The sequence below is a fragment of the Scyliorhinus torazame genome, chromosome 18 (assembly GCF_047496885.1).
Source record: "Scyliorhinus torazame isolate Kashiwa2021f chromosome 18, sScyTor2.1, whole genome shotgun sequence".
NCBI classification, from domain to species: Eukaryota; Metazoa; Chordata; class Chondrichthyes; order Carcharhiniformes; family Scyliorhinidae; genus Scyliorhinus; species Scyliorhinus torazame.
The window spans coordinates 148,215,290-148,359,468 of NC_092724.1; the positions used below are offsets into that span (position 1 = coordinate 148,215,290).

The 144,179-nt window shown below is 48.1% G+C and overlaps 1 protein-coding gene across 1 annotated transcript; it reads left to right on the forward strand.

The window, feature by feature from the left end:
• Nucleotides 1-16,144: 16,144 nt before the first annotated feature.
• timp2a (TIMP metallopeptidase inhibitor 2a) lies at nt 16,145-113,030 on the forward strand. Its single transcript, XM_072483569.1, has 5 exons — nt 16,145-16,494; nt 81,091-81,191; nt 89,394-89,502; nt 93,154-93,278; nt 109,645-113,030. The coding sequence occupies exons 1-5, from the start codon at nt 16,365-16,367 to the stop codon at nt 109,840-109,842; spliced, it is 663 nt and encodes a 220-aa protein (XP_072339670.1). The 5' UTR covers nt 16,145-16,364; the 3' UTR covers nt 109,843-113,030.
• Nucleotides 113,031-144,179: the final 31,149 nt, after the last annotated feature.

Sequence of the window (144,179 nt, forward strand, 5' to 3'; positions counted from 1 at the left end):
TAGGCGGGGAAGCCGAACAGAGTGAAGATGGAATTAAGGACTTTAATGACGGTGGCAGACGTCATGTTGGGGCAAGGGATGGCGAAGGGGAACGGGGACTGTTCGTCGATCACATTGAGGAAGTATGTGTGTCGATCGGTGGAGGGGAGGGGCCTTTGAAATCCACGCTGAGGCGTTCAAAGGGGCGGGAGGCCTTTACCAGGCGTGCGCGGTCCGGCCGGTAGAAGTACGGATTGCACTCCGCACAGACCTGGCAGTCCCTCGTGATCGTCCTTACATCCTCGACGTGTAGGGCAAATTTCGTGCCTTAATGAAATGGTACAACCGTGTGACCCCTTGGTGACAAAGGCTGTCGTGCAGGGTCCGGAGTCGGTCTACTTGTGCGCTGGCACATGTACCTCGGGATAGGGCGTCTGGGGGCTCGTTGAGTTTGCCAGGGCGATACTTAATCTCGTAATTATAGGTGGATAGCTCGATTCTCCACCGCAAGATTTTATCATTTTTGATCTTGCCCCGCTGTGTGTTGCTAAACATGAAGGCTACCGACCGTTGGTCAGTGCGGAGAGTGAATCTCCTGCCGGCCAGGTAATGCCTCCAATGCCGCACAGCTTCAACGATAGCCTGGGCCTCTTTTTCGGTGGACGAGTGCCGAATTTCAGAGGCATGGAGGGTGCGGGAAAATAATACCACGGGCCTGCCTACCTGATTGAGGGTGGTGGCAACGGCGACGTCCGATGCGTCGCTTTCTACTTGGAAGGGCAGTGTTTCATCTACAGCATGCATCCCGGCTTTGGCAATATCAGCTCTGATCCGGGCAAAGGCCGTTGGGCCTCGACCGTCAGGGGGAAGTGAGTGGACTGTATGAGTGGGTGGGCCTTGTCCACATAGTTTGGGACCCACTGCACGTAATATGAAAAGAACCCCAGGCAACGTTTGAGGGCCTTGGGGCAGTGCGGCAGGGGCAGCTCCATGAGAGGGCACATGCGGTCGGGATCGGATCCCAGAACTCCATTCTGGACCACCTAGCTGAGGATGGCTAAGCGGTTTGTGCGGAACACACACTTCTCCTTGTTATACGTGAGGTTGAGAAGAGTGGCGGTGCGGAGAAATTTAGCAAGGTTGGCGTCGTGGTCCTGCTGATCATGGCCACAGATGGTGACATTGTCTAGGTACGGAAACGTGGCCTGCAAACCGTACCGGTCGACCATTCGGTCCATCTCCCTTTGAAAGACCGAGACACCGTTAGTGACGCCGAAGGGGACCCCAAGGAAGTGATATAGCCGGCCGTCTTGCCTCGAAGGCAGTGTATGGACGGTCCGATTTATGGATGGGGAGCTGGTGTTAGGCGTATTTCAGGTCCACCGTTGAGAAGACCCGGTACTGTGCAATCTGGTTAACCATGTCAGATATGGGTGGGAATGGGTACACGTTGAACTGCTTGTACCTATTGATGGTCTAGCTGTAGTCCACGACCATTCGGTTTTTCTCCCCAGATTTAACCACAACCACTTGAGCTCTCCAGGGACTGTTGCTGGCCTTGATGATGCCTTCCCGAAGGAACCGCTGGACCTCGGACCTGATGAAGGCTTTATCCTGGATGCTGTACCGTCTGCTCCTGATGGTGACGGGTTTGCAATCTGGAGTTAGATTGGCAAAGAGGGAAGGAGAGTCGACCATTAGGGTCGCGAGGCCGCACTAAGTGAGGGGTGGTAAGGGTCTGCCGAATTTAAGGGTCAGGCTCTGGAGGTTTGTTGCTAACTTTTGGTTGGTTCACTTGGCTCTGTTTTATAACCTTTGCTCTCGAGTCGCCAGGTATCTTTATGATACCGCCACGAGGTTCAAGTTCGAGTAATGACCAATAACTCAATACACTGATTAGTAAGTGTTATAACCTGCCTACTTACCATTGGCTGGGGACTAATGACAATCCCACAATCCTGTGGGAGTATGAGCTTTCCTAATGTGGTGGGCAGCATAGACAGCTCCCAGGCGAGTTGCGGGCATTTTCCTCCAAGCTGTCAGAATTCAGCGTGGAAGACGGCATCCTCTTGTGGGGGACGCGTGTGATTGTCCCGGAAAAAGGCCAGGAGCTGAGACTAACAGACTTGCACAATGGGCATCCAGGTGTGACCAAAATGAACATGTTAGCCCGGAGTTATGTCTGGTGGCCAGGCCTCGACACCGACATTGAGAAGGTGGCCCAAAACTGCTCCATTTGCCAGGAGCATCAGAAGCTTCTGCCGGCCACGCCCCTACATCACTGGGAATGGCCAGGGCGGCCTTGGGCACGCTTGCATGCAGATTTTGCAGGCCCTTTTCAAGGATCCATGTTCCTTCTATTAATTGACGCCCAGTCTAAATGGCTAGAGGTGCGTAAGATGCAGGGGACAACGTCCTGCGCAACAATTGAAAAGATGCGTTTGATGTCTCTTCTAATTTTGGCAGTGCATCGATCGCTGCTGAACCTTCTCTCAAGGTCCCAGGCCCCTGCCAAGTTAGCTTAAACCCTCCCCACCAGCACACCTCCTGCAATGACACTGGTCCCATTACAGTTGCAAACCGTCCACCTTGTCCAGGTCCCACCATCCCCCAAAACGGTCCCAATGTCCCTGAAATCTAAAGCCCACCCTCCTGCACTATTTCTCCAGCCATACATTCATCTGGACTAACCTCCTATTTCTATCCTTCCATACTCACTAGCGTGTGGCACCGGATGTAATCCAGAGATTCCTTCTGGATCCTGTTTTTTAATCTACTTCCGAGCTCCTAAATTCTGCTTTCAGGACCTCATTTATTTTTCTGCCTATATTGTTGGTACCAATGTGTACCATGATATCTGTCTGTTTGCCCTCTCCCTTCAGTATGCCCTGCAGCCGTTCGGTGACATCCCAGACCCTGACACGAGGAAGACAAAATAACATCCTGGAGTCTCTTTTGCAGCCACAAAATGCCTGTCAGTTCCCCTTACAATTGAATCCCCTGCCACTATTTCCCTGTCATTCTTCATCCTCCCCTCTTATACAGCAGGCCCACCCACGGTGCCATGAAGTTGGCTGCCATTGCTTTCTGCTACACAGTCATCTTCCCCAACAGCATCCAAAACGGCATATCTGTTAGAAAGAAGGATAGCCACAGGAGACTCCTGCACTGCCTGCCTTCCTCTTCTCTGTCTGGTGGTCACCCTTGCCGTTTCTTCCTGTTCGATCCTCACCTGTGGTGTGGTCTGCTCAGTATTGTGATGTTCCATAGTGAATCCACACACAGCTCCAGCTCCGAAATGTGGTTAGCCAGAAGGTGCTGCAGGACACACTTCCTGCACCCATGATCACCAGAGGCAAGTGAAGTTTCTATGATTTCCCACATGGGAGGAGCATATCATGGGTGCAAGCTCTCCTGCCAAGCCCCTTATTTACTCCTAGTCAACAAATAATTAAGCTATATAATACAATTTACTTACCTCATTTATGCTAACTTTACTCCCCTTACTTTGTTTACTTATATTACTTTATTCTAATGACCCTGACTTACACTTATTTGTGCTGTTTCTCAGTTATTCCCCTCCTCCAAAAAAACACACTTTTTATACACATGACTGTTTCACTGTGATGCTGACCACAAAGTCAATGAGAACATGAATCCGACCTTGGTGTTTATGAAACTCAGCTGAGCTCCGCTCCTGCCCAGACTGAGACTGAGCTCTGAACGCAGTCTTTTCGGTTTCACCTTTACCCAGTGTCACCTAACTCCCTGTTGTTCACCCAACTTCAAACGCACTCTCGTTCAGCAAAGCAGGCAATCACATTGCAGATAGGTGAACATAGGGCAGCACGGTAGCATAGTGGTTAGCACAATTGCCTCACAGCTCCAGGTTCCCAGGTTCGATTCCCGGCTTGGGTCACTGTCTGTGCGGAGTCTGCATGTTCTCCCCGTGTGTGCGTGGGTTTCCTCCGGGTGCTCCAGTTTCCTCCCACCGTCCAAAGATGTGCAGGTTAGGTGGATTGTCCATGCTAAGTTGCCCTTAGTGTCCAAAATTGCCCTTAGTATTGGGTAGGGTTACTGGGTTATGGGGAGAGGGTGGAGGTGTGGGCTTGGGTAGAGTGCTCTTTCCAAGAGCCGGTGCAGACTCGATGGACCGAATGGCCTCCTTCTGCACTGTAAATTCTATGAAACATGGCAAAAGAATCAGATCTAAATCCTGTTGGAGAGAAGTGTCATATTATACACCAGTATATCATGATGCAGACACACACACTGATGGATACACAGTGGGATCAATCAACATTCACAACACCGCTGCCAATCACCAGTGAGAGCACACTCACTATAAAGACAGGGGACATCAGAGTTGCCGCTCATCCGAGTAGCAGCCAGCAAAATCTCGACAATGCCTATGATGTGGCAGACTTGGCCACTGCTGTCGAGCAGCTCAGCCTTCCAATTCACATCGCTTCAGCCAGCCTCGCAGGAATGTTCGGGCAATTCAACCCACGGTCACCGAGTCCGATTCCGACCTCCCACACAGCAGTGACACCGAGGACCCGAAGGCGCCTTTTCGAGTCGGCGTCGTAACGAAAAACAGGCTGTCCCCGAATCAAAGATACCAGCCGCTGTCGGTGTACAGCATTGATCCAGACGATGAGTGGTGTGCCACCCTCACGGTCAACGAGAATTTGTCGCCCACCTCAGAGACTTAATTTGTGAACTTTGCACTAATGGACTCTCTGGTTCTGTTCTTCTGTTTAATCGTTCAAGTGGTTTGTATATAATGTTCACCTCGTTATTGGTGTGACACACTGCTTTTCTGCACCAGGCAGCTTCCCATGTAAATAGCTTAGTGTTATGTACATAGTCCCATAAATAATTCGCACACACGTAGTCAGGAACATTCACCATACACTCTTTATTGTCACGCAGGCACATTTTTTTTATATAAAAGGGGGATGTCATAATATACACCAGTATATCATGGTGCAGCCACACACACTGATGGACACACAGTGGGACCAATCAACATACACAACACCGCAGCCAATCACCAGTGAGAGCACACGCACTATAAAGACAGGGGACATCAGAGTTGCCGCTCATTCGAGTAGCAGCCAGCAAGGAGCACAGAGCTCGCAGCCTGCAACACAGACATTCACCATTTGCTGAGTGCATCACCTGGTTAGGACTAGGCAAAGGTCTATAGTTAAAGCTGGTGTTGTATTTACCCACAGTCCAAGTATGTTTAAATAATTAACCTTGTAATAAAATAGAGTTGCACCACTTCAAGTGTTGGTGGCCTGTTTGTGATCCAGAACACCCAACACATCAAGAAGTGCAGAACGTTCTGTACTCAGAACATCATTGGAGTTTACCACCATTCGTCCTCACCTCAATGACTTTTGGCTCTGCCCGATGTTGAACTCTTCTCTCGCGTTCATCTCTGCGCTCACTTCATTGTGCAGCAATTTCCCCCATCCCCCGCCCCGTTCAATGGATCCATTCACCCTCCTCCAATATTCTCCCTCTACCTGCAACCCTTCCTCTGGCCTCCTATTTGCTCTTCATAGAGAATTGACCGTCCAAAAATCTATTTCTCTCTTCAGTATGTGCCATTAACCTTCCCTTGACCACTTACTCACACTCAGTTACCTGTGTTTTAACAATACTGCAATTCCCTATCATTTTATCCCAAGGGTTCATTAAAATCAGTTTGACCATTTTTCACTGATGGATTGATCGATTCTTTTTGGTGGTAAAGTGGTCAAAACTATCTTCTTCCTAAATTTCATGAAATAAATGGCGGGATTCTCTCAGCCTGGGGCCGGGCCGGAGAATCCCCGCGACTGGCGTGAATCGCGCCACGTCGCCCCGACGCTGGCACGCAATTCTCCGCTCTGCGGAGAATCGGCGCCTTTGGCGCCAGCATAGTTGGTGCGGCGCCAGTCGGAGGCCGCTCTACGTGCCTCCCCGTCGATTCTCCGCCCAGGATGGGCCGAGCAGCCGTCGTGAAAACGGCATGTCCCGCCGGCGCTGTCCACACCTGCTCTCAGCCGGCGGGACCTCGGCGTGGAAGGGTCGGGGGGTGGCCTGTGGGGGGTTGGGGGGTCCGACCCCGAGGGGCGGGGTTTTCCGATGTGGCCTGGCCCGCGATCGGGGCCCGCCAATCAGCGGGCCGGCCTCTCTGGCTGGGGTCCTCCATTCCTACATGCCGGCCCCTGTAGTCCTGTGCCATGTTGCATCGGGGCCAGCGCGTTGAAGGAAGTTACTGCGCATGCCCGTTGGCGCCGGTGCCATTTCGCATGCGCAGATCCCGCGGCGCCCAGTTCATGCCGGGATCAGCAGCTGGAGCGGCGAGGGTCGCTCCAGTGCCGTGCTGGCCCCCTGTAGGGGCCAGAATTAGTCGTCAGGTTGGCCCGTTCATGCTGTCGTAAAACGCGACGGCATGAACACTCTGCCGTGGGATTAGAGAATCCCGCCCAGAATCTCCCAATATTTTTTTTTACCATCATTCAGGACAAGAACATGACATATAGTCAATATGCATGTAGAGATATGTCTGGACTCTGGTCTTAACTTTTGTCAAGAAAAGAAACAATATTTTTAAAGGGCCTGGATCTTCATCAGACACAGCTGTGAGACTGATATTCTTGCTACTGCAGTTAATGTCAGCTTTTCATTCTTTGTTGAGCTCAAAGCAAGGAAAGCAGTGAACTGATATTATTGCTGCCCTTAAGATGAAGATTATCAACCAAAGACTAATTATGGTCACATACTCAGGTGTTGCAGATGCAAAGTATTGTTACAATTATTAGATTTATGAGATTGTTATGTTTTTTGCATCTGTGTCTTTAATTTAAGGTAAAGTGAAGGGGGTTGCTGTTCAGAAACTTGCCGAACATCAAGCCTGTTTGGTTTGATTGCTAGAGATGAGAGGAGGTGCAGATTATTTTACTGGGAAGACGAGGCAAGGTATTTACACTTGGAGATAATGGCAGAAGCCTGTGTGCTAATAGTGGATAACTGTGAGTCTCCAAAGTCCCAGAAAAGTGTTGAGAATGTCAAGTTCTCAGAATCACAGAATAACACGGCACAGACGAGGCCCTTTGGCCTATCCTATCTAATCTCATTTGCCAACATTCGGTCCATAGCCTTGAATGTTATGGCATGCCACGTGCACATCCAGGTACTTTTTCAAGTATGTGAGACAACCCACATCGATCACCCTCCCAGGCAATGCACTCAAGACCGTCACCACCCTCTGGTTAAAAATATTTGACCTCAAACCCCCCATAAACCTCCTGCTCCTGACCTTGAACCTGTGTCCCCTCGTAACTGACCCTTCAACTAAAAGTAACAGCTGCTCCCTATCCACCCTATCCATATCCGTCATAATCTTGTACACCTCGATCAAGTCACTTCTCAACCTTCTCTGTTCCAGCGAAAACAACCCAAGCCTCTCCAACCTCTCTTCAGTGCAATCACATCCTTCCTGTAATGTGGCGACACAGAATTGCACACAGGACTCCAGCTGTGGCCTCACCAAAGGTCTATACAACTTCAATATGACCTCCCTGCTTTTGTAATATATGTCTCGATTGATAAAGGCACGTGTCTCATATGCCTTTTTCACCACCCTATTAACCTTCTCTTTTGCCTTCAGAGATCTATGGACAAACACACCAAGGTCCCTTTGTTCCTCGGAACTTCCCAGTGTCATGCCAGTCATTGAATACTTCCTTGTAACATTACTCCTTCCAAAGAGTATCACCTCACACTCTTCAGGGTTAAATTCCATCAGCCACTTTTCTACCCATTTGACCAGCCCGCTTATATTTTCCTATAACCCAAGACACACAACCTCACTTTTAACCATCCGGCGACCAATCTTTGTGTCATCCGCAACTTACTGATCCTATCCCCCGCATAGTCACCTATGTCATTTATGTAAATGACAAACAATAGAGGACTCAGCACAGATCCCTGTGGTACACCCTGGATACTGGCTTCCAGTCACTGAAGCAGCCGTCTGCCATCACCGTCTGCCTCCTACAGCTAAGCCAATTTTGAATCCACCTTATCAAGTTACCCTATATCCCATGTGCCTTTGCCTTCTTTATAAGTCTCCCTTTTCAAAGGCTTTGCTGAAATCCACATAAACCTAATCAACTGTATTACCCTCATCTACACACCTGTTGAACCCTCGACATATCGAGCTAAAAGGTTCTCCTGTGTACATTTTATGAAATCCACTCCATCTAAGTCATTAACAGAGTCACTATCCCAATTAATGTTGGGGAAGTTGAAATCACATAATATAATTACCCTATTATTATTTTTACTCACCTCTGCGAATTGCCCACATATTTGCTCCTCAATTTTCCACTATCTAAGGATCTATAATAAACACCTAGCAATGTGGCTGTCCCATTTTTGTTCCTAAGCTCTACCTACAAAGCTTAATTTGATGTCCCCTCCAAGATATGATCTCTCCTTACTGTAACAACTGACTCTTCAACTAATAATGCAATGCCTCCTCCTCTTTTACCCCCTCCTCTTCCTCGCCTGAATACTCTATATACTCGGGTGTAAACAACTGGGCTTTAAAATGACTTTTTAATTCCAAGATGAAAGAGAGTTGGACTCTCAAAGATAGCTAATTAGCGTTTCTCCCTGGATACAAATCCCATGTGTAATTTGCATCAATTTCTAATGTTAGCAACATAATGGAATGTAAATGGAGTCACAAAACATCCTCAGATCTATTACAAAAAAAGACTTGCATCTATCAAAAGGGCATTTCATAACCTCAGAATGTTTCAAAGTACTACCAGTGTTGAACTCAGGCATTGGCCTGTCAGCGCTATCACCTCAGTCAAAAGGCTTCATAGTTCCTTGCAGTCTGAGAAGTACAGCAGACATCCCTTCCCAATGATCCTGACCTTGTCTTTGCAACTTCTGCAACGGAGTCATGACTGACTCAGACTTAGCAGGTTCCTGTCCTCCTGCAACCCTCTGAGTGCCAGAATGCTTGGATGACCCTGTCTCTGCCTGCTGAGGATCAGACAGTGTGGTGTGATCACCAGCCTGTGACCCCCAAGTCTACTCTAGAGCTTTGTGAGTGTCTTCGCTGGTGGAGGGTCTGGGTAAGCAAAGTGTCTGTGCTGGTGGTGGATGTGGGAGAGCAATGTGACCGGTCAACAATTTTGGCGTCTGTAGGTTGATCATCAGTGCTGCTTGGCGCCGGAGTGTGGGATGAAACTCGTAGACTCGCTTGGCTGCTCCCCTGATGTGCCTGCGAAAGAAACGAGAAATCATTAGTGCATGGCAGGGGCCTGTGAAACAGGAGACAGCATGGTTGTTCGATGGATGTGAAAGTGTAGGATCCTCATTTGGTTGAGCACCATCAACTCCAGCCTCAGCACAGGAATGGTCCACATCCTTGCTGGCCAACTGAATCGCTCTATCCTCAAAGACTATGAGGATCTTGAGTTCACCAGTCTGGGACCTCTCCCTTTTGCTGTGTGCCAGCTTGGCCGGTGTGAAAACAGATGGAGAGAGTGTAAGCATATCGCATGCCAGGCCCGGTGATGAGAATGCCCGATGTGTGGGTGGTGAGTGAGGCTATGGGCGAGATGAGGACATGACCTGCAAAGGGAGATAAGGGTATGTGTAGTTAAATGAGTGATGGTGCCCCTTGAGCTGGCATTGAGCAAGATCACTGTGGTTGTGTGATGGGTCTGTGAGTGTGTGAGCTGAAAGTGATGAGAAGAGTGACTCATCCTGGCAGAATGGAGGAGATCATTCATCCTCTTTCAGCACTGGATGACTGTTGTCCATTGGAAGTTGTTGCCGCTGACCACCGCTTCCCTTGCTGGAGTGGTGCGCTGGCTTGGTGGTCTTCACTCAGAGCAGGGGTAGAGGGCATTGCACCGAGCCTCCAGTGCATCTGGAAGGCGATCGAGGGAAGCATCGCTAAATTTGAGGGCAGCATGTTTTGTGGCTTTGGCAGCCATGAGTTCCGAGCAGCTTCCTGGTACTTGGTCCTTGGGGAGAGCTACGTCTGTCCAGGGGAGGCCATTAAATATGGCGGCCCAGTTTAATGAGATCACAGCGGGGTGGGTGACTCAGAGACAGAGCCTCAGTGATATGACATAAAACCCGTGTCTGTTCATTTCCACAATTCAGCGGAAGTACCCTCCATTAGCCTCAGTGTGCCCAACGCTGCTTTCACCGCCTGACATTGGACAATGCTCATTTCTGGGGCAATTCCACTTCCTGCATCAACTGGCTCCATTCCAGGTCAAAAAAACATTTCTCCAGCCTTTCCTCAAAGGTCAGCCCTGAGACCTGGGGTCAGCCTTGTGGTTTTCCTTTGCTCTGTCTCTCTTATTTCTCAGTGACCACTACTGGTCTCAAGTTATTGTATTCGAGTTGCAGTCACTGCAACATTTGATCATTACCACATATTTAGGGAGAACAGAAATCCACCCATCCCAGGTGTTAAGAACACAGCTGATGGTAAACGGTGGGTTATTCCAAATCCCAGAAGGACTGCCATCAACTGTATTTTGCAACTTGATATAATGTGAGGAAAGGTTTGAAATCCAGAGAATAATGTCCCAAATTTTGGGATAATTTAAAATAAAATTAAGATTTATTAAGGAATAAGATAAACAACAATAAAGTAAACAAAGTACCTTTAACTAAGACAAAGGCTAATCACAGTATCTCTAACTTTACCCAATTCCAAACACCTCTATTTTCAGAGCTAATTTTTCCCGAGCGTTCCCCAACATCTTACAGATTTTTTTAAACTACAGCAAAAATCCAATAGTAGTTACCACACCATGCAGTTATATCTCTTTGGGGTTTGCTTCTGAGGTGAAACAAACAACTGGCTTCTTCGGACAGGCTTTCTTCAAAGATCTGGCTTGCTGGGAGTTAACAGCTATTCCTGTTGTGGCTGAGGAAGCAGCTACTCTTGTGTACTTTTAATCATCTCTTGATATCCAGTTTTTCCCTTTTGATATTCCCTTACCTGAACTAATCTCTTTAGAAGTCAAACTTACCTTCATTTTGTGAGTTCACCTTTCTGAGCGTAAATGCAAAGTTCTCCTCCTTTAACATTTAACCCATTATTCAAACCCTTTACGTTATGTTCCCCATTGTTGCCAGCTTGCATTAGGGCGGCCCAGTGGCACAGTGGTTAGCACTACTGCCTCACAGCGACTGGTACCCGGGTTCAATTCTAGACCTTGGGTGACTGTGTGGTGTTTGTACATTCGCCCCGTGTCTGCGTGGGTTTTCTCCGGGTGCTCCGGTTTCCGCCCACAGTCCAAAGAGGTGCAGGTTAGGTGGATTGGCCATGCTAATTTGCCTTTAGTGTTACTGGGTTACAGGGTTCGGGTGGAGGCATGGGCTTAAGTAGGGTGCTCTTTCCAAGGGCTGTGCAGACTCGATGGGCCAAATGGCCTCCTTCTGCACTGTACATTCTATGATCTATATCTGTTTGCGGTGTTGCTTGCCTCATCAACATATCAAAAGCACCAGTCCAGGTGGCATAACCAAATTGTCCCTGTCTTTAAGCAGTTTACATTTTCCAACAGTTTTTAAAAATATACAGCAAGCAGAGAACATTCAAATTTATTGGGTTTCCCTGATATTTTCATATCGTCACTGTTTTCTGTACACAGGCTCCGTCAGAAATTCCCAATGCATTCCCTATGGTTGGAGACTGTTTCTGGCATTTGTTCAAATTTCTGTCCCCGTCAGGGCTTAGGTACTCAATTTATGAGCCCAGAGTATTTTCAGGTTTACCTTATCATTCAGGGTTGAAGGCGATGCTGATGGGTCAGTCCCTTAAAAGTAGTGTCTGTCAGACATGTAAATAACAGCAGGTTTTCAATAATGTTGTTCACAATTTCTTTTCAAGTTCCTTGCTTGTTCTCTTGCGTTTTTATTGTTCTTCTGTAAATTTTCCTGTTTTTTGAGGTCCACTTTTCCACTGATTTTCCTCCCTTTCTTAGATTTAAAAATAAAACCTGAAAATCGTCAGTCCTCAAGTTGGTGAAAACTGCCCTTCTCAGTGTCGAGCACACTTATGGGACGGAGTGGTAACACACTATTACTCAATCCAGCTCTCTTCATTGGGTTTCATTATTCTATCTGACTTCCTTCCCAGATCTTCAGAGATAACTCCCGATAAAATCTTCAAACTCCCTTCCTTGAGGGTTCAGCAGTCTCTGCCTTTCATCTGCATTTTCCAAAAAGCTGGTTAAAAAGCTGAAACTGGCTGCCAGTAGGCAAATGTTGAAAACCATAAAATCAAAGGTGGTAACGGTGCTGAAGGAGGCCATCGGGCCCATTATGTCCATGCTGGACCTCTAAAGGAGCAATTACCCTCACGCCAACCTCCCGACTTCTCCCCGGAACCCTGCACTTTCTCCCTTTTCTGATAATAATCCAATTCCCCGTGAATGCCTCGATTGAACCTGCTCTCTGGCAGTGCATTCCAGACCTTAACCACTTGCTGCTTTGAAAGAAAAATTCCTCATGCCGCCATTGCTTCTTCTACCAGCTACCTTCAATCTCTGTCCTCCAGTTGTCGATCCATCTCCCAATGGGAACAGTTTCTCCCCATCTACTCTGCTCAGACTCCTCATGATTTTGAACATCTCTATCAAATCACATCTCAGTCTTCTCATCTCCAAGGAGAACAGTGGGGCTGTTTAGCACAGGGCTAACTCGCTGGCTTTGAAAGCAGACCAAGGCAGGCCAGCAGCACGGTTCAATTCCCGTAACAGCCTCCCCGAACAGGCGCCGGAATGTGGCGACTAGGGGCTTTTCACAGTAACTTCATTTGAAGCCTACTTGTGACAATAAGTGATTTTCATTTCATTTCAGTCCCAACCTCTCCAATCTTTCTACATAACTGAGGTTCCTCATTCCTGAAATCATTCTCATCGTTTTTTTCTGTGCCGTCTGTAATGCCTTCACATCCCTTATAAAGTATGGTACCCAGAACTGGACACAAAACTCCAGTTGAAGTTGAACCAATGTTTTATCCAAGCTGAACTCCTTTGCTTTTGTACTCTATGCCCCCATTTATAAAGCCCAGGATGCCACATGCTTTATTAACCATGTTCTCAACTTGTCCTGCCACCGGTAATGATTTATGCACATATGCACCCAGGTTCCTCAGCTTCTACCGCTTGGGTAGGAATCTCATTCAGGACTTCCGCCAAAAGAAAATTCCAGATTCTGATTTATTCTGGATTATTTCTTTTAAGCACTTTTCACACAGGAGATTTTATGCCATGGAATCAATACTCATTCCTTTTTTAAAAAAATTCCAATTAAGGAGGGAATTTAGCTTGGCCAATGCACATAACGAGCGCGGCGAACAACGGGGAACCGGTGGATGTGGTGTATCTGGATTTCCAGAAGGCATTCGACAAGGTGCCGCACAAAAGGCTGCTGCATAAGATAAAGGTGCACGGCATTACAGGAAATATATTAGCATGGATAGAGAATTAGTTAACTAACAGAAAACAAAGAGTGGGGATAAATGGGTGATTTTCTGGTTGGAATCAGTGGATAGTGATGTGTCTCAGGGATCAGTGTTGGGACCACAATTGTTTACAATTTACATAGAGGATTTGGATCAAGTGTAATGTGTGAACGTTCACAGGTGACACTAAGATGAGTCGTAGAGCAAAATGCGCAGAGGACATTGAAAGTCTGCAGAGGGATATAGATAATTTAAGTGAGTGGACAAGGGTCTGGCAGATGGAGTACAATGCTGGTAAATGTGAGGTCATCCGTTTTGGTAGGAATAACAGTAAAATAGACTATTATTTAAATGGTAAAAAATTGCAGCATGCTGCCATGCAGAGGGACCTGGGAGTCCTTGTGCATGAATCACAAAAAGTTGGTTTGCAGGTGCAACAGGTAATTAAGGCGGCAAATAGAATTTTGCCCTTCATTGCCAGAGGGATGGAGTTTAAAAACAAGGAAGTTATGTTGCAGCTGTATAGCATGCTGGGGAAGCCATATCTGGAGTACTGTGTACAGTTTTGGTCTCCTTACTTGAGAAATGATGTACTGTCACTAGACGGGGTGCAGAGGAGATTCACTAGGTTGATTCTGGAGTTGAGAAGATTGGCTTATGAGGAGATGCTGAGTAGACTGGGACTATACTCATTGGATTTTAGAAGAATGAGGGGAGATCTTATAGAAACATATAAAATTATGAAGGAAATAGATAAAATAGAAGCAGGGAGGTTGTTTCCACTGACGGGTGAAAGTAGAACTAGGAGACATAGTCTCAAAATAAGAGGGAGCAGATTTAGGACTGAGTTGAGGAGGAACATCTTTACCCAAAGGGTGTGGATCTGTGGACTTCCGTGCTCAGTGAAGCAGTTGAGGCTGCCTCGTTGAATATTTTGAAGACAAAGATAAGATAGATTTTTGAACAATGAAGAATTTAAGGGTTATGGTGAGTGGGTGGGTAAGTGGAGCTGAGTCCACAAAAAGATCAGCCATGATCTCATTTAATGGCGGAGCAGGCTTGAGGGACCAGATGGCCTACTCCTGCTCCTAGTTCTTATGTTCTTATCTTTGGGCTGCTGTGGGGGTGAGAATGTGCATACTCCACACGGACAGTAGTCTGGGCCTGGGATCGAACCTGGGTCCTTGGCGCCGTGAGGGCAGCAGTGCTAACCACTGTGCCACCGTGACGCCCGACAACCTCATTCCCTGTGTATTATTTTCCCCTATCATCTGTGTATGCTAGCACAGCGAGTACAATTGATCTGGCTGCATCACAGCCTGGTATGGCAACTGCTCGGCCCAGGACCGCAAGAAACTTCAGAGAGTCGTGAACACCGCCCAGTCCATCACACGAACCTGCCTCCCATCCATTGACTCCATTTACACCTCTCGCTGCCTGGGGAAAGCGGGCAGCATAATCAAAGACCCCTCCCACCCGGCTGACTCACTCTTCCAACTTGTTCCATCGGGCAGGAGGTACAGAAGTCTGAGAACACGCACGAACAGACTCAAAAACAGCTTCTTCCCCGCTGTTACCAGACTCCTAAATGACCCTCTTATGGACTGACCTGATTAACACTACACCCTGTATGCTTCATCCGATGCCGGTGCTTATGTAGTTATATTGTATGTCTTGCGTTGCCCTATTATGTATTTTCTTTTCTTCCCTTTTCTTCCCATGTACTTAATGATCTGTTGAGCTGCTCCCAGAAAAATACTTTTCACTGTATCTCGGTACACGTGACAATAAACAAATCCAATCCAATCCAATCCAACTATGCCATGTCTCCATATAATTTGTAAATAAACATGGCCCTTTTTCCATTTTATTCTGAAGAGAAAAGGATGATTTGAGCTGAGTTTTTTTTTACTAGGATGGTCCTAGACATCTTTATATAGTCAACCAATTTGTCTTCTGGGAATAACATCACATGGCGCTTTGTAATCAACGAAGCACTGGAACTGAAGTACTGCATTGCACAGAGACAGTGAAATCATCAATCAATTCAGCATTGTGAAGGCGGCGGATTTTGCCCGTATACTTTGGCGTGTGGAAAGGATTTGCTTCCCAAACTATTTGTATTCCCATTTACAGCGATCGTTAAGGAGCAAGTATAAAATGATCGAGATGCAAAACTAGAAACTCTTGGAGAGTTTTGTTTTTGTAGAAAAGCAGTTCGTGTAGGATCCCTGCTTCACAGACACAAAAGTGGCCAAATCAAAAAAAATAGAAGCTTCTAGAATCTACTCTTAACAGGAATCCTTTCAGCCGAAACGTGTGTATGATTAATATCAGTTTAATAATGAGTACTGCCAATGTCTGACAGAAGATCAGGTCAGATCTCTGCATTTTCTTGATGTTTATTACCAGTCCATATTAATTTTTTTTTAAATGAACTGGACCACAACAGTGCACTCCAGACAAATTCGGAGCTCATTAAACTGAAAAATGTGTGGAATTGCCCAAGCAATGAAGAAAACAACAGGCGTTTTTGGGACTGGGCCATTAACACTGGCTCTTGCTGTGACTGGGCGGTTGGCTGGGAGAGGCGGGTTCAGAAGGAAGCGCTCCAGCCATTAAATGGGGCTGAGCTCAGAGAGGGCAGAGCAAAAACACACCCAGGAGAGACAAGCAGAGAGAGAGAGAGAGAGACAACGGCACCAGTTCACTGCATGTAATTTTTGTCAATTTATTTCCCCGTTTCGTGATCCCCGCCCAACTAAACTTGCCGTGTGTTCGCCCGAGGCAGCACAAAGCTCCCGCAGAGACGTTCTCCGGGGTGATCCTTGCTGGAGGAGCTTTTATTTTCTTTGTGAGATTTAAAATGAGTGCTACAGTCAGGAGTTTGGTGGCAACGTTGTTTCTGCTTCTGGCTCTGAGGGTGGAACAGTTTGCCGAGGCGTGTAGCTGTGCCCCGGCCCATCCGCAGCAAGCTTTCTGCTATTCAGATGTGGGTAAGTGAAAAGCATCTTTCCGCACTTCTCCCCTGAACACTGTTCCGGGGTGCGATTCAACGCGAGTGCATTGGATTCGAGTGCTTTGCTACATCGAATGCTGCCCCAAGTAAATGCAGCCAGAAGTCAGAAAGGGAAGTTCTGAAGGTACAGTGTCTCCAAAACACAGCCTGTCCTGTCATGTCAAATTAGAACGCAAACTGAGTCCCGACCTCCAGATGTTATTTGATTCCCACCCTCAAGGCAGTGCAGAACATTGCTTGGTAATTTTAAATACTTCGCAAAGACTGACGAGGCTTACGTGAGAAATGGGAACCTGTAGCTTTAACCTTTTATGGTACTTGTCCATTATGTTGACCAGCAATCTTGAGACTTTAATTCCTCCCCCCCACAAAAAAAAGTGTGTTCAGATCCTCCCTTCAGACCGATTTATTTGTCCACCTTGTTTGGGCAGAGCTTTTTTTAATGACTCTGATATATTCTTGACTCACTGTGAGACTGTAGTCACAGTGTGTCATGTTAGAAATATGTTGTGACCAGAGTTTTGTACATTTGGATCATATATTTTATTAATTTCCGTCAACATTTATCAATAATTCAGTTACTTTTCTTGATTCAGGTATCCTGCTTTGTTTAAAAAAAAAAAGTTCAACAAATATTTTAGAGCCAACACATTTAGGCTGCAGGAGCTGTATGTACATCAGAATGGCTGAGTACATACTTCACATCATAGGTGTCATACACCCAACAAAAAAATTCTTCCATTAGGTAACATTTCTCTTTTTACTGACATATAGGTTGACTGTAAAAAGCACTGCAGGTGATGCCAATGATTTATTTCCATTGATTAGTCTTGTGATAAGTGTTAAGGGTGTCTCAAAAATGCAAGTTATACTGATGTCTAGAAATGGGCATGAGATTATTTGTCTTCTATTGACAGGGACTTATTATTTCTGAGTTAATTTAACTTGAACTGTTTTGTTTCTGTTACCTATCTGATAATGTTTCAAGCAAAACTAGTCAGGATTAATCTTTAATCATTTTTAATAATCGTTAATCTATATTATTGTCACAAGTAAGCTTACATAAACATTGCAATGAAGTTACTGTGAAAAGCCCCTAGTCGCCACATTCCTGCGCCTGTTCGATTACACTGAGGGAGAATTCAGAATGTCCAAATTACCTAACAGCACGTCTTTCGGGAGTTATGGGGGGAAACCGGAGCACCCGGAGGAAACCCATGCAGACGCGGGGAGAATGTGCAGACTCCAGACAGTGACCCAAGCAGGAATCGAACCTGGGACCCTGGAGCTGTGAAGCAACAATGCTAACTACTGTGCCAGTGTGCCACCCATTATTTTATATATGTCAATTTTTAGCACAACATATGCCGACTCGGCTTATAACATGATGTCCAGCACATATGTTTGCAATTAATGGGACATAATGTTGTGGAAATAATTACATGGTGTGCCTGTTGCCTATTTGTGAAAGGACAAACTCAGTGAAATTGTGCAGCGTATAGGTAAATCTATAATAAATTACATAACTGCACAGGTTTGCTTTTTTTTAGTATCAAGTCTCTACTCCAGTTTAAAATCAGACAGCAGTAAATTCCCACTCTCGTTTATGAATATACCCTAATCATGTACTATATTCTTTATTAATAATCATGCATTCAAAAATTATTTCTTTTTGTTCAGTAAGAGCCTGCCTACGGAAGGGAAACACTGATAGTGGAAGGCTCAATCTGGCCAAGAGCAGTGGGGCTGCACAATTTCATATTGTACATCTGTTCATGAATTTTCAAACTTTCCTGTGTTGAGGGTGGGGGGGAATTACACCTTGCAAATATTGATACATTGCAAGGACCCTACAACCTACCCACTGAAAAACACTGTCAAATGCCTCATAGAAAATTGCTATCTTTGCAGGAAATGTTTGTTATTGGTGTGCAAACCGAAGTACTGTGCTATTAGTCCGCAAGTACCGCAATCTAATAACAGACGGGCAAAATCCTCAAAGGACTTTCCAGGGTCTGGCACCTGAATTTGTTTTTTTTTTCTTTTGCACGTCCAGTTTTTCCTGGAGCATACATTATCCAGAACCACGCATGTGGGCGGAAAAGCTGCCCTCGTACCTCTGCCAATGCTGTGATTGCATACAAATTGAGATCAGGAGGACGCCGCTGGTCCCTCGAGCCTGATCAGCCATTCAATACGATCATGGCTGATCTGATCGTAACCTCAGTCCCACATTCCTGCCTACATCCGATAATATTTCTCCTCCTTGTTAATCAAGAATCTATCTAGTTCAGCCACAAAAATATCCAAAGATTCATATTCCACTGCCTTTTGAGGAAGAGAGATTCAGGAGCTCACGACTCTGAGCGGTGGGGGTGGGGGGGTGGGGGGGTGGTGGGTGGTGGGGGGGGGGGGGGAAATCTGTGTCTTAAATGAGTGATTCCTTATTAAGAAAGCGATTCTTTGCGATGGTAAGATTTACAACCGCAGCCGTGGGTTACATTTTTAAAATTCTCTACCTCTGCCTTTGGGGGGGGAAAAAAAATCACCTGGCCTCCATTCCATTCCTTCGCCTGATTGGAGTCTCCAAGATTGGGAACACATGATGGAGATTGCAATCCCATCACTGTGCTGTACCAGGGGAAGCTTTTCTAAAGTGGTTTTGATTACCATAAAACTGTGTTGATGAAAATGGGGAGAAACCAGCCACTTCAGTGTCGGCTACATAGAATTCAGTCTCAGCACCAGAAGCATTTGATGAATTGTACAGTCAGTTATGGGTCCAGATGATGACCACAAGCTGAGCCTGTACTTCATCAAACGATTACAATCTAAAGTCTGTTTCCTGTAGCTGAACTGGAATCAGTAGTTTAAAACAGATCATTAAGGGATTCAGCTGAGAGTACAGACCAAGTTAAAGTGCTTTATGACTGGAGGCAGCAGTTTCTATGGATCTGTTGGATGCTTTCCATTGCTTCTTGTGCATTACTTAGTGAAAAAGCAGCCTCCAGATTGCCTCCATAAATGGACAGTAATTTCATAATAGGACTGTTACTTTGTTTTGGATTATATTGTAAATGAATTCGGGTATTGGCCGGTTTCAGCAATTCACTGTATAACTATATAGCTCCCTAATGCCAGATAGTTCTTGATTTTAATTTGTCTGTATGGGCATTCTGAAGCAGTCGGCCTAAGCTGTTCCCCATGATCTGGGTATATAAAGATGTACATTCAAACTGAAATTTTAAATAATCTATTTTACACATTTTACTATCAACCTAAGTAGTAGCTCCTGTGTACGCGGGATATTTTGTAAATCCAGCTTTCTCTGAATAGACCCCAAAAAGGATTTGAATATCTTTTCCAAGTGACCAACATGCAATAATTATATCCAGCTCAAATAAATTGCAGTGGGGACTTCCAGTTGAACAGCAAATTTCAAAAAGAAATATTTATTTTTCCCTCTGACTTTGCTGAAACTATTTTCAAGCTTGTGCGGAGCAAATGAAAACTCAAAAAAAACCTCTGATCTCTTCCTCCATTTACTGATGGGGATAGACGAAAGAACCGACATCCTGTTTGACTGAAAAACTTGATGGAGGTGGTTTAAAGAAATTGCATGACATTTAACATATGAGCAGAACAGCCCTACATGTTTACTTTTGTGGTGGCCTAGCAATTGAGTTTTTATATATAACTTTCTGCAATTTGGCCCAATGTCTGCCATATAATGACAACAAACGTTACTTTGTCAGATGATGATTTCAAATCCTTTGTGCAAGTAATTATATCAATTGGTTTTTTTCAGCTGTTCTTTCCCAGAAAGAAAACTTGATTCTGGCATACTATGCAAAACCAGGATCTCTAATAAAACAGTAATAGGAACTGTGATCCAATAATATTAACATTTATAGGATTAATGTCAGAAAGTAGGAAAAAGCTAAAACACCACAGCCTACGGTTGTGTTCTTGGACGATGTAATTAAACAAGTCTGTCCTGGTGCATGCCATGTGCCAAACTCCAAAGAGAAAAGCAAAGACATTGATTTTATAAACCCGTAAGTAAACATTGGTCGTCGTGTTACACAGCATTGAAAACAGATTTACACACAGACTGATTTATGTATCATTTTAATATTTTGTTTGGAATTATAGAATCCATTCGGCCCATCAAATCTGCACCAATTCTCTGAAACAGTCCCCCCCCCCCCCCCCCCCCCCCCAACCCACTCACAATCCCACCTAGGGGCAATTTAGCATGGCCAATCCACCTAACTTTCACATCTTTGGACTGTGGGAGGAAACCGGAGCGCCCAGAGGAAACCCACGCAGACACGGGAAGAATGTGCAAACTCCACACACTGTCTCGAGGCTGAAATCGAACCCGGATCCCTATAGCTGTGAGGCAGCAGTGCTAACCATGATACCACCCCTAGGGAAACCACATGGGAGGAAAGCAACAAAATCCAGCTGTTCCTCATTTTAATTGCAGTCATGAATTTTCTATTGTGAAGTTTAGAAATGGAGTTAACTGACTTTGCTTTACTCATGATCCTCATATTATTTCCTTTTTCTGTGTCAAATTTGTTTTCTGGAAGACGTTGAATCCATGAAAGCAAGATATACCTGCGTTTTGGAAAGGAGTTGGCTATCTTTTGCACTCTGTGTCACATAGTTCTTTTATAAATTCACTTTAGCTCCATCTCAGAATATAAATGTTCCCACATCAGCCAGTTTTGATGTAGACATTCACATTTTTGATTCCAATTATGGATGGCATTGTGTTGTGGGTTAAAACAACTGTATTGCTTTGGGGTTTTCCAGTAGGCGGAGGAAAAATAAGATGTCCGATCTCTTTAGTCTGAGCTGGAGTTAATCCATGCGGTTTGAATTGTAATATTCTAACACCATTGTGATTGTCCAGTGTCTCCACCTTGGACTGCTGATAATGGCGGCCTATATTCCGTATGCTGCTGGGGTATTGTGCCAAAGGTGAGAGCACTTTGTTTGTCTCACCGAACTGATATTTAGCTTGTAATCTAAATATTTTTATTGGTTGCCAACCCACCAACTATTTTAACAAATTGCATTTAACTTGGTTCTTTTTTTTAGTTGCTCAATAATGGTTGTGTGCTTATTGCATATGTCTTTCTGGCAACTAGCTGGAGATGTAACATGTTATGGTGGCCATGAAGGACACTGGGGATCAGCAATAAATGCCCCTATGGGCTCCATGGAATTTGAAGCTGGCAGTAGCTCGCCCAATAGGAAATGTACAGCGGGAGCTTAAAACTCGCTGCTAATAATAATAATATTTATCATTGTCACAAGTAGGCTTACACTAACACTGCAATGAAATTACTGTGAAACTCCAACCCGGGCTGATACCCCATAAGTCCCCGGGCTTGGAGCTGAATGCTTTAAGCCACAGAAGTGGCCTTTTTCAACACTTTAATAAAGGGTTTGGTGTTGGAAGACTGGTCGTGGCGAAGCTATGGCATAACAACATAATAACATTATTACATTCCTGAATAAGAGGTCATAGCCTTAGGATAAGCGGGAGGAAATTTAAGAGTTGAGGATAAACTACTTCTCCCAAAGGATTGTAAATCTGTGCAATTTGCTACCCCAGAGTGCGATGGATGCTGGGACAGTGAGTAAATTTAAGGACGGGTTAGACAGATTTTTAATTAGTAATGGGTGAAGGGTTATGGAGAAAGGGCAGGATGGTGGATTTAAAAAAAAAAAAATTTAGAGTACCCAATTATTTTTTTTTTCAATTAAGGGACAATTTAGCGTGGCCAATCCACCTACCCTGCACATCTTTGGGTTGTGGGGGTGAAACCCACGCAGACACGGAGAGAATGTGCAAACTCCACACGGACAGTGAGTCAGGGCCAGGATTCGAACCCGTGTCCTCAGCGCCGTAGGCAGCAATGCTAACCACTGTGCCACCGTGCCGCCCTAGGATGGTGGATTTAAGGTCGGGATAAGATCAGCCATAATTGAATGGCAGAGCAGACTCGATGAGCCAAATGGCATTAATTCTGCTCCTATATCTTATGATTTGATTAAAATTAACAAACTAATGGCAAAATTGCAGCTGGCTGGTTACAAAATTATCAAAGCTGGGAGTCAACAAGTCATAAACATAGTGGAAGAACAGCGTGGTACCCTCGTCCAAAGGAGTTTTTAACAGGCACTTGCACTCTCGATAACCGCTGAAAAGGCATTTAGAAGATTTAATTCTGCTCCTGTGTAAGTGTGCTGCAGATGCTGGTTGAAGTGGTTTTGGGAGGGGGAGGGGGAGGGGGGGGGAAGGAGGGCAGGGAAGAGGGGTTGAGATTACAGAAAACCCTCAATTTAACCCCGCACTTCTCTTGTACTGATTTGTGCTTATCCTGGGTTTTCTGATGGGGCTACAAAGGGTACCACAAGAGGCTTGTGCGAGTCAGTGCTCTGAACCTATATATTAATTCAGAGCATGTTTGAGGCATATTTCTATATCCTTGCTGTCTAGATTTGTTGCCCTGTTGGTTAAAAAGGTCACAGATATGTGCTTTTCAAAGTTGCGCAAAAACATGAATTTGTGTGTTAGGAAAACAAAGTAGTTTTAAGGGATTTATTTGCATTTAAAAAAAAAAAAAAAAAAAAATTTAGAGTACCCAGTTCATTTTTTCTTCTAATTAAGGGGCAATTTAGCGGGACCAATCCACCTACCATGCACATCTTTGGGTTGTGGGGCGTGAGACCCATGCAAACTTATATTTGTATTGTTAAACATTAGAAATAAGGGACGGGGTTCTCCCCTACCCGGCGGGGCGGGGGTTCCCGGCGGGATGGAGTGGCGCGAACCACTCCGGCGTCGGGCCGCCCCAAAGGTGCGGGTCCGCAACTTTAGGGGCCAAGCCCTCACCTTGAGGGGTTAGGCCCCCGCCGGAGTAGTTTCCGCTCCACCAGCTGGCGTGGAAGCCCTTGGTGCCACGTCAGCCGGGGCCGAAAGGACTTCGCTGGGCGGCGGAAGTCCACGCATGCGCGGGAGCGTCAGCGGCCGCTGACATCATCCCTGCGTATGCGCAGGGGGGGTGTCTCTTTCGCGTCGGCCATCACGGAGGCTGTGGCCGAGGCGGAGGGAAAAGAGTGCCCCCACGGCACAGGCGCACCCACGGATCGGTGGGCTCCGATCACGGGCCAGGCACCGTGCGGGCACCCCCCGGGGCCAGATCGCCCCGCGCTCCCCCCAGGACCCCGGAGCCCGCCCGCGCCGCCAGTCCCACCGGGAAGGTAGGTGGTTTGATTCACGCCGGCGGGACTGGCATGACAGCAGCGGGACTTCGGCCCATCGCGGGCTGGAGAATTGCCGGGGGGGGGTCCCGTCGACCGCCGAATATCTGGTGCCGGAGAATTTGGCGGCCGGCGGGGGCGGGATTCACGCCCGCTCCCGGTAATTCTCCGACCCGGCAGGGGGTCGGAGAATCCCGCCCAAGGTATAGTTTTAAGTGGATTTAATTTAGCGTTTGTGTGGTTAGATACGTGCTGGACAATCATGTGTGGAGGTTGGTTAAGTTCAAACTGTGTTTCTATTGTGCTTAGAGAGAGCTATGGTGTGCAGAATAAATAGGCCCTCGCAGGTATGCGGGCCTTGCCTCGCAACTGGAACCTTGTAAGATGGAGACGTTTTTAAATTTTAGTTTAACTAATTTTTTTTTTAATTTTAGAGTACCCAATTAATTTTTTCCAATTAAGGGGCAATTTAGTGTGGCCAATTCACCTACCCTGCACATCTTTGGGTTGTGGGGGTGAACACGGTGAGAATGTCCAAACTCCACACAGACAGTGACCCAGAGCCTGGATCGAAACTGGGACCTCGGCACCATGAGGCAGTAGTGCTATCAATGGCACCACCATGCTGCCCTTTGTTTAACTAATTTGATTGCAGTTTGAGATAGGTAGTGACAGGGAAAGCAGCTCTTACCACACAAGTAGTTGGTTTAGAAGGCTAGACAGGAACCATCTCTCTCAGCTTTGCCAAAAGAAAAGCCATACCATGAAGTAATGGTTAAGAAAGCAAGTGAAAAGATCTGAAGAGCAGCTAGTTAAGGAAACTTGAGATATTTCCAAGAAGCATGAGGTTAAAGGTAGAACAGAGAACCGTGCACAATGGCAGAACAGCTGAAGGCTGAGATGCCAGAAAGACATCTGGAGTGATTTTCAGGTTTGTGAGATTTTACCCTGTGGAAGTGATTTGAAATAACTATGTAAATAGATGGCTGGATCTCGGAGTTTGTGTGAAAGCAGTGAAGACAAAGGAAACTTAAAAGGGGTGGTGTAAAATCCTGGTCTGGATTCAATGCTAAATGTGGAGTGGAAGCTTTGTTTAAAAGTGTTATTTGGAAAACATGGTCTGGATTTTGGAATGCGAACAACTAAGGGAAAGCATACTTTTGAGAGAAGATTTTAAAGTGTGGCTTTGGGAGTGGAGTTTGGAAACTCTCACATGAAAATCGTCTGGTGGGATTCTGAGGAGAGTATACTTTCCCACAGTCTTGCCTGCTTAAAAGGGACTTTGTGTTAATGAGACCATTTGTAGATTAAGATGTACTTTGTAATCCATGTTGATCCTAAAAACAGTGTGTAATTGTTAAACTAGGGGGGGGGGGGGGGGGGGGGAGTAAAAGCGTATTATAGAATCCTTTTTTTTTTCATGTTTATTTAATGTTTTTTGCATATTGTTAAAACTAATTAGCAATCCTGTGACTCTCCACGTTTTATTAAAAACTGAATATTCCCGTCCAGTTATAACATCAACTGGGATTTTAACAGGTGAGCATTTTCGAACTTGGGACGTAATTGGGGGGAGGGAGAAAAAACACCTGAGTCTCAATGAAATTAAAAAGGGGCAGTTGCTGTAATGGTCAAATCACAATGTTAGTTTAACATCTGGCCCAATAAGTTGAAAATAAAGTTTAAAACCGTTCAGACTGATGTTTTTGCTGAGAATCAGCCTATTTTCTTTTCTCGTGGTTCCCTGGCATTACAACATTGCTCATTTTTTTTATGGGTGGGAAAGTTACTTATTCCTTCTCATTTCATTTTAACTTTACTGCCAGACCCCAATGAAGTATTTAGCTTAAGAAACTGTCCTCCCAGTTCCTGGGCATTGGCCATCTCCTGCTTCATCACAGTGCAAAGCTAAACAGAATTTCAAACTTGGTCTCCAACAGGAAGTGCAGGTGCTTATTTACTCTATTTTGTTCCTGCCCTGGAAATTCCAGACATTTTGATCCCTGTGTTGATGTAAATCCTACCAGGAACACACAGGCAGCATTTAAAGGAGGAGGTTGAGACTGCAGAAAACATGAGCAAATCATTTTTTGTATGTGAGTATTACATTCATCTCAGGAAAATGTGCTTCTGGTACCAGTACTCTTATCTGGTTTAGCTCCGTTGGCTAGACAGCTGGTGCGTGATGCAGAGCAAGGCCAACATCACCGGTTTAATTCCCGTACCGGCTGAGGTTGTTCATGAAGGCCCCGCCTCCTCAACATTGCCTGAGGTGTGCTGACCTTCAGGTTAAATCACCACCAGTCAGTGTTAAGATTAGACAACAAACCAAATACAAAATATCTAGAAAGTTGTAGTTCGGAACATTAGAAGTTCTACCAGATTGTTCATAACCAGTGCTCCCATCTAATAGCATTTAATTAGCGCTTGATTTTGAGATGTGAATGGACAGTTCTGTCTTTTATTCACTGTCTCTTTGCAGAAAATATTTATTATCATGAAGTGCGCTATTTGACAATTTATCCGTTGATAAACTACAATTTAATCTCCTTCAAGGAAATAATTTTAACAAATCCACTTAGAAGCAACCTGCAAAACGTAGACTTTCCTCATTCATACCAGTTTATCATTGTTACAGTTACAAATGTTAATTTATCCTGGTATATCAAAGGTTGAAGTTATTTGCAGGTCACCAAATAAAAGTCAATCTTAACAAAATACTTTTTCACTAATGTATTTTTGGCATCATACTGTTTGTACCCAATTTCAGAAATTATAAAATCAAGGATATGAAATGCCAGTAATGTGCATTATCTAAAATGTCGTCATACTGGACCATTGTGATTTCTGTTGCGTCTGTTATACTATAATTTCTGGTAGGTAACCTTAGGGAGAAATCTAATATAAAAAGCTTTCAAAGAAACATCCTGCTTCGAAAGCAACACAGACTAACTCGTTACACATTTTTTGTACCAGTCTTTGGTTCAGTATTAGAACAGATACCATAGCCAAGTGAATTGCAGTGAACTAAGTGGAACCAGTTTATTGTTAGGTGGACTGAAAATCAAAGCATTCTTGTTGTTTAGTATTAATCACGTCAGGCTTGCAGAGTTATTGAGGATGTAACTGGTAGAGTTGACGAGGAAGAGCCAGTGGATGTGGTTTATTTTCAGAAAGCTTTCGACAAAGTCTCCCACAAGAATTAGCGTATAAAATTAAAGCGCATGGGATTAGGGGTAGTGTATGCAATATCTCCAAATTTGCAAATGTCCTAAAGCTGGGTGGGAGGGTGAGCTGTGAGGAGGATGCAGAGATGCTTCAGTGTGATTTGGACAAGTTGAGTGAGTCGGCAACTGAATGGAGGGTGCAAAATAATTTGGATAAATGTGAGGTTATCCACTTTGGTAGCAAAAACGGGAAGGCAGATTATTATCTGAATGACTATGAATTGAGAGAGGAAAATGAGCAACAAAACCTGGGTGCCCTCCTCCATCAGTCACTGAAGGTAAGCATGCAGGTGCAACAGGCAGTAAAGAAGGAAAATGTTATGCAGGAGCAGGGATGTCTTGCTGCAATTAAACAGGGAGTTGGTGAGGCCACACCTAGAATATTGTGTGCAGTTTTGGTTTCCTTATCTGAGGAAGGATGCTCTTGCTCTCGAGGGAGTGCATAGAAGGTTTACCAGACTGATTCCTGGGATGGCAAGATTGACTTGAGGAGAAATTGAGTCGGTTAGGATTGTATTCGTTGGAGTTCAGCAGAATGAGGGGTGGTGGTGGAGATCTCACAGAAACCTACAAAATACTGACAGGACTAGAGAAGGTAGATGCAAGAGGGATGTTCCCGATGGTGCTGATGTCCAGAACCAGGGGTCACAGTCTGAAGATACAGGGTAGACAGTTTAAGACAGATGAGGAGAAATTTCTTCACCCAGAGAATGGGCAGGTTGTGGAATTCGTTACTACAGAAAGTAGTTGAGGCCAAAACATGGTTTGCAGGATTCTCCGGTCCAGCAGCCGCAGTGTCCTCGGCAGCGGGCCTTTGCCGAAAGCGGGATTCTCCATTCCAGGCACCTTCCAATGGGATTTCCCATTGTGGCCACCCCACGCCACCGGGAAAGCCGCAGGTGTGTGGGTGCGCTGCCGGTGGAAATGGAGAATCATGCCGGCCGAGAATCGCCCTGTGTATGTTTTCAAGAAGCAGTTAGTTACAGCACTTGGGGTGAAGGGGATCAAAGGATATGGGAGGGGGAAGTTGGGATCAGGCTATTGAGTTGGATGATCAGTCAGGATCATAATTTTTTGCGGAGCAGGTTTGAAGGGCCGAATGGCCTCCTCCTGCTCCTGTTTTCTATGTTCCTATGTAGTTTGTCACCTTGCCTAACTAAATCACTGAGGTAGATGGAGGGAAGAAACTGCTGTGAATAAATGTTCTGAATAGCCAGGTTACAATTCATTGGGGGAAATATGTATGAGGTCATAGTGGCCATCCAAAATAATAACAACTTGAATAACCCTACTTATAGAATTTCATATTGAAATATGCCTGATATTAAATAATCATCTTACCAAATGGCAATTTTAAATTGCTATGATCAGCATTAAAAAATGTGGGTAAGATTTTAATTCCCTTCAAGATAGTCCTGTACCATCCTGAATTGAAGGGGAGAATGTACTTCTGAGTTGGTGCTTTATGCGAATAGTACTTGACAGGAGTAGTAAAATGTTGAGCTACAGGCAATCTCACCTTTTTAAAAATGGCAGTTGGAAGACTTCGGACATTTTCTTTTTCAGGGTTTTCATCTTGTTGGTTTTCATCTTGGCACATCAGGCAGTGGTGTACTTATCACAGAAAAATGTCAGGGTGTTAGTGTTTGGTATAAGGTTCAAGGTGCAAAGGCAATGGAAGGTGAAACCAATTTGAGGATGCCTCATCAGCTGAAAATAAGTTTTCATATCTTGCAATAAAAATGTATTTTGAAGCACAGGCATTGCATATAATCTGTGTAACGGTTATATTTTTGAGAACCCTATTTCTTCCTTTGTTTTGTTTTCCCCAATTTTTCTGCTATTTTCCACCTTGACTATTCTTTTTTTGAAGATGTGATATTAAATATCAAACAATTTATTGCTCATGCAGAGACAAACTCCGCCCAACAGGTGTGTAAAAAAATATATATATTTTTCTGACAAAACAGCAAAACCTTCGATTGTAGAAGGGTGAACCAGAGAATGATTCCATCACTTCTGGAATTTGACTTTGAAAATGGGGCACACTATTTTGCCCATTAGAAGGGAAGTGAAATAATTCTTGATCGGTGTCAGCTCTGTGTCTGTTGCAGTCTGCTCCAGAGTAATAAAAACACACCCACGATTAGGCACAAGCTGATATTGGGTTCATTCATCTCTCCCAGATTTAGCTGAAGGATAATGAGTGGAAATGTCACAATGCTGGGACACAAATGCTCTCTGACATTGGGTTATACTAAAGGAGAGGGAGCTTTATTCTGCGTCAAATTATATTTATAGCTGGCAAGGAAACTATGGGAGGAATCTTGTTGGAGCGACGGGGGTTTCGCCTGCTGGATGGGAAGCTGATGAGAGACCACGGATCTGCGGGCGGGCCTGTGCCGTGGGGGCACTCTTTTCCTTCCGCCTTCGCCACGGTCTCCACCATGGCGGAGGCGGAAGAGACTCCCTCCACTGCGCATGCGCGGGGTGCCGTGAGCGGCCACTAACGCTCCCGCGCAGGCGCCGCCCGGCAATGTCATTTCCACGGCAGCTGGCGGGGCACTTCCGCCAGCTGTCGGGGCGGAAATCAGTCCGGCGCGGGCCTAGCCCCTCAACGTTAGGGCTCGGTCCCCCAAGATGGCGACGCGATGCCCGACTGATTTGCGCCGTTTTTGGCGCCGGTCGGCGGTCATCGCGCCGATACCGGAGAATTTCGCCCCAGGTCTTTAATGTCAAGATCCAACATCCACCCTTTAAACCTGATTCGTTTCAAATGGTCAGTGAGAGTTAAAAATGCTTTGATTAACATGCAGCTGGCGCACGTAAGGGGAAAAAGAAATTCCACGGGCGTCATTCTCCGACCCCCCGCCGGGTCGGAGAATCGCCGGGAGCTGCCGTGAATCCCGCCCCCGCCGGTTGCTGAAGTCTCCGGCACCGGATATTCGGTATTCGCGCCGGTTGGCGGGCCCCCTCGCTCGATTCTCCGGCCCGAATGGGCCGAAGTCCCGCCGATAAATTGCCTGTCCCGCCGGCGTAAATTAAAGTACCTTTCTTACCGGCGGGACAAGGCGGCGTGGGCGGGCTCTGGGGTCCTGGGGGGGGCACGGGGCGATCAGACCCTGGGGGGGTGCCCCCACAGTGGCCTGGCCCGTGATCGGGGCCCACCGATCCGCGGGCGGGCCTGTGCCGTGGGGGCACTCTTTCCCTTCCGCCTCCGCAACGGTCTCCACCATGGCGGAGGCGGAAGAGACTCTCTCCACTGCGCATGCGCATGCGCGGGAAACTGTCAGCGGCCGCTGACGCTCCCGCGCATGCGCCGCCCCGACATGTCATTTCCGCGCCAGCTGGCGGGGCAACAAAGGCCGTTTCCGCCAGCTGGCGGGGCGGAAATCCCTCCAGCGCCGGCCTAGCCCCTCAATGTTGGGGCTCGGCCCCCAAAGATGCGGAGCATTCCGCACCTTTGGGGTGGCGCGATGCCCGTCTGATTGGCGCCGTTTTGGGCGCCAGTCGGCGGACATCGCACCGTTTGGGGAGAATTTCGCCCCATATGGTCATGCAGTTTCAATAGCGGTTTTTGTTGACTTTTCCCAAGGGTTATTATGTCAGAATGAATGCTTGACTGAGTTTCAAAAGCTACAATTACCTCAGCGGGAAGTCCTTAAATTCACAGTTCGACAGTTTAAAGGGACATGGGGTGACTAGGAAGCCTGAGTAGGCATGGGGGTGAGAGGGGGAGGAAGACTAGAGGGTCTAGGCTTCTGAACAACTGGGACGAATTCCAAGAGAACCACGGCAGGCCTTTCAACCAACCTGCTTTGGCAGCTGCTGCTCCCATGGCTGGGTTCAACAGACTTGGCTCTACTTCCCATCCCGCCTCCTCTGAAGCAAAATTTGGGTCTAATGGGGACACTGTCTGCGGAGTCGTGGAAATTTCCTGAATCCCCCCCATCGGTATCAAAGCCATTCCCAAGTGTTTGTTTCTGAAATGGGGCTTGAACCCATGATCATCTAATTCAGTCCTACCACTCAACTGTTCAGGCTCCTACTAGAATATACAAAAACCTACGCCCCAGAGGAAACATTGACAGCTCAGGATTTCTGACCTCTGCAGTTAGTTTCACCATGTTTTTTGACACAAGTTGGTTTCAAAGGTTTGAGGGTTTTGAAGCTTCAAGCGCCTGGATGATTGGCTCTTTTATTATCCCACTATACCTTTTGGGGTTCATTGATCCCCCCCCCCCACTGTACACTTTTGAGAACCTATGGTCATGGAAGTGCCATAGCTTGGCACAGGGGGAATGAGCGGCTAGATGAGGTGGATGAAAGGGCAGAGCGCACCTTAGGGGCCATGCGGGGACCTGGTGGATGCGAGCATGAGATGACGTGAATGGGGCTTGGTGGCTGAAGGCTGGAGGACCCTTGTGTTTTTATTTTAACTGAGACCAAGTCCCATGGCCTGAGAGGCCTTCTAAGCAGCTCACTTCACCACCTGGAAGTCTCTATGGCTGCCTCTGCAACTGTTCATGGGTTGATCGGCCTGATTCCAGCTGCAACCTGCCCTAAGGAATGCCTTTGTGGGCACTTCCTCCCAAGGTGGGCCAGCTGAGCTGGGGATTTTAATGACTCCCATTACCCTCCTCTAGAATGAAAATCCAGGCCATTGTCTTTGCGTAGATCTGAAATCTACCTTCTTCTTCAATTCTCTTTATTTTGGGGCAATTAATATTCTCAGTTAGTGTAAATGTGTTTGTTAATGACCATTCTTTTTACCTTGCGCTTTTCCTTTAATTCAGTTTCAGCTTCTCCCCCTTAAACTTATTTATTTGAAATTTCAACTAACATGTTTACCTTTTCAACAGTCGGAGGAAGTGTTTGCTCTTTGAAAATGTATCGGTATTATTATATTGATTGTTGTAACTGTTCTCTTCCTGAATATTAAAAATCCCTTTTGTCGTCGAGTTAAAAAAATCATGAAGCTAACACATATAATCAGTTTTATGTAATCCAGTCACAAAACTCCTTTGAAAATGTGCATTTTCAATGGAAGCAAATTTCACAAACCATTGCTGGGTTACCCCAAATTTTAATCCAGCACTTGTTCTGGTAGCTGCATTGGGCAGCACGGTAGCATGGTGGTTAGCACAATTGCTTCACAGCTCCAGGGTCCCAGGTTCGATTCCCGGTTTGGGTCACTGTCTGTGCGGAGTCTGCACATCCTCCCCGTGTGTGCGTGGGTTTCCTCCGGGTGCTCTGGTTTTCTCCCACAGTCCAAACATGTGCAGGTTAGGTGGACTGGCCATGATAAATTGCCCTTAGTGTCCAAAATTGCCCTTAGGGTTGGGTGGGGTTACTGGGTTATGGGGACAGGGTGGAGGTGTGGGCTTCGGTAGGGTGCTCTTTCCAAGAGCCGGTGCAGACTCGATGGGCTGAATGGCCTCCTTCTGCACTGTAAATTCTATGATTGCATAACATCAGCATGAAAAGGCACTGGAACATGGTACAGGTGAAAACTGAGTTTCTCACTATGTTGGAAAAAAATCTTTTTTGGCAAGTCTCATTGTCATGTTGGAAAAAAGCTAAAACTATCCATGGTTGTTGCATCTTCCATACCCAGTTTTAACAGCGGAAACTTTGGCAGCATGTGTTAACAATATCAAATATACAAAATCGTCATGCACGTTTCCTTTAATATTAACTGATATGTTTAATTGCAGAAAGCATTTTTGAAATCTATAAATTCTAAGTAATCTTGTGTGCTGATTGTATTAATTAAGGTGTTTTACTGTGAATGAATCATAGTCATGCAATTGAATAGTTTAAGTTTTAGGCCAACTCATTTGATCCTCAGGATCGCCGTAATATTCCTGTAACTGTTTATTTCTTCTGAAAATATATACCAACACATTTACTGAAGCATATCTCTTCATAAGCTAAAGAATATTATATTTTCCAAATGGAACATTATAATGGGCTATACACGCTGTCCTTATGTAATATATACATGCAATTTCCACTGCCTGTTTTTCCATATAAAACACTGTTGTACATCTTGTACAACTGTACATACTGCAGGGACAGTTTGCTGATATGGAAGGGTTGATTCTGAGCCCAGTGGGAGGCTCTGACCAAGTATTATGATTGTGGTTCTGATGGCATTTATCCAGGCGAGTGGGAGTAGTACTTTTAAAAATATATATATTTTATTCAAATTTTTTTGGCCAAACAAAACAATACAAAGGTTTTCCTTTTTACAACAATAAAACAGTATAAATAACAGTGGCCGTTTTTAACAAATAAATAAATAATATATATATAAACTAAATGGCAACTGCCATATCAAAAACAATAACTCTCCAAAAATAAAATCAAACAATCCAATATACATAACCTAATACAAATATCTATACAAAAACACCCCTGAGGACCCGCCCGGGCTCTTCCCCCCCCCCCCCCTCCCCCCTGGGTTGCTGCTGTTACCTTCCCATTTCCTTTATCGTTCTGCGAGGTAGTCAACGAACGGTTGCCACCGCCTGGTGAACCCTTGAGCCGAACCCCTTAGTGCAAACTTTTCCGTTCTAGTTTTATAAACCCTGCCATGTCATTTATCCAGGTCTCCACGCCCGGGGGTTTGGCTTCTTTCCGCATAAGCAATATCCATCGCCGGGCTACTAGGGACGCAAAGGCCAAGACATCAGCCTCTTTCGCCTCCTGCACTCCCGGCTCTTCTGCAACCCCGAATATAGCCAACCCCCAGCCTGGCTCGACCTGGACCCCCACCACCTTCGAAAGCACCTTTGCCACCCCCACCCAGAACCCCTGCAGTGCCGGACATGACCAAAACATGTGGGTGTGGTTTGCTGGGCTTCTCGAGCATCTCCCACACCTATCCTCTACCCCGAAAAATTTACTGAGCCTTGCTCCGGTCATATGCGCCCTGTGTAAAACCTTGAATTGTATCAGGCTTAGCCTGGCGCACGAGGATGACGAGTTTACCCTACGTAGGGCATCAGCCCACAGCCCCTCCTCAATCTCTCCCCCCAGCTCTTCTTCCCATTTCCCCTTCAGCTCATCCACCATGATCTCCCCCTCGTCCCTCAAGTCCCTGTATATATCCAACACCCTACCATCCCCCACCCATGTCCCTGAGATCACTCTATCTTGAATCTCCTGCCTCGGGAGCTGCGGGAATTCCCTCACCTGCTGCCTCGCAAAAGCCATCAGTTGCATGTATCGAAATTCATTCCCTTGGGGCAACCCATATTTTTCCGTCAGCGCTCCCAGACTCGCAAACGTCCCGTCTACGAACAGATCTCTCAGTTGCACAACCCCAGCTCTCTGCCATGCTCCAAATCCCCCATCCATTCTCCCCGGGACAAACCTATGGTTATTTCTTATCGGGGACCGCACCGAGGCTCCCGTCCTTCCCCTATGCCGTCTCCACTGCCCCCAAATTTTTAGTGTTGCCACCACCACTGGACTTGTGGTGTATTTCTTCGGAGAGAACGGCAACGGCGCCGTCACCATTGCTTGTAGGCTGGTTCCTTTGCAGGACGCCATCTCCAATCTCTTCCACGCCGCTCCCTCCCCTTCTCCCATCCACTTACACACCATTGAGATATTGGCGGCCCAGTAGTATTCACTTAGGCTCGGTAGTGCCAGCCCCCCCCCCCCCCCCCCCCTATCCCTGCTACGCTGCAAGAACCCCCTCCTCACTCTCGGGGTCTTCCCGGCCCACACAAAACTCATGACACTTTTCTCAATTCTCTTGAAAAAAGCCTTTGTGACCATCACCGGAAGGCACTGAAACACAAAAAGGAATCTCGGGAGGACTACCATTTTGACCGCCTGCACCCTACCCACCAGTGACAGAGGTACCATGTCCCATCTCTTAAAATCCTCCTCCATCTGTTCCATCAATCTTGTTAAATTAAGCCTATGTAAGGTTCCCCAACTCCTGGCTATCTGAATCCCTAAGTACTGGAAATCTCTTGTCACCTTCCTCAGCGGTAAGTCATCTATTCCCCTGCTCTGCTCCCCCGGATGCACCACAAACAACTCACTCTTCCCCATATTCAATTTATACCCCGAAAATTCCCCAAACTCCCTAAGTGTCTGCATTATCTCAGGCATCCCCTCCACTGGGTCCGCAACATACAGCAATAAATCATCTGCATACAAAGATACCCGGTGTTCTTCTCCTCCCCTGAGTACTCCCCTCCACTTCCTGGAGCCCCTCAGTGCTATGGCCAGGGGCTCAATCACCAATGCAAACAGTAACGGAGACAGGGGACACCCCTGCCTCGTCCCTCTATGAAGACGGAAGTAGTCAGACCTCTCTCTGTTCGTGACCACGCTCGCCACCGGGGCCCTATACAGCAGCTGTACCCATCCGATGTACCCTTCTCCAAAACCAAATCTCCTCAGCACCTCCCACAGATAATCCCACTCCACTCTGTCGAATGCTTTCTCGGCATCCATCGCCACCACTATCTCCGCCTCCCCCTCTGGTGGGGGCATCATCATTACCCCTATCAACCTCCGTATGTTCCCCCCCCCCCAACATGGGGAAGAGAGAAAAGTTCCAGGATCGCAAAATTAACAAATTGAAAAAACCATCCCCCCCCTTTTTTTCCCCCCCCTCACCCCACATAATCACCGCACCACTTTGTCCCAAAAGTTCTTTCTCTTGCCCGACTATTCCAGCTTCTCGTTCACAATGAATGTCCACGCCTCTTCTGCCGTCTCAAAGTAGTGGTGCTTCCCTTGGTGTGTGACCCACAATCTCGCCGGTTGCAACATTCCAAACTGGATCTTCTTTTTGTGAAGCACCGCCTTAGCCCGATTAAAACTTGCCCTCCTTCTCGCCACCTCCGCACTCCAATCCTGGTATACGCGGATCACCGCGTTCTCCCACCGACAGCTCCGAGTTTTCTTCGCCCATCTGAGGACCGTCTCTTTGTCATTATAGCGGAAAAACCTCACCACTATAGCGCGGGGTATTTCTCCAGCCTTCGGTCTTCGCGCCAGAACTCGATAAGCTCCCTCCACCTCCAAGGGGCCCGCCGGGGCCTCCGATCCCATTAGCGAGTGAAGCATCGTGCTCACATATGTCCCGACGTCCGCCCCTTCTGCGCCTTCGGGAAGACCCAGAACTCTTAGATTCTTCCTCCTCGAGTTATTCTCCAGTACTTCCAACCTTTCCACACACCTTTTGTGCTGTGCCTCGTGCGTCTCTGTCTTCACCACCAGGCCCTGTATCTCGTCTTCATTTTCAGCAGCCTTTGCCTTCACGACCCGAAGCTCCAGCTCTTGTGTCCTCTGCTCCTCCTTTAGCCCTCCAATCACCTGTAATATCGGGGCCAGCAGTTCCTTCTTCATCTCCTTTTTCAGTTCTTCCACACAGCGCCGCAGGAACTCTTGTTGGTCCGGGCCCCATAACAAGCGGCCACCTTCCGACGCCATCTTGCTTTGAGCTTCCCTTCCTTGCCGCTGCTCCAGAGGATCCTCCGCAATCTGGCCGCTATCCTCTCCTCCCTTATCCATGCGTGTCCGGGGGGGATTCCCTTCTGGTTTACCGCACAGTGTTTTTGGCTGTTTAAATTGCCGTTGGGGCTCCTATTAAGAGCCCAAAAGTTCGTTCCAACGGGAGCTGCCGAAACGTGCGACTTAGCTGGTCATCGCCGCACCCGGAAATCGGAGTAGTACTTCTAACCGACCCACGCAAAAAAGAGAAATTGAAGGATTAGGGGGCGAACCACTCATCCTGGAATGCCCAGCATCTGCCCTGTACTTGCAGCCTGGGGCAGATGAGGCCGGACCAGTTAAACTTCTGATCAAAGGCCAAGATATTGACAGTGGATGATCCTACACTGGGACTGATATTTAAGGTTAGATATATGGGAGGCTGGGCAGCACGGTGGCACAGTGGTTAGCACTGCTGCCTCACGAAGTCCCAGGTTCGAACCCGGCCACCCCCCCTCCCCCCAAAATATCATAAGTTCAGGAATAGCACTACTATACATTTAAATATCATTCAGCAGGTTTCCTGGCTGTATTATACCCCATGAAATGATTCCCACCCCCACCCCCCTCTTCCACTGATGTGACGTCCCATTGAGGGACGGGTTTACAACAGGTTCTGATGAAAGGGGACCTGCCAAGTAGTCCCCACAGGGGCGTACAGCCCTCGGGGGAGAGCAGGTCATAGCCAAGCAGTACTCTAGCACAGCCCCTGTCAGTGAGGACTTTGGATAGAAAGGTTCGGGGGTGGGGATTCCCTGGAGAAACTGGGATCCTGGGTCCATGCAGAGGGTGGGGTCCTGGATCTGCAGTGGGTGGGTTCCCATGGGTATTTGTGTTTTTTTTTTAATTGCTTTCAGATCGGGTCCTCTGTCAGGGGCTGAGGTTGCCTGCAAGGTGGCCTCATTCAGAGCCTGTGTCACCGGCGTGATGTCATAGGACTCGCCTCGAGGATTTTTTTGCCAATGTGTAAAGAAAGAATATGGCGGGAAAAGCTGGCAGTGCAGCCAGCGGGCTACACACCACCTTTCCTGCCTGACTTGACACATTGTCAAAACCCAAAATGTCACCCATGGGCTAGGCTTCCCCTTGTCTGAGATGCTGAGAGGAGTGGAGGGTCAGAGTGGAGATGATCAGGTGAAACTAGGCTACTGGAGAGTTTGAAATGAAGTGTATGAACCTTTACATCAATTTGCTGAAATTGGGGTCTGAAATGTTGGGTGCGCCAGACTTGCTGCAAGCCAGGTTCAACTGTTGCAATTGGAAAACTGGTGCAGAGGACATTTGAGAAATCTTTCCAGTTCTATGATCAAAAAGTTTTTAATTCTGTGTTTGGGGCTGTTCATAGTTGAATTTAAGATAAATTGGTTGCAGGACGAGGATAAGGGGATTTGAGCCAGAGGCACAAAGGTTCTCTCAGAGGTCATAAAATATAGCTTAGACTTTGCTGATGTTGAACTGAAGGAAATGTTGACTTCGATATCAGATGACTACAGTCCAGTAATTTATTTAGAGTCAATATTGGTGATGAACAGGGAGCTTTGTGAGGCATGTATGTGAAAGCTGACCTTGTTGCAGCTGCCAGGATTACATGATGGGGAGAAATCCACTCTGCAATGATGACTATTAGAAAGAGAACACAAGGGATAGTGCAGGAGAAATAGCACAAGAAAGAGTGATGGAGGAAAATCTTGTCAGTGGTATAAAATGAGAATTCATGGTGAAACCATACAGATCATTTTGATCATTGTGTAATAGGTGGAAATTGGATTGGAACAGGAGATGGCGAGAGTTGAACATGGATGTGTCTGCCAATAAGATGTCAAAGGACCTATGCACATAGGAGCGGTGAGGTAAGGTGAGGAAATGGAGGGATCAAGGTGACTTTTTTTAAAGGGGTGAGAATAAATGCGTATCGTGAATGGAACTGCAGTGAAAACATGACCATATAATTCAATGGGTAGGAATAACAAAGATTATGATAATGATAAATGGGTGCTAGTAATTAATTATCTAGTTACATCATGAGTGCGAATCTCTAGCCTCCCCACAACATGTCGGTGGCAGGAGGCTGGCCGCCGGCGGGAGTCAACGGGATTTCCCATTGAATCCACCCCACCACCATCGACCAAATCCATGGCGGGCTACAAAGTTGGAAGAGTGGAGTGCAAAATACCACTGGTTACTATGCTACAAGGGTTAAAGTCAGCTCAATAACAAATGAAACCCCATTGCACTCTCTCTGTTCCCTTCAATCAAAACATCACCTGAAATTTCACAATCATTTACGTTCAAAATTAATGATCTACAAATTATTGAAAAATGTTTTTTGTTTGAAGCAATATCTAATGCAGCACACAAAGAAATGGCTCCATGAAAGAACAGCTCAATCAGGTCCTTGCGATGCCTTCTGATTTTGGCAGCTTTGTATCAGTTATGTTTGTTTCCTCCATTGCTTTGATCCCAGTAGAGACCAGTAACTTTTAAAAAGGCATTCAAGCTTCCAGTGGATGACTGAAAGGATGTCATGACAAGATTAAGTCTTTAAAATTTCATTGTAACTAGCAAACCTGAAAGCAAATTGCTAAACACTATTTCTGTGGGCCACTTATATTCTAGATTACAGAAGAGATCCTGCATTAACTTTTATAACAATTGAAAATCCCTCCACCCCCCCTTCCACGGTTATATTTTACTTTGTCCCTTAAGTGAACAATTCATTCTCCTGGCTATTCTTTCCTTTCCCAGTTGGATAACAGGTTCTGAGTGGAAGACAAATTAGTGGTCTCTCATTCAAACTTCATTTAAACCTTCATGAACTTGGTCTCTTCAATCCCAGTGCAAGCTCTCCTCCCACATATTCTGTGTGGTGAGCAATAGTGTTGCTGCCTCTGTCTCTTTCTTGTGCTCGCGGTTCTTGTGGACTCTTCTCTCAAAGAATCACATAGGCCTTGTATGCAGGTAGAAATGTCAATTTGCTTGTCCTCTGGACCCCCAACTTGATTGCCTTATATTCAGGTAGAAATGTTAATTAGCTTGTCCTCTAGACCCCCAATTCCTTGTATCCAGGTAGAAATGTTAATTATATTCTGCTGTTCATCTTCTACACTAGTTTCATGCTCTGTGGCATTTCGCATACTTCCACCATGCTGCTATCTTTTACTCAGTACATTATGTAACTTGAACATCGGAATCATGCCAAATATCTAAATACATGGGATTAGACCTTTAGCTGTTCAGACCGGAATCGTCTGGTCCAACTGATGGCGCATCCCCCCCGGTGTGGGTTTCCCGGGGTGTGGGGTGGATTCAATGGCAAATCCCATTGACAGTGGCAGGACCAGAAGATTCTGCCGCCAGTCAATGGTAGGCCACTTCCCGCCACCAAGAAGCATGCTGTGGGGAAGACGGGGAATCTCGTCTCTGGTGTTTTTGCCTCTCAAATTTGCATGGTTATATTTTTTGTTCTTGTGGAGGAATGCGGTAGCATCACCATGCCAAGCGGCCTATTTTGAAATATAATTGTTAATTTCAATTGGCCCTGCAGTAGGTGGAGAACCTCTGTTCAACATCACTCGTACTCCCGGAAAACTATTCACTCCAACGTAGAGCTATTTGTTAGTGAAAGAATACCATGTTTACTAACTGTTTATTTTTATGAGCGCTATGGGTTATTAAACAATTCTTTGCATAGCAAGATGGACACAGTGTGTATTTTGGAAATGGTACATATTTTGACAAGCATTATTCCTTCTACCTGACTCACCTGCGTTTGTGACACAGCTAATTCAAAAGTTGAACAGCAAATTTTGGTTTCTTTATGTCTTTTATACAAATTGCATTTTGGTGAGGTAGAGGTAGCATTGTTGTTACTTGGCTTCTTAATGGATTGAGGCTAAAATCTAGTTATTCGCTTCTGAGGATGATTATTCTCATCCACCTTCAGCAAAATAAGACATGTGGGAAAACTCTTCGAACCATTGTGCAAGATAAGGAGATTGTAATTTAGGGACGGTGATGGCATAGTCGCGTTGTCACTGGACAGGTGACCCGAGTAGTGCTCTGGGGCCCCAAGTCCGAATCCCACCACAACAGAATGGTGAAATTTGAATCCAGTAAAAGTCTGGAATTAAAAGTCGAATGTGAACCATGGTTAGCTGCAGTCTGGCCTACATGTGATTCCAGAGCCAAAGCAATGTGGTTGACTCTTTACTGCTCTCTGAAATAGCCTAAGCCATTCAGTTCAAGGACAATTGGACAACGAATGCTGGTCGAGCTAGTGGAGCTCGCATCCCATGAATAAGCAAAAAAAGGGCAATTAGCTGTCCTTTTGGGCTTCGCTTGTCCAATATCCCCTTCTATTCTTGAACAGATGCTAATGTCTGGCACCCCTCAAAATGGACATTCTCCTGCAAAGATGGGGGGGGGGGGGGAGCATGAGGGGATGAGGTGGATAACCTCCTATTTTCTTTCCATGGATGCTATTAGCCTTTGTCTCCAGCCTGCTCCACCCCTCCTTTGTGCTGCAGAACTAAGTGTCCCTTCCGCACTTTGGACGAGAAAATGAGCCCCTATAATTTATACACGGGCTTCCAGATACCATGGGCGTCATTCTCCGCCGGCGGGAGTCTCCGTTTTGCCAGCGCCCGGGGGTTTCCCGACGGCGTGGGGCTGCCCCACAATGGGGAACCCCATTGACCGGCCGGTGTTACGGAGACTCCCGCCGGCCGGTCGGGGCAGAAATGTGGCGGGGCGGGTAGGAGAATTTCGCCCCTTAGACTTCAGGTTCATCGCCACAAATGTAATAACAATAATCTTTATTAGTGTCACAAGTAGGCTTACATTCACACTGCAATGAAGTTACTGTGAAAATCCCCTAGTCGCCGCACTCCGGCACCTGTTCGGTCACACTGAGTGAGAATTCGGAATGTCCAATTTACCTAACAAGCACATATTTCAGGACTTGTGGGAGGAAACCGGAGGACCCAGAGGAAACCCGCGCAGACACAGGGAGAATGTGCCGACTCTGCACAGACCGTGGCCCAAGCCGGAATCAAATTCGGGACCCTGGTGCTGTGAACAGTGCTAACCACTGTGCTACCGTGCCGTAGAGGTAAACCTTTAAATAATCATCGCAACTATCACACATATTCCCAGATTCATACAATGTAAGGTAACAGAACTGTCGGTCAAACTCAACAAATGGGCAGAAACATCAAGTGCTTCTCATTTAGGGGCTGGTTTAGCACTGGGCTAAAGAGCTGGCTTTCAAGGCAGGCCAGCAGCACTGTTCAATTCCCATACCAGCCTCCCCGAACAGGCGCCGGAATGTGGCGACGAGGGGCTTTTCACAGTAACTTCATTTGAAGCCTACTTGTGACAAATAAGCGATTTTCATTTTTCATGGTGGCATACCATTTTAATAACGAGTTCGAATCCTTTTAGTGGATTAAATTATCAATTTACTAACTGGTTTGCTTGTTCACCGATATCAAGGCTTTATTTCCAACTGAAGTAATTTATTCCCATTTCACTGTATGTTAGTGAGGAAAATCATTCACTTGAATCTAAGCGTGATTCGGGCAGAAAAGTGAAAACCTCATATGCAATCGTATAATTTGAACGAGGTTGCATTCTTTGAAGCATTCTAAACTCAATATGGTTGGTAGACAAAGCGTTAGAAATATTCATGGTTGCCTTGAACAAAGATTTTCAATATTAACATGTGTTAAATTACTTCATGCTTGAAGAATTTTGGAACCCCCAGGCAAAAATGCACTCTTGATTTGTAAAATGTAAGTGCCAAAAAATTACGGCACATAGATGTTTGTCCTCCTGCATGGAATTAAATAGCTTTGGATTTTAAGGCAACTTAAAGTAGTTAGCAAAGCCAACTTGAGCTGCCACATCATATAACTGATCATTGAGACATTAGTCCAAGAAAATGAGGTAGTAGACAAATTACCAGGGAACGAAGTGCTTCCTCACATCCTTGTTTCAATATTTTAATTGATGCACCACATGTAGAAGTGTGCAGCCAGGCTGATTCTTTATTTGACGCATGCACAATGCACTTGCAAGAGAAGAAAATGGGAGAATAACATCCTCTGCATTCAAGTCCCATACCAGGACTTGTTGACCACAGAGGAAGTATACATGACAGATTTCATCAAGCTGATAATCAGCCCAGGAATCCTTCCACCACCTCCTCACTACTCCCCAAAGGAAGGAGAGGACTGTGTGAAGATGTGCTTTAAAAGCAAAACCTAGCTGTCGTAATATACACCAGTATATCATGGTGCAGATACACACACACTGATGGACACACAGCAAGACCAATCAACACACACAACACCGCAGCCAATCACCAGTTAGAGCACACTCACTATAAAGACAGGGGGCATCAGAGTTCCCGCTCATTCGGGATACAGCCTCCTACAAGGACAGAGCTTACAGCTTACAGCACAGATCCTCACCATGTGCTGAGTGCATTGACTGGTTTGGACAGGCAGAGGTCTTTAGTTTAATCTAACATCGTGTTAACCCACAGTGAAAGTATGTTCAACAGTTTCTAACTTAATAAAATAGTGTAGCACTATTTTGAGTGTTGGTGGCCTGTATGTGTTCCACGGATCCAGAGCACCCAACACATCATGATGCCAGGAGTTGAGGGATATTAGAACTTGTTAGACCTACCGACAAGTGAAATGCCTTCCACCAGCATACAGTCATCCTGAATAATGGACAGCGTCTGCCCGCCGCCGCAGCTCCGCATCACCGGTAACCGAGGAGACAACTGGAAGATATTCAAATAACGCTTCCAGCTCTACCTTGAAGCCACAGACCGGGAAAATGCCTCGGACACCAGGAAGATCGCTCTCTTCCTATCCACGGCCGGGGAACATGCCATCCACATTTTCAAACCTCTCACCTTTGCTGATGATGAAGATAAATCAAAATTCAAGATGGTCCTCCTCAAGTTTGACACTCACTGCAACATAGAGGTGAATGAAAGTTTTGAGCGCTATGTATTCCAACAGCGTTTGCAGGGTAAGGATGAATCTTTCCAGTCCTTTCTCACCCAGCTCCGCATCCTAGCGCAGTCCTGTAATTACGGGCCCACCTCCGACTCCATGATACGCGACCAGATCGTTTTCGGTGTTCAGTTAGACCCCCTACGCCAGCAGCTTCTCAAGGTGAAGCAGCTCACCCTAGCGACCGCCATCGAAACCTGCGTGCTACACGAACACACTACTAGTCGGTTTTCCCACATCCAAGCGGCTGAAACGGCACGGCAAGGTCCCCACGAGGCAGAACGGGTCCAAGCAATCGAGCAACTCCAGCGCCTCCGCCTGGATGAGGGCGGCCATTTCGCGCGCTTTTTGCGGACTCCCGTGCACCGAACGAGGGGAGGGCGACGTCGACAAACGTACTGCGCAAGCGTGCACCACGTACGGCCGCACCGCGCATGCGCGGTGGCGCAGCGAACGTACTGACGCTACAACGTGCGGCAACTGTGGCTCCGCCCATTTAAAGTGGCAATGCCCTGCCAAATCCCGACAATGCCTGAGATGTGGCAAACTTGGCCACTATGCTGCTTTATGCAGATCAGCTCAGCCTGCCAATTCGTATCGCTCCAGCCAGCCTCGCAGGAATGTCTGGGCCATTCAACCCACGGTCACCGAGTCCGAGGACCCGAAGGCACCTTTTCAAGTCGGTATCGTTACAAAAAACGGTGTCCCCGAAGCAAAGAATCCAGCCTCTGTCAGTTTACAGCATCGATCCAGACGATGAGTGGTGTACCACCCTTGCGTTCAACCGGTCCCAAATACGATTCCACCTGGACACTGGTGCCTCCGCCAATCTCATTGCGCGGTCTGACCTCCAAAGCCTTCGTGTCAAACCAGCCATCCTCCCACCAGCCTGCCAGCTATTAGATTATAATGGCAATGCCATTGCTGCCAGCAGCTCGTGCCAACTTGAAGTGACGCACAGGTCACGCAAAGCCATCCTTCCCTTTGAAATTGTGGGCTCTTCGAAAGCATCCCTGCTTGGCGCGCAGGCATGTAAGCTGTTGAACCTAGTTCAGAGAGTTCACTCTCTCTCTCCTGCTGACGCGTCTGCCTTTCAGGACACCGACTTCAGGGCGCAGCTCGCGCCATTATCAACCAGTACCATGATGTCTTCGAGGGCCTGGGCACGCTCCCGTGCACCTACAAGATTTTATTAAACCGAATGCCACGCCTGTGGTGCACGCACCTCGCAGGGTCCCAGCACCCCTTAAGGACCGCCTCAAGCAGCAGCTGCAGGACCTCCAGAACCAAGAAGTGATTTCCAATGTCATGGAACTGACCGACTGGGTCAGTTCCATGGTATGTGTAAAAAAGCCTTCCGGCGAATTGAGAATTTGCATTGATCCCAAGGATCTAAATCGCAATATCATGAGGGAGCATTATCCAATTCCCAAGCGCGAAGAGCTCACATGTGAGATGGCTCGCGCCAAGCTCTTCACCAAACTCGACGCCTCAAAAGGATTCTGGCAAATCCAGCTCGATAAATCCAGCAGGAAACTGTGCACTTTAATACCCCCTTTGGCAGATATTGTTACAACAGGATGCCGTTCGGGATCATATCTGCATCAGAAGTGTTCCAGAGGATTATGGAACAAATGATGGAAGGCATTGAAGGTGCTCGTGTCTATGTCGATCATATAATCATTTGGTCCACCACCCCGCAGGAGCATGTTAGTCGCCTCCAGCATGTATTCAGACGTATACATGAGCATGGCCTCCGCCTCAACAGGGCCAAATGCTCTTTTGGTCAGACGGAACTCAAGTTCCTAGGGGACCACATTTCCCAATTGGGTGTGCAGTCGGATGCGGACAAGGTAGCTGCCATCACAGCTATGAAAACACCAGAGGACAAGAAGGCGGTCCACCGTTTTCTGGGCATGGTCATTTTTTTTTAGGGAAGTTTATCCCTAACCTCACCTCTCACACCACGGCTCTCAGGAACCTGGTCAGGAAGACGACAGACTTCCAATGGCTCCCTGCCCATGAGCGCGAATGGAGAGAACTCAAAACAAAACTGACCACGGCCCCGGTCCTAGCTTTCTTTGATCCAGCAAAAGAGACCAAAATTTCGACCGATGCCAGTCAATCCGGCATTGGGGCAGTGCTCCTTCAAGGTGATGAGGCCTCATCATGGGCCCCCGTTGCATATGTGTCACGTGCGATGACCCCCACGGAGCAGCAGATAGAAAAGGAGTGCCTGGGCCTTCTGACCGGTGTGGTTAAGTTTCACGATTATGTCTACGGACTTCCTCAATTCACCGTCGAGACCGACCATCGCCCGCTGGTCAATATAATACAGAAAGACTTGAACGATATGACGCCTCACCTCCAGCGTATTCTTCTCAAGCTCCGGCGATATGACTTCCAGCTGGTACACACCCCAGGCAAAGACCTCATCATTGCGGATGCTCTCTCCAGGGCAGTCAACACTCCATGTGACCCAGCGGGATTTGTCTGCCAGGTTGACGCCCATGCAGCATTCGCGGCCTCCAATCTACCTGCCACGGGTGAACGCCTCATCCAAATTCACCGCGAGACGGCGGCTGACCCCTTGCTATAGCGTGTCATGCGCCACCTAACTGACGGGTGGCTCAAAGGCCAATGCCCTCCGTTCTATAATGTAAGAGATGATCTGGTGGTAGTAGACGGGGTTCTTCTAAAACTGAACCGCATTGTCATCCCACCTAGCATGCGCCAGCTCGTCCTGGAACAACTGCACGAGGGCCACCTTGGTGTGGAAAAGTGCCACCGACGGGCCCGAGAGGCAGTGTACTGGCCCGGCATTAATGAGGACATAGCCAGCACAGTGCTCAACTGCCCCACTTGTCAGCGCTTCCAGTCGGCCCAACCACGTGAGACCCTGCAGCCCCATGAGTTGGTCACGTCACCATGGACCAAGGTGGGCATCGACCTATTCCACGCGCTGGGTAGAGACTATGTCCTGATCGTGGACTACTTTTTGAATTACCCGGAGGTGATGCGGTTGCACAACATCACCTCGTCTGCAGTCATTCGTGCATGTAAAGAAACCTTTGCTCGACACGGCGTCCCGCTCACGGTTATGTCGGACAATGGCCCCTGCTTCGCCAGCCAGGAATGGTCCAACTTTGCCAGACGGTACAATTTTTCCCATGTGACATCCAGTCCCCTGTACCCCCAATCCAACGGCAAAGCGGAGAAGGGAGTACATATAGTCAAACGGCTCCTATGCAAGGCTGCTGATGCTGGGTCTGATTTCTACCTTGCCTTGCTGGCCTATTGCTCTGCCCTGCTGTCCACTGGCCTGTCGCCAGCCCAGTTACACATGGGTCGTACCCTGAGGACGCCGGTGCCGTCCATCCATGTCCCAGAGCTCGACCACGTTCCGGTCCTTCGCCGGATGCAGCTGTCTCGTGCACAGGATAAGGTGGCTCATGACTCCCGTGCAGCTGATCTCCCTGCTCTGGCTCCAGGTGACAACGTCCACGTCCATCTTCCGGATGGGGGCTGCTCTGCAACCGCTGTTGTCCTTCGGCAGGTGGCCCCCCGCTCGTTCCTGGTTCGTCTACCGGGTGGCTCTATTCTGTGCCGCAATCTACGCGCCCTTCGTCTTGTTACACGCTCGCCACGTGATCCTCCACTGTCACCTTGCCCTCCCGCTGACCCTGCCACGGACTATACAGAGCTCCCTGTCACTCTGCATCCCCCTGACTCTGACGCAGTCCAGCCCGCTCCTGAACCGGCGGCTCTCGACCCACCCTTGAGGCGGTCAACCAGAATTCGTCGCCCACCGCAGAGACTTGATTTATGAACTTTGCGGACTTAGAGACTCTCTGAATTGTTTTGTTGCTTTGTTTCATCGTTTTCCTGGTTTGTATATAGTGTTAATCGCGTTATTCTTGTTGCATACTGCTTCTCTGCACCAGGCTCCTTCCCATGTAAATAGCTTAGTTCTCATGTACGTAGTCCTGTAAATATGTCTTTGCACCCCACACATAGTTAGGAACATTCTCACCATACATTATTTATTGCCACACACATACATTCTTTTATAAAAGAGGGGGTGTCATAATATACACCAGTATATCATGGTGCAGATACACACACACTGATGGACACACAGCAAGACCAATCAACACACACAACACCGCAGCCAATCACCAGTTAGAGCACACTCACTATAAAGACAGGGGGCATCAGAGTTCCCGCTCATTCAGGATGCAGCCTCCTACAAGGACAGAGCTTACAGCTTACAGCACAGATCCTCACCATGTGCTGAGTGCATAGACTGGTTCGGACAGGCATAGGCCTTTAGTTTAATCTAACATCGTGTTAACCCACAGTGAAAGTATGTTCAACAGTTTCTAACTTAATAAAATAGTGTAGCACTATTTTAAGTGTTGGTGGCCTGTATGTGTTCCACGGATCCAGAACACCCAACCCGTCACCAGTTTGTTCCTTTCTTGATCCTTCGTTTGGTATAAACGCTAGAAAACTGGACTATGCCATCAATGAGATGGCTGAAATTAGGATGGATAGATGCGACAAGGGGCTGGTTTAGGAAGATCTGTGGGCTGATGCCCTGAGTAGGGTTAATTCTTCCTCTTCCTGTGCCAGGCTCAGCCTAATACAGTTCAAAGTTGTGCATAGGGCGCATATGTCAGGGGTGAGGATGAGTAGGTTTTTTGGGGTGGAGGACAGGTGTGGAAGGTGCTCGGGGAGTCCAGCAAATCACGCCCACATGTTCTGGACATGCCCGGCGCTGGAGGGGTTCTGGAGGGGCTTTGCGAGGGCCATGTCCAAAGTGGTGAACACCCGGGTCAAGCCGAGCTGGGGTATAGCATTATTTGGGGTATCGGACGAGCCGGGAGTGCAGGAGCCAAAAGAGGTCGGTGTTCGGGCCTTTGCGTCCCTGGTAGCCCGGCGAAGGATCCTGCTAATGTGGAGGGATGCAAAGCCCCCAAGTGTGGAAGCTTGGATTAACAATAGGGCAGGGTTCATCAAGTTGGAAAGGATAAAGTTTGCCTTGCGGGGGTCTGTGCAGGGGTGCTCCAGGCAGTGGCAACCGTTCCTAGACTTTCTTGCGGAACGTTAGGTGGAGGTCAACAGCAGCAGCAACCCGGGGCGGGGGGGGGGGGACTGTTTGGTTTTTCTGTTTTGTTTAGGTTACAGTGGGGTGTTTTCCCTTACTGTCGTGTTTATTTGTTAAATCGGGGTTATTGTATTTTGTTGTAAATCTCATGTATAATTTTTGCTTGTTTTGTGCTTTATTCTTTCTTTCCTGGTTGGAGTGTTTTGTTGAAAATTTGAATAAATATATATTTTTTCAAAGGGGCTGGTTTAGCACAGGGTTAAATCGCTGGCTTTTAAAGCAGGCCAGAAGCACGGTTCAATTCCAGTACCAGCCTCCCTGAACAGGCGCCGGAATGTGGCGACTAGGGGCTTTTCACAGTAACTTCATTTGAAGCCTACTTGTGACAATAAGCTATTTTCATTTCATTTTTCATTTCACAAGTGCTTCTATCAAGTCCTTTTATCCTCGCTTTTCACCTGTTCAGTGCACATTGCTTCCTGAATTATTCATGACCATTTACTTGATGGTGAGTGTAGCCGTCCATCCTTAATTGCCCTTGCAAAATATCATCTTGAAACAAGAATCATGAGTTGCATGTCTGAATTACATTATTCCTACCTCCATGTGATCTATTCAATTCACTGCTTTTTATTTGAATTGTTTAGTTAGGAATCATTCGGCAATGGCTTTGTCAACTTTTATGCTCGCTATAATTTGTACCCATGGCCCAGCTGTGGTTGAGCGCGAGTTAATTCATAGCACATAACATTTCTTGTTTTGTGCAAAGCGCACTTGTTTTTTGCTTTATTATAGCTTGAAAGCATCCAGTCTTAGCAGGGAGCCCAGCAGCATCTGAACTGCAGCAGGGTTTTACCTGTGATTTTCAGAGGGTTGCTGATTGCTTTTGTAGTTTTCAATCTATTTGATGCTTTTATCATACCCACGTTGCAGAAGGAATATCAGCAGGTTTAAAGGCTTTAGGTCAAATCGTTCATTCAGCATGAAACAGAAAATGCTACTTTACAGAGGAAGACACCCTGTCTGTTGTTACAGCTTTGAACTGTCTAGAATAGCAACATGAAAACAAATATGTTCACTCTGTTTTTAAAAAAATATATAACTTCTTGAGTTCTTACATGCATATAATTTTCCATGTTAATTAATCTTACTGTTCCAACACGAACACAGCTACCCTGAGGCGTACAGCTTCTTGAAATATGTGCTCAGCAGCAATTTTGATCTTTCAAGCATGAAGTGCTCAGCTACTTCTTGTTGTGAAAGCCTCCAAATACAAGGTGTTGCTATAGCTACCCACATGGGTCCTAGCAAAGCCTGCTTTTTTTTTTGTGGGATTATTATAGAACATTCCTTGTTCAAATCTTACTGGGTCGGTGGGGGGGGGGGGGGTCCATCTCTGACTCTTCCATCATTTTTCACTTGTTTGTCACCATTTCTGCCAAATAGGTTATCAATGTATTATCACAAATAAGCCCCGCCTACTTTGATTACACTTCATCCTCACACCTTCTTCCTGTTAGGACATTTTCATTCTCTCAGTTTCTCCATCACATCTGTTAGGATGGTGCAACTTTCTATGCCAATGCTTCTGATATTTCTTTCTTTTTCCTCAACTGAAGATAGTCACCGCTCACCCAACTCACCATAGTGGACCAGACCCTCACTGTGTCCATTTTCATTTTGCGTATATCTGCTCTCACTCCTTCCCAGAACTGTGATGGGCTTCCCCCTTGTCACCTTCCACCCACCAATTTCTGTATTCAATGGATCATCTTCTCCCCCGCTCGACAGTGATGCCACCACCAAATACACCTTCCCTTTCAGCATTTTAAAGGAACCACTCTCTCTGTGCACCCAGATCCACTCCTCGGTCAGCCCAACACCCCATCACTTTCCAACAGAACCTTTTTAATGCAAGTGTAAGCGATGCAACACCTCCCTTCTCACCATCAAGGTTCCAAACATGCCTTCCAATTGAAACGGTGATTTACTTGCACAAACCAGGGGCTGGTTTAGCACACTAGGCTAAATCGCTGGCTTTGAAAGCAGACCAAGGCGGGCCAGCAGCACGGTTCAATTCCCGTACCAGCCTCCCCGAACAGGTGCCGGAATGTGGCGACTAGGGGCTTTTCACAGTAACTTTGTTTGAAGCCTACCTGTGACAATAAGCAATTTTCTTATTTCATTTCATTTCGTTTTCATTTCATTTTCACTTCTTTCAATTTGGTATACTGCATACACTGCTCACAATGTGATCTCCTCTACTTTGGGGAAACCAAACACAAACTGGGTGCATAACATCTCCATTCAGCCCACAAGCATGACCCTGCGTTTTCCAAAACCTGTCATTTCAATTCTCTGCATTACTTACACTTTGACCTATTCGGCCCATGGCCTGCTGCAGTGTTCCTGTGAAACTCAGCACAAACTTGAAGAACATTTTCAACTGGGCAGTTCTCAGCTTTCTGGACTCAACCTTGAGTTGAACAATTCTAGATCATAACCTCTTCCCCCATTTTGTTTTGCTTATTTTTGTTGGTTTTTCTCTCCTTTTTAATCACTTTGTATTCAGGTGGCTGCCATCCTACCATTCACACCTCTTCTAGGCACATCTTATCTTGTTGTTTTCCTTGTCCTCTTGTCACTCTCTATGCATCATATAACTTTTTATCATTTTAATCTCTCCTGCCCACCAGTTATCCCAGACGTTCTCTTTTGTTCTTCTTCTCACCCTCCACTCTTACACTTGCTCAAAACTTATTACTGTCTTAACTTTTCCCAATTCTGATTAAACGGTCACTCTGTTTCAGTAACTTATTTATTTACTTAACTCTCTGTGTATGTGTCTGTCTGTCATTTCTGTAGCTGTTGCATGGTAGTTAATTTAAAAAATGGTATAATTTAATAGCAATGACATCTATTTCAACCTCAAGGTAAGCTTAGAATTTATTTTGCAAAGAATTTTATTGGAAATTAGCAGATGTTGGTGACAGGGCATTTAAGTGACAAATTAGTTGATTAGATTGAGAATACAGTGATTACAGGAGTTTACAGTTTTCAACATGGCTGCCAGACCTAACACTACATGGTAGCTAGGCAGCCCATCTTGAAGTTAGGAAAGACTGACATAATTTGGCTCGCGTTATTTTAAATTGCACCTCCTATTGTGTGATGATATATTGGCCATGACAGCAGTCATGGAGAAACCTGTGGCACAATAAATTTTTCTCTCTCTCAGCTGCATAAGAGGGTAGCTGGGAGACAGGCTGATAGAGACAAGAGAGAGAAAGAGCCTTTTCAAGTTCTATTGTCTGATGACCCATCCTTCAGCCTGCATTCGTAGTTTTATAGGGATTGGCTTGGAACGTTTGTGAATTGAGATTTGGGTATATTTCCAATATGGGGCAGGATTCTCCGACCCCCCGCCGGGTCGGAGAATCGCCGGGGGGGGGGGGGGGGGGGGTGAATCCCGCCCCCGTCGGCTGCTGAAGTCTCCGGCGCCGGGGATTTGGCGGAGGCGGGAATCGCGCCGCGCCGGTCAGCGGCCGCTGGCAGTGTCCCCCCGGCGATTCTCCAGCCCGCAATGGGCCGAGTGGCCGCCCCTTTTAGGCTGGTCGCGACGGCATAAATTACAACAGGTACTTACTGGCGGGACCTGGCTGCGCAGGCAGCCTCGGGGGGGGGGGGGCACGGGGGGATCTGCCCCAGGAGGTGCCCCCATGGTGGCCTGGCCCGCGATCGGGGCCCACCGATCTGCGGGCGGGCCTGTGCCGTGGAGGCACTCTATTCCTCCACGTCGGCTGCTGTGGCCCTCCGCGATGTCAGATGCAGAGATTAACCCCCCCTGCGCATACGCTGGGATGACGCCAGCGCATGCTGGCGCTCCCGCGCATGCACCAACTCGCGACGGCCGGCAGAGGCCCTTGGCCGCCAGTTGGCGTGGCGCCAAGCCCCTTCCGCGCCAGCCGGTGAGGCGCAAACTACTCCGGCACCGGCCTAGCCCGTGAAGATGCGGAGGATTCCACACCTTCGGGCGGTCCGACGCTGGAGTGATTCACGCTACTGCTTCGCGCCGGAGTTGCCCGCCTCGCAGAATCCCGCCCCATACTCTTTTCAAGAGCAAACCGAAAACTACAATAATCAGTTTATAATGAAAAACAAATGTCTTTGGAATGGGCGTAGTGTAGAATATTTAGGATTCATGTTTTGCCAATGCATTCTTCCTCAGTCTAAACATTTTGCTAATTTGCACAAGAATGCTTTCCAATCTAGGAGTCAACTGGGAACAGGATTAGCTGCACCCCTGCGTTATTTAGCAAATGATTCATCGGTTTGTTTTAACTTTTATTTTTGTAGTAGTATTTGGATATAAGTCTAAACCCTGAGCAGTCCGTGTGACTGTTCTGCAGCCAGATGGCAAATGTGAAAAGATTGCCATCTTCGATCTACTATCTAAATCTTATGAAGTCTCTCATCAGGTTCTACATTTCTTGTGTAGGTTCAGAAGGAGTAATTTAATCGTATTGCAATTTGCAAAGCTCCCTAAAGACAATTAAAGCAATAGACCATCATAACAAATGTACACATTCTAAGCTTTCGATTGAAATGTTATTCCTCACAAAATACCAATCAGTTGATGTCAGTTTTGGAACAGGAGAGAAAAGGTTATTTCCATGCATAGATAACATTGGTGCACCTGAAGTGACATGGCAACATGTTATTTGTTATGGCTTCATTCTTCTAAAGCTGTTGTTATGACTTAATTCTTCTAAAGCTCTTGCCAAAGAAAGTAGTAAAGAATGGATTCTAACTTGGACCCCGACTCCTAGGGGATACAACAGCCAAATTTATCACTGAGTAATTAACCCTTAGCTTACCACTCAAATATTTTCACTGTATTAAATTCATTTCATCCTTTTTTCTGAGTGGGACTTTTCGGCCTCTCCATGGTGGCGGCAGCTCACCATTGCCCACAGATGGGATTTTGCCACTTGCCACCCTCCAGGAGGTTTTATCACCACATGGCCAGCAAGCCACACAAATCTCCGTTCCATTGGCAGGTCTGGCAAACCCCTCTGGCATCTGGCCACTGTTCTTGTCGTGATTTGCAGTACATTGAAGGTTGTCACTTAAATAATCTTTTGTGTAAAGGTGGCTCTCAAGTATTCAACTATTGTAGACATCAGCAGAATGTTATTTGCACTGCAAAAAAAAAAGATTAATTTGTGGCTTGTATGTAACATAATGATGGTCACATTTGACCCCAAGGAATTGACAAGAACAAGATGTTCAGCTTCCTTTTGTTTGCTAAATAACAGTAATTTTTTGTGCATTGTTTTGGAAATTGTTTGAAGCCCTTGGGCACGATCTACCAGCTGTTCACACCAGCAGGATATGCCGGCACACGGGTTTCCCATCTACAAGAGGTGCAGTCACTGGGAAAGCCCATTGACAATGGCGGGGTCAGTAAATCCCGCTGGCGGGCCGCCTCTACGGCCGAAAAACATGTAGTGGGTTGGTCGTAAATCGCACTCAATTATTTTGACTCAGTACAAAATCTTTAAAGATTGTTTTTAAAGCTTGAAGTTTTTCTTCTTTCCCATGGCCTATCATTGGTATAGTTTATTTAAATTAAATCCTCATTCAATTATGGTGGCACAGTGGGTAGCACGGCGCCGAAGACCCGGGTTCGATCCCGGCCCTGGATCACTGTCCGTGTGGAGTTTGCACATTCTTCCCGTGTCTGCGAAGGTCTCATCCCCACAACCCAAAGATATGCAGGGCAGGTGGATTGGCCACGCTAAATTGACCTTTGAATTGGAAAAAATAAAAAAAGAATCTTCATGCAATTAAATTGTTCAGATTCCAAAACAGGGGGCGTCATTCTCCGCCGGCGGGAGTCTCCGTTTTGCCGGCGCCCGGGGGTTTCCCGACGGCGTGGGGCTGCCCCACAATGGGAAACCCCATTGACCAGCCGTTGTTACGGAGACTCCCGCCGGCCGGTCGGGGCAGAAATGTGGCGGGGCGGGTAGGAGAATTTCGCCCAGGATATTTAGTCATATATTCAAAAGTTCCATTTTGCTCCATTAACACGCACAAAACAAGTACTGCATTTTCCATGTAATTCTGGTGTTTGTATTGAAACTTTCAAGCAGAGTCGAGAGTGTTGGTTACATGTCCATCAAATGAGAGCTGTTTTTTCTAAACCTTGTAATTGAAAAGTAATGAACTTCATTTCTAAATACCTGTAATGTAATCTTAATCATTGATATTTATTGTCACATGTACCGAAGTACAGTGAAAAGTGTTTTTCTGCGGCCAAGAGAACGTACACAGTACGTACATAGTAGACAAAAAGAATAATCGACATGGTACATCAACAAATAGTGATTGGTTACAATGTGAAACCAGGGCCTAACAAAGCAAATACATGAGCAAGAGCAGCATAGGGTATCATGAATAGTGTTCTTACAGAGAACAGATTAGTCCGAGGGAGAGTCATTGAGGCGTCTTGTAGCTGTGGGGAAGAAGCTGTTCCTGTGTCTGGATGTAGTTTAGGAGATGAGTTTAGGAGGAACTTCTTCACCCAAAGGGTTGTGAATCTATGGAATTCCTTGCCCAGTGAAGCAGTAGAGGCTCCTTCATTAAATGTTTTTAAGATAAAGATAGATCGTTTTTTGAAGAATAAAGGGAATAAGGGTTATGGTGTTCGGGCCGGAAAGTGGAGCTGAGTCCACAAAAGATCAGCCATGATCTCATTGAATGGTGGAGCAGGCTCAAGGGGCCAGAAGGCCTACTCCTGCTCCTAGTTCTTATGTTCTTATGTACGGATCTTCAGACTTCTGTATCTTCTGCCTGATGGAAGGGTCTGGAAGAGGGCAAAGCCTGGGTGGGAGGGGTCTCTGACAATGCTGTCTGTCGTCCTGAGGCAGCGGGAGGTAATCATATCGTTAACAAGCATTAATTGAAATATGTGGGCTCTTTGTGTTATTGTCTCAAAGTCACAAAAGAATGTGTGGTGGAGTTCTGAACCTGAAAGAAGGGAAATCTGCACTTCAACCCTTGATACCCTTTACTAATACTGTGAACGGAGAAGAATTAATCCACTACTGAATTGTCTCTATGATGAAAATAAACTTTGCATTGTAAAATTGTTTGTTCTATATCATTATTATCACAAGCAGTGTCTGTTTATTCCATGGTTATCCAGAATATTAGGTAGTTTTGGGAGAGAGAAAAAGAGGATTTTTAGCCAATGCGAATATGAAGAACTCCGAGACATTGATAAATGTGGATCTGCTACAGTGTTTGGACTGACCTTTGCTGCGTGGCCAATCTTATCTCCAATCCAGAGTACAGACAATTGTGAGACTCCTGGCTCTGTAATTATAAGTTGCTAAATTAATTTCCAATGGTCCTAAATGAAACCAGATAACAGGATGGGATGAATTTGCCACTAATATTGGAATCCCTAAATTTGAAGCATCTGCAAAGCCAACGATTGGATCTAGCTTTAAAAAATGGCGTGTGTGAGCCTGTATTCTACAGCCTCCCCCCCCCCCCCCCCCCCCAACCCCCAGGCTCCTACTCTGTGGTGGAATTGGTAGGAAATTAACATTTTCATTCTGAAATTGGGGAAAATCCTGCAAAAACATCTATATTTGGACAACTTAGGATTTTGAAAATGGCACGTTTAATTGCTTATTTTGCAACATTTTTCTTTTCCAACTCAAATACCTGTGACAGTTCTTTGTTTTGTCATCAACAAATGGTAGAATTAATTGAGGTACCTGTGACAGTTCTTTGTTTTATCATCAACAAATAGTAGAATGAATTGAGGTAAGGAAGAGGGAATTGACAATGAGAAGGAAAAATAATGTGAATTGTCACTCCCAATCTTGGGCTGGTAAAGTGATGATGCACCTTGTTAGAGCAGATCCTGTAGTACCTTTGTAGATTTGAGCTGAAGGTATGAATTGTGAGTTATAATCTTGTCAGTTATAGGATGTGATGTGTAGGAGACATGATGTATTTGGAAATAAGGAAAATCAGATGGTGTATAAGATGGACTTGGGCATCTTTCTAGATTATGGTCAAAGCACTATTCATGGTAGCACAGTGGTTAGCACAGTTGCTTCACAGCTCCAGCGTCCCAGGTTCGATTCCCGGCTTGGGTCACTGTCTGTGCGGAGTCTGCACATTCTCCCTGTGCCTGTGTGGATTTCCTCCGGGTGCTCCGGTTTCCTCCCACAGTCCAAAGATGTGAAGGTTAGGTGGATTGGTCATGTTCAATTGCCCTCAGGTTAGGTGGGGTTACTGGGCTACGGGGATGTGTGGGCTTAAGTGGAGTGCTCTTTCCAAGAGCTGGTGCAGACTTGATGGGCCGAATGGCCTCCTTCCGCACTGAAAATTCGAAACAAATTCTATGATGATGGCCAAGAATTAGTCAATCTACCTTTCCCATTCATGGAGATTATTCCAAGTAGCTGAAAAGTATTTACTGCAAGAAACTGGCTTCGTACAGAATGCATTTTAACTCTGACACTGAGCTACCTAAGGCCACTGTCGATACACATCAAGCCAAATAATTTTCAGTCAGTTGTTTACAAAAGTTGACAGATTTGAATTCATGATATTTTGAGTAACAACTAATTCCCAGCTTTAGTCCTATTCATTTGGGGATTGTGAAACTTTTGCACAGGCAATGATGGAACGACTGCATAAATACAATAGAGTGGTGACTGAATTTAACAAATGGATTTAGAACACCAGTAATTGCTTAGGCCCAATATTAATGTCATTATGCCTCTGGATGAAATAGGATTCTTTGCTTAGCTGAAACTTCGAGCTAATTAACGGCACAACGAGTGAAATTGTTGTAATATGAATGGTATTATAGTCCTGTGTAATCTCCATTCATAATTAAACAAAAGATGCAGCTCAACATATTACTTTCAAACACTCACCTGCCAATGAAGGACCAAATGAATAATAACACCCTAAAGTTACATTTCAAACAGAATTAAAAAGCCTTGCAGAAACAAGAAGCAATTTTCCAGTTCACTTCATTTGGAGGAATTTATTTAGTACAAGATTCGTCCTACTTATGATTTCTGTGGTTGTGCTTCAGCATTTAGGCTTTTAAGTTTGAGTTTGATAGGCAGGTTAAAAGTGAATTGTGCTTTCCAGGGACTTGATTCCCACTCACTATTGGATCACGAGCAATGCGAATCTTTATTTGTCTACCAGGGGCAAAGGTATTCACTCGTCGATATGTAATGGCAATCCCTCAGAGCAAGGAAGATGCTTGCAGGGGAGTAATAGAGGAAAAAGAGTTGGGGGGAGGGGGGAAAGAGCAACAAGCAATGAAATGGGGAGAGAGCTGGGGGTGAAATGACTAAAGGAGCTGGGAACAGAAAAACAAACGGTTAAGGGAAACAACATTCCACATCGGCAGTTATTCCTTCTGTGGTCGATGCATTGTGCACATTTCGTGAATTTTCTTTTTTCACTCCTCAATATACTGAGAAATTCAAATGTCTAATTGCCTCCACATCAATCGTCAGGGCTTCAAATGCTTATTCACCACGAGGGACTTGGAACGTCTCTCATCATCAGAGCGCCAGAGATCGAGGCATATTTATAGCTAGGCAAACAGGAACTCTGATAACTACTTAACTGCCAAACCATTTGTGACTAAAACGCTTCATCATTGAGATCAATGGGGACTCCGGAGGCTTCTCATCATTAGAACATGAGGCTGTGACCTTTAGGTTGCTGGAGATTTGGATGCCCCACCCCCCCCCTACCTCAACTGTAGTAATCCAGGAGAGACAAAGATGAAGGTTTAAACCGATGTATTCAAACTCAACCAGAGAGCCGCATCCCTAGCGTACAACAGTGTTGTGGTGTTGGGTGCTCTGGTGCACAGATGAGCCAACACAGTTGTATGTGGTACAACTCTATTTTATTATAACTCTTATAATACAGTTTGTTCTGGATACTCTGCACGTGCTGTCTCCCTGAGTGTCTTTGGCAATAGCTGTGTCCTGGTTCTCCTCTGCAGCTCTTACTGACCACCAGGGGTCGTGTCTGTGCTTTTATATCTTTCTGTCATTGGTTGTGGTGTTGTGTGTTCTGATTTGTCTGTTGGTGTGTCTATCATGATGTGTGTGTTTGAATATCATGACATCCCCCCTTTTTACAAAGACAAGTGCCTACGTGGTTATAAATATAATTGTGTCGTGAGTGCATCTAAGAGTGTGCGTTTGTGTTGTGTACAGCGTGTGTTTATGACGTAACTATTTACATGGGGCGATGTTGGGTGCGTCACACTAACAAGGTTGTACCATAACAAAACTTGGATGCGAGAGAAAAAAAAAACTTGAACATTGGTCCGGTCAGACGATATCTGGAACAATAAACAACAACAGGTTATAATACAGAAGTGTTTGACTTTTTGAACGTATGAACAGCGTTATAAGTCCAGTCTAATGGGTGACCGCCTCAAGAATGGGCTGGTCCTCAAGCCGGTTCAGCTGTGGAGATTTGGGGTCACACTGGTTCACCTTGGACTGTTGGAGGTGATGCTGTCGCCGAAGTCTCTACTTTACCATTTGTTGTACTTCATGCAGTGCTTGGTTTTTTTCATTCTTGCAAATATAACATTCAACATCTTTGTTAGTGGTGCCCTGGCTGTGGTTTGGTTCTGGTGGCGATGGAAGGGGCATGATCCGTGGCATCTCCACAAAGTCATCCTTGGGAACCAGTGGAGGATCCGGCGTGTGCGTACGGTGCAGTTGCGAGCGTGGAAGGCGGCACAAAGCCCGCTGATTGCGCCTACGCACCAATCCATCCGCCCTGCATGCCAGGAACAAGGTGGAGTCTGTTTTCTTTTTATGTTTGTGGTGGACGGCATCTTGTAGCCGATGGGTCGTTGCCATCGAAGTAGCACCATCACTAATATCATGCAAGGCGATGACTGTGCCAGATGTGGAAGTTGGCCAAGACCGTGTACGCTGGTTCCGGCCTTCTGCTGGGCCGGAAGGGCGACTCCGCAGAGAAACGTCGAAGCATGTCGCCTTGGAGAGAGAATTGTTGCTCGCATCAACGTCTGGCGATGGCGCGAATTGGTGTGTCCATCTTGGACCGCCGGTGCTGGTTGCCACTGCCGAACCAGTGGGACTGCCACGCGATCCATTCCCTGTCGCCGTGGCATCTGCCGTCACCCTGAGCGTGCCATCACCGAGGCCGCGACACCGCCCGTCCGGAGCAAGGTCTGGCGTGCGCAAATCAGAGTCGGCGCTTCGCTGCTCCCCATCTGGAGTCCGGTCTGCCTTCCGCCGATGCCCCCCGTCCGGAGTCCCAACAGGTTCACTGGAGGCAGCCAAGATTCCCTGAAGCTGCACTTCTGGAGTCGGAACATGCAGGAATGCACCAACCAGTGGAGAGGCTCGAGCCATCGAGGGTGGAAGCGGTGCGCCGCCACCGCAGTCGTCAGTGGTCCCACCGTGATCGTTGAGTGCCTCGGTACGCACTAGGCGAGGTCTGTCACCTTGCACCTTTTGCATGGGAAGTGGGATGCTGTCGTCACTCGTCTCACATCCCGTGGATAGATCGTCATTAGCAGCTTGCTGTTCACTAGGGTTGGGTAAATTGTCAGAGTTTTCATCTGGTGGTGCACACCATGTCGGTGGACTGTCATTGTCTTGCCATTGTCCTTCATTTGGGCTTTTCTTCTTTGGAACTTTAAATCTTCCCCCAGACATTGCAGAACCTTGTTTATTACCCCCAAATTCTCCCATATGTGTGGTCTCGAATATAGGATCCACTGTTTCTATCGACATTGTACCATTTTCCAAAGAACATTCCGTTTCACTTTTCTTCTCAGGTACCTCATATGTAACTTTGTTTAATGTACATGCCTTCATGGTCTCTGGGTCTGATTTTGCTGGGACTGGCATGGTCACGGTCTCTCTTTTACTGTTCTCAATTGCCCACATTATACTCCCCATACATAACTGCTTAATCACTGGGGTTAGTGTGGTACAATGGACAATCGGGTCGACCTTATCTGCATCTTCACCATTAGTGGAAAGCACACTTGGTTCACTTGAAACTGCTGTGGGTTTTAAATTCGTTATCTGGCTACTCGATGTCGGTGTCCTCAGGATTCTTGCTCCAATGTTCTGCTCAATAATCAGTGGAGTGTGTATAGGTTCAATGCAATTAATGTTCCCCTCCAGGTTTGAAGAGTCATTACTGACTAACTGCTGGTCTCCGAAGTTGGGATTTTGCGGCATTGTGTTGAAGGGAGACATTTGTCCCTGCTGTAGATATGATTCAGGTTGTGTTATTTCCATTACCTGAGGATCAATGTCTTGTCCATTTTTTCGATCCGTACTAAAACACTGGCAATTCTCAGTCTGCTCCTTGCAAGTTAAACATTCAATTAATTTCGTTAGCAAATCCTCAGCATCCTTCTGTGGCCGTGCAGCATTATTAATCTCTGTTCGGCTACAATGATCCTGAAGGTCAGCGCATAAACCTTTTTTCTTCGGGCTTGGACGAGGCGATTCCTTTGGCTTGTCTTCAGTTGGGCTTGAACAGTCTTCAGCGCTGTGCCCTTTATTGTAGCATGAGAGACCGTCATGGTCATGCTGCTGTGTAGTGGAGCATGGTAGGCTGTTATAGCCTTCTTGCTGTTCACGGGAGCATGGCAGACTTGCATCGTCTGCCGCTGGTTGGTCAGGAGAGGTTGCTAGACCCTCATGGTCTTGTTCCTGCAAGGACTGCGCTCTGGAGTCTTGCGTTCCTTCCATCGTGGAGTCCGTCCACGAGCTCTCTGTGGAGGCTTGTGACACTGGAGTCACTTCTTGTTCGTGCAAGGACTGCGCTCTGGAGTCTTGCGTTGCTTCTATCGTGGAGGCTGTCCACGAGCTCTCTGTGGAGGCTTGTGACACTGGAGTCACTTCTTGTTCGTGCAAGGACTGCGCTCTGGAGTCTTGCATTTCTGCAATTGTGGAGTCTGTCCACGAGCTTGCTGTGGAAGCTTGTGACACTGGAGTCACTTCTGGTTCATGCGAGGACTGCACTCTGGAGTCTTGCATGTCTTCTTGCATAGAGTCGGGAACATTGAGCGGGACGTGGACCACCCTCTGTGTGGCAGCAGGGCACTCTCCGTGTGCTTGCACCGCTCCCTGTCTGTTAATGTCAGGCTGCAGCATCATCCGGTACTGATAAGTTGGAACGTCATATCTGCTGGATTGAAGATCCTCAAATCCGAAAAATGAATCCGCATCTGCGTCGGATTCAATGTGGGGGCCGCCAATGTGCAACACGAAAGGTTCGTCCGAGTCATAGTCATATAGGACCACGGAGCTATCATTGGGCTCGCGAGGTCCGGAAACACTGTAAAAATCGTCATCGAAGTATTCAAGGTCGGAATCATCGGCTTGTGCGTAGGTAACTGCTTGTCGGAGGGTTCTTCGGAGGTTAAATTCATCTCCTGGGTCAATTTGCGGCACTGTGCTGTCATTCCAGGTGAAGGAAGGTTGTTTTACAGCTTTAACAGATTTTTGTTTTTTTGATTTGGGACGTTTCCCTTTTAAATTGGATTTGGGACATTTCCTTTTTAAATTGATCCAGTCTTGGGCCTCTGACATCCTGACGCTCGGTATGTAGCACGTAGGAAGCGACTGCGCATGCTCAGATCGCTGTTCCTTTACCGATGGCCGTTTTCTTGACTGCGCATGCGCAGCATCTCGCGCATGCGCAAACGAAACTTCCGGTTCTGCGCACTTCTCGCGCAACTGTGCTAGCGTTATACCTTTAGCAAGATGGCCGCCGACCTCGACCCAGCCTTTTCTCAGGCCCGGGATTTCGGGCTCCGGGATCCCAGCCACGAGGTGAGTACTGCAGCTTTTCTTACCTTTAAGTCCCCATTGGATTGCGTATTCTTCACAGTACTTGGCGAATTTGCCCATGACTGCCTGGTAATCGTGCCTTTGCTGCCTCCTGAAGAACCTGAACCTTCTGAACATTGCTCTTGCCCTTGCACCGGCGACGGTGAGGAGAAATTCAATTTTTTCCTTATCATCCAGGTCCTTGAGTTCAGCTGCCGCCAGGAACAACTCGAACATTTGCCGGAATCGCCGCCAGTTTTCGTGGAGGTCGCCGTCGCACTGGAGCGCCTGCGGAACCGGGAGCTTGTACATCATGCCTGGGCACTGCTGGTTGTCTCTGTACACTGAGGTATGCCGGCAGGTATCGATCCACTCCTGTACCATGTGGTGTTGGGTGCTCTGGTGCACAGATGAGCCAACACAGTTGTATGTGGTACAACTCTATTTTATTATAACTCTTATAATACAGTTCGTTCTGGATACTCTGCACGTGCTGTCTCCCTGAGTGTCTTTGGCAATAGCTGTGTCCTGGTTCTCCTCTGCAGCTCTTACTGACCACCAGGGGTCGTGTCTGTGCTTTTATATCTTTCTGTCATTGGTTGTGGTGTTGTGTGTTCTGATTTGTCTGTTGGTGTGTCTATCATGATGTGTGTGTTTGAATATCATGACAAGTGTGTCCCAGCCCAGAACTAACAGAAATCCAGATCTGGGACAACATTTAAAGGGCTTGGTAATGAGTCCCTGCTGGGCGGGCGTCCACCTGTTCGCATAGGAGCCTGTACTCCGCGGGAGATGGATGATCTCCAAGAGCCTTTGGTTCTTGTAATGTTCTTGTCGGATAGCCTGATTTATATTACAAGAACACTTGTAGCTAAAGCTATAAACGATTTATTAACATTTACTGTGAGTAAACTATATACAAAACAACAGATGAATACCAGTAAGATCAAGTACAAGCAACCTCTCTCCAGCTTCCTCCAGCCAGTCTAAGGGGTCACCTGACCCTAACATTCACATATACTAACGAGACTCCTCGTGGTCAGTCGGTGAATTACAACACAACCCTGATATCACTACGGTCCTCAGGAGGATTATCACCTCCCACACCAAGTCCAGATTCTCCGCCTCGCTCTCATGACAATCAGGCCTCCTTTGCCTCTGCCCACAGCCTTGAGTCCACCTTCAGTGGAGCCAGATCTGGGGGCATGAAGCGCATGGGGGATTGTCACTTCATAGCTGAGCATCAAAGGGCCAGTGATGGGCGCGCTTCCTTGATATTGGCTTCCGGTTGCAGGTCGCCTCCATCTCCATTTCCGAGCCTGAGACATAGAACATAGAACATTACAGCGCAGTACAGGCCCTTCGGCCCTCGATGTTGCGCCGACCTTTGAAACCACTCTAAAGCCCATCTACACTATTCCCTTATCGTCCATATGTTTATCCAATGACCATTTAAATGCCCTTAATTTTGGCGAGTCCACTACTGTTACAGGCAGGGCATACCACGCCCTTACTACTCTCTGAGTAAAGAACCTACCTCTGACATCTGTCTTATATCTATCTCCCCTCAATTTAAAGCTATGTCCCCTCGTGTTAGACATCACCATCCGAGGAAAAAGGCTCTCACTGTCCACCCTATCCAATCCTCTGATCATCTTGTATGCCTCAATTAAGTCACCTCTTAACCTTCTTCTTTCTAAAGACAATAACCTCCAGTCCCTCAGCCTTCCCTCATAAGATCTTCCCTCCAGACCAGGTGACATCCTGGTAAATCTCCTCTGCACCCTTTCCAATGCTTCCACATCCTTCCTATAATGCGGCGACCAGAACTGCACGCAATACTCCAAATGCCGCCGCACCAGAGTTTTGCACAGCTGCAACATGACCTCATGGCTCCGAAACTCAATCCCTCTACCAATAAAAGCTAACACACCGTACGCCTTCTTAACAACCCTCTCAACCTGGGTGGCAACTTTCAGGGATCTATGTACATGGACACCAAGATCTCTCTGCTCATCCACACTACCTAGAATCTTACCATTTGCCCAGTACTCTGTCTTCCTGTTATTCCTTCCAAAATTAATTACCTCACATTTTTCTGCATTAAACTCCATTTGCCACCTCTCAGCCCAGCTCTGAAGCTTATCTATGACCCTCTGTAACATGTTACATCCTTCCGCACTGTCCACAACTCCACCGATTTTAGTGTCATCGGCAAATTTACTCACCCATCCTTCTACGCCATCCTCCAGGTCATTTATAAAAATGACAAACAGCAGTGGCCCCAAAACAGATCCTTGTGGTACACCACTAGTAACTGGACTCCAGGCTGAACATTTCCCATCAACCACCACCCTTTGCCTTCTTCCAGCTAGCCAATTTCTGATCCAAACTGCTAAATCACCCTGAATCCCATGCCTCTGTATTTTCTGCAATAGTCGACCGTGGGGAACCTTATCAAACGCTTTACTGAAATCCATACACACGACATCAACTGCTTTACCCTCGTCCATCTGTTTGGTCACCTTCTCAAAGAACTCAATAAGGTTTGTGAGGCACGACCTACCCTTCACAAAACCGTGTTGACTATCTCTAATCAAATTATTCCTTTCCAGATGATTGTACATCCTATCTCTTATCAACCTTTCCAAGACTTTGCCCACAACAGAAGTAAGGATCACTGGTCTATAGTTACCGGGGTTGTCTCTACTCCCCTTCCTGAACAAGGGGACAACATTTGCTATCCTCCAGTCTTCTGGCACTATTCCTGTAGACAATGATGACATAAAGATCAAAGCCAAAGGCTCAGCAATCTCCTCCCTAGCTTCCCATAGAATCCTAGGATGAATCCCATCTGGCCCAGGGAACTTATCTATTTTCACACTTTCCAGAATTGCTAACACCTCCTCCTGAAGGACCTCAACCCCTTCTAGTCTAGTAGCCTGTATCTCAGTATTCTCCTCGACAACATTGTCTTTTTCCTGTGTGAATACTGACGAAAAATATACATTTAGCACCTCTCCTATCTCCTCGGACTCCACGCACAACTTCCCACTACTGACCTTGACTGGCCCCACTCTTACCCTAGTTATTCTTTTATTCCTGACATATCTATAGAAAGCTTTAGGGTTATCCTTGATCCTACCTGCCAAAGACTTCTCATGTCCCCTCCTGACTCTTCTTAGCTCTCTCTTTAGGTCCTTCCTAGCTAACTTGTAACTCTCGAGTGCCTTAACTGAACCTTCACGTCTCATCTTTACATAAGCCTCCTTCTTCCTCTTAACAAGTGATTCAACTACTTTAGTAAACCATGGTTCCCTCGCTCGACCACTTCCACCCTGCCTGACAGGGACATACTTATCAAGGACACGTAGTAGCTGTTCTTTGAACCAGCTCCACATTTTAATTGTGCCCATCCCCTGCAGTTTCCCTCCCCATCCTATGCATCCTAAGTTTTGCCTTATCGCATCATAATTGCCTTTCCCCCAGCTATAACTCTTGCCCTGCTGTATATACCTATCCTTTTCCATCGCTAAAGTAAACTTAATCGAATTGTGGTCACTATCACCAAAGTGCTCACCTACCTCCAAATCTAACACCTGTCCAGGTTCATTTCCCAGTACCAAATCTAATATGGCCTCGCCTTTCGTTGGCCTATCTACATACTGTGTCAGGAAACCCTCCTGCACACATTGGACAAAAAAGGACCCATCTAACGTGCTCGAACTATAGCGTTTCCAGTCAATATTTGGAAAGTTAAAGTCCCCCATAACAACTACCCTGTTACTTAAGCTCCTATCCAGAATCATCTTTGCAATCCTTTCCTCTACATCTCTGGAACTTTTCGGAGGCCAATAGAAAACTCCCAGCAGGGTGACCTCTCCTTTCCTGTTTCTGACCTCAGCCCATACTACCTCAGTAGACGAGTCCTCACCGAACGTCCTTTCTGCCACCGTAATACTGTCCTTGACTAACAATGCCACCCCTCCCCCTCTTATACCACCTTCTCTGAGCTTACTGAAATATCTAAACCCCGGCACATGTAACAACCATTCCTGTCCCTGCTCTATCCATGTCTCCGTAATGGCCACAACATCGAAGTCCCAGGTACCAACCCATGCCGCAAGTTCACCCACCTTATTTTGGATGCTCCTGCCATTAAAGTAGACCACTTTCCTGCCTGCCGGTACACTCCTGCAACTTTGAAGCATTACTCCTGACCTCACTACTCTCAACCTCCTGTATATTGGAGCTACAATTCAGGTTCCCAGACTCGTGATGACCTAGTTTAAACCCTCCCAAAGAGCATTAGCAAATTTCCCCCCCAGTATATTAGTACCCCTCTGGTCCAGGTGTAGACCATCCCATTTGTAGAGGTCCCACCTACCCCAGAATGAGCCCCAATTATCCAGGTATCTGAAACCCTCCCTCCTGCACCATCCCTGTAGCCACGTGTTCAACTGCTCTCTCTCCCTATCCCTCATTTCGCTATCACGTTGCACGGGTAACAACCCAGATATAATAACTCTGTTTGTCCTAGATCTATGTTTCCACCCTAGCTCCCTGAATTCCTGCCTTACAGCCCTATCCCTTTCCCTACCTATGTCGTTGGTGCCTATGTGGACCATGACTTGGGGCTGCTCCCCTCCCCCTTAAGGATCCCGAAAACACGATCCGAGACGTCATGGACCCTGGCACCTGGGAGGCAACACATCAACCGCGAGTCTCTCTCGTTCCCACAGAATCTCCTTTCTATCCCCCTAACTATAGAGTCACCAATGACTAATGCTCTACTCCTCTCCCCCTTCCCTTCTGAGCAACAGGGCAGACTCAATGCCAGAGACCTGTACCCCATGGCTGACCCCTGGTAAGTCATCTCCCCCAACAGTATCCAAAGCGGTATACTTGTTATTCAGGGGAATGACCACAGGGGATCCCTGTACTGACTGTTTCCTCCCAGCCCCTCTCACCGTCACCCATCTGTCTTTATTCTTTGGAGTAACTACATCCCTAAAGTTTCTATCTATGACCACCTCTGCCTCCCGAATGATCCGAACTTCATCCAACTCCAGCTCCAGTTCCCTAACACGGTTTCTGAGGAGCTGGAGATGGGTGCACTTCCCACATATGTAATCAGCAGGGACACTGACGGTGTCGCTCACCTCAAACATTCTGCAGGAGGAACATTGAACTGCCTTCCCTGCCATCTCCTCTAGATAAAAGAAGAAGAAAAAAAGAAAAGAAGAGCTTACCTTATATTCACTAAACCCCTTAGGTTAGAGGAGCTGGAAGGGTGGGGGACACTACAAGTGTAGTGTCTCGGGTTTAGCAACCGGCCAACTTGTATACAGAACCTACCTGCTTCACAAGCTGCACTCCGGCTCCCTCTCTCTCTCCCGCTCCCGGAAATGGAGGCCGCTGGAACCTGGGGGTAAGTTTAAACACATACCTGCTTCACAAGCTGCACTCCGGCTCCCTCTCTCTCTCCCGCTCCCGGAAATGAAGGCTGCTGGAACCTGGGGGTAAGTTTAAACACTTACCTGCTTCACAAGCTGCTCTCCGGCTCCCTCTCTCTCTCTCTCTCTCCTTCGTCCTCTTGAGGATGACTCTTGGGTTTAACATGGGTTCAGTCCCCTGCCTAGAGGTACGTTCAAGGACGTTGAGAGCGTCATCCCACCTGGAGCAGTTTCTGCAGGAGAGGGTTCCCTGCTCCTGAGATGGTCAATGTGTTTTGTTTTTTAAGGTCCTCTCCCTGGTCTTGACCTTGTACGACACCGGGCCAACCGTTTCCACTACAACTCAGGATCCAAGAGATTACGAACATAAATGTTGGGCGTGATTTAACACAAAAAGTATTTCACAGAGCTCGCAGCGCCAAGATCGACCCTACTATCAAATGGGACTTAGATTTTTGGGGGGCCTGTGCGAATAACTTCCCATCAAGGCCACACTTGCCTCGCTGCCTGCTCATCACGTTAATGCTGGAAGAGACTTTTAAATGGCGCCCCAATCTATCGACCCCCCTCAGCCACGCCACCACAACCTCCGGAACCCCCCCCCCCAACTTACTGTTTTTAGGGAGTCCTCGAGCACCCCCACACCCCACCTCAAGGGAAGGGCACCCCTCGGCCCGATAATGGGCACCTTGGCCCTGGCACCCTGGCAGTGCCACCCAGAAACCCTACCAGGGTGCACGTTCTCCCCGTGTCTGCGTGGGTTTCCTCCAGGTGCCGGTCCGGTTTCCTCCCACAGTCCGAAGATGAGCAAGTTGGATGGATTGGCCATTCTAAATTGCCCCTTAGGTGAGGTTATGGGGTTACAGATGCTCTTTCGGTGTCAGTGTTGTCTCGATGGGTCGAATGGCCTCGTTCTGCACTGTAGGGATTTATGGGTGGTGCCCGAAGGAATACTCATAAGCTACCAACAATAGTGTCCAGCGTTGAATCCGAGCTGAGGCGACAGGAAGGATCGCTCTGTCCTCCACAAGGAGGCCAAACAGTAGTTCATGGTCTGTGACTATCGTAAAAGTATTGACCATAGGCGTATGGATTGAATTTCTTCACTGCGAAAATCAAGGTCAGGCCCTCATTCGATTTGCGTATTACGTCATTCCTCCTCACTATGAGATGAGCTCTGTTGCCACTGCCCTATCCTTGCCCCCCCCCCCCCCCCCCCCCCCCGGAGAGTTGCAGGGCCCATTCCTCAGAGGGGATCTTGCTCTGAATATCTGGAATGGCCCCTTCTGTCCTCCTGGAGCTCCTGGCGATCATGGGACGCTCTATCCTTCGGGACAGAGAAAGGGCATAGTGAGATGCTGGGACGTGAGTTTTATGGGGGGTTTGTAACTGGTGGCATATGTGGGCAAGGCCAAAGAGGACAATATGTATGTTGGGATTTCATAGAGGGTGGGCTGTAAGGGAGATGCAGGCAGGTGGGGTTTTATTCATCTCTCGGGGATAAGGTGCAGATGTGCGGGACGGGTGTGATGCTGGGGGCACAGGTGGTTACTCACCTGAGCTGCTCAAAAGAGATCGTTCATCTTGCGGCATTTCATGCCCATCTCTTGGTGAGGCTCCCAGCACTCTCAGTCTGGAGGACTGTGTAGCCAGCTTGGGGCCAATCGCGCGGGAGTGCGTGAACCCCGGCCAATCGGGAGTTTGCGCTGGGCCCTGGGAGCAGTGGCGCAGGGAGTGTGGACCCAGGAGTCGAAGAGAGAAGACCCATCCTATTGCATTCTGTGCCTGAATAATTACCAGCCTTTGCCTTTTGGTAATAAACTCCTTTATACCTACTGGAAGCTTGCAGAGTGTTTATCGAGTCACCACAGAAAGGATACACTCTTGGATGCTGTTACGTCCATTACCTCAGGTGGTTCTAGTTAAAATCCAATCCATTATTTAGTGAAACTTCCACTATTTTACACGGTGAAACTAATTTTATCTTTTGTCTAGCATCCAAATTATCATTTGTCAACGGCACTTGAGTTACCCTGTGTTGTTATTTGAAAATAGAATGCATCACATTTTAATTCAGTGCATTTAAAAATGTTTCAAGAGGTACCATTCTTACAAAAATCTGAAGTGACAAATTAATTCAATTTATCAGCCTTTGAATCATTTCTTCTGCAACATGCATTCTATTGATAGGTTTGATGCGTCCCTGATGTAGCCAGATTTTCAAGTGTTAAACTTTCAAACTCTGGTTACTAAAAAATTATTGCAACTTCTTCAAATTATGACTTTACTGGACTGCAAAGCGAAGATCAGCACTGGTTGGGATATTTTGAGCAGGCATCGAAATGCAATCTGACTTGCATTTAGCTCTTCTATGTTTGTACTTCTAGGAAATCACACTGCTTTGCTTTTTATTAGGCAGCATTTCAAAAAGTTGAATTTTTCCAGCGTTTAGATGTTGGACAAAGAGTTAGCAAAATCAGCAGTTGTCTGGATCTTGCCCAAAAACTGTAATGGAAAATTCAGGTCCTGCCCTATGGCATGGTTGAGGGGAACCCCATGGGTATGTGTACAGTATATCAGCAACAAGATCTTGTCGCCTCCATCCTGCTGCATGGAGTGCTGCCCAGAAACACATACTTAACAAATCTGTTATTGTGAAAAAAATGAATCATAGCGGTGACTCCTTAGGTGGGGGGGGGGTTGGGGAGTTAGAAAACAGAAAAACGACTTACTACCACTTACTACCAGAATTGCATTGTTTAAAAAATATACACATTTTATTCAACACACCGTTCATACTGCTGCTCATTTATTCCTTTCTTCTCCAAAATGCAATACTTCATAAGCAGTGAAATTTCCAATCTGCTGGTGGCAGTATCCAGATGAAATAAATAGATTATTGCCTCGACTGAAATAACAGACAGAAATTCCAGACAAATACCTTCACTGGTCCTTCCATTTAATCCCATGGCGTAATTTCCAAATGTTGGTAACCATTATGACTTAGATTTTATAGCACAGAAATTGGCAATTCAACCCAACTGATCTAATTACATTCCACAAAGCCTCCTCCTACCCTGCTTCATCATCATCATTTATCGAAGCCTCCTGTGAGGTATCAGACTAGGGGCACATATTAAAGATCTGTTGTTTCTTCTGAACATCTTTTTAAATTTGCATTATTCTTAATATGCATGAATTTTGCCACTAGGTTCCTTGCATTTCTTTTTTTAAAATCATATAAGCAATTAATTGTGCAATATTTAGTGTTTCTGAGTCTATAGTTACCTTTTGTAGGACATGCTTTATTTTTGCACAAACCTCCTATGTTACTATGATAAAAGTCAGAGCTGAAATTGGAAATGGCATCCAGCATTAGGAAGATTGCTAATTCTCCATTGAGATCAATGACAATTAAGTTGAAACCAATTTAATTAGATTATATTAAAGTGATATATATTTTTGGCAGGGACATGGTGACATTAGGAAAGAGAGAGTTTAAATTATCTAGGTTCCTATTTGTGGGTAGTAGTAATATGGTAGAGTTTCAAGTACGTTTAATTTTGTGTTTTTGTGTAAGGGTGAAAACTTAGCTCATATTAAACAAAAGTGACTGTGGGATTTGGTTTCATTGAAAACATACCGGGTTTAAAAAAAGAGTAGGCTGCTTAACAACCAGGGGCCCACACTAAAAAGCATATGCACTTGTGGTTCAGTTGGAACTAGATACCTGATGAAGAAAGTCACTTTCACAGAAACTGCCAGCAGAGGCAAGACAATGGAGTAAGGGGCAGAAAGCAAGTCCCAAAAGAACCAACAGTTCTAGAAACCAGGGAATGAAAGAGAAGACCCAGGAAGATTGAAGACAAAGGAACAAAAGAACTAGAATCTGAACAAGATACTGTTCACTGAAATTAAAGAAAGAGGCAGAGAGGGGTTCCCACGTAAAGATAGAGCTGAAATGTGCTGACCTGGTGAAGTTCGCTAGCAAGAAGCCAGATATCTGAATTAATCCTTAAATTGGTGACACGTTAATGCAGCTGTGAAGCAGTGGTATTCTGTTGGCATGGCTGGATACCTGAGAGATTGTGTGGAAACTTGAATGCATGTGGCAATCCAAGACACAGGAATACTGAAAGGAGAGATTGAAATTCTGGAAGTGGATTCTTGGTAACATCATCCGATTGAAAATGGTGTTTAAAAGAAGATTCTAAGGCATGTTTTTTGAGAATGGAGTTTGAAAACATTCATGTGGAAGTCTGAATTCCAGTAAGATCAGTTGGCTCAGTGAGAAGTTTCTGGGGGAAGTTGATGAGAATTTGACTTACAAAATAGCGTCATGGATTTTTAGGCAGGAGAAAAACTTGACAAATTCCATCTTTCAGAAAGATATATTCAACATTCAGGGAACAATAATTATGGGGAATGAGGAAATAGCAGAGAAGTCGAACAAATATTTTATGTCTATCTTCACCTGAGAAGACACAAATTAGGTACAAGAAAGAGGGAAACTAAGGAGCTAAGAAGATTGAGGAAATTTATGCTGGAACTTACTTTAAGGAAGATTTAACAATGCACTTCGAAATTGTGTTTTGGCAAATGTTAGGCGTTTTTGAGGATGTTACGAGTAATGTAGATCAGGATGAACCAGTAAAAAAAATACACTTGGATATCCAAAAGGCATTAAAAAAGTTGCCTACCAAAAGGTTAGTACACCGGGAAAAAAGCTAATGTAGTTCGGGGAAATATAATAGCATGGATGAAAGAGTGGGTCATGTACAGAGTAGGGATAAATGAAGTATTTTCAGGTTGACAGACTGTAACTAGTGGAATGCCACAAGGATCAATGTTGTGACCTCAGCTATTTACACTCTATATTGAGGAATTCGACAAAAAAAACCAAGAATCAAAGTTTGCTCGCAATACAAAGAGAGGTGGGAATGTGAACTGTGATGAGAACAAAGAGGCGACAAAGAGATATAGATCAGCTAAATGAGTGAACAACAAGGTGGCAGGTGAAGTATAATGTGGGGAATGTGGTTATTCGCCTTGGTAGTAAAGCAGTTTTTTTAAAGGCATTAATCACTTAAATGTTAATACATAGATACATAGAATATACAGTGGAGAAGGAGGCCATTCGGCCCATCGAGTCTGCACCGACCCACTTAAGCCCTCACTTCCAGCCTATCCCCATAACCCAATAACCCCTCCTAACATTTTTTGTTTGGACACTAAGGGAAATTTATCATGGCCAATCCATCTAACCTGCACATCTTTGGACTGTGGGGGGGAAACCGGAGCACCCGGAGGAAACCCACGCAGACACGGGGAGAATGTGCAGACTCCGCACAGACAGTGACCCAAGCTGAGAATCGAACCTGGGACCCTGGCGTTGTGAAGCAACAGTGCTAGCCACTTGTGCTACCGTGCTGCCCAAGTGATGTACAGTAAAACTTGGGTGCACTTGTGTAAGGAACACAAAGTTTAGAATGGAGGTACAGCCTTTATTGCTTGGGTATTGGGGTACAAGAAATAGAGCCTCTTTTGGCAGGAAATAAGGCTTTGGTGTGACCTCACCATGAGCTTAGTTTGGTCTCCATGTATAAAGAAGGATATACTTGCATGGAAGCTAATGAGGTAGTGTTGGAAGTGATTGGAGAAAAGAGGTTAGTGCATAACATCAAAGGGAGAAAGATGCAATACTTTGGTCACATTAGAGGAAATGGTAGACCGAGTTATTGGAGAGGAAGTTTGACAGAAAACATAGGAGCAGGATGCAGAGGAGAAAAATGGATGTTAGATGTAGGGAGCTGGATGCCATGCAGAATGTGTAAGGGGAGGTCAGGAGAGTCAGAGGTGGAGATCCATATCAACCAACCTTCTGGGAGGAATTGGTTTTTTTTAAATTCTAATAAAGGGGCAATTTAGTATGTTCCTGCACATCTTTGCGTTGTGGGGGTGAGACCCACACAAACACTGGAAGAATGTGCAAACTCCACATGGCCAGGATCAAACCCAGACCCTCAGCGCTGTGAGGCAGCAGTGCTAACCACTGCTCCACTCTGGGAAGAATGTGACACCAACAAATGAACAAATACTTGCCTTGGTGGAATGTCAATGTTGCACGAGAGGGTTGTCCTATGATGCAAGACCTACACTCGGTGAAGTTTAGAAGAATGAAAGGTGATCTCTTTGCATTGTACAAAATTCTGAAGGGGCTTGACCGGGTAGCCACTGAGGTTGTTTCCTCGGCAGGGACTCGGTCCAAGGATAAGACTGGCCATTTGGGATTGAGATGAAGAGAAGTTTCTTCAGTCAGGATTGTGATCTTTGGAATTCTCTATCCTAGTTAGGGTTGTAATTGCTCCAGAATTGAGTACATTCAAGACTGAGAATTCTGATCTGGCAATGGCGTGGTTTCATGTGTATTCATGGTGGTTGTAACTTGGGTGTGCATCCCCTGACCCACTCTGTTAAATCAAATTGAAAATGCTATGAAATGGTTCTCTCAGAATCCTGGCATGTGTGAAGCGAGTGGGAAAATTGAGTTGTGGCAGAAAATCAACCATATTTTAATGGTGGAACAGCCTTAAGGGGTTGTATGTCTACTTCTGCTCCTATGTCTTCTGTTCTATGGTCCTGTTCATGTCCAATATCAGTTTGATTTTTTCAAATTTGGGACTTTATTTGTTGAAAAGTTACACCATAGAGTAATGATAGTAATTTGTGGCATATGCTATTGTTATGGTGCACAATTTGCAGCAAATTATTGTCAGTGACCATATCATGACTGCGCTGTTCCACAGTCCAGGCAATGAAAATGCTGAACAGTTAATCGTTCTGTGGCCCCATCTATTTCCATGGTGGTTGTGAATTTGCTGGATTTAAGCCAGTTTTCATATCAGTAAGTGTCTTGATACCATTGCTATCCCCAGGCGAACGTGAAGACTCCAGTGCTGCTCCCCTATTTTTATACCCTTTTTTGACCGCCGCTTTTGCACCATTCAGTCCAAGTCTGTGAACATCTCTGTCCAATACTTTCCCCAAATATTTGTAATTCATGAGCCTATGGCTTCCCTGCAACAGCCTAAACTCAACCTATACCTTGTGGGTGAGATTCTCCGGTCTTGTCCGTGGCGGGACCCATTGCGGTGAGATTGGAAAATTTGGCGTTCTAGCCAAAACTCCGTTAATTCTCAGTGGTACTGGAAAATCCGCTGTGAATGAGGATTGAAGATTTTGTCCTACATTTACAATTCTTGACCAATGGGAGAACTACTTATGGCTTCCTTACAACAAACTAACCTTGGCTAATGTATGCTCTTTTCTTTCACTTCTCGCTGTCAGTCCATCCTTTTAGCCAATCAATACTCCAGTTTTGGCTTCTGTTTATTGCTAATGCTGGACTCACTGGAGCCCATTCCCCATCTTAAAACAGTATTTTACACTTACAAGAGATGTCAACTTAGATATTTCTCAACAACATGCCAATAATACAGAAGACCTTTCAACACTAAACCTATGTACAGTACAATTTGATAACTTAAGCCTAATTAATTACACAAATGTGACGATGAGAAGCCAGTTGGCACTCTGTCTATCAGTCAAGCATTTCCTAGTTAAAATTTAAGCCTTATTCTGCAAGTAGATTTTATGAAATCAAAATTACATGTGTCCTTGGCATAAAAGAGCCCTGTGAAATAACTAATACAATAAATTATTGTGTGAAAATTCTCTTGGGTGTCGTGTAAAACATTTACAGGCGAGAATGATAGCAATTCTGCATTTATACTCCTGTTTAATTCCATGCTTGATGTGTATTGCTAGAAGAAAATGTTTGGATATTTTTAAATGCCCGTTTCCTAATTGGCTAATAACAAAAGGGGACACAATTCCTGGCACCTTGGATCTGCAGCATCGGCTGCAAAAATGAAACTGAGACTCATTTGAAAATAGGTGACCAGCAACAAGCTTATTTGCACAGCTTCCATATTGCCACCAATGGTATGCTGGTTTGTATTGTGCCCACCCTGTAGGTATTCAGAATGACTGGCTGGTTTAGGGGCTGTTTTAGCACAGGGCTAAATCGCTGGCTTTGAATGCAGACCAAAGCAGGCCAGCAGCACAGTTCAATTCCCGGACCAGCCTCCCCGAACAGGCGCTGGAATGTGGCGACTAGGGGCTTTTCACAGTAACTTCATTTGAAGCCTACTTGTGACAATAAGCGATTTCTTCTTCATCTTCATTGCTGTGCCTCCACAATTTCCAACATAACAGTGCAATAATCTCTAAGAATGGTTTCACCTTAGAAGTGCTACACACATAACAAGTGCTACACACTCATTGTAGAACTCACACCGTGCACATCAATGCATAATGGGTACAACTAAGGACCACAGAATTCTTCGCCAAGTGGAACAGTGCGACTATCGACTGCTCATTTGAAAAAACATATTTGTCTACATTGGCATTGAGGATATTTCTTAAACCATTTCAAAAGCCCTCTCCAATGAACAGTACACTTGGAATATGAGAAATTACCAAGCAGCATAGATACTATCACTTTTTTTGTTTTCCCTTTTCTACTCTGATCTAAAGTGTTGCCTGTGAGTAGTTCAAGGACATATGTATTTGTTGCAGAAGTCCTACCTTTTGGTTGAAGCTATTAACCAATCCAATTCAGCTGCATATTGAAAAAGAAAATGTAATTGTGTAGTCTGTCAAGAGTTAAATTTTTTAAAATCAGCATTGTCTGAGGGTGGGATCTAACCATATTTTCTCAGGCTCAGTCTGAACCAGTGTGTTCCCCTCCAGCTGCACAGACTAGGTATTGAGCTTTAAAAAAAAAAAAAAAAAAAAAAAATTTTTTAATTGATTTTGGTATACGAAACGAATATAAATATGAACAAACAATAGGAGATGAAGAGAAGAAAAAAGAGAACAACAAAAAAAAGTAAAACTGAAACAATTTACACATAGATCGGCTTCAACTATTTACATACATACATCGCAGTTTCCTTTCCTTTTTCCTTCGTGCAGTATTTGCAATGGCAATTGTTGACCCTGCGTTTCGCTTCCCACCGGTTTTCTCTTTTTCTTTTTTTTCCCCCCATTGGCTCAGGTTCTAGGACCACCCCAGGATGATGGGTTGGTTCTTGGGGGATAAGGGCTACTCACTGAGGTCTTGGCTGATGACACCAGTGCGGAAGCCGGCGACCGAGATGGAAACCCGATTTATAATGAGGCCCATTCTGCTACCTGTGCTGTCATTGAACGGTGCATCAGACTGCTCAAAATGTGGTTCTGATGCCTGGACTACTCTGGTGGTGCACTGCAGTACACACGCCCCTCACAGCCCAAGGGCGTCTCCTGTTTTGTGGTGGTTTGCTGTGCCCTCCACAACCTGGCACAGCAGCGGACAACATGGTGGAGGTGGAGGGTAATGCCGCCTTGTTTGAGGAGGAGACTGACCAGGAGGGGATGGAGGATAAGCTCTGGGAGGACCCACAGGAGGAGTTGGCGGCCCTCATCCTCACCCGATTCTCACAGGACGAGGTTTTGTCCATCAGCTCTGCCTCTCCCTCCCCCACCACCACCACCACCACCATCTGACTACCCTGTTCCACCCTCCCAAGGGTCTGTGTACAATGATCTCAAGGTAGATCTGTGTTGGCACTGTGAGCAGGTCAATATACAAAGCGTGATGATAAACTAGTTGTGAGGTTAGCTCTGGTGCTGCTCACTTTATGCCCTCCTGTCTTTCTGCTGATGGCGTGCTCACACCCATTCTCTGAAAGGGCTCTGCACCGGGGCGTTTGATCTTCGACCACTGTGCCTGGGTGGTGGGGGGAGCAGAGGGCAATAGGGGATGGGGTGCAGGCAGGCGCGCTGTGAAAAGTAACGTGACACAGGTTTCAAATGTATTGGATGTAACAAGTTTTAATTGTGAACTTTTGACATTTCCTGCATCCGTAGCCTTTGGGACTCCTCCAATCGGCTATGCATTTACTGGAATGGCAGTGACATCTCCTGAATATCAGGGTTGTGTCCCTTCATCTGCATCAGCTCCGGGCAAACCTTGTCTAGAGGCTCGGCATCTGACTGGGACCAGCAGACCTCCGACTGCTGACTCCCTTGGATGTTACTGCTTCCATCTGATGAGCATCACCAACTGTGTGGTGCTCACCAGATTGTGCCCAAGAAATCTGACAACTAATGTCACCCACCGAAGTGTGTGGCTCTACGCAGGTGGAAGGTGGGAGTGATAGCTGTGACACCTCAATGGTGGTGTCCTCTGAGCTCTCCTCTGAGGTGGTCTCTTGGATGGCATGGGGGGAACGACTCTGGATGGTCCGGCCTCATTGGATGGAGACCCTGCGAGACAATGGACATGTGATCAGTGAGAGGGAAGGATCATTTTGTTTGACATGAGCAACTCACTTGAGACAGGTCATCTGGGTAAAGGGAAAGTAGATCCTCACCTCCTATGGCGGATGCCAACCTCGCTGTCAGTGACTGCTTTTTCTCTCTTTTTCTTTCTCTCTCTGTCTTTCCTCCTCCTCTCTCCACTTCTCTCCTCCTCTTTCTTTTTCTCTCACTCTCTTCTCGCTTTTTTCTCTTTCTTCTTTCTCTTTTCTTTCTCTCTTCTCTCCTCTCACTTTTTTTCTCTCTCTCCTCTCTTTTTTCTTTCTATCCTCTCTTTTTTCTCTCTCTCCTCCTTTTTTCCTCTCTCTCTTTGTTCTTTTTCCTCTCTCTCCTCTCTCTTTTTTTTTTTCTCTCTCCCCTCCTCTCTCCTCTCTTTTTTTGTCCTCTTTTTTTTTTTCTCTCGCTCCTCTCTCTATTTTTCTCTCTCTCCTCTCTTTTTTTCTTTCTCTCCTCTCTTTTTTCTCTCTCTCCTCCTTTTTTCCTCTCTCTCTTTTTGTTCTTTTTCCTCTCTCTCCTCTCTCTTTTTTTTCTCTCTCCCCTCCTCTCTCCTCTTTTTTTGTCCTCTTTTTTTTTTTTTTCTCTCGCTCCTCTCTCTATTTTTCTCTCTCTCTGTTTTTTTTTCTCTCTCCTCTCTACTTTTTTTCTCTCTTCCCCATCCTGGCCCTTTCCTGCTTATTATGGGCTATTAGCCCCTGCAGGGACACCGAGAGGGCATTGTGATCCGCATGTTTGATGGATCGGGGGGGGTCTATAGTAAATGGCATGTGTGGGCACCGCAGCTGGACATAAATGTGCTGGTGGTTGCCAGTGGTTCTGAGGAGCAAGCACAAATATCGGATGTGAGGTTAGTGAGAGACATCAGCTAGTAATTTGAGGGATGGCTGGCGGAACTGATGCCAGGAGAGAGGGGGTAACTTACACTTGGTGGTCATTGGTCGTCTTCTGACATTGTATTTGATCCTCTGGTCATGCTGCCTGCACTGACAGCCGTTGCCACTGCCACCCAGGCAGTATTGCTGACTCTGCTGCTGGTACTCCAACCCTCTTGGGCAGGGGGGGGGGACAACAACATGATGTCCTGTCTTCAATCGAGTAGCCTGTCCAGGTCTGTATCCCCAAAGCAAGGAGCAGGTCTGAACCAGGTCTGCCGAATCAAACGCGAAACAGCCAGTAACCATGGAGCTCATTTCTGGCACTAAAGTGCCGTGAAATATGGGCCACAATCTCGCCAATGCAGCCGCCGTGAAAGGCCCCGCCAATCGTGCCCAAAATGACACTGAGAAATGTTTCCATTAAACCCTGAGTATTGGAGACGTCAATCTATTTCTGTTACTTGAGAAACATCTGCCTTACTTTGTGAAAGGAAGGCAACAAGCTATAAACAATAGGATATTGTAATTGACTTTGTGGTTAGCACTGTTGCTTCACAGCACCAGGGTCCCAGGTTCGATTCACAGCGTGGGTCACTGTCTGTGCGGAGTCTGCACGTTCTCCCCGTGTCTGCTCCGGTTTCCTCCCACAAGTCCCGAAAGATGTGCTTGTTAGGTAATTTGGACATTCTGAATTCTCCCTCTGTGTACCCAAACAGACGCCGGAATGTTGCAACTAGGAGTTTTTCCGCAGTAACTTCATTACAGTGTTAATAATAAAGTGACGATAATAAAGATTATTGTTATTAAAAATGTTTTGGGGAATGCAGTCTTGCCTCTTTCACAAGAAAATCTGGTGAGCGCAATCGGCCTTTACTGGACCTTGGATAGGCACTGATTTGTTTTGATCCATTACAGGTGGCACATTTTATGTGAAGAAAACATAACATTGAGGCTATGGGCGGCACGGTAGCCCAGTGGTTAGCACTGTTGCTTCACAGTGCCAGGGTCCCAGGTTCGATTCCCAGCTTGGGTCACTCTGCGGAGTCTGCACGTTCTCCCTGTGTCTGCGTGGGTTTCCTCCCAAAAGTCCCGAAAGAAGTGCTGTTGGGTGAATTGGACATTCAGTGTATCCAAACAGGTGCCGGAATGTGGCGACTAGGGGCTTTTCACAGTAACTCCATTGCAGTGTTAATGTAAGCTTACTTTAATTAAGATTATTATTAATCTGATTTCTGCTTTGGATAATTGTCTCCATTACTCTTTGACACTGTAAATTACATGGTGTGCTCTTAAAGAAACACCAAATGTATTTTGTTAGCAGAACACTATGTTGTGAGTCACAAGGTATAATTCTTCTGATCCTTAAGGCAGATTCAGTCGAAGCATTCAAATGGGAATCAGAGTGCTAACTGAAAAAGGACGAATGTGGAGGGTTACTGGGAGAATGGCACTGTGTAAATTGCTCATTTGGTGAGACGATGGGCTGAATGGCCTCGCCCTGTGCTTTAACAATTTTGTGATTTCAGTAAGAACAGACCTAATCTGAGCATTGCCAGAGGACATCTGCTTGTATTTTCTTATTGCTCCTTATCTCTTGAGATGGATGTGTCTTCTCAAAGAATTCTACTTGATCATCTCAAATGGGAAATTGCTCCTTCTGATGCCATAATTACTTAAACTATATTCCTAATCGTTCTTTTACTGGAAATTAATTAATTAATCTCTTTTTTTTAAACCAGTGATCAAGGCGAAAGTGATTTCAAGTAAAGAAGTGAATAGTGGGAATGACCTGTATGGATATCCCAGCCAGAACGTGGCATATGAGATCAAACAGATAAAGGTACTGTTACAATCCTGTCCGGGGTTATATTAACTGAAATCCGAACAATTAGGAATTAACTTACAGAACTATCCCACAAGATTTCACATTTTCTTTTAACAAACAAACATCATGGTGTATATATATAAAGAGAAATTAAACAAAGCAATGACTATTAACTTGATGCTAAAGCTGAGAAAGATCAGCTGAGTTCTACATTTTACTACCTACACCCATTGGGGGCTGGTTTAGCACAGGGCTTTGAATCGCTGGCTTTGAAAGCAGACCAAGGCAGGCCAGCAGCACGGTTCAATTCCTGTACCAGCCTCCCCGAACAGGCGCCGGAATGTGGCGACTAGGGGCTTTTCACAGTAACTTCATTTGAAGCCTACTTGTGACAATAAGCGATTTTTCATTTCATTTCTTCCTGCGCCCCACCACCCACACCAAGTGTTCCCTTATCTTACAAAATCTGAAGGTTTGTTCCCTTTTCCACATAAATTCAGACGCACTATTTTAAATGTCAGTCTTAACTGCATTCCACACTGTTACTGTACTTTTTTGTGCAGACACTTCTGAATGCCTTTTAATGAGAATGGTAACTGCTCTCCAACCTCTACGGGCGGGATTCTCCAATAATGGGGCTATGTCCCCACGCCGGTGTGAAAACCGGCGCCAACCACTCCGGTGTCAACGGCCCCCGAAAGTGAGGAATTCTCCCCTTTCTCAGCGGCTAGGTTGCCGCCGGAGTGGTTCGTGCAGCTCCAGCCGGCGCCGAACGGCCTGCGTGAGTTTGCACATTTACCTTCTCCGCGCCGGCCCCCGGGCACTATGGCGGAGCCCTACAGGGGCCTGCGCGGAGTAAAGTAGGCCCCCACGGAACCAGCCCGCCCGCCGATAGGTAGGCCCCGATCGCGGGCCAGGCCACTGTGGGGGCCCCCCCGGAGTCAGATCCCACCCCCCCCCCCCCTGCCCACCCCCTCCAGGATGGCCCCCGCACACTTACCTTCTAGGTCCCGCCATGTGGGAGGTGAGTAATCCACGCCGGCGGGACTGGGCCAAACTCGTTGGCCTCTCAGCCGATCAGGGCCCGGAGAATCGCCAGGGGGGCTGCTGCCAACGGCCCCCGACCGGCGCGGCGGGAATCCCGCAGGCGCCCGAAAAACGGCGCCGGAGAATAGGGAAGCCGGCGGCAGGGTGGGATTCGCGCCTCCCCCCATGGATCTGTCGGAGAATCCCAGCCCATGTCTCAAGGTTAGTCACATCTGGGCATTTGCAATCTTTTTACCGTGAAAGAAACCCAATAATCAGTACAGGCAAATGTAATGCCATTGTTATGCTAACCTGCCTGATATAAGTGAGGTGAACTACATTGTGAGATCTCCACTACACCAAATTCTCACTTTGCATAGGACAGTCTGCTTTCTCTATACCAGAGCACAGACATGGGGACAGTCATGGTTAATAAAATTCAAGTATATTGCTATGTGAAGCAACATGCTGTGGATTCATACAATACATACGTTCTAGCCCACTGATGAATCTACATCCAGCACTATTATTTAGGCAGAGGTCAGTACCAAATTATGTTGTGGTGTCCTACTATGCATTGGATTTCCCAAGTTGGATCATTGTTTCAATAAATGTGAATAACACTATTTGTATAGTCTGAGTTCACGGTTCTCTTGTTTATTTCATAGAATTTACCGTGCAGAAGGAGGCCATTCGGCCCATCGAGTCTGCACCGGCTCTTGGAATTTACTTATTTAGCAAGTAGATCCAGAGGAACTACCCAAGCATGATTTAATACCTCTTTATTGGGCGAAAAGAAAGCATGAGCTTAGTTTTAATACATTATGCAAGTAAAACGGGTAATTCTCCCATTCGTTCAGCAAAGTGGCAGAGATATCATTGGTAACTACTTGAATAGTTGTGGCAGAATTTAAACAATTGGCAATGTGTCAAACAGGTCTTCATGCAACTCAGCATAACTGATGGCTCAATGAATGCTTTTATTATATGTCATTGAATTGACTGCATTAGTGATTCATCAACAGTGAAAATCACATCTGAAGTTCATTCCCCATCAAAATGATTCACCCATGCAGGACATCTTTTGTGGGGCGAAATTCTCCGTTATCGGTGCAAAGTCCGCCGATCGGCGCAAAAAACGGCGCAGATCTGACTTGCGTCACGCCGGAAAAATTGTTGTAAAGTCTCCGGCCCGAAATGGGCTAGCAGCGACGTGACGGGATCCGCGCTTGCGCACGTGGTTCACGCCGTGCAGCATCATACACGCCGCACGGCGTGACGGCTCATAAGGACGCGCTGCTCTCCCCCACCCGACCGGAACACCCGACCGGAACACCCGACTGGATGGCTGGCCGCCGCTCAGCCCCAAGGTTCCAGTCACGAGATGTGGAGGCGCTCCTGGACGCAGTGGAGCAGAGGAGGGAGGCCTGTATCCCGGGCACGGCCGCAGAGTTGCCCCATGCCACAGCTGGCGTCCGTGGAGGGAGGTGGCAGAGGCCGTCACCGCTGTGGCCCTGACACCACGGACAGGCACCCAGTGCCACAAGAAGGTGAACGACTTCGTCAGAGCAGGCAGGGTGAGCCTTCCCCCCCCCCCCCCCGCCCGATATCCATATCCCCCCTCTCCCCCCATATCCCCCCTTCCCCCATCTCCCCCCCTCCCTCCATATCCCCCCCTCCCTCCATATCCCTCCCTGCCCCCATATCCCCCCCTGCCCCCATATCCCCCCCTGCCCCCATATCCCCCCCTGCCCCCATATCCCCCCCTGCCCCCATATCCCCCCCTGCCCCCATATCCCCCCCTGCCCCCATATCCCCCCCTGCCCCCATATCCCCTCCCGCCCCCATATCCCCCCCTCCCCCATATCCCCAAGTGAATCCAGCCCTAACCTTAACCTCTGCAATACACGCGCAACCGATTGCGTGCATTCATATACCTGCCTAACACTGTTGCCTTTTACCCCTGACACCCCCCCCCCCTCCGCCACAGGAGAAACGCACACACAACACCAGGGAGCATGTGAGGACTGGAGGAGGGCCCGCTGATGAGAGGCCACTGACCGTACACGAGAAAAGGGCCCTGGAACTGGCTGGCGGAACAGAGGACCGGGAGGTTGCTGATGCAGAGGTCGGGGGCGTACTAGCAAGTGAGCCACCGACAGCCCGTCCCCTATCCCCCCTCCCCTATATCCCCCTCCCCCGTATCACCTGATCACTGCCTGATGTCTAACCATGCATGCTTCATTGTGTATCGCAGGACCAAACATCCAGGCACCCATCCCCGCAGATGCAGACCGCCCGCAGGATGCCCCTCGCACACCACGGGAGACGGAGAGACCTGGAGCAACAGGGAGACGACGCCCCCGTCACATGCGGGTGCGACGACGCAGGCGTGTGCCACCCAGCGACGAGAGGGGCAGCCACAGGCCCCCGTCACAGCCGGGCCAGGACACCACTACCCAGGACAGCACTACCCGGGACAGCACTACCCAGGAAGACGAAATACCAGACAATGACTCAGAGTGGATGGGTGGAGACGAACCCCCACCCCAAAGTGCCATGGACTCAGAGTGGGACGAAGAGCACGTCACAACACCACTGCTGTCACCAACACCCTCCACCATCGCAGAAACACTCACCTCGGTTGGGCACTTTAGTGATGAGGCGTCTGGTACACTCACTGGTGCGCACAACACAGCCGTCCCGGTACAGCAGGTGGAGGTAGGAGCAGCAGAGGGGCCGGGCGGTCGGAGGGCAGCCCAGCCCAAGCGAACATCTGCCGCCCAGATGGATCCCGGGTTCCTGGAGTTACCACACCCACACATAGATCCGATGCAACCAACGATCCGGAGACGAGCGAAGAGGGTGACGGCCGGCTTGCGGCGGCTGCAGTCGCAGGTGGAGGAGTCCACCCGCGTCCAGGAGCTGGGAGTGGTGCCGGTCATGCGTGCCACCCAGGCCGACACCGCACGGGTGGCGTCCGCGGTGGAGGCAATGGGTGCGACGGTGTCAGACATGGGGAACGGTTTGCGAGGCCTGGGGCTTTCCGTGCAGGCGGCGTCTGTGGCCCAGGACATGGCTGCCCTCTCACAGGAGGCCATGAGCCAGTGCCAGCGCCAGATGGCAGAGGCGCTCAACGCCATGGCCCAGTCTCAACAGGCCATAGCCCAGTCTCTGCAGGCCATGGCCCAGTGTCAGCAGGCCATCGCTGAGGGCATCGGCGCCAGTGGCAATGTGCGAGCTGGCGTCGCACAGTCACAGACAGGGTTTGCCAACCCCCTGGGCTCCATGGCTGCAAACCTGCAGACCCCTGTCGATACCAGCACGGGCCTCCAGGACTGGCATCGCCAGATGTCGGGGGCGCGTCGGATGGCCAGTCCGTTCGCATCCCCCACCCATGTAGAGGCCTGGGGGCCATCGGGCACCCCGAGGGAGGAGGAGGTGGTGTGGTCCGTCCCGGCTCCCTCTGTAGGGGAGGTCCCGGTACACCGCGACACCTCGGACTCCCCCCCCTTCCGTCCCAGGTGCATCGGGTAGGCAACGGGCAGGACAGGCTGGCAGCTCGCCATCCCAGTCGCCCAGGCCGCAGCCTGGCCCATCTAGGCCAGGACGTCCCAGGAAACGGCCGCCAAAGGGATCCTGTGACAGAGGGCAGGAATCACAGGAGTCCACCTCCAGTTCTGCTGTACCGTCTGGGGAACCACGTAGACGTAGTCAAAGGGCCCGTAAGGCCAAACAATTAGACACTGAGTAAGTTGGCACGGGTGCAGGGCACAGATGAGTTTTAGGGGCTAGGGCACGTGCATGAACTCCTTTGGTTATTAAAGTCAATGTTACACCTACAGAAGCTGCCTTTGTGCTCTGTCCAAAGCGTGCGGGGGTGTCATGTACGTTGAGTGCAAGTGTGTGTGTGAGGGGTGGTCTTACCTCAGCCCCAGGTGAGTCTGCCCCCTTCCCCCTGGGCCGCCATCAACATCCCCCCCGGGCAGAGGACGGGACCGTGCTCTGCAGTGTCACAGCCGCATGCAGGGATGGTCCGGGTACTGTGGCCATGGGTCAGACATAGTCCAACGATGTGGAGCCAGGAGCTCATCGCAGGGCGGGTTGTCATCATCCTCCATGGCCTGCAATAGACACGCGTCCACCCGCAACTGTGTGAGCCCGGCCGTTGTGCCGCAGGTGGATCGGCAATGGGGGGGGTGTGCATGCGGGTGGGGTGGGTGGGGTTGGGGAGGTGGGTGAGGGTGCTGGGTGGGTGGAGTGGGTGGTCGGCTGTTGCCATGGTGTGCGGACTGTGGCCACACTACCCGATTCCCACGCCCATCTAGTCAGTGAAGCAGGCGGCTATCAGTCTGTCCCGTGCCCGCTGGGCCAGCCGGTAACGGTGGACTGCCACCCGCCTGTGTCTAGCCCGTCTGCCCTGACCATTGCCCCCATCCCCCTCATCTAGGGAGGACTGCGCCTCTTCCTGCTGCTCCTCCACTCCGCCCTCCTCTGCCTGCGGCACATCGCCCCTCTGTTGGGCTATGTTGTGCAGGACGCAGCACACCACAATGATGCGGCCGACCCTATCTGACCGATACTGGAGGGCGCCCCCAGAGAGGTCCAGGCACCTGAAACGCATCTTCAGCACGCCAAATCACCTCTCTATCACTCCCCTTGTCGCTACATGGGCATCATTGTAGCGGTTCTCCGCCTCATTGTGTGGCCTCCGTATAGGCGTCATCAGCCACGATCGCAATGGGTAGCCCCTGTCGCCCAGCAACCAGCCCCTCAGCCGGGGATGGCGTCCCTCGTACATGCCGGGGATGGATGACCGCGACAACACGTATGAGTCGTGTACACTGCCTGGGTAACGGGCGCAGACGTGCAGGATCATCATGCGGTGGTCGCAGACCACCTATATGTTCATCGAATAGGTTCCCTTCCTATTGGTGAACACGGCCCTGTTATCTGCAGGTGGCCGCACGGCGATGTGCATCCCATCAATCGCGCCCTGGACCATGGGGAACCCGGCCACAGCAGAGAAGCCCACGGCCCAGGCATCTTGGCTGGCCCGGTCCACAGGGAAGCGGATGTAGCGGTGCGCCATGGCATGTAGGGCATCTGTCACTGCCTGGCCCATGTCATATAGGGCATCTGTCACTGCCCGGATGCACCGATGTCTGCGATATGCCGGACAGGTCCCCACTCGGTGCCTGGAATGACCCTGTTGCATAAAAGTTCAGGGCCACTGTAACCTTGACGGACACGGGGAGAGGGTGTCCCCCACCAGTGCCACGCGGTGACAGGTGTGCCAGCAGGTGGCAGATGTGTGCCACGGTTTCCCGCCTCAACCGGAGTCTCCTCCTGCATTCCCGGTCCGTGAGGTCCTGGTATGACTGCCGGGGCCGGTACACACGGGGCGCCCTCTGGTGCCTCCGTTGCCGTGGGGCCGCGACATCCTCTTCCCCCTCCTCGTCCTGTCGGTCAGTTGTCCCTCCAGCCTGGGCGGCTGCCGCCTGCCCCTCTGCGGCAGCCTGCGCCGCCTCTCTGGCACGCTCCTCCTCCTCCTCATCCAGGGCAACATAGACATTAGCGGCTGCCGCCACGGCGGCCAACATCGCTGGATGATCGGAAAACATGATGGCCTGGTTGGGGGGGGGACGACGACATGTCATCATTGCCCATATCCCCACCTTCCCCCCAGCCAGGTGGCATGGACCGCATGGGTCCAACTGTTGGAGGCTGGCACCTGGCCAGGTGGACCAACTCACTTGCCCTCGCATCCCCCTCCCCGGCACGGACCTCCCATCCCCCTCCCCGGCATGGACCCCCCCGCCCCATCCCCCTTTCCGGCACGAACCCCCCATCCCCCTCCCCGGCATGGACCCCCCCCCCATCCCCCTTTCCGGCACGGACCCCCCCCCCTCCATCCTCCTCCCCGACACGGACCTCCCATCCCCCTCCCCGGCACCGACCCCCCCCCCCCCCTGCCCCCATCCTCCTCCCCGGCATGGACCTCCCATCCCCCTCCCCGGCACGGACCCCCCCCATCCCCCTCCCCGGCATGGACCCCCCCCCTCATCCCCCTCCCCAGCACGGACCCCCCCCATCCCCCTCCCCGGCACGGACCTCCCATCCCCCTCCCCGGCATGGAGCCCCCCCCCCCCATCCCCCTCCCCGGCACGGACCCCCCATCCCCCTCCCTGGCACAGACCCTCCCATCCCCCTCCCCGGCAAGGACCTCCCATCCTCCTCCCCGGCACGGACCCCCCATCCTTATCCCCGGCACGGACCCCCCTCCCGGCACTCCCCCGGAGCCCCGCCCACTCTAACCACCCCCCCCCCCCCCGCCGCACACACATACACAAAACCCGACACACACCTCTCCCCCACACATTCAGACTGCAGCCACGCCATCGCCTGCCCAGCGGCCAACCCCCCAGGCCGTCACTCACCTCCACGCTGGTCGGCGTAAAACTGGAGCACAGGTTCACGCCGATGAAAAGGAGGTTTGATTTACGTCGACTTGAACGGTCATCACGTCGACGGGACTTCGGCCCATCCGGAAGGGAGAATATCGGCAAGCCCAAAATCGGCTGCCTTGCGCACACCCGTGCCATTCTCTGACGTCTGCGGCGCAATTTACGCCCCGCCGACTTTTCTCCCTTCGGAGACTTCGGCAACCGGCGGGGGCGGGATTCACGGTGGCCAACGGCCATTCTCCGACCCACTGGGGGGTCGGAGAATGACGCCCGTGATGTCTATCTGGATGGGTAACAAATTTATAAATTAATCTTCAGTAAACATCTTGAAGTGTTCAGAAGACTAGAAATACCATAATCAAAAAACCTTTTTTTTAAATTTAAGTCTGTGGAAGAAGAAAACGTTTCGAAAGTCTGAAATAAAAAACTGAAAACGCTGGAAATACTCAGCAGGTCAGGCAGCATTTGTGGATAGCAAAACAGAGTTAATGTTTCTAGTCCAAACCTTTCATCAGCGTTATTGACATGAAACATTAACTCAGTTTCTCTCTCCTCAGATGCTGGTCGACCTGCTCAGTATTTCCAGAATTGACAATATTTTGATTTAAACCATGATCCATGTATCAATCACTTACTCTGATACAGCCGACATTGCAACAATTTTTTGCCCTCTCAATATTGAGTTCCACTGATCTTAACAGGAAACTTGGATCTTTTTCACCAGACGTTCAAAGGACCAGATCACGCTATTGGACATATTTTCACTGCCGTTTCATCATCACTATGTGGAATCACCCTTGAAACAAGTGGAAAAACAGACTACCTAATTACAGGTACAGTGTGTGCCTCCGAATTCTGAAAACTTTGTTTGACGTGTTTGAATAAATGAACCCTGCTCTTAATTGGAGATTTATAGAAAAACTCAAGACAGTAGGTTGGGTGTTCAAATCTTCACTTTTCCCAGTTCTGTGCGTCGGAGCCCACTCCCAGCCCCCTATTCTCCCACCCCCGGGAGGCTCGGAGCGCCATCGCGTCATTTACTGGCGCGTAAAAGCGACGCTGCGTAAATGACGTCACCCACGCATGCGCGGTTGCCATCCTCCTCTAGGCCGCCCTGCAAGAAGATCTCGGATGGATCTTGCGGGCCGGCGGAGGAAAGGACGTCCTCCTTCAGAGACGTCGGCCCGCCGATCGGTGGGCACCAATCGCGGGCCAGACCCCATTTGAGGCCCCACCCCACCGGTGCAGGAACAGCCCCCCCCCCCCCCCCCCCAAGCATTCCCGCGCTGTTCCCGCCGGCAGCGACCAGGTGTGGACGGCGCCGGCGGGAACCCGTCGTACTGGGCAGGCCGTTCGGCCCATCCAGGCCGTAAAATTGCCGCTCGCCCGTTGCAAACGACGAGTGGCGATTCTCCCAGCGGCAAGCCGTGATTCTGGCCGCGCCGGTTTGAGGGGAGGGGTCGGAGAATCACGTGCGGGCATCGGGGCGGCATGGCGGGACACTCGCGGCGCCCCGGCGATTTCCCCCATCTGGGGTGGGGGGGAGAATGCCGCCCAGGATGTGGGCATCATAGACAAGGCCGACATATTTTCATCCCTAGTTACTTCGAAGATGGTGGTGACCCTCTTCTTGATTAACTGACATCAGTCTGGTCATGCTATTTCCACAATGCTATTAGATAGGAAGCTCCGGGATTTTGTCTGAAGGACCATTACAATGCCAATACATGGCAAAGTCAGGATGGTATGTTACCAAGAGGCGATGGTGGTCCCATATATCTGCTGCCCTTGACTTCCTAGGCAGTAGATATTGTTGGCTTGGGAAATACCAAGGAAGCCTTGCTGAGTTGCTGCGGTGCATCCTGTAGGTAACAACACACACTGCAGCCAGGTTTACCAGTAGTGAAGGAAGTTGGTGTTTAAGAGGATTGAGTGTTGTTCAAGCTGACTGTTTTGTCCTGGATGGTATTTCTATGAGTGTTGGTACAACTGCATCCATGTAGGCAAGTGGGGAGTCATGCTCTTAATTTTGCCTTCTAGATTGTGGAGTGACTTTCAAAAGTCAAAATATGAAGCACTTAAATTGGGAATAACCAGTCTCTGATCTGCTGGAGTAGCCAGAGCATTTATATGGTTGATTCAGTTCAGTTGCTGGTCAGTGCTGACCCCAGGATATTGATGGAGGGCAACACGGTGGCACAGCAGTTAGCACTGCTGCCTCATGGCAGTTCAATTCCAGCCTTGGGTCATTGTCTGTGTGAAATTTGCACATTCACTCCGTGTCTGCATGGGTTTCCTTCGCGTGCTCGGGTTTCCTCCCACAGACCAAAAATGAGTGGGTTAGGTTACAGCATAGGGCAGGGTGGACAGAGGATTGGAAATGGGTGGAGTGCACTTTTAAGGGGTCAGTGGACCTCTATGGACCGCCTCCTGTGTTAGACATTTAGCTGCTGTTGTATAAAGAGTCAAAGGTTCTGCTCCTTTTCCACAAACACCTTTATTTCACTTTAACAGACTCTGCACAAAAAATCTTCTCATCACCTGACACAAAGGCCACCTGAAGCCTCTTTACATATCAGTGTCAATTATTGGATACTTAACATGAATGAGACAACTAATTGGAATGTCTCTTAACCCATTACTTAACAGTCTCCCCTTCCTTGGAGAAAAAAAATAATTAGGTGAAAACAAAATTTCACTGGGTCGGATGAGTTCCTCGGGACAGTATCCTGGGACTCCGATTCATCCTTCAATCGTCTTCCTCTTTCCAATTGTGTATCCAGCCAATGGAGTGTTTTTCTCAGATTCCCATTTGCTTGGTGCCACACCCGGTTGAATGCTTGGTCAAGGACGGTCACTCTCACCTCCTCTCTGCAATCCAGTTTGTGTGTCCATATTTGGACCAAAGCTGTAAATAAGGTTCTGAAATATCAGAGTACTTCTGGCATTAAAACTGATTCTTGAAGGGAGTCTGTCAAGGAATATGAGAAGAAATAAACTGAACTGCAGCTGGAGAGAAAGCAACTGACTAGAAACCTGCTCAGAAGAATCATTACCCTACCCTTAATGTTTACCATATATTTGCAGTTCCTTGAAGAATACTGCTGCAGGAGGCCTCTATGACCCAAGCAGGCAGTAATGTCATATCCTTCAAGAAGGCGAACAACCAACTGTTGTTAAGTTGCTAAGTGTTAGCTTGACAAAAAATTGCCTGATATACTCAAGGTCACTACAGCCTTGACTTTCTTTGCTTCTGGCTCCTCCCACACAGCATCATCAGCATCACTTAGTCTGCAATCAATATATCTTTTAAGCATGTGACTGCCGTCTACATTCATTAGATTTCCAATGGACATCAGGAAGTGAAGGATAGGACCCACTGGGAGTTAGAGATTGACTCCATAATGCTAAATCTTAATTATTCAGCATGATTTTTTAAACCTTTTAATTCACAGATTGCCAAGTGGATTCTGAAACCTGAATTTGAATCCATCCCAGACTGACCAGATAAAAGTTCCTCCTTTCTTGCAGATGAGAAGAGTAAAATGATTTGGGCCTCTCTCCATTCAGTTAAGGTGGAGGGCAGATCTATAAATTAGCATTCGTGTTCAGGGAAGTTGTAAACATATGGGCGGGATTCTCCGAGCCCGCACCGGGTCGGAGAATCACCGGGGGCGTGGGAGTTCCCCACCAAGCCGCTCCGACACCGGGACGCCAATTCTCCGGCAACAGGAGAATCATCGCTAATCATGCTCGCGCGGTCGCTGTGGTGCCGGTCGGGGGCATGATTCAAACTTGGTACCACCTGGCAGGAGCTCGGACTCATGGCCGCTGTGGACGTCCTGGTGTGTGTGGGGGGGGCGGGATCTGACTCCGGGGGGGGGCCTCCACGGGGTCCAGGCCCGCGATCGAGGGCTTTCGATCGGCGGGCGTGATCTGGAGGGTGCCTAGCTCCTTCCACGCGGCCCGCTGTAAGTTCCCTGACATGTTGCTTCGCGTCGGCGCGGAGACGGCAACCACGCATGTGCGCCGGCGCATTGATGGTCATCACGTGCATGTGCAGACCCGCGCCGGCCGTGTATGGCCGCCTTTCGCCGCCGGAGCAGCCGCAGCACTCCCTCGCCGTGCAAGGCCCCTGAACAGCAGTGAATTGCTGGGCCAGGAGACCCATTGACGCCGGTATACACCACTCCGGTGTTTACTCCAGCGTCAACACTTGGCCGGGATTTCGGAGAATCCCGGCCCCTAGCTTTGAGACCTCCGACTTTGTTGAGCAAACTAAAAATTGTAATGAAGGAGGTCACTGTCTAATATTTGAAAAAGCAGTCAGCAATTGAAGGCCTCCTGTTTAAATGTGCATAAAACAAGCTGTTTCTTGTAACTCGACAAGTTCAACTCCTTTCAACTATCTTTTCTTGGTCATTTTATAGTTTAAACAAATTGTAAACAATGAAGAAGAGAGATTTATTTTTGTTATTCCACAGGAAAACTGGACAGCGATGGCACAATGAGAATCACACTCTGTAATTTTATTATGGGATGGGACGTGCTAACTCCAACACAGAAGAAAAGCTTGAACCGTAGATACCAAATGGGGTGTGATTGCAAGGTAAGAGAAAACAAATGGTACAATCATATAGAAAATTAGTATTATTTGGGTGACAATTGAATCATGAAGGAACAAGCTTAAAAGTTGGTGCAGCTTCAGTTAGAGGCCTTAATTGCCTCATTGGTTTTAGTTGCCCTGCTGTAAAGTGGAAAATGTGTAAGTGGCTATCATTCTTTGTATGTTCAGATGGACGGAATTGTACACTGGGACAGTGAGTCATCCGAGTGCAAGATTTTTAAAATCAAAAACCTAAAATCTAAGTCATTACATGATTTAAATCATATGCTATGTCCACAAGTGAAGACTATTAGAACGGTCAGTTTGAAAGAAAATATGAGCAGGGTTCTGTAGCTGCCTGGTTACTCCATGGGAAACCTGAACAATGCAATGTGGATTGTAGTATTGTACTGTCATTAGTTCCAATGCTGAGATCAACTAATTGAACCCAGACCATGGATCAAAAATAGGTTCTCCCTAATTTTGTTGAACCAAAAGCCTTGCCAACTATGAGACATATTTTCTTCACAAGTATTCTCTTTTCCTTTAGAGGATTTTTTTTTTAGCTTCAAAAATAGCTTTATAAATCTGGGGCAGGATTCTCTCAGCCCGGGGCCGGGCTGGAGAATCCCCGCGACTGGTGCGAATCGCACCACGCCGCCGGGACACGATTCTCCGCAGAGCGGAGTGTGACCACACTCCTTGAGTGACCACAACTCCTTGACCTTTACCATAGTCATGGAGAGGGATAGGAACACACAGGAAGGTATTTAATTGGAGGAGGGGAAATTATTCTGCTATTAGACAGGAGCTGAGGAGCATAAAGTGGGAACAATTGTTCTTGGGGAAATGCACAACAGTAATGTGGGGATTGTTTCAGGAGCACTTGCTGCGAGTGCTGAATAGTTTAGTCCCACTGAGACGAGGAAGGAATGGTAAGGTGAAGGAGCCTTGGATGACAAGAGAAGTGGAGCTTCTAGTCAAGAGGAAGAAGGAAGTTTACGTAAGGTTGAGGAAGCAAGGATCTGACACAGCTCTAGAGGGTTACAAGGTAGCCAGGAAGGAACTCAAAAATGGACTGAGGAGAGCTAAAGGGGGCATGAAAAAGCTCTGGTGGGAAGGATTAGGGAAAACCCCAAGGCGTTCTACACTTATGTGAGAATTAAGAGGATGATCAGAGTGAGAGGAGGGCCGATCAGGGATAGTGGAGGGAAGCTGTGCCTAGAGTCTGAAGAGATGGGGGAGGTCCTAAATGAATACTTTGCTTCAGTATTCACTAGAGAGAGGGACCTTGTTGCCCATGAGAACAGTGTGAACCAGGTTAATAGGCTCGAACAGGTTGATATTAAGAAGGAGGATGTGCTGGAAATTTTGAAAAGCATCAGGATAAATAAGTCCCCTGGGCCTGACAGGATATACCCAAGGTTACTACGGGAAGCGAGGGAGGAGATTGCTGTGCTTTTGGCGATGATCTTTGCGTCCTCACTCTCCACTGGAGTAGTACCGGATGATTGGAGGGAGGCAAATGTTGTTCCCCTATTAAAGAAAGGGAATAGGGAAATCCCTGGGAATTACAGACCCATCAGTCTTACATCTGTGGTGAGCAAAATATTGGAAAGGATTCTGAGAGCGAAGATTTATGATTATTTAGAAAAACAGAGTTTGATTAAAGATAGTCAGCATGGCTTTGTGAGGGGCAGGTCATGCCTCACAAGCCTCATTGAATTCTTTGAGGATGTGACAAGACACATTGATGAAGGTCAGGCAGTGGATATGGTATATATGGATTCAGTCAGGCATTTGATAAGGTTCCCCATGGTAGGCTCATTCAGAAAGTTGGGGGGCATGGGATACAGGGAAATTTGGCTGTCTGGATACAGAATTGGCTTTCCAAAAGAAGACAGTAAGTGGTAGTGGATGGAAAGTATTCCGCCTGGAGGTCGGTGACCAGTTGTGTCCCGCAGGGATCTGTTCTGGGACCACTGCTCTGTGTTTTTTATAAATTACTTGGATAAGGAAGTGGAAGGGTGGGTTAGTAAGTTTGCCGATGACACAAAGGTTGGGGGGAGTTGTAGATAGTGTTGAGGGTTGTTGCAGGTTACAACAGGACAATGACAGGATGCAGAGCTGGGCTGAGAAGTGGCAGATGGAGTTCAACCTAAATAAATGTGAAGTGATTCATTTTGGAAGGTCAAATGTGAATGCTGAATACAGAGTTAAAGGCAGGATTCTTGGAAGTGTGGAGGAACAGAGGGATCTTGGGGTCCACGTACATTGATCCCTCAAAGTTGCCACCCAGGTTGATAGGGTTGTTAAGAAGGCGTATGGTGTGTTGGCTTTCATTAACAGGGGGATTGAGTTTAAGAGCCACGAGGTTTTGATGCAGCTTTATAAAACCCTAGCTAGACCACACTTGGAATATTGTGTCCAGTTCTGGTCGCCTCATTCTAGGAAGGATGTGGATGCGTTGGAGAGGGTACAGAGGAGATTTACCAGGATGCTACCTGGACTGGAGGGCATGTCTTATGAAGAAAGGTTGAGGGAGCTCGGGCTTTTCTCACTGGAGCAAAGAAGGCAGAGCGGTGACTTGATAGAGGTATACAAGGTGATGAGAGGCATGGATAGAGTGGATAGCCAGAGATATTTCCCCAGGGTGGAAATGGCTGCCACAAGGGGACATAGTTTTAAGGTGATTGGAGGAAGATATAGGGGAGATGGCAGAGGTAGGTTCTTTACACAGAGAGTAGTGGGTGTGTGGAATGCACTGCCAGCAGAGGTGGTGGAGTCAGAGTGATTAGGGACATTTAAGCGACTCTTAGACAGGCACATGGACAGCAGTAAATTGAAGGGGTGTAGGTTAAGTTGATCTTAGATTAGGATAAATGGTCGGCACAACATCTTGGGCTGAAAGGCCTGTACTGTTCTATGTTCTAGGTTCTAGAGTGGAGAATTGGCGCGGCACCGGTTGGGGGCCGTTCTACACGGCCCCCCCGCTCCCCCTATCAATTCTCGGCCAAACAGCCGTAGCAAAAAACCAGAGTCCCGCCGGCGCAATTCTAATCTGCTCTCAGCCGGCGGGACCTCAGCGTGGAAGGGTCCGGGGGCGGCCTGTGGGTGGGGGGGGAGGGGGGTCCTCCATTGTGGCCTGGCACGCAATCGGGGCCCACCGATCGGCAGGTCAGCCTCTCAGGCTGGGGGCCTTCTTTTTTCCACGCCGGCCCCTATAGCCCTACGCCATGTTGCGTCGAGGCCGGCGCGGAAAAGGGAGCCACTGCGCATGCGCATGTTGCCACCGGTGCCACTACACATGCGCGGACCCCGCAGTGCCCAGTTGCGCATGGGCCGCTCCAGTGCTGTGCTGGCCCCCTGTAGGGGCCAGAATTGCTGATCCTGAGGCCGTGTTGATGCCGTCGAGAAACGCAACACCGTTTCCGACGGCGTCAACAATTAGCCTCAGGTTCAGAGAATCCCACCCCAGGTGTGTTGTACTTCAATCCATGGCCTGCAATCCAATTAATTGTCACTGGACCCAGTGCTGAGATCAAGTTACAGTTAGCCCTCGTATCCCTGGTTTAGGGAAGATGAAATATCCAGGGCGGCCACCGTTGCTTACTTTTCAGTAACCTCTGAAAAAATTACATGTAGACTAGACAGGCATAATGTGATGACCCAAGTCCTGCCAATTGGCATAACCTAGAAAGGGTCTCCACCTTTGGGAGAGTAGGGGCGGGATTCCCCTCCCCCCCCCCCCCCCCCAGCCGGGTCGGAGAATCACCGGGGGTCGGCGTGAATCCCGCCCCAGCCATCCTCCTAATTCTCCGGACCCAAAAAATCGGCCCGCCGTGAGTCACGCCTCCCGCCTCGGAGAATGACGGGGTCCGGCGCGACTCAATGGGCGCCGGGGCTGCCCGGATTCTCTGGCCCGCGATGGGCCAAAGTCCTGCCCGTCATTTGCCAGTCTCGCTGGCGTAAATTGGAGTAGGTCCCTTACCGGCGGGACCTGGCGGCGCCGGCGGGCTGTAGGGTTCTTGGGGGGGGGGGGGGGGGGTGCGCCGGGGGGATCTGGCCCTGGGAGGTGCCCCCACAGTGGCCTGGCCCGCGATCGGGGCCTGTGCTGTGGGGGCACTCAATCCTTCCGCACCGGAGGCTGTACAGGTCCGCCATTCCCGGTGCGGAAACTAAGCCCTCTGCGCATGTGCGGGGATGAGGCGAGCACGCGCTGGCTCTCCCACGCATGCGCCAACTCGCGCCGGCCGGCAGAGGCCCTTCTGCGCCAGTTGGCGTGGCGCCAAGCCCCTTTCCCGCCAGCCAGCAGGGCGCAAACCACTCCGGGGCGGGCCTAGCCCCTGAAGGTGGGGAGAATCCCACCCTAGGACTAAGACGAGGAAATCATGATACATACTTGGTATAAGTGCCAACTGCCATCCAAGCAACCCTTGGTTTAGGTCCTTTAGTAAGTATAGAATACCAAAAGCAACAGAAATGGTTCTCAAAATGTGCTAACTTACTGATCCTTGAAACCCAGTTTGCTGTATTTTCTGTATTATTCACTACTTGGAAAATGTTGCCTGCTCTATCACTGTTGACTTTGGATAAGCGCTGATTTTTGTGCAGCGTATGTATAATTCCAAACTCTGAAATAAAGAGGTCTGCCAACTTCCATGGAGTGAGTGAAGCGGTACAAGTGTCTGGGTGGTTGGAAGGCTCATTTAATCCACAGCCCATGAACTATATTTTAGTTTATTAACATGAGCAAAATACAGAAAACAGTACAACAAGGACACCAAACACATGGCACCCCAGAATACACTTACCGCCCCGCCCCCCCCACCAACCTACCGCAGCGGAAAGGCACGCCAGTCCAACCCACTGGAATAGGCCACTCCAATACGGAGCACGGCGGAGGAGAGAGAGAAAGAGGGGCATAATTTAGCCCAGTAAAATCCCGGCACATTAGAAACCAAACAGGTACAGAGCATTTCAAAAGACAAGGAACAACGCCACCAGCTGCCGAGGCTGTGCCTGCCCTCCTCCCTCCCCCCGCGGCCCACATCGGTGGAATGGTGCTCAGTACGTGTATGGGAAAGTATGCAATGAAAGTAGTGCATGCATATCGGCGAAAGAGTGTGCATGTATAAAGAGTATACGTGTGAATGACTGTGCTTGCGTGCCTGTCAGAGTACGTATGCGTGACAACGAGCAGCACAACTCACCGGGAAAGTCTTACTGGCACAGGGTAGAATAAAAGGCGAGGGAATATCCCCACACCCACCAGCATCAGTAGCGTGCACCAAAAGTAAACAAAAACGCCAAACATTAAACAACAGTACAAAGACACCAGCCATTAACATGGCCTCCAAACGACTTCCGGGTGCGGCGATGACCAGCTAAGTCGCACGTTTCGGCAGCTCCCGGTGGAACGGACGTTTGGGCTCTTAATAGGAGCCCCAGCGGCAATTTTAACGGCTAAAAACACTGTGCGGTAAACCAGAAGGGAATCCCCCCGGACACGAATGGAAAAGGGAGAGGAAAGCAGCCAGATTGCGGAGGATCCTCTAGAGCAGCGGCAAGGAAGGCAAGCTCAAAGCAAGATGGCGTCGGAAGGTGGCCGTTTGGTATGGGGCCCGGACCAACAAGAGTTCCTGCGGCGCTGTGTGGAAGAACTGAAAAAGGAGATGAAGAAGGAGCTGCTGGCCCCGATATTACAGGCGATTGAAGGGCTAAAGGAGGAGCAAAGACCCAGGAGTAGGAGCTTCGGGTCGTGAAGGCAAAGGCTGCTGAAAATGAAGACGAAATACAGGGCCTGGTGGTGAAGACAGAGATGCACGAGGCACAGCACAAAAGGTGTGTGGAAAGGCTGGAGGTGCTGGAGAATAATTCGAGGAGGAAGAATTTAAGGGTTCTGGGTCTTCCCGAAGGCACAGAGGGGGCGGACGTCAGGGCATATGTGAGCACGATGCTTCACTCGCTAATGGGATCGGAGGCCCCGGCGGGCCCTTTGGAGGTGGAGGGAGCTTATCGAGTTCTGGCGCGAAGACCGAGGGCTGGAGAAATACCTCGAGCTATAGTGGTGAGGTTTTTCCGCTATAATGACAAAGAGATGGTCCTCAGATGGGCGAAGAAAACTCGGAGCTGTAGGTGGGAGAACGCAGTGATCCGCGTCTACCAGGATTGGAGTGCGGAGGTGGCGAGAAGGAGGGCAAGTTTTAATCGGGCTAAGGCGGTGCTTCACAAAAAGGTCAAATTCGGAATGTTACGGTCGGCAAGACTGTGGGTCACACACCAAGGGAAAGCACCACTACTTTGAGACGGCAGAAGAGGCGTGGACATTTATTGTGGACGAGAAGCTGGAATAGGCGGGCGAGAAAAAGAACGTTTGAGACAAAGTGGTGGGGTGATTATGTGGGGTGAGGGGGGGGGGGGGAAAGGGGGAGGGGATGATTTTTCAAGTTGTTAATCTTGCGACCCTGTAACTTTTCTCTCTTCCCCATGTTGTGGGGGGGGGGGGGGGGGGGGAGGATGAGGAACTGTGGGCGCCGGTGATTAGGGGCGGGGCCAAGTGGGAAACACGGGCTTTGTTCCCGTGCTATGGTAATTATGGCGGGAACAGGGACGCAGGAAGGAGGGGGCCTCGCACAGTGGGGGCCGAGGACAAGGGGGGAAGCCAAGATCAGCCAGGGTTTGCTGACTTCTGGGAGCAACATGGGGGGTGCAACTACGCTAGAAAGGGATCTAGCCGGGGGGGGGGGTTAACTGGGTTGCTGCTGCTAAGGAGAAGGGGGAGCTGGTATGGGGTGGGGTGGTCGAGGCGGGAGGGCGCCGTCGGGGGGATATACGGGTACGTGGGAATCGGGTGAGGAGCTGGGTTAAAAAAGGGGATGGCTAGTCGACAAGGGGGGGGGGGGGTAAAGAGCCCCCCCAACCCGGCTGATCACGTGGAACGTGAGAGGGCTGAATGGGCCGATTAAAAGGGCACGGGTACTCGCACACCTAAAGAAATTAAAGGCAGATGTGGTTATGTTGCAGGAGTCGCATCTGAAACTGACAGACCATGTCAGACTACGTAAAGGATGGGTGGGGCAGGTGTTTCATTCGGGTTTAGATGCGAAGAACAGGAGGGTGGCTATTTTAGTGGGGAAACGGGTACTGTTTGAGGCAAAAACCATAGTGGCGGATAGTGGGGATAGATACGTGATGGTGAGTGGCAGATTGCAAGGGGAGGCGGTGGTTCTGGTGAACGTATATGCCCCGAACTGGGATGATGCAAATTTTATGAGGTGTATGTTGGGACGTATCCCGGACCTGGAGGCGGGAAAGTTGGTAATGGGGGGAGACTTTAATACGGTGCTGGACCCAGGGCTGGACAGATCGAGGTCCAGGACCGGGAGGAGGCCGGCAGCGGCTAGGGTGCTCAAGGACTTCATGGAGCAGATGGGAGGAGTAGACCCCTGGAGATTTAGTAGGCCTAGGAGTAAGGAGTGCTCGTTTTTCTCCTATGTCCACAAAGTATACTCACGGATAGACTTTTTTGTTTTGGGAAAGGCACTGATTCCGAAGGTGACAGGGACGGAATACACGGCCATAGCTATCTCGGACCACGCTCCACATTTGGTGGACCTGGAGGTAGGAGAGGAAAAAGAACAGCACCCACCATGGAGAATGGATATGGGATTATTGGTGGATGAGGGGGTATGTTTAAGGGTGAGGGGGTGCATTGAAAGGTACTTGGAGCCGAATGACAATGGGGAGGTTCAGGTGGGAGTGGTCTGGGAGGCGTTGAAGGCAGTGGTTAAAGGGGAACTGATATCCATCAGGGCACATAAAGGAAAGCAGGAGGGTAAGGAAAGGGAGCGGTTGCTGAAAGAACTTTTGATGGTGGACAGGCAATATGCGGAGGCACCGGAGGAGGGACTGTACAGGGAAAGACAAAGGCTACACGTAGAATTTGACATGTTGACCACGGGTAATGCAGAGGCACAATGGAGGAGGGCACAGGGTGTACAGTATGAATATGGAGAGAAGGCGAGTCAGTTACTGGCCCACCAACTGAGGAAGAGGGGAACAGTGAGGGAGATAGGGGAGGTGAGAGATGAGGAGGGAGAGATGGAACGGGGAGCGGAGAGAGTGAACGGGGTGTTCAAGGCATTCTATGAAAGGTTATATAAGGCTCAGCCTCCGGAAGGGAAGGAGAGAATGATGTGTTTCTTGGATCAGCTGGAATTCCCTAAGGTGGAGGAGCAGGAGAGCGCGGGACTGGGAGCACAGATTGAGATGGAGGAGGTAGTGAAAGGGATTGGGAGCATGCAGGCGGGGAAGGCCCCGGGACCAGACGGATTCCCGGTGGAATTTTATAGGAAGCATATGGACTTGCTGGCCCCGCTTTTGACGAGAACCTTTAATGAGGCTAGGGAAAGGGGGCAGCTGCCCCCGACTATGTCGGAGGCAACGATATCGCTCCTTTTAAAGAAGGAAAAAGACCCGCTGCAATGCGGGTCCTACAGGCCCATTTCCCTTTTAAATGTAGATGCTAAGATTCTGGCCAAAGTGATGGCGGCGAGGATAGAGGACTGTGTCCCGGGGGTGGTCCATGAGGACCAAACCGGGTTCGTAAAGGGGAGACAGCTGAACACAAACATACGGAGGTTGCTAGGGGTAATGATGATGCCCCCGCCAGAGGGGGAGGCGGAGATAGTGGTGGCGATGGATGCCGAGAAAGCATTCGACAGAGTGGAGTGGGATTATCTGTGGGAGGTGCTGAGGAGATTTGGTTTTGGAGAAGGGTATATCGGATGGGTACAGCTGCTGAATAGGGCCCCGGGGGCGTGTGTGGTCACGAATAAACAGAGGTCTGATTACTTCCGTCTTCATAGAGGGACGAGGCAGGGGTGTCCCCTGTCTCCGTTACTGTTTGCATTGGCGATTGAGCCCCTGGCCATAGCACTGAGGGGTTCCAGGAAGTGGAGGGGAGTGCTTAGGGGAGGAGAAGAACACCGGGTATCTTTGTATGCAGATGATTTGTTACTGTATGTTGCGGACCCAGTGGAGAGGATGCCAGAGATAATGCAGATACTTAGGGAGTTTGGGGATTTTTCAGGGTACAAATTGAACATGGGGAAAAGTGAGTTGTTTGTGGTACATCCGGGGGAGCAGAGCAGGGGAATAGATGATTTACCACTGAGGAAGGTAACAAGAGATTTCCGGTACTTAGGGATTCAGATAGCCAGGAATTGGGGAACCTTACACCGGCTTAATTTAACACGATTGGTGGAACAGATGGAGGAGGATTTCAAGAGATGGGATATGGTGTCCCTGTCACTGGCAGGTAGGGTGCAGGCGGTTAAAATGGTAGTCCTCCCGAGATTCCTCTTTGTGTTTCAGTGCCTCCCGGTGATGGTCACGAAGGCTTTCTTCAAGAGAATTGAGAAAAGTGTCATGAGTTTTGTGTGGGCCGGGAAGACCCCGAGAGTGAGGAGGGGGTTCTTGCAGCTAGTAGGGATAGGGGGGGGCTGGCACTACCGAGCCTAAGTGATTATTACTGGGCCGCCAATATCTCAATGGTGTGTAAGTGGATGGGAGAAGGGGAGGGAGCGGCGTGGAAAAGATTGGAGATGGCGTCCTGCAAGGGGACCAGCCTACAAGCAATGGTGACGGCGCCGTTGCCGTTCTCCCCGAAGAAATACACCACAAGCCCAGTGGTGGTGGCAACATTAAAAATTTGGGGGCAGTGGAGACGGCATAGGGGAAGGACGGGAGCCTCGGTGCGGTCCCCGATAAGAAATAACCATAGGTTTGTCCCGGGGAGAATGGATGGGGGATTTGGAGCATGGCAAAGAGCTGGGTAGTGCAACTGAGAGATCTGTTCGTAGATGGGACGTTTGCGAGTCTGGGAGCGCTGACGGAAAAATATGGGTTGCCCCAAGGGAATGCATTTCGGTATATGCAACTGAGGGCTTTTGCGAGGCAACAGGTGAGGGAATTCCCGCAGCTCCCGACGCAGGAGGTGCAGGATAGAGTGATCTCAGAGACATGGGTGGGGGATGGTAGGGTGTCGGATATATACAGGGAAATGAGGGATGAGGGGGAGATCATGGTAGATGAGCTGAAAGGGAAATGGGAAGAAGAGCTGGGGGAAGAGATTGAGGAGGGGCTGTGGGCTGATGCCCTACGTAGGGTAAACTCGTCATCCTCGTGTGCCAAGCTAAGCCTGATACAATTCAAGGTTCTACACAGGGCGCATATGACTGGAGCACGGCTCAGTAAATTTTTCGGGGTAGAGGATAGGTGTGGGAGATGCTCAAGAAGCCCAGCGAACCACACCCACATGTTCTGGTCATGTCCGGCACTACAGAGGTTCTGGGTGGGGGTGGCAAAGGTGCTTTCGAAGGTGGTGGGGGTCCAGGTCGAACCAAGCTGGGGGTTGGCTATATTCGGGGTTGCAGAAGAGCCGGGAGTGCAGGAGGCGAAAGAGGCTGATGTTTTGGCCTTTGCGTCCCTAGTAGCCCGGCGAAGGATATTGCTTATGTGGAAGGAAGCCAAACCCCCGGGCGTGGAGACCTGGATAAATGACATGGTAGGGTTTATAAAACTAGAACGGATAAAGTTTGCATTAAGGGGTTCAGCTCAAGGGTTCACCAGGCGGTGGCAACCGTTCATTGACTACCTCACAGAACGATAGAGGGTATGGGAAGGCAACAGCAGCAACCCAGGGGGGGGGGGGGGGGGGGGGGAGGGGAGAACTCGGGCGGGTTCTCAGGGATGTCTCTGTATATGTATAGATATTTGTACTAGGTAATGTATATTGGACTGTTGGATTGTATTTTTGGAGAGGAATTATTTTTGATCAGGCAGTTGCCATTTAGTTTTTTGTTTATATATTATTTATTTATTTGTTAAAAACTGGCCACTGTCATTTATATTGCTTTATTGTTGTTAAAAAGGAAAAACTTTGTACTGTTTTGTTTGGCCAAAAAATTTGAATAAAATATATATTTTTAAAAACATGGCCTCCAAACCTGAACCAGAAACAGTCATTATTACACGGAAGTGGCCAACAGCCTACAAGGACGTGTCATTCCAGCCTCCAGGGTATCCAGTTGAGGTGAGCCACCACCATCCTCTTCCTGTAGTCCCAACATCCAGCCGGCCCCCGGTCCAGTCCGCAGAAGTAGGAGCGGTAGGAACAACACATGGCTTCTAAACACTGAACCTGTAAACAGTCAGCAGTCCAAACAAAAGCAGCAGGAGATGGTAAACCAGTCCTCCAAACCTCCAGCATGTTGCAGTTGATTCAGGCCACCCTCCCTAAGTACCGCAGCAGGGCACCTGACTTCCTCCCTCTGCTGCAACAAGTCATTCAGATGAACCAGCCACCACCCGTCTCTCCTCCTTCCTCCGAATGGCAGCAGCAGTTGTCCATCAAACAAGCAGAAAGGAAGGCAGGCTGAACCCCAGCCCAGGCCAGGCCCTACCAGCAGAATGTCCTGTCTGTCTCTCTCCCATTGAGCTCAGGGAAATGAGGTTGACATGCGAAAAACCTTTGTTGCAGTTTTGTCTACACTTCAGCCCCATGCTCCTGACCTCCCGCCACATGCCTACTCCGGGCTGGCACTTGGGTACAGTATTTTGGGCAGAGGGTGGAGTATTTTGGGCAGAGGGTGGAGTATTTTGGGCAGAGGGTGGAGTATTTTGGGCAGAGGGTGGAGTATTTTGGGCAGGGGGTGGAGTATTTTGGGCAGGGGGTGGAGTATTTTGGGCAGGGGGTGGAGTATTTTGGGCAGGGGGTGGAGTATTTTGGGCAGGGGGTGGAGTATTTTGGGCAGGGGGTGGAGTATTTTGGGCAGGGGGTGGAGTATTTTGGGCAGGGGGTGGAGCATTTTGGGCAGGGGGTGGAGTATTTTGGGCAGGGGGTGGAGTATTTTGGGCAGGGGGTGGAGTATTTTGGGCAGGGGGTGGAGTATTTTGGGCAGGGGGTGGAGTATTTTGGGCAGGGGTGGAGTATTTTGGGCAGAGGTCCTGGTGAGTCATTAAATTGAGGCCCAATCTCTTCAAACAGCAGGCATGTTTCCTCGTATCCTAGCCAGCATTCAACACCGACACCAACAGAATAGATAGCGTGGCCATTTATCACATTGCTCTGCTGTCTTTGTCCAGACAATTTACTAACACCTGAAATTTTTAATTGACTGTGAAATACTTTGTAACACTTTAGGACATCCTGAGTACATGAAGGGTACATGAAGGGTGATAATGCAAGTTAATATTTATCCTGGAAGATCCTGTTGGATTTGTTATTTCTAACTTGTGCAAATCAACAACTTGAAGATCCGCTTTAGGGCGACACAATGATTAGCACTGCTGCCTCACAGCGCCAGGAATCCAGGTTCAATTCCGGCCTGGGGTGGAGTTGCATGGATTTTGCACATTGTCCCCATGTCTGCATGGGTTTCCTCCGGGGCTCCGTTTTTTCCCCACAGCCCAAAGATATGCAGGTTAGGTGAATTGGCCATGCTAAATGAAATGAAAATGAAAATCGCTTATTGTCACAAGTAGACTTCAAATGAAGTTACTGTGAAAAGCCCCCTGTGAAATTGCCCTTTACTGTCCAAGGTGCGTACATTAGGTGGAATTACGGAGATAGGGTGGGGGAGTGGGTTTGGTACGGTGTCCTTTCAGAGGTTTGGCTCAGACTTGATGGACCGAATGGTCTCCTTCGGCCCTGTAGGGATTCTATGATCAGCAATCCTACAGCCTCACCACCAGTACCAACACAAGTTCTTATGTCCATATGCAGTAACATGGCCAAAATCTCAATAAATTTCAACGTGGGTACGTTAATGCATGGATCTATAGGCCTAATCTTAAGGGCTCTTGCTGAATATGGGACCTCTGCGACAGGAGGCCCCCACCCTCCACCATTATTAGGTCAAAGTAAAAGGGCAACAACATTTGAAAGCAGAAAATGTTGCAAATATTCATCAGGTTATGTATGGTATGGGAAACCGGCTTGACATTTCCAATTATCGGAAGGGACAAAGAGAATGAGTGAACAGTGCAGGAGAAATTTAAAGACTGTGGGAGATGGGGAAAGTGGAGTTGAGATAGAAGATCAGCTCTGATCTTATTGAATGGCAGAGCAAGCTCAAGAAGCTATCTGATTTCTTAAATTCGATATTGACCATAAAATGTCAGAGCAGAAGTAAGCCATCCGGCCTATCGAGTCTGCTCCGCCATTCAATGAGATCATGACTGATCTGATTATCCTCAAATCAACTTTCACGCCTTATCCCCTTAACCCTTATCTGAGCCTTGAACATAATGACTCGGCCTCTACAGCTCTCTATGGTAACAAATTCCACAGATTCACTACCCTCAGAGAAAATGATAGTGTGAGTGAGGGTAAATAATAGTCCTTGTATTAGTGTAGAGATTTGATCAACTGTTTGTTATGTAGGAGTAAGTGTTGAATCCAATTAAGTAGTGTAAATAAATCTATAGCTTTATTCAATATAAAAGCTATTTGTGGTCTGTGTGAACACTACGCCAACCATCTAGAATTAGCAACACAAAGCACAGCACATGGTACCAGGTGTGTTTTTTGGCCATTTTGAGAGTGATGTGCACATGCTGAGGCCATGCCCACAGTAAAATAAGTGTTTGCCTTTTGCCAGACAAATTTTCCATTGTTTCAATCACTTTGTAGCACAGTGCGGTTTCTCAACAGCTTCTCCAGCAAACACATTTAAAAAATCCTACCATGACTATAGGAAGATTCAAAGTGTACAGAGTGAAGAAAAAAGACAAAATATCTTAGCTGATAATAATGATTCCTCCCTATACGCACTGAAGGATACTTTCATGGTTGATGCAATTACTAGGATTAATGCACTGGACTGTGATAACAAATCAGTACAACAGCTGTCAAAGATTATTAAAGAGTGGACTGTACTACTTGATATAAACTTCCATTTAAGATAGACACAGGAGCACATGCAAATTTAACAACCAAAAAGAATTTAAGACCAGCATACAACTGCAAATACAGAAATTAACCTGTCGATTGACTGACTATAATGGTAATACTATAGCCACTAGAGGTCCCTGTGGTCTCATTGTTCGGAATGGTGACATCAAAAGGCCAATCGACTTTGAAATAGTGGAAGATGATAAATCATCGCTACTTGAGGTGGATGCTTGCGATATTAAACCTAGTTGAAAGGGTACACACAACCAAGACTTCGAATGACAAGCTTCAAGAGCTAGGAAAAGACTTGGTTGTTGCTGATACCTTATCAAGAGCTACAAATGACATTGATACCATGGTTTCAGATATAGTACACATTGTGGAAGCACAAGCTTCATTGTTGCTGAAATGCTAGCAGTATCTGACGATAAGCTACGAATCATAAGAGAAGAAACAGAAAAGGACTTGGCACCCAAATGGTAATCAAATACCTCAAAGAAGGATGACCCAATGGATGTTGCTCCACTTTTCGCAGTATCAATGATGACCTCACTAATTAATGGATTCCTGCTCCAAGGGGACAATAGTTATTCCTTCATGCCTCCGATAAGGACCAGATACACGAGGGTCACCAAGATATCGAAAAATGCCGTAGACGAGCAAGACAATCTCTGTACTGGCCTGGAGCCAACAAGGATGTGGACAATCATGTGCAGGAATGCAGCACTTGTCAGATGCATCAATCTGCGCAATGCAACGAGTGCTTGGAAGAAAATGAACTTGTCACCGATCCATGGATGAAAGTTGGTATGGATCTATTCTACTTTAAAGGTCATGACTATCTAGCCATAATTGACTACTATGCCAACTATCCAGAGGTGATCACGCTGAATGATTCAATGACCCGATCTGTAATACAAGCAACAAAATCTGTTTTTGCTCGCCATGGAATTCCATTACACGGTGTCTCTGACAATGGTCCTTGCATCATCAGCTGGGAGGGGACACAATTTGCAGAACATTATAATTGTAACCACATCACGTCATGCCCATTGTACCCCCAATCTAATGGCAAACAAGAGAAAGATGTAGCAATAGTCAAAAAAAAATTCAGCAAAGCATTGGATGACAACAAGAATTTATCTTTGGCACTGTTGACATACAGAGCTACCCCATTGTCATCAGGTTTGTCGCTTGCACAGATGTTGATGGGGAAAACAATTTGCACCACATTACCAGAAATCACGATTCAGAATATGGATGATCAAGAAATACATAACTGCCAAAAGTTACAAAAACAAAAAGACTACTACAAAAAGCACACAAAATCTTTATCAACGTTAAAAGGAGACTTTTAATACAAAATCCTGATGGTGGATGGCAACATATAGCTATTAAGACCAATTGCACCAAGATTGTATTTGGACAGACTGAACAAGGTTCAATGTTTAGAGGAAATATTACTGTAAATTTTTAAAAAAACATGTTCCATTTCAAACTCCGAACATTATTACTGAGGATGCCATGCCATTTTCCAAAACTGGGGGGGGGGGTGCTGCCAACGGCCCCCGACCGGCGCGGTGCGATCCCCGCCCCCACCTGAAAACCCCGTCGGAGAATTCGGCAGCCGGTGTCGGAACGGCGGGGTAGGATTCACGCCGCCCCCTCCCCTCCCCCCCCCCCCCCCCCCCCCCGATTCTCCGACCCGGCCCAAGACAATTTGGAGATAACTTGCACACTTTGACGCAACCACTCAGAAGATCAACGAGAACAAGGAAACCACCGAACAGATTAAATTTGTAATAACTATTGATCTGTCATCACCAATGTGACTTAACATTTACTTTTGGAACTGAATGTAACAACAAGTTAATGATTCCTGCTCGCTAATGTAATGTTCAAAGAAAACAATGTTACAAACAAGAGTTTCTAACCTTTTTTTCCAATAAAGAGGGATGTGACATTATCATAAATGTAAAGAACTGTAAGGATTAATGTTATGCCCAAATCAACCACTAGAGGGAGCTTGATGTCGAGCTTTAAAAGGCATCGATGCTAACCCTTGTGGGTGGAAGGTTAAGGAGAAAGCTAGAGGATAGACTGTAGGAAAGATAGTATAAGTGAGAGCAGATCATAGTTCTTGTATTAGTTTCACCCAGAGGGTGGTTGGTAGCCTGGAATGAGCTTCCTGAGAGAGTGGTGGAGACAGGTTTCATCAAAATGAAATTGGGTTGCTATCTGAAAATAAGGAAAGCATATGTAAGGATACTGGGATAAGGCTGTGGAATGGGACTTGATAGAATGCTCGAGACCCAGTGCAGACCTGATGGGCCAAATGATCTCCTGCACTGTAAAGATTTGTGATTTCTGTAATTTCCACACTAATCTGTGTACTTTATTCCTTGTTAGATTGTCACATGTTCATCCATTCCTTGCGACATCGTCGATCGAAGTGAATGTCTGTGGACAGACCGGGTGACCGAGCAAACCATTTACGGACGTCAGTACAAGCACTATGCGTGTATTAAGAGGGGTGATGACACCTGTGCATGGTACAGGGGTGTATCTCAACCCAAGAGAGAGTTCTTTGATGTGGAAGATCCATAACTTTATTATATCAAACTCATCATTCAACAGAAAATTCACGTAAAACAGTGTTGTCTGTAATCCGAAAAATGTAACCCAAATTTCTTCTGCTCAATAAAAGCTGGTCTGTTTGCTTACTGTGATACCTGTATGTAACATGGCATATACTTATAGCTTGCATTTTAGCATCAACTGTACAGTGTGCATTTCTCTGGCTCGAAATTGAAATGCACCTTTATTTGTTTTAGAAAGCTGCAGCATTGAAAGTATTTGGTGTAGTCTGTGTTAAAAGTAAGGATTGATTCCTCAATTATTTTTAACCCTTGAAGGCCTAGAGTAGTGCATTTGCATTCATGTCCAAAAATAACACTTTTTTCCCATTTTAGGAACTACTGTTGTTTTTGTGAATTGCAGACTCTATTCTTGATCTAATTTAATAAGTCTGCCATGATAACATAATATTGCAGTTTTTGATTTTGCATGATAGAAATTTATGTTGCAAGCTAAACGATAAGAGTTTGAATATTTATTCCTTTTGCAATGTAATAACACTTTTTTCCCCCCAGTATGGTTGCCAAAATAATATACAACAGTAAACTATTATCCCACTATGAGCCATGATATTGATTATAATTGAGGCCATAATTATAATGTGTATTTTGATCATCTTTAACTCCCTTTTTTTTTGTTACGTTTTTGTGTTCATCAAGAGCTATTTGTACTGGAAATGGAATTTTTGCCACCACTAGGCATTTACTTCCAGCACTCCAGCAATATGATGCCAAATGAAGATTAAGCTTTCTCTTTTTTTTGTCCCAGGGCCATTCCCCAGCCCCCAACAACAATGTTACTTAAGCGATATAAATGCACATAGTAAATCATCCCAAGGGACTCCATAAGAACATTATCAAACAAACTGATTTTACGACAGGCAACCAGAAATTTGATTTTAGAGGAGTTGGCAAGGCAAAGGGGTTTAGGGAGAACATTCCAGAGTAATGCTTGCTGCACCATTTTTTGTTTTATTTCCCTCTCCTTGCAAAATTTCCAATTAGCACGCTCTTAGAACAACTTTGTCCTTTTGACCCCTGCCTGCTTAAAACAGCATAATATCCGCACAATCCAGGATCCTCACATTCGGAGAAAGAAGTCTTTCATCCCATCAATAACTCTGACCTCTGCCAATGTCAAATCCATTTCATTGACCAATTGCCTCTTGCTTCTCGTTCGTATGTAAATACGTGTTCCTCACGAGATTTAATCGCCAGATGTTACCATTCTGGAATTAGTCTTTGTTGTATACTCGATTAATAGTTGAGAGAATTTGTTTCCATTGGAATTGTTAACAGGCAGGCAGGTTATAATTTGGTAATACGTTTACTTCTTGAATATTGTTATTCAGTTAAAATCCAATGCGTAATCTGCAAACCGAGCGTACATATTCCTCAATGTTCAGAGATGCGGTAGGTAAGGGAAACAAATTGTTCTCGTGGGGTAAACCAGAAGAATAGGACACAGTCTTAAAATGATTGGGCTGGACCTTCCAATGCCAACAGCAGTGAATGTTTAAAAGCTTGCTGTTGTGTGTCAGAAGCCTTCGGAAGTCCTGACTGCACACATGCACTGTAACTGCCCGGGACGTTTAAGCTTCTGGACTGATTTATGCTGCCTGGGCCCCTCTGAGAATATATCCAACACTCATCTCCGTGTCAGAGACTGGGGCCTGATGCACGACAGCTATCCTAGTATTGTCCCACTATTCGTTTCTGGTGTAGGTGAGTGATTAAAAGCAGAGTGGAGCCCACCCCATCCGGCCCTCACATACTCCTGATTTTGTTACCCACCATCTCATCCCACAAAAGTTCTTGTGCTCATAAAACGTGCCTGAATGCAGCGTTCCTCTTCAGCTTTGCTCCCCTCATTGAGGGATCGCTGCTACAGCTGGGAAAGGAAGACATGGTTGCAGGGATGCAGAAGGGTAGGCCCAGGATTATCCACGCAGTCTGCAGCAATTTCCTCAACATTGCTGCTGACTGGAAGATATGGGGTTGGATTTTCCGATTTTGGGGCGATGTCCAGTGGATCCGTGGCGTTTTAGGTGGGAACATTCAGCGAGGCCCCAGCACCGATCCTCCGACCGGTGAGGAGCTAGCAACACACGCACGGCCTTCCCGATATAAACGGGCGGAGAATTGCCAGGTCCGTGGCCGTGCATGCGCACGGCGACGACCTGCAACGGTCACGCCATACATCATGGCGCTGGCCGCGCGCGGACCCGAGCTGCCAGATAGTGCTCTCCTGGACACCCCCTGGCCACACCCCGCCAGTCCCCCAACCCTCGCCAAAGACCCCCCTGGCCAGCAGCACAGCTCCCGCCCAACTGTGGCGGCGCTGGACACAGTCTACAGCCACCACACCGGGTTCCCGACTGCTGAGACCACACTTGCCCCGGTCGGGAACTCGGCCCATCGGGGGAGGGCCTTCAGGTAAAGTCCTGAGGCCGTCCGAACGGCGTGCGCTGTACTCCTCGATGATGCTGTTTTGGAGGGGGTGGAGCATCTGGAAACTGGTGCCGCCCCCGATTCGGTCGTTAAAAAGGGATTCTCCGCCCGATCGCCAGTTACGAAATTGGCATCGGCAAGAGGAGAATCCGCCCCTGGTCCAGTGCCACTATGTTATTCAGGCATAAACTAAGAAAGCGTTTCTTCGCAGAGGGTAGAAATCTGATCCTCTTTCCCCACTGGCTGTGAATTGTGTGTCAACTTCAGCTTTGAAGATGGAGACAATAATTTTTTTTGTTAGGTGAGGATACGGAGAATTCTGGATAACTGTTTTCAGCACTGGTTACCACTGATATTGAAAGCTGGAATGAATTCAAGGGGCTAAATCGCTTATTTCTGTTTCTTTGAACTTCCCCCTTTCTAAATGATCCATCCTAAAGCAAATAATTGCTTGGTGCATTAGGTTAATTTCTGAATGATCACTTTTTAAAAAATAGTTAAATATGTTCTTTGACTTTATCAACAAATCCAAGTAATTGTTTGCAGTGCCCAATACGCTTAAAAATGATTGCAGTGCTAATGATATTTCAGCAAATGCGAGAGATTAACCACTGATATATTTTGATGGAATTACGAATAATCAAAATTAAATAGATTTTTATTCATGCAAATTTTTTTGACTGTCCTAACAATAAAAATTTGAATTAATTTGTCGGAGCTCATTTACGTGTGTTTTTCAAATCTCACAGGCAATATATTGAGAGTGTTAGGCTTTCCCTGCACAATTTTTTAATAGTTTAAAAGTTGGATAGCAAGAACCAAACTATTGCAGATGCTGGAAATCTGAAATAAAAATATAAAATGTGGGAAAGACTTACCCGGTAGGCATCAAGCTCTTAAACGCCAACCATACAAGGCTACAGACCAAGGGTTGGAAAATGGTATTAGGCAAATCCCTCCACAGAACACCTTAAGCCAAACTTTATTTTTTCTAACCTGAGAAACTCTGCCAGGTCACTGACCCACAGCCTCGGTTTCAGGGGCCCCCAAGTCCCTCCATTCCAACAATATCCGTTTCTGGGCTGCCAGGGAGGCAAAGGCCAAGACATCGGCCTTTCTCGCCCCCTGCACTCCCAGGTCTTCGGACACTCCGAAGATCACCACTTCTGAACTCGGGACCACCTTTACCTTCAGGATCTCCGACATAATGTCGGCAAACCCCTGCCAGAATCCGCCAAGCTTCGGGCATACCCAAAACATGTGGCCGTGATTCGCAGGCCTACCCGCACAACCTGCCTTCCACCCCTTCGGAAAAACCTCATCTTGGCCACAGTCATATGTGTCCTGTGGACCACCTTGAAGTGAATGAGGCTAAGCCTAGCGCATGGCGAGGATGCATTCATCCTCCTCAGGGCCTCCTCCCACAGCCCAGCCTCCAACTCCCTACCCAACCGCTCCTCCCACTTATGCTTCACTAACTATGTCGGGGCTCCCTCCCAATCCATCAGCTCCTTGTAAATTTCCGACATCTTCTCCCCTTCCTCTGTTCTTGACACCACCTGTAGCCCCTGGGACAGCAGGTGAGGCAAGGACGGCACCTGCCTCCAAACAAAGTCACCTGTAAATACCGGATCCCATTCCAGACAGGCAGCTCAAATTCCTCCTCCAAGTTTGGAAAGCCGCCGTCAATGAACAGATCTCCCCCATCCAGGCCCCCCGGAACAAACCAGTGATTTCTACAAATCAGTGCCCAAACCGACGTCCCCTCCAGGCCCAGATACTGCCGTCACTGTCCCCACACCCTCAGGCCGCCACCATCACTGGGCTAGTGGAGTACCTGGCCGGCGAGAAGGCAGAGGAGCCATCAACAATGGCCCCAAACTCATATGCCTGCAAGAGGCTACCCCCATCTGCTCCCACACCGACCCGTCCCCACTTACCACTTCCCAATCATAGCTATGTCCGCGCCCAGTAATAATTCATCAAAATCAGAAGAGCCAACCCCCACCACCAGCTCGACCCTGTTCCAGCAGCACCTTCTTCACCCGCGGGGCTTTACCCGCCCAAACAAACCCTGAAATCATTGTTTTCACCCTCCTAAAGAAAGCCTTAGGAATAAAAATCGGGAGGTTCTGGAACACAAACAAGAACATCGGGAGGACCGTCGTTTTCACCGATTGCACCCACCCACCAATGACAGCGGGAGCACATCCCACCTCCTAAAGTCCCCCTTCATCTGTTCCACCAACCGAGCCAAATTCAGCTTGTGCAGCCACTCCCACCCCCGCGCCACCTGAATGTCCAAGTACCGAAAAAGCCCCCCGCCCCACTCTAAATGCCAACTCCCTCGGTCTCTCCTCCTACCCCCTTGCCTGGATCGGAAAGATCTCACTCTTCCTCATATTCAATTTATACCCGGAGAGCCAGCCGGATTCCTCCAAAATCCTAGTAATCTCCCTAATACTTTCCAACGGGTCCAAAATATACAGCAGCAAGTCATCCACATATAGCGAGACCTTATGCTCCTCTCCTCCATACTAGCCCTTGCCAATCCCTTGACGCTCTCAGCGCCATTGCCAATGGCTCTATAGCCAAGGCAAAGAGCAATGGGAAGGCTGGACATCCCTGCTTTGTCCCCCAGTGCAGCCTGAAATATTCCGAGCTCACCCGGTTTGGCAGCACACTCGCTACCGCTGCCTGGTACAGTAACCGGACCCAGTTTACAAACCCATGTCCGAACCCATACCGCCCCAGCACCTCCCACAAATTGCCCCACTCCACCCGATCGAAAGCCTTCTCCGCATCCATGCCAACCACCACCTCCACACTTCGTCCCTCCAGGGACATCATTATGACATTCAGTAACCTCCTGATGTTGACCGACAGCTGCCTCTGCTTTTCAAACCCCGGCTGGTCCACCCCTATCACCCCCGGCACACAGTCCTCAATCCTTGAGGCCAACAGCTTGGTGTCCACGTTTAAAAACAAAATTGGCCTGTAGGACCCACACTGCTCCGGATCCTTGTCTTTCTTTAACATTAAGGGGATGGAGGCCTACAATAATGTTGAGGGGAGAACCCCTTGCTCCCTCGCCTTATTAAATGCCCTCACCAGCAGAGGCCTCAGGAGCCCTGGAAAATTACACTGGAAACCTGTCTGGGCCCGAGCCTTCCTCGCCTGCATCGCCCAAGACCCTCCAGCATCTCCACCAGCCCAATGGGGGTTCCCAGCCCCTCCACCCTCAGGAACTCCAACCCTTCCAAAAATCGCCCCATTCCCTCCACCCTGGCTGGGGGCTCCGACTCATACAGCCGCCTATAAAAATCCCCAGTCACTCCGGCCGGATCCAGACCTTGTTCCACCCGCCCCACCCCCCCCCCCCTGCCCCCCCCCCATCCTTCATTTTTCAGATCTCCATCACTGCCTTCTGCTTCCTCAGTTCATGTGTCAACATTCTACTCACCTTTTCCCCACATTCAAAGACCACTTCCTTCGCCCTCCTCAAATGCCCTACCGCCTTACCCGTAGATAATAACCCAAACTCCATCTGCAGTTTCTGCCGTTCCCTCAACATCCCCACCTCCGGGGCTTCCGAATACCTCCTGTCCACCTGCAAGACCTCCTGCACTAACCTCGTCACCTCCGCCCGCTCCGTCTTGTCCCTGTGTGCCCTTATCGAAATAAACTCCCTCCATACTACTGCCTTCAATACCTCCCACAGCGTGGCGGGCAAAACCTCACGCATGTTGTTCAGCTCCATACATCCCCGAATGGCAGCCCTCACCCACTCACAGACCTCCTCATCTGCCATCAGTCCCACAACCAAGTCCACCCGGCACATGGTCCGATACAACAATTGCCGAGTACTCCGAACCGGCCACCACCGCCAGCAACGTCCTATCCAACACAAAATAGTCGATTCGGGAGTACACCCTATGCATGTGTGAGAGAAACGAAAATTCCTTTGCCCTTGACCTGTCAAACCTCCACAGATCCACCCCCACCCCCCCCACCCCCATGCGGTCCACAAACCCACTCAGTTCCTTCGCCACTGCCGATACTCTCCCCGACCTCCGATTCGACTGATCCAATTCTGAACCCCCCCCCTCCCACCCTGTCACAATCAACCATATCCCCTCCTGGGCCAGCCTCCAGCTCGGATCCCGCACCCTCTCAGGCCTACCCTCGGATGTCCACCGTCATCGATCCTACCCATACCACATTTCAAAACGACCTTCCCTATCAGCAGTTCCCCCCCCCCCAAATAACAATCCGAACCCCCATCAACATTCTAACCTTCTAATCTCCAGCTCACTCCCCACTGCACTTCCGTGAACTAGCCCGCCCAACTTACCTGGCAGCACCCACCCATGGCACCTAACATCCTACTCCTCACTAATTCCACCCCCACCCGCCCCCCGCTCAAACACTATCCCGGTGCACACAACAACACCAACATTCAAAACCCCAAAGCAAAGAAAAAAAGCAACCACCCACCCCCCGCAGAAGAACACAGGCCAATGGTCCCCAGAGAAAAAAAACCAAAAGGAACAAAAACGACACGTCCTCCAAGGTTCAATGTCCTACTTCTCCTGCCAGTCACAAACTCCATTGCTTCCTCCGGCAGCCCAAAGTAAAGTTCCCGGCCATTGTAGGTCACCCAGAGGCGAGCCGGGTAAAGCATTCCAAACTTTACCCCCTTCTTAAAAAGGCCAACAGGGCCAGATCTATTGAGCTGCTCGTGGTAAAATACTTTTCGCTGTACCTTGGTACACGTGACAATAAACAAAATCCAATCCAATCCAATTCAAGAGGACAGCCTTCACCTTATTGAACCCTGCTCGCCTCTTGGCCAGCTCCACACCCAAATCCTTGTACACTCAAAGCTCACTGTCTCCCAGGTACATGGCCTCGCCTGCCTGGCCCACCTCAGGGTCCCTTATCCAAAAACTGGTGCAGCCACACCACCATCGCCCTCGGAAACACGTTACCCTGCGGCTTCCTCATCAGCATACTGTGCGCCCGGTCCACCTTCAAGGGCCGTTCAAAGGCCTCCTCTCCCAGCAATTTACCGAACATCCGAACCATGTATGAGCCAGCATCCGCTCCCTCACTGCCCTCCGGCAGCACCACGATCCTCAGATTCTGCCTCCGAGACCGGTTCTGCAAATTCTCCACCATCTCCTGCAGCCGCCTCTGAGTATCGCGCATCACCCCCAACTCAGCCGCTATTGAGGTGAGCTGCTCCTTGTGCTCCCCCACCGTCTCCTCCGTCTTCTGGATCGCCTGGCTCTGAGCTTCCAGCCTCGTCTCCAGACAGTCGATCCCCACTTTAATCTGGCCTACCGTCCTTGCCAGGTCCTCCAAAGTCTTCTTCCTCTGCTGGGTGAACTTCTTGTTCAAGAAGTCCACCAGCTGCTCCATTGACCACTGAGACGTTATGGCCGGACCCTTACCCTCCACCATCTTCCTCTGTGTCGCAACTGCTCCTTCCTTTTAAAACCACTGTGCTGTAAAACTCTGAGTGAGGTTTTCTACACAACCCGCCACGTGTTTTGCAGCGATGAAGGCGGCATGCGGTATGCCATTGGCCAGCAGTGGGATCTCGCCGCCCCACCGTTGTCAACAGGATTTCCTATTTAATGCACCCCCCGCCACCAGGAAACCCATGGCTGGGGTGCACAGTAGAGGAATTACAGGGAGGGGAAGCAGGCGGGTCAGAGGCATGGGCTTGGGAGTGGCTTTCAGTGACCACTCCTTGCTTGATGCCAGATCTTACAGTTGGCCACCAAGCACCTTTGAAAGAGTGAACCCTTAGAAGGCCAAAGGCAAATCCAACAGGGAAAATCTTTTGGGGGCTCAGAAAAGACATGTCACTTTCCTGAGCCACTACTAAATTCTGGTGGATTCAAGGATAAATGGTGTAAATTGGTTCAATAATGAACCTAATTGAATTTTCCCCCATGGGCTCAATCCCATCTCCAGCTTAATCGCAATAGACTTTCCTGCAGTGGGAAGCCTGATATGCATCCTCTCCCACGATTAGGTGGGCTCAGCTATGTTTTCCGTCGCAACAGGTGGCTTTAAATCCAGCTCACCATGTGGTGAAAGTTCCTCGTAGAGGAGCATGAATCACAAGTTTGATGTATCACCATTTTCAGTTCGAGATATTATTTGCAGGCAGACAGTTAAAGAGTTTTTAAAATAAAATTGGATCCAATGTTAAAAATATTGAAATTTTCATTGTTCATCACTAGTAAATACCTTGTAAATACCTCATGAATATTTCTTTCATAATTAGCATTCTTTTAGGATCACCAGTATAAATAATTAGCTTTAATAACACTGTGGATAAATTGCCACACACCAAAAGTTATTTTTCTACTTTCTTGAACATTTGTGCTTAATGCCCAGGTGCTAAGATTTGATCTATTTCTTCTGTAATACTTTTTCAAAGGTTTATTAATAGAATGTTTAACTTATAATTCCTTTAAAGCTATGCTTTTTAAGTAACGTGTTCAGAAAATTCTTCCATAATTTAAGGCTTTGATGTTTTGCAGTGATTGTTAGAAAAAAGGTCAGAGGCTTGCAATCTGTTTGATCTGTACACATCTGATGAGAAGCATTTGCTCCATGTGTTTGTTACTCTGTATAATTGATGTAGTAAACTCCATGAGGATTGAATTCATGGAAACATACAGTATTAACAAGTAAAGGTTTATTACAAAACATGAGTAAAATGTTTTCCTTTTTATAAGGACAGGGTTTTTTCCCTACCGAATGCCAATCAAATCAAAGAACAAAGAACAAAGAAATGTACAGCACAGGAACAGGCCCTTCGGCCCTCCAAGCCTGTGCCGACCATGCTGCCCGACTAAACTATAATCTTCTACACTTCCTGGGTCCGTATCCCTCTATTCCCATCCTATTCATGTATTTGTCAAGATGCCCCTTAAATGTCACTATCGTCCCTGCTTCCACCACCTCCTCCTGTAGCGAGTTCCAGGCACCCACTACCCTCTGTGTAAAAAAACTTGCCTCGTACATCTACTCTAAACCTTGCCCCTCGCACCTTAAACCTATGCCCCCTAGTAATTGACCCCTCTACCCTGGGGAAAAGCCTCTGACTATCCACTCTGTCTATGCCCCTCATAATTTTGTAGACCTCTAGCAGGTCGCCCCTCAACCTCCATCATTCCAGTGAGAACAAACCGAGTTTATTCAACCGCTCCTCATAGCTAATGCCCTCCATACCAGGCAACATACTGGTAAATCTCTTCTGCACCCTCTCTAAAGCCTCCACATCCTTCTGGTAGTGTGGCAACCAGAATTGAATACTATACTCCAAGTGTGGCCTAACTACGGTTCTATACAGCTGCAACATGACTTATACTCTTATACTCAATGCCCCGGCCAATGAAGGCAAGCATGCCGTATGCCTTCTTGAGTACCTTCTCCACCTGTATTGCCCCTTTCAGTGACCTGTGGACCTGTACACCTAGATCTCTCTGACTTTCAATACTCTTGAGGGTGCTACCATTCACTGTATATTCCCTACCTGCATTAGACCTTCCAAAATGCATTACCTCACATTTGTCCGGATTAAACTCTATCTGCCATCTCTCCGCCTAAGTCTCCAAACAATCTAAATCCTGCTGTATCCTCTGACAGTCCTCATTGCTATCCGCAATTCCACCAACCTTTGTGTCGTCTGCAAACTTACTAATCGGACCAGTTACATTTTCCTCCAAATCATTAAAATATACTACAAACAGCAAAGGTCCCAGCACTGATCCCTGCGGAACACCACTAGTCACAGCCCTCCAATTAGAAAAGCATCCTTCCATTGCTACTCTCTGCCTTCTATGACCTAGCCAGTTATGTATCCACCTTGCCAGCTCATCCCTGATCACGTGTGACTTCACCTTTTGTACTAGTCTACCATGAGGGACCTTGTCAAAGGCCTTACTGAAGTCCATATAGACAACATCCACTGCCCTACCTGCATCAATCATCTTTGTGACCTCTTCGAAAAACTCTATCAAATTAGTGAGACACGACCTCCCCTTCACAAAACCATGCTGCCTCTCACTAATACGCCCATTTGGGAGTAGATCCTGTCTCAAAGAATTCTCTCCAGTAATTTCCCAACCACTGACGTAAGGCTCACCGGCCTATAGTTCCCTGGATTATCCTTGCTACCCTGCTTAAACAAATGAACAACATTGGCTATTCTCCAGTCCTCTCGGACATCACCTGAAGACAGTGAGGATTCAAAGATTTCTGTCAAGGCCTCAGCAATTTCTTCTCTTGCCTCCTTCAGTATTCTGGGGTAGATTCCATCAGGCCCTGGGGACTTATCGACCTTGATATTTTTCAAGACGCCCAACACCTCGTCTTTTTGGATCTCAATGTGACCCAGGCTATCTACACACCCTTCTCCAGACTCAACATCTACCAATTCCTTCTCTTTGGTGAATACTGATGCAAAGTATTTATTTAGTACCTCGCCCATTTCCTCTGGCTCCACACAGAGATTCGCTTTCCTATCCTTCAGTGAGCCAACACTTTCCCTGGCTACCCTCTTGCTTTTTATGTACGTGTAAAAAGCCTTGGGATTTTCCTTAACCCTATTTGCCAATGACTTTTCGTGACCCCTTCTAGCCCTCCTGACTCCTTGCTTAAGTTCCTTCCTACTTTCCTTATATTCCACACAGGCTTCGTCTGTTCCCAGCCTTTTAGCCCTGACAAATGCCTCCTTTTTCTTTCTGACGAGGCCTACAATATCTCTCGTTATCCAAGGTTCCCGAAAATTGCCGTATTTATCCTTCTTCCTCACAGGAACATGCTGGTCCTGAATTCCTTTCAACTGACACTTGAAAGCCTCCCACATGTCAGATGTTGATTTACCCTCAAACATCCGCCCCAATCTAGGTTCTTCAGTTCCCGCCTAATATTGTTATAATTAGCCTTCCCCCAGTTTAGATGCAACCCGTCCTTCTTATATAGGTCACACCTGCCCCCGAAGAGCTCCCAGTGGTCCAGATAATGGAAACCCTCCCTCCTACACCAGCTGTTTAGCCACGTGTTTAGCTGCTCTATCTTCCTATTTATAGCCTCACTGGCACGTGGCACAGGGAGTAATCCTGAGATTACAACCTTAGAGGTCCTGTCTTTTAACTTTCTGCCTAGCTCCCTGAACTCCTGCTGCAGGACCTAATGCCCCTTCCTGCCTATGTCATTAGTACCAATATGTACAACGACCTCTGCCTGTTTGCCCTCCCCCTTCAGGATGCCCTCTACCCGTTCGGAGACATCCTGGATCCTGGCACCAGGGAGGCAACATACCATCCTGGAGTCTCTTTCACATCCACAGAAGGACCTATCTGTGCCCCTGACTATAGAGTCCCCTATGACTATTGCTCTTCTGCGCTTTGACCCTCCCTTCTGAACATCAGAGCCAGCCATGGTGCCACTGCTCTGGCTGCTGCTGTTTTCCCCTGATAGGCTATCCCCCCCGACAGTATCCAAAGGGGTATACCTGTTCGAGAGGGGGACAACCACAGGGGATTCCTACACTGACTGCCTGCCCTTTCTGGTGGTCACCCATTTCTCTGCCTGCACCTTCAGTGTGACCACATTTATATAACTGCTATCTATGACGCTTTCCGCCACCTGCATGCTCCTAAGTGCATCCAACTGCCGCTCCAACCGAACCATGCGGTCTGTGAGGAGCTCCAGTTGGGTGCACTTTCTGCAGATGAAGCCATCCGGGACGCTGGAAACCTCCCGGACCTGCCACATCTCACAGTCAGAGCACTGCACCCCTCTAATTGCCATTGCGTCAATTAAATAGTAAATTAAATTTCAAAGTTTAAAAAAAAGTTACTGTTAACTATATGTTTCCTAGCACTAGATTTCTACTATAAATGTGAAAGCTGAATACAGTACTCTCCGATCTCTGGCTTAGATACCCCTCTAAATTATAATTAAGTAATTATGTTTCATTAGTTTACCAATGCTTAATTTTTTTCATTTAGTGTAGATTCCCAACCAGCCAATCAGGTCACAGCTTTAATGTAATGTCACTTCAGTTCCCCCCCTCCCCCTCCCTCCCTCCCCCTCCCTCCCTCCACCTCCCTCCACCTCCCTCCCTCCCCCTCCCTCCCTCCAGACACACAATTTGATAAGGTAATAAAAGTAAAAATGAGTAAAAATCACTTACTTTGAGGGTCTTAGATGCTCTCAGGTTATCTCCCTGTTGATTAAAAGTTACAGGCCAGAAGAAAGAGAGAGAACAAAACAGTAGGGACACAGCACCTTCTCCCACTCTGCACTGAATTACCTCACTGCATCAAATTACCAAGTTCCAAATTCCCACTCAGGCTGTGTCTCTTTGACCTGCGCAATGCTTACTGAGTGCGCTTTCTGTCTGTCTTATATACAGACTTTAGTTGACCAGATGACTCACACTACTTAAACTTCAAAGAGAAGAATACAGTGTGTACCTTTGTGCCCCTAAACAGGCCTCAGGTGACTGCCAGATAACTGCCTCTCAGCAATTAGGGTGGGGGCAGCTTCAGCCAATCAGACACTAATCTACACACTGCACTTTTGACTGAAAAACAGCAGAATTAGACTTACCACTTACCTTTCCTGATTACCTCACTGCACCAAAATACCAAGTTCCAAATTCCCACTCTGGATGTGTCTCACTCAGGCTGTGTCTCTGTGACCTGCACAATCTTAGGGGATTCCTAGAATGTGGCAGGTGTTATTAATGCTGCTTTAAATGTAATACTGAAGATAAATATTAAACCGGATATCAGACTCCTCATAAAATTTTCAGAGCACACTTCACTACAATTCTTTGTTTACATTCTGTAAAAGTGCCCTTCGACAAAAAATTGACTGGGACATTTGGCTTCATAATCCGAACATGGCAAGTTTCGTGTTCATGCATAAGATGATGATGTATTTTCTGTTTAAGGGCTTTAGGGCGCTCTGAAAATTTATCAAATCTTTCCAAATAGTACCAACAGGAGGGGTCTCCCTGCAGTTAACCTTTTCTTACTGTCAGAAGCTGTTGGAGATTTTGAGGTACTGTTGGTTTTTTGTCGAATTAGAAGTGGACAGAAAATTGCAGGGTGCATGCCCCATTGCAGCCTGATTTGTGCTCCCAGCAGAAGAAGGTACCTATCAGTGGTGAATTGTCAGTCCTAAAATGAGCAATACCAGATCAAACCGTTTGGACAAAATCAGCAGGAATGAAAATGAAATGAATGAAAATCGCTTATTGTCACAAGTAGGCTTCAATGAAGTTCCTGTGAAAATCCCCTAGTCGCCACATTCCGGCACCTGTTCGGGGGGGGCTGTTATGGGAATTGAACCGTGCTGCTGGCCTGCCTTGCTCTGCTTTCAAAGCCAGCGATTTAGCCCTGTGCTAAACAGCCCCATATGTTAAGGATCTTTGATTTGCCTCTAGGTGGAGAGCCGCCAATAATCAACATGGGCGGGACTCTCTCAGCCCACGCCGGGTCTTACCTGGCGGGACCTCGGCGTGTATCCTTTTGGGGGCATCCTGGTGGGGGGCAGGGGGGGCCGACCCCGGGGGGGGCATCCGCTGTGGCCTGGCTCGTGATCGGGGCCTACCAATCAGCGGGCCGGCCTTTCAGGCTGGGGGCCTCTTTTGTTCCGCGCAGGCCCCTGTAGCCTTACGCCATGTTGCATCGGGGCCGGCGCGGAGAAGGAAGCCACTGCGCAAGCGTGCCGGTCGCAATGCGCATGCGTGCAAGTGCGCCGGTCGCAGCGTGCATGCGCAGATCCGCCCCGCCCATTTGAGGAAGCTGGAGCGGCGTGGGTCGTTCCAGTGCCGTGCTGGCCTCCTGTAGGGGTCAGAATCGCTGCTCCTGGGGGCTGGTGATGCCGTCGTAAAACGTGACGCCATTTACGACGGCGTCAACATTTGGCCTCAGGATCAGAGAATCCCACCCCATGAGACCAGAATCCAAAAGCCACCAATGCCATAGATATATAATATTCATTTAGATGGATCTGAATTCTTATTAGACATGGATTCTGCAGAAAAAGCATTGATGAGCTGATGTGCTTGCATCTGTAATTCAAATGGCCCTATCCCTAGAACATTGAACAGATTTTCCAGTTTCCAGTTAGAGTGGGTGGGAGTTTCACTTTGCACCACAAAGCAGATGCTCTGGAATTTCAAACTATTAGATTTGTGTATTAATGCCTATCCTCTGTACCAAAAGTCCAATTTGCAGTCAGATTCTTGGGGAGGAATTCTCCGGCGAACCACTCCGGCATCGGTCTGCCCCAAAGGTACGGAATCCTCCGCACCTTCAGGGGCTCGGCCCGCCCCGGAGTGGTTTGCGCCCCGCCGGCCGGAGGGAAATGGGCTTGGCGCCACGTCAACTGGCGCCGAAGGGCCTCCGCCGGCCGGCGCGAGTTGCCGCAGGCGCGGGAGCGCCAGTGTGTGCTGCGTCATCCCCGCGCATGCGCAGAGGGCTTCGTTTCCGCACCGGCAATGGCGGACCGCTACAGCCGCCGGTGCGGAAGAATAGAGTGCCCCACGGCACAGGCCCGCTTGCGGATCGGTGGGCCCCGATCACGGGCCAGACCACCGTGGGGGCACCTCCCGGGGCCAGATCCCCCCGCGCACCCCCAAGAACCCCGGAGGCGGCCCGCGCCGCCAGGTCCCGCCGGTAAGGACCTACTCCAATTTAAGCACACTGGACTGGCAAAACACGAGCGGGAATTCAGCCCATCGCGGGCCAGAGAATTTGGGCGGCCCCGGGGCCCAATGAGTCGCGCCGGTATGAGGCGGGTGACGCGATACACGCCGGGGCAATTTGGGGGGGGCCGGGGAATTTGGAGGACGGCGGGGGCGGGATTCAGGCCGACCCCCGGCGATTCTCTGACCAGGCGGGGGGTCGGGGAATCCCGCCCCTGGGGCGGAATTCTCCGGAAACGGCGCGATGTCCGCCGACAGGCGCCCAAAACGGCACCAATCAGACGGGCATCGCGCCACCCCAAAGGTGCGGAATGCTCTGCATCTTTGGGGGCCGAGCCCCAACATTGAGGGGCTAGGCCGACGTCGGAGGGATTTCCGCCCCGCCAGCTGGCGGAAACGGCATTTGTTGCCCCGCCAGCTGGCGCGGAAATGACATCTCCGGGCGGTGGAGGGAGTCTCTTCCAGCTCCGCCATGGTGGAGACCGTGGCGGAGGCGGAAGGGAAGGAGTGCCCCCACGGCACAGGCCCGCCCGCGGATCGGTGGGCCCCGATCGCGGGCCAGGCCACCGCGGGGGCACCCCCCGGGGCCAGATCGCCCCGCGCCCCCCCCAGGACCCCGGAGCCCGCCCACGCCGCCTTGTCCCGCCGGTAAGGTAGGTGATTTAATTTACGCCGGCGGGACAGGCAATTTATCGGCGGGACTTCGGCCCATCCGGGCCGGAGAATCGAGCGGGGGGGCCCGCCAACTGGCGCGGCCCGATTCCCGCCCCCACCGAGTATCCGGTGCGGGAGACTTCGGCAACCGGCGGGGACGGGATTCACGCCAGCCCCCGGCGATTCTCCGACCCGGCGGAGGGTCGTAGAATGTCGCCCCTGGTTCTCAATGGTGTCAGTGGGAAAACACGTCTGGAACAACATGGGGCGGATTCTCCAAAAATGGGGCTAGCTGGCGTTTCACTCTTGACTTTCCTCAGAAAGATCTACAGCTATTCACCTATCTGCAGGGGCTTGCAGGGTCCTGGATTGCTTCTCACAGCTTCAGCTGTGGATACGGGCCCCCGCAATTCTGGTCGCGAGTCCACACATGAGCACGGCGGCAGCCTGCAGCGGCCGCGCCGTGCGCGATTGCGGACTCGGACCGCGGACTGTCACCGATAATGTAGGCCGTCCCCTGAGATTGCGCACTACCGCGGATCCGTGCCGCCCGATCGCTGCCCCGGCCACCCATGAGGCCCTCCCCGGTGCTTGATCCCTCCGCCCCCACCAGAGTCCGCAGCCGCCACCCGAGGTTCCCGACAGCCAATACGTGTTTAGAACCACGCCGTCGGGAACTCGACCAGCTTTGCCCTGGAGAATCGCGGGGTGGCCTCTGTCAATGGCCCCCTACACGCGCCACGTAAATCGCGCACGAGCAATTGTCCAGGGACCGGAGAATCGCAGGAGCGGCGCCGGCTACGATTTCCGCATAAACGGGAATTCTCTGCCGCCACGCCGAACGCAATTTCGGCACAGAGCTGCGGAGAATTATGCCCACTCCTGGAGAAAGTCCAGAGTGATTCTCCTACCTCCTACCTGAGGGGCCCTGGAGTGCCCCTCGTGCTCCGGCTGCCGATATGGGGCCCTGCACTTCCGGCCGGAGGTCCGCGCAAGCGCGCGGCGGTGGACCGACACCGTCGACCGGCCCCGACAATATCGGCCCCCCCAGATCACGCTCACTCGCCGATCGGTGGCCCCGATCACGAGCCTGCCCATCCTGGAGACCCCCCTCGGTGACGGATCCCCCGCCCCCCATCAGGGCGGCCGCAAGCTGATTCCGCAGGTTGATTCCACTCCGAGTGCCCGCCGGGTGCAACCATGAGTGAACCATGCTGGCAGGAACTTGGGCAGTTGCCAGTGAAGAATCTCCACGGAGGCCTCTTTCAATGGCCCCCGACCGCGCTGCGTCGACCGCGCGCACGCGATTGGCGGCGATTCTGGGAGCGGCAATGGACCCGTTCGCGGGTCTGATGCCCATTCTCCGCTCCAGCACCGAGCGCGATTGCGGCGCGGAGGCTCGGAGAATCCCGGCTTACATTCCTGCTCCCCCCCCTTCATGGGATTTCGTCCCAGGGTGGGAGAATTCCATCCCGAGTGTGATGCTGTGATGACAATTTTGCCCTGCAGGCCACAGTCTGGTAAATATGGCAGAATTTGTTGGTCCTTAACGCACATTCTACATTCGTCCAGTTATTAGGTGATCCAAGAAACATCAATTCACAATAGCATTCCAAGGGCAAAATCACGCAAACAAGATTCTGTGATTAACAATAAAAAATTCAAAAGTGCAATCCGACTCAAAGTGAAATCACTTCAACAGAATGTGACAGGAATGTTCAAAAATATTCCAAAAGTAATTCATAACGTCAGACTTTATGAATATTAAACCCGAGCTTTTCTAACCCTGCAACTTGTGACAGCAGTCGCAGCTTCCCGCAAATCTGAAAATCCAGAGCAGTTCTCTACATTTTCCAGTATCACTGTTAACCTCTTTTTGAGCATCTCTTGACATTTTGCTTTTGTCCTTTGTTAATGTAGCACTTGACATTTGAAACAGTCTTTGAAGTAGTTCTTTGTAAATAGGAAAGCAAATGCCAACCGTCTGAAAGAAGTACTATATTTCAGTATGTTACGTTGGAATATTCTGGAACTGGGGAAAATTTCAGACATCTTGTGCTGGCACAGACTCGACATTCTTGGTGCTTTGTATTAGTGCCAAATTGTTCAGTGGTACTAAACTCCGTTTCAACGTTCTTGAATCAGTGAAAATGTTCTGAGGTCCTTTTGTATTTCCTGGCTATTTTGTTGGTCATATTGGTGGGATTCCCTGCGACATCCGACCTGCAATTGTCAGTTTGCGAAAATTATATTCCTTGTAACAAAATAGAATTCAAACTTCTAGAGTGAATGTCTTGGAGCTCCCTCCACGTATCAAAAAAAAATGAACCAAGAAAGAAGCCTGTGTTCCTGAATGTAAAAGCCACAGGGTTAGAATTTCTGTTTTTGGCTGTTATCGGGATATTTTGCATGGCAGCTACTAAAATTTATTTGCGTAATCACAAACTCTCCCGAGAATCAAACCAACTGGGCAGTGAAATTGAGCAAAATTGATTACTTCCTTTGAAAAAGCATTCTGTAAAGATTGAGGTGGCGTGTTTTCAAATAATTGGGAAAACCTTAAATGGGTCATTGCAGTTTTTTTCCCCATAGTTTAATTAATGCACGCCAGCCAGTTTCTTGCTAAGTTGAGCACTTGTTTATGAAAATCTGTGAAAATATGCCGATGCACTGAAAGAAATGAATGCTAAACCAATGCAGGTTGCTGCATCTCACAATTTTGACCTGTGGATAAGGCCCTGTGGGTGATGCACGGTCCAAGTGGTCAATGCTGAAGCAGCATAGAACATACAGTGCAGGCGGAGGCCATTTGGCCCATCGAGTCTGCACCAACCCACATCAGCCCTCACTTCCACCTATCCCCGTAACCCAATAACCCCTCCTAACCTTTTGGACACTAAGGGCAATTGAGCATTGCCAATCCACCTAACCTGCACGTCTTTGGACTGTGGGAGGAAACCGGAGCACCCGGAGGAAACCCACGCAGACACGGGGAGGATGTGCAGACTCCGCACAGACAGTGACCCAGCGGGGAATCGAACCTGGGACCCTGGCACTGTGAAGCCACAGTGCTAGCCACTTCTGCTACCGTGCTGCCCAAAGTTCACAGAAAACACAAACCGTAGTAGTTTGAAATGTAATTCGCGACGTTTCAAATTCCTTGCTCTTTTACACTGGTTTGGCAATTCTGCCCATATTGTGCGATTACAAACTTAAACAAGTGAAGATTCTACACCACTATTTCATCTCCATTTGCAGTGAGGTGCTGCGTAATGTGAGAAATTTATTTAAAAAATTAAAATTCCTTTATTTTATTATGTACTGAATTCTTGTGCCTTCAGTGATTTCATCCTTCCTGACTCTTCTGTCGTTTAAGAATAATTTTTTGCCACATCCAAGATAATTGCTTTGCATTCTCAAGGATGGTGGGACATTTTGTTTTATCTCTTGGTCAGAAGTATTTCAAGGCATACATCCATCACGACAAGCTCAGGTAATTCGGCTTTTGGCTCAGTGATCTACCCCTTTGATCATATGAAGGACTTTAATTTTGATCCCTTCCTTCAATTGAAAATAATTCACCTACTTCCGGTGTCGTAATGTAAGGGGAAGACACGCACAAGATGCTCCCGCTGAAGTACAGTACTTTTTGCCCCTTTTCTTGGTACCACAGATCATTTATTCTTCGGAAACCCATGTAATTATAGGAATGTAGGTCTTTTACGACTGAAATGGCCATAAAAATCAAGGAAAAGAAAGCTGGGAGCAGAAACATATCAACCTCTCAGAGCTCACCGGGAAGTAAAATGGCGAAGTTGATTTCTGGTTCTCCGTCCACTCCAGTAATGGCCGATGTTCTTTCTAATACCATGGAGAAAGAATTTGCAAAGCACCGACGGAAAAACTAGTTGAAGAGGCTTTGGCCCCCATTCGAGTGGCTCTGGGGAAAACTAATCAGACCGTTGAAGTCCAGGGAGCCGCATGAAGAATATGGAGGTGGACCACAGCAATCGGATTGCCGCGCTGGAATCAGAATTGTCTTCAGTGACTGAAACGAATAGATCGCTGAGAGCCAAGATGAACAACAGGGAAAACAGGTCCAGGAGGCAAAATATTCAGATTGTAGGGGTTGCAGAGGGGATGGACGGCCCTACACCCATGGAGTACATCTCAGGCATGTTCTGCAAGATAGTGAGTGAGGGTGGATTCACGTCCCCTCTAGAATTGGACCAAGCCCATTGCACACTTCGGCCGAGGCCTTGTTCTGAAGTGCGGTGAAGGTGAGGTTCCATATCTTTAAAGAAAAGGAGAGGGTTTTGCAATGTGCAAAGGAACACTGCGGCTTTTAAGCAGGAAGGCCACTTCAGGTTGTATCAGGGCCTGGGTGTGGGGTTAGCAAAGAAAAGGGACGCATTCAGTGGAGTCAAGGCCATCCTGAATAAGAGTGGAGTCCAGTTTGGTTTGGTCTACCCAGCCTGTCTCAGAGTAATGTTTGATGGAAAAGGCTATTTCTTTGGCGTGCCGGGAATTTTGTTAAAAAGCACAATAAGCAATATAATTGGGTTTTCGACTCTGTTGACGGGCATGTTGTACTCTTACATTGTTGGGGTTTCACGTTTGTTCTCATTTTTTTCTTGTTCATTTTTGGGTTGAGTTCTTATAGTTCTTGATTAGAATTGGAGTTTTATACTATGTGGGACTCTGTTTGTTGTGTTAATGTAGAACTTCCTTTTGGTGTGCAAGTTAAATGGGGTTTTGATATTTTGTCTCTATCTGCCGCCCGATATCACTATTGAATGTTGACCCCAAGTTGCTGGTGAAGGTGTTGGTTTCACAAGTTGAGGACTGCGTCCCAAGGGTGATAGGCGAGGACCAAATGGGATGCGGGAAAAGGAGGCAGCTGTTGGCGAATGTAATTGAGGCTGCTCAATGTAATTTTGATGCCTCCTGAGGGGCAGGAGGCGGTGGTGGTGATGGATACGGAGAAGCCGTTTAACCGGGTGCAGTGAGAATATCTGTGGGAGGCCCTGGGGCGGTACAGGTTCTGGCAGGGGTTTGTGGACTGGGTCCGGTTGCTGTACAAGGCACTGGTCGCAAGTGTGCGGACGAACCGGGTGAGTTCGGGATATTTTGGGCTGCATCGGGGGACGAGGCAGGGGTGCCCACTCTCCCCGTTGCTCTTTGCCTTTGCAATAGAGCCGCTGGCAATGGCCTTAGAGCGTCGAGGGATTGGAATGGGATTGTGCGGGAGGGGCGCGGAGCACAGGGCCATAGTCAGTAAATGGGTAATGGGGGAAGGGTCGGTGTGGGGGCGGATGGAGGCGGCTTCGTGTAGGGAAACGAGCTTAAGGCGTTGTTGACAGCGCCTCTGCTGTTCTCACCGGCCGGATACTATGTGAGACCAGTGGTTGCGTCGGTCTTAAGGGTGTGGGGGCAGTGGAGCCACATTTGGGGCTGGAGGGTGCCTCGGTGTGGGCACTGACTTATGATAACCATAGGTTTGCACCAGGGGAGGTGCTGGATGTGAGACTTCGGGGAAGGTGGCAGGCAGAGATCGAACAGGTTGGAGGCCTGTTTATAGGGGGCAGTTTTGCGTAATTAGAAGACCTAGAGAAAGAGTGAGCTGCCCAGGGGGAATGGTTTCAAGTACCTGCAGGTTCGGGATTTTGTGAAGAGAGAGTCTTTTCCTGGGTTACTGCCCTTGGGGTTGCAAGACAAGGTGCTGTCGGAGGGTGTCCGTGGTTTACAAGGAGCTGATGGATTGGGAGGGGGCCCTGGTGGGGGACATAAAGCATAAGTGGGAGGAGGAGCTGGAGAGGAGGTGGAGGCCAAAGCGTGGGCTGAGGCCCTGCTGAAGGTGAATGCGTCCTCGTTGTGTGCGAGGCTAAGCTTTATTCAGTTTAAGGTAATTCATAGAGCATATATGACGGTGGCACAGAGGAGTAGATTTTTTAAGGGAGTAGAGGATAGGTGTGGACAGTGCACAGGGAATCACGTCCACATGCTCATGGCATGTCTGAAGCTAAAGGGGTTCTGGCAGGGGTTTGCGGGCGTAACGTCTGAGGTGCTAGGGGTGAAGGTGGCCCCGAGTCCAAAGGTGGAAATATTCGGGGTGTGGGTGCGGGTGAATGATCTGGCAGAATTCCTGAGGCTGGAGAAGGTCAAACCGGTCGATGGGTTCGCTCGGAGGTGGAAGCTGTTCATTGACTTCTTTAAGGAGGATTGAGGGGTCAGCAAAATGGGGGGGGGGGGGGGAAGGGGGTTAAAATGGGGAAGGCAGGGAGAAGGGGGCAAGGGTGGGAGCAGGGGGGAGTGGGTGTTGGCTATTTATAATGTTGTACAATTCTGTTTCTGCTTGGATTTGTTTTCATGAGGATGCCTGAATAAAATATATTTTTTAATTTTTTTTTAATTTAGCGTACCCAATTTTTTTTTCCAATTAAGGGGCAATTTAACGTGGCCAATCCACCTACCCTGCACAGTTTGGGTTGTGGGGGTGAGACCCACGCTGACACGGGGAGAATGTGCAAATTCCACACGGACGGCGTCCCGGGGCCAGGATCGAACACGGGTCCTCTGCGCTGTGAGGCAGTAGTGCTCACCACTGCGCCACCGTGCCGTCCCTTGGGTCGGCCATGTGTGACTTTCTGGACAGCCTACCCATCCCAACGGCTGAGGTGGATAGGAGCGGTAAGTAGGAATCCCCGTTATATCCTGATGAAATTTTAAAATGTGGATTGATGCAATCAGGCATCTGATCCAGATGGCATTCCGATTGAATTCTGCAAGAGGTTCTCAGAGCAGATTGTGCCTTTAATTCTGATCTTGTTCAATGATTCCCTCTCCCGGGGACGCTGCCCCCTACCCCCAGTCAAGCCTCTATCTCACTACTTCTTAAGAGGGGCAAAGATCTGATAGCGTGTGGTTCATATCATCCAATTTCACTTCTGAACGGGGCTGGCGCTTTGACTGGAGCCTTGTCTCCCAAATATAATCTCGGAGGATCTTCAGGCTTCGTGAAGGGTCAACAACTGTCGGCCAATATAGATCGCCTGTTGTCCTTTTCTCCTCCTTGGTTCGAAACCAGAGGTGATAGTATCTCTTGATGCTGAAGAGGCATTTGACAGAGTAGAATGGGAGTATTCATCTGAGATTCTTCGGGGGGTTGGATTTGGCCACAAATTTATTTATTAGATTCGTCTGTTGTATAAAGCCCCCACTGCCACTGTTCGTACGAATGTCCTCAACTCTGATTATTTCCCTTTGAATAGGGGCACAAGGCAGACTGTCCACTGTCCCCACTCCTGTTTGCTCTGGCAATAGAGCCGCTCACTATAGTGCTGAGGTCCTCTAGCAAGTGGAGGGGGATTAGTCAGGGAGGGGTGGAGCATCGGATGTTCCTTTACATGGATGACCTACTTCTCCACATTACAGGTCCAAACCCCCCCGCCGTAGACTCTAATGATTTGTATATATGTCGACAAGTAAAGGGTTAATTATTACATCTCAGTAACACAACCACTAGAGGGCACCACTAGTTCCCACTATAAATATAAGGGGAGGGATTCTCCGACCCCCTGCCAAATTCTCCGGCGCCGGGGATTTGGCGGGGGCAGGAATTGCGCCGCACCGGTCGGGGGACGTTGGCAGCGGCCTCCTGGCGATTCTCCGTCCCGCGATGGGCCGAGTCGCCGCCCGTTTCCGGCCGGTCCCGTCGGCATAAATTACAACAGGTATTTACCAGCGGGACCTGGCTCCGCGGGTGGCCTCCGGGGTCCTCAGGGGGATGCGGGGGGGATCTGGCCCCGGGGGGTGCCCCCATGGTGGCCTGGGCCGCGATCGGGGCCCACCGATCTGCGGGTGGGCCTGTGCCGTGGGGCACTCTATTCCTCCGCGTCGGCCGCTGTAACAGTCCGCGTTGGCTGACACGGAGATGAACCTCCCTGCGCTTACGCTGGGATGACGCCAGCACACGCTGGCGTTGCGCACATACGCCAACCGGTGGAGGCCCTTCGGCGCTGGTTGGCGTGACGCCAAGCCCATTCCGTGCCGGCCGGCGCGGCGCAAACCACTCCGGGGCCAGCCTAGCCCCTAGCCCTCAGGGCGGCCCGACGCCGGAGTGGTTCACGCCACTCCTTCTCGCTGGAGTTGCCCGCCCTGCCAGTTTTCGCAGAATCCCGCCTAAGTACTCAGGGGATCTTGGGTATTCTTCTAGACAGTAGAGTGTAAGAGAGATAGATCACAGCATAGTTAAGAATAGATAGAAGCAGCACGTGCAATTTAAATTAGTTATTACTTAAATATAGATTACTTGATTACTAGTTATAGTTCTGTGGAGTGTGTGAACTCAAACTTAATCAATCCTTATTCAATATATCAGTTTTGCTCTAAGTTAGAGATTGGTGTTTTATTTATAATCACACCATTAGACCATTCTGGATTACGAAGCAAAGTGTAATGACATATTATCAAAGAGTAATAGAACATAGATGACTTAATGAAGTTGCTTAACACCTTTGGCTCCTTCTCTGGGTACATGTTGAGTTTAGGCAAGAGTGCATGTTTCCTGGTAAACCTCCCTGGGTTGCGAGCCCAATTGGGGATGTTACCTTTTTGCCTTGCTGAGACAACATACTGCCATCTGGAGGTCCAGGTGGCCCACAACTGGGCCTCTCTTCAAAAGTTAAATTACACAGTCAGGCTAACAGTATCACAGCAGATTTTCAGAACAACCTCCCCCTATCCTTGGCAGGTTGTGTTCAAATTGTTAAAATGGCCCTCCCCATTTTATTGTTGTATTACTGGACAGCCAATATTCAGAAAATATTGTTGTGGTTTAGTGATCCCGGGTGCTTTTGGGGATAAATGGAAGCTTGTTCCTGCACGACATCTACACTTCGGGCCATAATGGCCGCACAGTTGCCTTTTTCCCATTTAGATTTTTCTCAAATACATTGGTGGTCTCCTCCCTTAGAATTTGGAAACAGTTTAGACAGCATTTCAAGCTCCTTTCCCCGGTTATACCCTATTTGCAATAATCATCTCTTCCTACCTGCTAGTTTAGACTCGACATTTAAAACTCAAGAGGGTAAGGGTCTGGAGCTTGGGGACCTGTTTGTGGAGGGGAGTTTTGCCTGTTTTAAGGAGTTAACCAAGAAATTCCAGTTGCTCATTTCTAGTCTTTTTATGTATTTCCAGCTAAGCTTTTCCTTCCTTTCCTTCTTCCACCTTCTTCCCTGATAAAGAAGATTCTGTCTCTAGCTAGGCCTCAGGGGGGTCTATTTCGGACCTATATTGTCATATCCTTTCAACAGACTCTGTTGAGTGATGTGAGGGTGAAATGGGAGGAGTAATTGGGCCCAATTCTCAATTGTGAGGTGTGGAGTGAAGCCCTTCATAGGGTCAACTCCACGGCTTCATGTGCTTGGTTGAGCCTGATTCAGTTTAAGATTCTGCAAAGGATGCAACACCTTGACCAGGGTAAGGATGAGCGGGTTCTTCCTGATGTGTTAAGTAAGTTGGTTCAACGTTGACTGCAACTGGATGCAGTGAAACTAGAAACAGGCTTCTGACACAAAAGATGGTCCAACACTGTTTTATTGAACTTCCTGATTGCTGTACATAGTCTTCTGTGAGTTGACACTCTATCAATCTAACTGATAACCTCCTACTGGCTTGACCAGACTAACTCTCTACCTCATGGTGATAGTGCTCACTGGCTTGTGCACTCTTACTATCTCAGTAGCTGTGTCCTGCAGAGAGAGGGAGAGTCTTAACGCCCTGTATGCTTTATAGTGGTGGTGTCCTGTCTGGTGATTGGTTGTTATGTGTCGTGTGTGTTCATTGGTTATCCTGTGTGTCAGTCACTGCCTGTCTGCATCTCATTATATACATGAGTGGATATTATGATACTTCCCTGGTGTTGCGGATAGGTGTGAGCACTGTTCTCTTGGGCCAGCAAACTATACGCATATGCTCTGGTCCTGTCTCAAATTTTTATGGGCTTCTGAGCTTCATTCTTCAACACCACGTCAGAGATACTCCATGTAGATTTGGATCTGTGTCCTCTGGTGGCCATATTTTGGGTGTCGGATTCATCAGCTATACAGTCTGGAGAGAAGACGGATGTCCTTTCCTTTACCTCGCTGATAGCCTGGAAACAAATATTGTTTGATTGGAAGTCTCCCACTCTGCCTAGTGTCTGTTTGGCTGGGTGACTTAATGCCATTTCTGCATTTGGAGAAGGTAAAGTACATCATCAGGGGGTCGGTGGAGAGGGTCTATCTAAGGTGGCAACCATTTATTTCCTTTTTTAAGGAGTTAGTCACCGTCAGTTGTGAGGGGGTTTAGGTTAGTTTTTGTATTTGGGTGTGTGTTGTTTCCCCTTTTTTTTGTGATGTTTTGTCTTTTGATTATTTCAGGTTGTATCAATTGTATCACGGGCAGCACGGTAGCCTTGTGGATAGCACAATTGCTTTACAGCTCCAGGGTCCCAGGTTCGATTCCGGCTCGGGTCACTGGCTGTGCGGAGTCTGCACATCCTCCCCGTGTGTGCGTGGGTTTCCTCCGGGTGCTCCGGTTTCCTCCCACAGTCCAAAGATGTGCGGGTTAGGTGGATTGGCCATGATAAATTGCCCTTAGTGTCCAAAATTGCCCCTAGTGTTGGGTGGGGTTACTGGGTTATGGGGATAGGGCGGAGGTGTTGACCTTGGGTAGGGTGCTCTTTCCAAGAGCCGGTGCAGACTCGATGGGCCGAATGGCCTCCTTCTGCACTGTAAATTCTATGACTATGACTCTATGAGTATGGAAAATTTATTTAAATATATTTTTTAAAAGAATAATAATTCACTCAGATTATGTAATATATAATGGTCTGAAGTATCCACTGATGCATATGTTGTACCATTTCATACCCCTGGCCAGCTGTGCAAACGCCTATTATAATTATCTCATACTGTTATGGTTAATTGTGAGGCATGCTACATGAATATTCCTTTGATGGCTAACTACTCAATCCTTGCCTACAAAGTAGGTTTTCAACAGAACATTTAACCTCTTGATTGAACCACACAATTCATCATCGTCCCCCAGAAATAACCAGAGCACAGCTACAGCCAGAAAGCTGAACTGCAGGACACACAATGCATCTCGCTTCCACCCTCCTGCTTTTTGCTCACAAAATGGAACTCCCAGCTGAACTAAACATCAAATCCCATTAAAATTTTTGAGTAAAGTATTTATCCATGTTGAGGGCTCAGGTTCGATGACTAAAATGACAAAATTGCTCAAACGACTGATTTTCAGAAAGAGGCATAATCGATATGTTGTTAACCGATACAAAATCAGAGAAAGACCAAACTTTAGTCAGTTTAAAAATAATTTTAGAGTTGTGTATATCCTACATGAAATAGAATTCAGCAGATTGGCTTACGCAATTGATAACCCGCTGTGGCTTTGGTTAGAGGCAGAACAAATAAGCTGCAATACTTGCTTCAAAATAATTTAAAGGAACCTTTTTAAAAATGCTGACTAATCTGTTGCAGACCTGTCAGGCTTCACTCATTTTGCTGTAAGAAGACAACCTATTTCAGTGTGCTAACTCTAACAAAGTAAACGCAGCTTTATAAATAATAACAATAAACAATTTCTCAAAACAAATTTCTTTTTAATATTGAACAAAACGTGCGTTTAGCTTTCCTAAGGTTCTCTGGTTGCATTAATCCTCTGCAACAAATTTTGGTTAAGCATGCCACATAGGAAATATGAATTCCGGAAAGGGAGGTTTGGGTTTGGGCCAATCTTTGTGGAAAAGAGTAAACTTTTCCTCATCGGGACCTGCTGATTACTTGCATATGACTCCTGCAGTACAGAACAAAATTCCTATTCATGGCAGGGAAAAGCTTACATGGAATAGCTCAGCAGTGCTACCAACAGAACAGTAATGATACTGCATGTATTTTAACAGAGTTCATTAAAATTAACTTAAAATTATCATGTTCATTTTCCCATTTTTATGTATTCCTCCAGTTTCCTTCTCCTTCCTTTCCACTCATGAAACTGTTGGCTTGTTCTGTGGCGCAGCTCCACATGTCGTGGTAACATGTCAATACTTAGTCTAAGTGGCCATTTGGAAGGTTGAGCCTTGACTCGTATAAAAGGGATCATTGATTACAAAGCCTTCAGATCCAAGCCTTATTCTGTCACACATGATGCCGAAATATATCCACTTTTCGCAAAGACCACTGAATATTTCTCAGGAATGGGAGTTCAAGCCAATTTTACTCTCCCAATGCTGGAGACCGGGATCTACTGTAATCGGGCGGCACGGTAGCACAGTGGTTAGCACTGTTGCTTCACAGCTCCAGGGTCCCAGGTTCGATTCCCGGCTTGGGTCACTGTCTGCACGTTCTCTCCGTATCTGCATGGGGTTTCCTCCGGGTGCTCTGGTTTCCACCAAGTCCCGAAAGACGTGCTGTTAGGTGAATTGGACATTCTGAATTCTCCCTCTGTACCCGAACAGGCGCCGGAATATGGCGACTAGTGGCTTTTCACAGTAACTTCACTGCAGTATTAATGTAAGTCTACTTGTGACAATAAAGATTATTATAATGATTACTATAATCCTCCACAGGTGCCTAGGAAATGACACGATGAGAACTACTTCCTTTTGCATAGGGACACTGTTAAAATAGGAGATGGGAGTTTTCTTTTGACACTGAGGAGATCATTAATGTTGGATCAAATAATCAAGCTGTCTTAAGGAAATTTCTGCCAGAACAACCTTCATAACTAATTGAATTATCTGGTCAAAAATGAGTCGGGAACTTCATAAGACCAATCCTTGGTCAATGATGGGTTATTTAATTTTTACTGAGATGGTAGCATAGATACTACAATGGTTTTAATGTCCCTGTATTTGGGAGGAAATAATTGACTCACATTCTGACAGTAACATACTTGATGATCTGAGTATATGATAACATGGTGGATAAATGCAATTTTCCCCCCTATTTTCTACATCCATCTGACTCAGAGGAAAGGGGAGATTGGCTGAGACAGGACTGGGTGCCGTCTTGATGCAGCACAGTGCATCCCAACACTCACTGTCAAGGTTACAAGAATAATGGTGACTTGGTTTGTCATACTGAGAGCACTTGGCACATTGGAACGGAGCCCCTGTAGAGAGACAATGGGCTGAACTTTCGCTGAGTCAGAGAGACTCCATAGACCTTTCAAAATAGAGGCTGGGATGGGTCCCAGTGCCTTCCAATTTTCACCAGCACTGCATAAGGACATGAGCTGGTGTGGGATAAAACTCCAGACCTGGTCAGCTCCACAGGAGGGAAAGGGATCTTCCAGTCCCCCGGAATCTTCATGGAATCGGGTCAGCTTTTCATCGACTCATGATTCACGGGCCCTCATTGGTGCCGCTAACAATAGTCAGGATGAAGGAACCTTATGAAAGGCAAGTTCAAAAGGTCTTACGCATTGCCCCTTGCCAAACAATGCCCCACAAACCCATTCCTAGCTCCTCATACCCTCCTTGCCAACCTATGCAACTTCCATGCCCATTCACCAAATATATATTCTGGGTGAAATTCTGGGTGCATCCGGCACGGACCTGGGGGCAGAGATAAATTGCGGTAAAGACCAAAATCGAGATTCGTGCCGGATTCAAATCAGTTTGCTATCTAACCGACTCGCTCCTGATGGCAAGGTCTAGGTCACGCCAAAATATGGCGAGCATATCATTAACCCTCATTTGCAATCTGTTCCATCTCATTAGCGAGATTGAAGTTGAATTTAATGGCCTCCCAGGAATTAACTTGCGAGAAATCACATAGGCTTCGTTTCGTATGCCTTTTTTAAAACGTGAAGCTGGGGCAATGGCTGCTTGGGGAACTGAGGAGGTGAGTAGCCATTTCCATTTTCCAGCATGCAGCTTGGGTGGGGATGGGGGACCCCTCAAGGGATGCGGTGAGGAGCTTGTGGTGATACACATCTCTGTAAGTACACAAAGGGTTAATGTACATACACTACACCTAGCTAGACACCAGAGGGAGCACCAGAGACATGACACACAGACAGGCAACCAATAGGTCAGTAAGATAGGACACGACCAATGGGCATTCACGATACACACAGAGGTGACACTACCACAGGGGGGCATTACACCAACCCATATAAAAGGACACATCACACATGCTCGGTCTCTTTCCAGTGGTGACACTCAGTGAGTATAGACACAGGGTTGATTGAACATCACACCCACCACGTGGATTGTAGCAGACTGGTTCGTCAGTCTGAGTAGCTATCGCAGGATTAACAGTAGAGACGAATCCAAGTAGGAGAATTGCTAATAGTTTAATAAACGTGTTAAAGCTATCTCCAAGTCTGAACCTTCCTTTGTCAGAGTGCACATCAAGGAAGCAGTTTATGCTACGTCAAGAGCATAACAAAACAGAGCTTTTTGTCCGTGAGGCTTTCAAACAATCTTTAAATTGCGGATACCCATAACAGGGGCAACTACGGCTGCTGCCTGTCTGTCCTACTAAAACCTTCCAGGACAGAGGCATGTTCTTGGTTAACTGCTGAAGGTCACTTTAACTCCCTTTGACTGTGAGCAGCTTAAACTTCACCGCTGAAGGTTTATTAACTTGTACTGTTGACTGTTTACTGCCTGGGGGATATGTGTTTATTTACTGCCACCCCTTTGCTTTTGTGGCCTGGAGTAAGGAAAGGGAGGATGTAAGATGACCTGCCACCTGGGCTGGAGAAGGGGAAGGGGAGCTCTTTCTCTCTGCTGGTGTCCTCTGAGTCAATGTGATTTTCCCATGCTGAGGAGTCTACTGCTGGGAGCTGCAGGAGGGAGAGAGAAAGGTAGATTGGTCCGAATGAGCAACATTGAGGTTGTTCTACTGCACCTTGAATGCCAGTGGAATATGTGGATGCCAAGCTTTGGTTTGGACTAAATTAGGCCATATAAAAAGACCTGTCAAATAAAAGCTCACGGACAGAGACTGATATCATCATAGAATTTTACAGTGCAGAAGGAGGCCATTCGGCCCATCGAGTCTGCACCGGCTCTTGGAAAGAGCACCCCACCCAAGGTCAACACCGCCACCCTATCCCCATAACCCAGTAACCCACCCAACACTAAGGGCAATTTTGGACACTAAGGGCAATTTATCATGGCCAATCCACCTAACCTGCACATCTTTGGACTGTGGGAGGAAACCGGAGCACCCGGAGGAAACCCACGCAGACACGGGAGGATGTGCAGACTCCGCACAGACAGTGACCCAAGCCAGTATCGAACCTGGGACCCTGGAGCTGTGAAGCAATTGTGTTATCCACAAGGCTACCGTAAAATGACTGAACAGCAAGAATCTGCTTTTTGTTGAGGACCTGTGTGGGGTGATACAGTGTGTTTAGTTTTCTTTGTATAAATGAACTGTTGTAGTTTTGTGTTTGTTCCAATATTCTATAGTGAGAAATAACTTGTGTGTCTGGTGCCTTTTCCTTGTTGATTAATGGTTGATGTGATATATGGACTGTTAAGTAGTTGGTTTTCATCTTTTTGCATACTGGTACTATTGACCATTTAACAAACAACATATTCTCAAGTGGCTTCTTGTGGGTACACGTGCCATGTCTCAGATGATGATTTTTGCATCACATGTCAATAAAACTTTGAAGCCTGAGCAGTTTGCCTGACCTCTAGAAGCGTCAGCACCATAGTGGCAGCAGCCAACAATTAAACACTCAAGAGCTGGTCTTCAGCACTGAGGATATCCTCACGATCAAAGGGTGAGTGTGTGGATCAAGGGAGGGCACCTGAGCACGGTCTCCCTAATGTTCTCAACAGGGATCTAAGGGCTCCTGATGCGGCTGGGGGCGAGTGTGCAGAGCGAGGTTCTACAGCACAACTTGCTCGCTGCATGACACTCGGAGAAAGCAGGACACGTAAGGGTGGGGGAGGCTTGGGGGAATTTGAGGTTCCCGGGGTGGAAGCCCGAACTGGTTGTCGGTTTCACTACTTCCCCAATTCCTTTCAGAATGGATGGTGGTGTCGGTCCTGCAGAGGATGCCCTCACAGTGCTGGTGGCAGCCCAGGTGGCCAGCACTGGAGAGGGCAGCAGCGTCGACACACGCTGAAGGTGGCAGGCATGTGCAGGGGGCTGCTGCATACCCTAAAGACCCAGCCACCCATCAGGCTGAGGAGGAACCCAAAGGGAGATGTCAGTGCCAGCCCAAGGTGTACAGGCATGATTGGTCTTTCTAGGAGATGACGGACAGCTTATGCCACAGGAGACTTCGTCCGACAAAGATCCAGTGGGGTACCTGTGCCACGTCCTCATGGATTTTGCACCCTGTTCAGAAGGAGAACATCGCTCCTGGTGACCGTGAAGGTCACCCCAGCCCAGTACTTCTATGCAATCGATTCATTCTAGGATTCGAGTGGGGACCTGTGTGGCATATCCCAGCCTACAGCCCACAGGGGCACCTGGGAGATCACAGATGTCCTGTATGCCTGGTCATCAGACTTTATCAACTTTGAGCTGGACCAGGCTCACCAAGATGCCCGGGCTGCAGGACCGTCTGCCATTGTCGGGATGTACCAGCTCCAGTGGGTAATAGATGGCATGCATGTCACTTTGCGCATAATGGGGCATCAGGAAGTTAACAGGAAGGGGTTCCACTCCCTGAATGTTCAACTGATGTGCAGCCACCAGCTCCGTGTGCATGCTTTCCAGGGAGTGTGCATGGCAGCTGCATCCTGAAACACTCAGAGATCCCTGGCGTCTTCGAGGACCATCCCAGGGTGATGGATTGGTTCTTGGGGGATAAGGGATAACGTCTGAGGTCCTGGCTGTTGTCGCCAGTTCAAAGGGCGGAGACTGAGGCAGAGACTGGATATAACGAGGCAAACATTGACACCCGTACAGTCATTGAGCAGTGCATTGGGCTGCTCAAAATGGACCATTCTGGTGGTGCACTGCAGTACACTCCCTAAAGGGTCTCCTGCTTTGTGGTGGTCTGCTGTGCCCTCCACAACCTGGCACAGCATTGGGGTGACATGCTGGAGGAGGAGGAGGAGGGACATGCGGCCTTGTCTGAGGAGGAGGCGGACCAGGAGGGGATGGAGGACAAGCCCGGGGGGATGCGCAGGAGGAGCTAGAGGTTGGACGACAGGCTGGGGCTAGGGTACAGCATGCCCAGAAGACCAGGGAGACCCTCAACCTCACCCAATTCTCATAGGATGAGGCTTTGCCCATCAATTCACATCCTCCCGATTTCCTCTCCTTCCCCTCATCCCCTCCGCTCTCCCCCATCCGCCCCCCGCACACTATCCTGTACCCCAGGGTGATGGGCCTGTGTCTGTTCTGTCAGCGGGTCAGTATACAAGGCAGGACAGTGATGATCACTCGCTGTGAGGCTCCTCAGATTATGCCAAAGTCTGACTCCTGTCTTTTTGTTGACAGCGCTCTCCTCTGAATGGGATCTGCATCGGGGGCATTTGATCTTGAACCACTGTGCCCAGAGAGTGTGTGGGAGGGGGGGGGGAAGCAGGCAACAGGAGGTGAGGGCGCAGGTCGGCCCACTGTGAAGATTAATGTGACAGATGCTTCACATGTATCAGGTGTAACATGTTTAAATAGTGAACATTGGACATTTCCATTTCTCTAGCTACACATAGTGACCCGCCCCCTCCAGTGCCCACTCAGTGCTCCTCATTATTCTTGATCTCATGTGGTCTAGTGCTATGTCTAGCTGTGTCCCAAGGATGCACATCAGAGGTGGAGGCAACCTACTGCTTTTCACACCCTTTAGCCTTTGATGCCCTTGGATGTTCCTGCCTCCACCTGATATGCATCAGCAACTGTGTGGTGTTCACTAGATTCTGTCCCAGATGCCTATCCCTCAATGTCGCCCACCAAGGTGTGTGTCTCTGCGCTGGTGGGGGTGATAGCTGTCATGCCTCAATGGTGGTCTCCTCAGAGGTGGTGTGTTGGGTAGCAGGGGTGGGGGGCGCGACTACGGATGGCCCAGTCTCATCAGATGAAGATCCTGTAAGAGAATGGGCATGTGGTCAGTGAGAGGGAAGGATCATTTTGTCTGACATGAACAACTGACTCGAGACAAGTCATCTGGGTGAAGGGGGCAGTGGATCCTCACCTTTGCGGCACAGGCCAACTTCGCTGTCACTGTCTGCTCTCTCACCAGGCAACCCCTGATTTCCAGCGTCCGGTCCTCATGAGGGGTGGGGGACCTGGATCTCTGGTACTCCGCCCCCCATCTTGGCCCTTTCCCAATTATTATGGGTTATCAGCTCATGTGGGGACAAAGAGAGGGCTTTGTTAGCTGCACGCTTGATGGTTCAGGGTGTCTATAGCAGATGGCATGTGCGGGCACCGCAACTGAAGGGGTTGTGCTAGTGGGTGTCAGCA

Coding starts and splice junctions, on each gene's coding strand:
- timp2a (XM_072483569.1), top strand. CDS start 16,365: ATGAGTGCTACAGTCAGGAGTTTGGTGGCAACGTTGTTTCTGCTTCTG. Junction 89,503..93,153: donor AACAGACTACCTAATTACAG/GTACAGTGTGTG, acceptor GTTATTCCACAG/GAAAACTGGACAGCGATGGC. Junction 93,279..109,644: donor AAATGGGGTGTGATTGCAAG/GTAAGAGAAAAC, acceptor ATTCCTTGTTAG/ATTGTCACATGTTCATCCAT.